Consider the following 144,179-nt stretch of genomic DNA (forward strand, 5'->3'; position numbering starts at 1 on the left):
TAGGAAGAATACAGATGAAGGTGGAATATGGAAAATGCATACTATGTTGAGGCTCATCAATTAACTTGATACACAAAGTAAAAGAGGAGAAAAGAATGAGTTTTGCATGCTAAATATTTTCAGTTCAAGGCTTAGAATTTTTCAGAAAATTAATACAGACATTGGTTAGTGAATGGCACACATGAAATTCTTCTGACATCCAGAAGATGTTAGCCTACGGTTACTAAATCAAACAGAAAAATATGCCCATAAGGAATCACATTCTGGAAGTATACATGCAAGCCAGTGAAAGGTATATATATGCATATGGAAAAGGGAGGCTGTGTAAGGCCACTGTAGTGTCAGGTGCATGGGAGGGAGAGAAAGGGGAGTTGAAAGAAGACATGGTTGGCAAGAAAAAACTAACCACACAAATAGTCAATGTAAGTTTGCAGCTTATTAACCTAGTTGCAATTTCTGGTCATGAAAGCTTGAGAGAACTTAATAGTGGAGTATCTTTCCTTAGCTTGAAATTTGCTCAACAGGAGGGAACTTTTTGTAAGTCAAAAGGATTTTCTACATAATCTCCGTCATATGTTTTGGTGCTCTGTGGCTTCCTCTTCCATGGTCCCTTGCATTTGACTTACTGTTGTACAGTGCTGGTGTGTGGAGGGTCAAGTTCTCGGAGGCCGGGCTTAAATCTTGCAGAGATGCAGAAGAAAGGAGTGACAGACTGTGAACTCGCATATTCTGCAGCGAACTGGCTTTGCTGAGGAGGCTTCAATCCAAGTACTATAATGAGTTTTGGGGGGCTGGATTTTCCTTTATGCTAAATCAACTTTCATCATTCCAGCAGGCTAAAGGAGCCTTGAAGGGAGTTCAAATGTAATTTATGCCCAATTTAAAACCTTAGAGTCTGCAGGAGCTTTTTAAAATGATATCTGTGTAGTGGGAGAATCTGGCCCTTGGTATATAACCACTAATTTAATCTGTGGAGTTGTGCTTTAAATGGTGACAAAAGCAAAACAATCTACACTTTCTATCTGTAAATGTTCATGAACATCCAAACAGTAGGATTTAAGAGTGCCTGGCATTGATAATTCTGCACAAAAATAACCTAGCTTTCATTGTGCTGTATGCGAAAACAAACTAAAGAGCTTCTGGGGCTTGGGACTTCCAAAAATGACCTTATTTACACCATCTTCCTTATTGTTCTTGAGCTTTCTGTAATATGACTGTTAGATACTGTGAGGGGACAATCATCATCTTTAAGCTGGACAGATTTATTTGTGGTTTGCTCACCTTGTGAAAACATATTGTGTATATAAAGCTCTCTTCTGAAAAGTAGACTTTTCAAAGCAGCTTCTGTGCTGGATGATTCATAATTGTAATTGAACAATAACATAAAAAGTGCTTTTTGCCTGTCCCAGTTCTCTTTGCTCAGCCCCTTCAACGATGGGTTCTCCTTTGGCCAATTTGGGCAACTACAAAGAAGAGAGCTAATTTTTTTGGATGTTCTTCCTCTTCACTGGAATCTCTGAGATTTGTGAATATGCCAAGCTTCTGCCTTGAATCTGAGACCTCTCAGTCAGTGGCTTTGAAGGCTGTTAATGTTGCGGGGCTGGTAAACAGCATGGCAGAGTCTTGAACTCTTCCAGACTTCTGCGTTACATTGTGAGTCTGATTCACTCGATCCTGCAACAGTTTTGTGTGCCATGGTAATCTTTGAAACAATACTGTACGTGCTTTTCAGCCAATTTCCAACTTTAATTGTGCTCCTTTGTATTAAACTGCCTATGCAGATTACTGGCAGTTTTCTCTGTGAAAAAAGGCACTCAAGGATTACCCGCCTTTCTAGAATGTTTCTGGTTTTGCTTAATTTTGTTTCGAAAGCTCTGTGTGAGAAAAAGGGCTATGAAAAGCTTTGGGCAGTAAGAAAGCTCTTGGTATTTTTTTCGTGCTGTTTTCCTCCTTTCTCTGATAACTGCAAAGTACATAAAGCATATTTCCTCTCCATACATTTAAGCTGGCTATTTTCTTTTATTGAGCTGCATATTTCTGTTGAAGACATTGAAATGAAATGCTGAGTTTCACAAAGCTATTGAAGAGTACTAGAAAACTTTCTGTGGACCCAGGTAATACTGTACTGTATTTGTCACTGAAGAACTGAATTATTATCATTCCAGTCAAGTCATTTAAACTGGCGTGCTGATTTCTCTTCTGAAAAACTTGATTAATATTTCCATTGTCTGAGCTGGTTAGAACTTGAGTAATTAGTCTCAAGAATTCTCTTTTATGCATTTGTACAACTCCTGCCATAATCAATCTTAGTTTAAAATGCTTCAAGTTATAACAAAATTCAGTATAAATTAGAATGTATTTCACGTACATATTGAAAAGTGCATTTGTAAGCCTTCAGTACCAAAGCAGTACATTTTTTATTAGAGTTTAGAGCTGTGCAGATATTTACATACAGATATTTACATTTATATTTTTGGTAAAATATTTTTCAATAAATAGCTTTTAATTAACTTTTCATTGAAGTTTATGCAACTTGGAATAGAACATTTTATTATCTATTTTTTTAAGTTCCACAACAAATAAAAAATTATTTCAGTGCTAAAAACAAAGCCCTCACCCCAAAGAAACCCAAGAATACCATAAAAAAAAAGTAAATTAGGAACTCTCCAAAGCAATATTATAAATGCAACATTAGTTTGTCAAATATTCCAACTAGTTTGCATTCCTAATTTTCAGACAGAAAGATTTTAACTCAGTATTTTTATTCAAACCTTTCACCGTCATCTGATTAAATGTGTTAGAACAGAAATTTAACATTTTGTTGAATGTTAGCATTGTAATATGTGTAAGAGTAACAGGCTTTTTCACTTTAAGCTGGAATTACAAGGAATACACCATATGTACTATATATGCAAAATGCTAAGGAACAAATCAGCTTCCACAATTAAGTTTTGACAGCAGTCAGGAATCAGCATGCTAACAACACCACTGAAGATCCTATTCTGAAGCAAAGCAAGATACACAGTTTAGTACAGAGTTTAGCAGCATCGTTGTGGCACTTTAGGCAGGTGGAAATTCTGACCTTGGTCTCACCAGGGTCAGAGGTGTTTTTCAGATTACCGGTCTTCACCACAGATGACTTTCTGTGAAGGTGCCTGGTAATCAGTTCCCTTTTTCTCTCCGAGTGCATGCATGTTTGTAGACACATACATTCACCACCTTATCTTTATGTGAGGCTAATAAAAGTTTAGGGTAGTTCCTTTGTGCTAGGGTCTGCCTCAGCTGCTAGGGTCTGCCTCAAACAACCAAAAAAGTCTGTATTTGGGACTTCTAATTCTAGCATAAAGACTGAATCCATTCTAGTTTCCTTAAGAAAAGCAATAGCCAACCTTTCAGGTTTAAAATGAAATTAAGAGAAACATGCAGTAACCTTTCCCTGTCTCCCCAAAATCTCAGACCCTAGGTGCAGCACAAGTAACAGGAAGAAAAATTATTTGGAGGGGGTAAAAAAGATGCAGTCCTTTTTTCAAACGTTTGAACAATCTCACATAGATTGACTTCAGCTTCTTAAAATGCATTGCCACAGACTTGGTGAGCTGCATCTTATTTTTGTGTCTCATTTACTCTTCATGCTTTGTGGTGTTTGTTATTTTGTGATGAGCTGTTATATGCAGGTCTATGGTGCTAAACCCTATAAGCATTGCTTGATGGATTACAGTTTGTAAACAATTTCCCCCCCAAAAGTCCATTTGGCTTGACTAAAGATAAGACATCAGTGTGTCGGGGTATATTTTCTCCTAAGATATGTTGCTATTTAATTAAATCTTTTTCATTTCTTTCACATGTGAAATATGAGCTCCCCAGTATTAAAAAGGGGAGAGAGCAGAGAGAGAGAAAGCATCTTCCTGTAATTACAGGGCATAAACCCTGTCAGAGAAAAGATATAGACCTCTCATTATATCACTTTTCCTTTCCTGCTTAACTATCTTTTTGCAGTTTTTCTTCTGTCTTGCTGATAGCTACCAAACTTCATGGACACATTTTTATGCCTGCATAGTGTTCAAGTAAAATCTGGGTCCCAGAAGACAGGTTTAAATGATTCAGGAGGCATGTCATGTTGAGCAAGTTCAAACGGGTAAAGCGTCTCAAGCAAGTTCAAGGCAAGCATACAGGACTCAAGATCACAGGTGGGATAAGGTAGTCAATGCATGTACAATAAAGGAAAGTATTAGTCTTGCTGGACAGATGAAGGTCAGCTACACAACATCTGATGTCAAACCTACTGCATGCTGGCGGTTGGGAACCAAGTGTGTGCTTTAGATGACTTTGAGCCCAGATGTGGGCTGTAATACTATCAAAGACATCCTTGCATGCCTTTATTGAACTTCATCTTGCTTAGCCTCCAAGACTTTTTTTTGAATAGGAATGGCAGGGACTTTCAAAACTCAGTGTCCTTTATTTTAATCTAATTCGGGTGAGAATGTGCACATTTGGTACTCTTGAAGTAGTTGCTGACAAAACATATGTGTGTGGGTAGGAAGACTGGGAGAACGGAGGATAAGTGAGGTAAGAAGGAGAAGAAAGATGTTCCACTTGTATAAGAAATTGAATATAACATCCTTTGCATTGCAGTGTTTTATAACTTTTTGGGTGAATGGAAAAGTGTACCTCTGAAGTAGATTTTTCTTCAAGGGGAATAAAAACTCACAGACAATTTTTTTCTGCTTTCTGAAGTCTCTTTATAATGGGAAATATAAATTCTTGAAATACAAATTTAAATTGTAAATAGCAATTGTGATTTTGCAGACTTTTGGTCAATTCAGTCTTCTGCAATTTCACATAAGCTTACAGTGACCTGCAGCAGGACTATGTAGGAATGTTTTCTGAAATGTTGTCTAGACTTAAATGACTATGCATTTATTACTTATGCTTCAAGAAAGGTACATCTGGCTACGTGTGTATATGCATTACTTTAAGGTATGAATCCATTTAAGTACCTCTTACCATGCTTATTTCTCTTAGTGGCCTGTACTGTAGCTTCTTATTAATTGTTTTCTCTTCCTTGAAGCTGACTAAAAAAATAGATTTACCAGAGATCCAGGACCTGAGAGTTACAAGCTTCACTGTTGTAAATGAGCAGGTTTCCAGGGTCACATGGGATCTGATAATTACTAGGGGTCTGATCTAGAAAAGTGCTGAATGAGGTAGCTGCTTTCAGGACTAGGAGGCTGTGCTCTGTGATGAAGATCTCTGCCAGTCATCCTCACAGGGCTGGGCTGGATGACTTTACTGGCCATTCCCAAGTCATTCTATAGCTCTGTGGATGTCCTTTCCCAGCATGCATGGTTGCATCTTGCTGCATGCTGCCATCATGAAGCATGCTAGGCCTTTATGTACATACATTTTCATTGCAAACTGGAAACTCCTGTAAAACATAGTAAGCCCCTGATGTTATTTTCCTTCATTTGCGTTGTTGCAGTGCTTTGAAGTCCCTCTTGAAATAAGGATTCCCACTGTGCTTACTGCAGGCTGTTCTTATGTTGTAAACAGGACAGACAAGTAAATGGGGAGAAAACTCTGTACAGAAGGAAAGTTTTGATTTGGAGAGATTCATCCGTCTGTCCAAGACACAAACCAATCTCTAATAGTACTTACAGCTTGAGATCTTCTCTTACTTGTGGTCCTGAATCCTACATTTCTGTCCCCAACCAGCTAAAGCTGGATGTCTTTCCTACTGATATATCAGCAACTTCGCAGTGCTACAAATATAGCATAAATAGGTATTTGTGTATCTATATATGCAGTTGTAGATAGAGACATGTTTGGTGCTTACAGATAACATTTAAAGAACCAGAATTGTCTTGGTCACAGAATGGAAAATTTCTCATAATCTAAGCCTTGGATCATGGCAGACTTGATATTTTCAGAAGCATTTCTAAGTGCTGAGAAACTTTCTAAATTCAGTAGACTTTTTTCTGCCAATCTGCTGCCGAGACCTTGGATTGCTGGCTCTTTCTGACCTGTTCTTTAAGACCTTTTCCTCTTGTCCTGTCATTCTCTGACATTCATAAAAGTGAAACTCTATGTCTAAACTGGTGATTATACATAAAAAAAGAATCATGGCCTCTCAAGAAAATGACATTTTCTTTTCCTTATCACATTCTACATATGAAAGGTTTTTTTTCAGCCCTATTACACACATTAATTTATTTGCTATATTCAATAATATTTTGCACTTAGTTGTTTTCAACTGAAGATCATAAAGCAGTTTGGAAGCATATAGAAATTCATATTACCTGTTATGTAACATCTGAGACAAATGGGCTGGAAATAATTTAAGCCAAGGGCAGGGGGGAATTGACAAGAATTTTGTTCAGAGCAGAAGGGACTTGACAGAAGGGGATTCAGAAATGCAGGAGCTATTTTTGACAGAAGAATTCAGGCAGCTTGTTTAAAGCATCCAGATCTGAGTGATGAACATGTGATCCTGGTGCCTTCGTTCCTGCTCTTGCCCTTGAGTTGCTCGTACACCTTCACCCCTGAAGACAAGAAACTGATGCTTCCTGACCTTTCCCAGCTCCCCTTGTCATGGTTTAGCTTCAGTCTGCAAATGAGCACCACACAACTGCTTGCTCACCCTCCCCCTGCAGTGGGATAGGGGAGAGAATCAGAAGAGCAAAAGTAAGAAAACTCGAGGGTTGAGATAAGAACAGCTTAATAGCTGGGAAAAAGGAAAAAGAAAAAAAATTGTAATGAAAAGGAAAATGACAAAAGAGAGAAAGGGAGGAACAAAACCCAGGGAAAAAAACAAACAACAAGTGATGCAACTGCTCAGCACCTGCTGACCGATGCTCAGCCAGTCCCTGAACAGCAATCGCTACTCCCTGGCCAACTCCCCTCAGTTTATATACTGAGCATGACATCATATGGTATGGAATAGCCCTTCGGCCAGTTTGGATCAACTATCTCAGCTGTGCGCCCTCCCAGCTTCTTGTGCACCTGGCAGAGCACAGGAAGCTGAAAAGTCCTTGACCAATGTAAACACTACTTAGCAGCAACTAAAACATCAGTGTGATATCCACATTATTCTCATACTAAGTCCAAAACACAGCACTATACTAGCTCCTACAAAGAAAATTAACTCTATCCGAGCCAAAACCAGGACAGTATCCACCCCTTTTTCTATACCATCTATGTCATGCCCAGGTTCTACCCTTTCTAATACATTCCAATTAATCACCATCACTTTCCCTGTCTTTTGCTATATACACACAGATATCATTCCCTTGGTCTATGGGCCATCCCTCTAAAATGTCCGGTGAGTTGATTTAGTCCATGACTTTGGGCTCCATCTGTCGTAACAGTCCTTCAGAGCAGGAGAGATGGTGTGTGGTGTTGGACTGTTGCATGCTGAAGCCAGTTCTGGTTCCATCACTGCTGCACTTTTCTTGGTTTCCTCAAAGTTCATTCTTCATTAATCTGGGTGATTCTCACTGTAATACCGTTGATATGGTGTATAGCAACCATTAAAGTGATGACATACAGTATTATATAGCAATTAACATAATATGATTTAGTTCATTGGCTATTCTCACCCAAAATCAAATCCCCTTGAGATACACAGCAGACTTCCCCATCCTGCCGCATCACCCACCATGCACACCCAGGTTCTTGAGCAAAAGCAATCCCACGAATGGTTTTCCTTTGCCTGAGGCAGGAGTAACCCAGACTGTCTTCCCAGCATATTTTTTATGTGTGCTACAGGGAAGTTATCCCCTTCTACAGTGCGTAAAAGTTTTGATTGGGCAAGGCCAGCTCGGTTGGCAGATCCCCTAGTGTTGACTAACCAGGTGGCTTTTGCTAAATGGGTATCCCAGTGTTTAAATATCCCACCACCCATTGCTCACAGTGTGGTCTTTAACAGTCCATTGTATCGTTTGAATTTCCTGGAGGCTGATGGATGATAGGGGATGTGATATACCCACCCAATGCCATGCTCTTTGGCCCAGGTGTCTATGAGGTTATTTCAGAAATGAGTTCTGTTGTCTGACTCAATTCTCTCTGGGGTGCCATGTCACCATAGGACTTGCTTTTCAAGGCCCAGGATAGTGTTCCAGGCAGTGGCATGGGGCACAGGATATGTTTCCAGCCATCCGGTGGTTGCTTCCACCATTGTAAGCACATAGCGCTTGCCTTGGCAGGTTTGGGGGAGTGTGATATAATAAATCTGCCAGGCTTCCCCATATTTATATTCCAGCCATCGCCCTCCATGCCACAGAGGCTTTAACCGCTTGGCTTGTTTAATTACAGTGCATGTTTCACATTCATGGATAACCTGTGCAACAGTGTCCATGGTCATGCCCACGCCCTGATCACGAGCCCATCTATATGTTGCATCTCTTCCTTGATGGCCTGAGGTGTCATGGGCCCATGGAGCTATAAAAAATTCACCCTTATGTTGCCAGTCCAGATCCACCTGAGCCACTGCAATCTTAGCAGCCTGATCCACCTGCTGGTTGTTTTGGTGTTCCTCAGTGGCTCAACTCTTGGGTACGTGAGCATCTATATGATGTACTTTTATAACCAGGTTCTCTACCCAGGCAGCAATATCTTGCCACAATGCTGCAGCCCAGATAGGTTTACCTCTGTGCTGCCAGTTGCTCTGCTTCCATTGCTGTAACCACCCCCACAGGGCATTTGCCACCATCCATGAATCAGTATAGAGATAGAGCACTGGCCACGTTGAGCAATGTCTAAAGCCAACTGGATGGCCTTTACTTCTGCAAATTGGCTCGATTCACCATCTCCTTCAGCAGTTTCTGCCACTTGTCATACAGGACTCCATACAGCAGCTTTCCATCTCCGAGGCTTTCCTACAATACGACAGGATCCATCAGTGAACAGGGCATATTGCTTCTCATTTTCTGGTAGTTTATTGTACAGCAGGGCCTCCTCAGGATGCATCACCTCCTCCTCTGGCAATATTCCGAAATCTTTGCCTTCTGGCCAGTCCATAATTACTTCCAAGATCCCTGGGTGATTGGGGTTTCCTATCCAAGCCCGTTGTGTGATCAGTGCAACCCACTTACTCCACATAGCATCAGTTGCATGATGTGTAGAGGGGACCCTCCCTTTGAACATCCAACCCAGCACCGATAGTTGGGGTGCCAGAAGGAGCTGTGCTTCAGTACCAACCACTTCCGAAGCAGCTCGAACCCCTTCATATGCTGCTAATATCTCTTTATCAGTTGGAGTATAGCAGGCCTCGGATCCTCTGTATCCCTGACTCCAAAACCCTAGGGGTCGACCTCGAGTCTCCCCTGGTGCTTTCTGCCAGAGGCTCCAGGTAGGGCCATTCTCCCTGACTGCGGCGTACAGCACGTTCTTTACCTCTTGCCCTGCCCAGACTGGCCCAAGGGCTACTGTATGAATGATGTCCCATTTAATTTGTTCAAAGGCTTGTTGTTGCTCAGGGCCCCATTTGAAACCATTCTTCTTCCAGGTCACTTGGTAGAGAGGGCTTACGATCAGACTGTAGTTTGGAATATGCATTCTCCAAAAACCCACAATGCCTGAGAAAGCTTGTGTTTCCTTTTTGCTAGTTGGTGGAGACATGGCTGTTATTTTGTTGATCACATCCATTGGGATCTGACGGCGTCCATCTTGCCATTTTATTCCTAAAAACTGGATGTCCTGTGCAGGTCCCTTGACCTTACTTTGTTTTATGGCAAACCGGCCTTCAGGAGGATTTCGACTATTTTCTTCCCTTTCTCAAAAACTTCTTCTGCTGTATTGCCACACATGATAATGTCATCAAAATATTGCAGGTGTTCTGGAGCTTCGCCATGTTCCAGTGCAATCTGGATCAGTCCATGGCAAATGGTGGGGCTGTGTTTCCACCCCTGGGGCAGTCGATTCCAAGTGTACTGGATGCCCCTCCAAGTGAAAGCAAACTGTGGCCTGCACTCTGCTGCCAAAGGGATTGAGAAAAACCCATTAGTGATATCAGTTGTAGCACACCATTTGGCTGCTTTTGACTCCAGTTCGTATTGGAGTCTGGCATATTCTGGCATGCCCAGCACGGCAGCACTTTGTGGCAGCATGACTTCATTCAGGCCACGATAGCCTACTGTCAGTCTCCACTCTCCATTAGACTTTCTCACTGGCCATGTGGGACTGTTAAAGGGTGAATGAGTCTTGCTGATCACTCCTTGGCTCTCCAGTCAACAAATCAGCTTATGGATAGGAATCAGGGAGTCTCAGTTGGTATAATATAGCTGCTGGTGCACAGCTGTGGTAGTGGTTGGCACCTATGTTTTTTGACCCACAACAGAAGGGTCCTCTGAAAGATTGGGCAGGGTGTACAGCTGTTTAATTTCCTCCATCTCCAAGGCAGCTATACCAAAAGCCCACCGGTACCCTTTTGGGTCCTTGAAATACCCTCTCCTGAGGCAGTCTATGCCAAGGATGCACGGAGCCTCTGGGCCAGTCACAATGGGGTGCTTTTGCCACTCATTCCCAGTTAGGCTCACTTCGGCCTCCAATACAGTCAGCTGTTGGGATCCCCCTGCCACTCCAGAAATACAGACGGGTTCTGCCCCTGTATAGCTCGATGGCATTAGGGTGCACTGTGCACTGGTGTCTACTAGAGCCTTATACTCCTGAGGGTCTGATGTGCCAGGCCATCGAATCCACACAGTCCAGTAAACCCGGTTGTCCCTTTCCTCCACGTGGCTGGAGGCAGGGCCCCTCTAGTCCTGGTCACAGTATTCGTTACCCACTTCTTGTACATATGAGTCAGGAGTTTCTTCCTTAAAATCAGGAGTAAGATCAGCCCTTTTACTCTGTCTGGGGAACTGCCCACTAGAAACTGAGAGGCTATTTTCCTGAAGAACCCCCTTTGTTGATTGTTTTTCCTTACAACTCACGTACCTGTGCCTCTAGGATTGAGGTAGGTTTTCCATCCCAGTTCCTCATGTCCTCTCCATGGTCATGCAGGTAAAACCATAGGGTGCCCCATGGTGTGTACCCTCTGTATCCTCTCTCTTGAGCAGAGGAACACTGACTCCTAATAGCTGAGACACTGGTCCGTACAGGTGGAAAGTAGGACCTATCCTCTTTGAGTTGCTGGAACTTCAGGGACAGTTTCTCCACAGCCAAGACAAGGGAAGAAGAGAGACTTTCTTTGTATACCTGGATGTGGCTAACTGCTTCATTCACTGTTGGACCGTCTCCATCTTTCCAGGTCAATATTGCCACTGAGTTGGCATATGACGCTAGTGTACTCTGTACCAACTTCCACCACATGGGTCATGTGCACCTGACTTCATCTTGATCTTTGGATAACTGCTCATTGTCCAGGTCACCATAAATCACCTCCAGCATGGCTAATTCCCTCAGGTACTGGATACCTCTCTCTGTGGTGGTCCATTTCCCAGGGCGATATATAACTTCTTACTTGAAGGGATATCTTTCCTTCATAGCTGACAGGAGTCGCCTCCAGAGGCTGAGGACTTGTGCCCTTTTTCCAATCGCTTTGTCAGTGCCCCCTTCCCTAGAAAGGGATCCCAGCTGTTTGGCTTCCTTACCTTCTAATTGCACGCTACTGACCCTGTTATCCCAGCATCGGAGCAGCTAGGTGACAACATGCTCGTCTGGGTGATGGCTGAAATATCTTCGTATATCTCACAGCTCACTCAGGGATAGAGATCAGGTGGTTTCTGTCTTGTCCACGAGCTCTTCCTCTTCCTCTCCTTGTGATGGCCCTGCTTTTTCATCTTCCCTTTCTAAACGAGCTGACTTTCACTTCCAAGATTCCTTCTTGTGTGTAGGGGCAACAGATACTGGCACGGTTGGTCCCTGGTTCAACTGCATAATCTGTCGCTGGGGCTGGAGTAGCTGCAGTGCCTGTTGCGGGGGGGCCTGGAGTAGCCATGGTGTCTGTCATGGAGTCAGAGACCTTCTCTTCCCCTTGAGAGTTCTGAATAGAGTTGAGCAGGGCTCGTAGGCATGGGCCAGGCCCCAGCACACTGGAGTTATTTGTATCTCCCTAGAATTGTCAGGTGACAACATACTTTTTCCACATATTCTAGTAATTTTTCAGGAGTCTGCACTTGTTCAGGAGTGAAGTTCCAAAACACTGGAGGTGCCCACCATTGTAGGCATTTGCCCATGCTATCCCACACACCCTGCCACTCATAACTATCTGGCCCTGGGGCAGATCTCTGGATGATATTCTTAAATTGCTTACTAACCTTAGACAAAACCGAGACAATATTCCCAAGCAATACCAATAGATGTATTTTAACTACCCAAGGATGTTCAAGACATTGAAGTTTTTGTAACAAAGGAGGAGACATCCCAGAAGAAGGTAGCGAAGGTGCCATTCTGTATTTCCTCCATAAAACACCTCTCAGAGGAAGAAATATAATTGCTAATTGTCTCCACGAGGTGGTACCCAACATACAGTAGTGGCTTCAGTACAAAACTTAGATACCAAATTAAGCTCCAGGTCACTGTTTTAATAACAAATCTGCCAGGCAAAACATCACTAATCACCGCAGAGCACAGCAAACTGCAAAATCCAACACTGATCTTTAATGTGTACAGCAAAAAAAAGAGCATGGTGCAGATCAGATAAACCAATATCGAGAACAGATGAATCAATATTGTGACCTGCAACTATTAACAGATCTAAATTCCTTAATACACTCTGGTTCATCTGTTATTATTTCAAACCCTTTGTGCCCCATGTTGAGCGCCAAAAAGGACTGTCATGGTTTAGCTTCAGTCTGTAAATAAGCACAACACAGCTGCTCACTCACCCTCCCCCCGCAGTGGGATGGGGGAAAGAATCAGAAGAGCAAAAGTAAGAAAACTTGAGGGTTGAGATAAGAACAGTTTAATAGTTGGTAATAATAATAATAATAAGTAATGAAAAGGAAAACAATGAGAGAGAGAGAGGAACAAAAGTGTCATGGTTTAGCCCCAGCCGGCAACTAAGCACCACGCAGCCGCTCGCTCACTCCCCCCCGGTGGGATGGGGGAGAGAATTAGAAGAGTAAAAGTAAGAAAACTCGAGGGTTGAGATAAAAACAGTTTAATAGGGAAAGCAAAAGCCGCGCACGCAAGCAAAGCAAAGCAAGGAATTAATTCACTACTTCCCATGGGCAGGCAGGTGTTCAGCCATCTCCAGGAAAGCAGGGCTCCATCATGCATAGTGGCTACTTGGGAAGACAAACACCATCACTCCAAACACCCCCCCCTTCCTTCTTCTTCCCCAGCTTTATATACTGAGCATGACGTCATGTGGTATGGAATAGCCCTTTGGGCAGCTGGGGTCAGCTGTCCTGGCTGTGTCCCCTCCCAGCTTCTTGTGCACCTGGCAGAGCATGGGAAGCTGAGAAGTCCTTGACTAGTGCAGCAACAACTAAAACATCTCTGTATATCAACACTGTTTTCAGCACAAATCCAAAACATAGCCCCATACCAGCCACTATAAAGAAAATTAACTCTATCTCAGCTGAAACCAGGACAAAAACCCAGGGAAAAAAACAAACAACAAGTGATGCAACTGCTCAGCACCTGCTGACTGATGCTCAGCCAGTCCCCAAACAGCAATCACTACTCCCTGGCCAACTCCCCCCAGTTTCTATACTGAGCATGACATCGTATGGTATGGAATAGCCCTTTGCGCAGTTTGGATCAACTATCTCAGCTGCGCCCCCTCCAGTTTCTTGTGCACCTGGCAGAGCATGGGAAGCTGAAAAGTCCTTGACCAGTGTAAACACTACTTAGCAGCAATTAAAACATCAGTGTGATATCAGCATTATTCTTATACTAAATCCAAAACACAGCACTATACCAGCTACTACAAAGAAAATTAACTCTATCCGAGCCAAAACCAGGACACCTCTGTAATTCCTGGATTGATATGAGGCAGGAAGATCAAGCACCCGTCCTGCAGTTCAGACGATGATAGCAATCAACATGGAGTGGTTCTAGCAGAGCTAGGTAGTTCACTGTCCTTTGTGAATTAAAAATAAGTAATATTTTTTTCTCCCTTTCTGTTTCATCTAACAGCTCAGGCTTTAGCTATGCATCAACAACAGCTCTGAGAGCACATCAGCACTGTTTTAAGTGATTTGTTACCAAGTAAACATAAGAGCTATGCTGGTATTGAGCTACCATGCATCATGTGTGCAAAAGATGGCTTAACACCATACACAGATATAATTTCCTATAGAAGGAGGCTGCAAGAGAAAATGGTTATACTCCTCAGATGGCTGGTTGGTGAATTTTCAGCTTTATTCATGGATCTTAACAGTGTGAAGCAGAGGTCAGGCCAGTCTCCCAATTGCACAGGTGAGAATAATGGTGAAACAGCTTGGTGTGCTGTATATGCCTTGCTGGTGAGAGACTGTGTATACAGCTAGGGCCCTTGAGACCTCATCCAGGCTTTTGTCCTGTTGATTTTAACGCAGGTGATGACCTTGAAAGAAATTAAAGGATAAAATGTATAGAAACAAATATATTTTAAAAATTCTTCCTCTATAAACACCTACACAAATATATAAATAACATTTTCAATATCAGGATGTCTTCTGTGCATTTTTCCCACTCTCATAGGGTTCTGGTTAATAATACCATATAAATGCATGACTGTTGTTCTCTTACTGGTATTGAAAGGATGTTACTGCTTTGTCTCACTGGATTTTTTTTTTTAGTGTCTTAATTGCAGTAAATTAGAATAATTAGAGTGAAATTATATGAACCCTACAATTCCCTATGGCCTTTATGCTGCTTTTTAGAATGATAATGAATGTCAATGTAAATCATCAATATATTCTTACTATCTTTTAGTTTTTATAGCCAACTTTCCATTTCACAATTTTGCTCTAGAAAGAATTCTGTGCATTCAGTATTAAGAACAATATCATGTAATATTTCAGCAGAGCAAAGAATGTTAATTAAGCTTTTGGTGAACCATATTGCAGATAAAACTTAGCTATGGGCAATTTCCTAATAATGGGTATCTATGTTAACGTAAAGTGAAATAGGCTTCTGTAAAACCTCTCACACTTAAATGTATAGCTTATTACTCACAGAATAATAAAATAAAATAAATAAAATAAAATAAAATAAAATAAAACAAAATGGAGTGTGTTCAAAGTATAACGACCATACAAAGGAGCCACACACTGCAAGAGTTGTAACAGGAGCAGATCTTGTTCCTCTTCAGTTTAGGATTTTATTTTATTTTTTAAATTAAAAGCATACATACAACACCACACTATCTGCAATAGTTCTTTTCCAGTTTCATCGCTGAATCACTATTGTAGCTGAATGTCCTCCAGCATTATGCAACATGACTAACAATCTGTCATCTGAGATTAATTTTCTCTCTTATCCTTTCCTGAAGGAGAGTAATTGTGTTTATAGTACTGTTATATTTGTAAGGTTTCCTCCCTCACAGTCTCTATTAGTACACACATTTTTGTGCATGCTCATATTACAAGAGTTGTGTCGTTAATGTGCATTTTGCTACTGAAGTAGAACATGGAAGGTCGTGTGGTAGCTCTGCTGCTATTTATAGAAGACATTGAGAGAAATAGTTTACCTGTTGGCATGGTCTTTTATCCCTGACTTAAAGGGAGCTGTTTCCCAGTGAAATGTCCCCCAACATCATACTATATTCATCCTTATGCCTGAGAGAGAAATAACTAATGTAAAAAATACGGAAAGGGGACAGGAATAGCCCCTTATAAAGGATTAAGGTAAAAGAAAGAAACCCAGGAAGATGTTTCTTTCCCCAGGGCAGCCCAGAAGGCAATCTACTTCAGTGATAGTCCCTGAAAAACGCAGAAATGTGGCCCTGTCAGGGGAACCTCAAAGGAGCTCTCCAGCTTTGGACACTGTGAAGATAAATAATGTCAGGAAGACAGTACACAAATTCTTGTATGCTGGCCATTAAACTATGGTCACCTAAGGAGTTGAGTCCCAGTCGAAACAGCTCAGAAATAGGCAAACCCCATAATTTACTTACAGCCTTGTAAGAATAAATTGCAAAAAAGAGATGATATACCAAAAATTTTCCTTTCCACGGATTCTCATTAACATGACAGCAAGAAGATACCCAAAACTAACCTGTGATAGTGTGTTTAAATCTAGTTATGTGACCTGTCTTAACCTTTGGAACTATTTCCATAGGTTTTGCTGCCACCTAAATCACAGGTGGATTCCAAAACTAGACAATCACATGATGATGAAAACATGCATGATAAAATTAAAAAAAAAGGGGGAAATAGAACCTAAACTCCTTTGGAGAATAAGCCTGTCACTAACTGGCTGGGCTTAGCAACAAAATGTCATTTGAACCACTGCTATTTTATATTGGGTATGGCACCATCCTTTCAGATGTCTGTTATTTGCACTGCTGTGAAAAAACATGTGAATGAATGGATCACCAGTATATTTCCATATAGCTGCTGATATGTTTCATTATTTTCTGTGTAAGCAAAAAAAATCTTAAATTTAAGCTAGAAAGTGAGTGAAGCCAGTGTTTAGTCTTGTATTATAGATTAATTTGAATTTATTTCTTTGGATTAATGATAAACTAGTTAACCCAGTTGACAGGAAATTTTGCTGGAAAGCTCATGAACTTCATGTACAATCTAGCCACAAAATAGAAAGAGGGCAATGGATATGCAAGGCTAAAAATATTTTTTCCTCTGCATGTTCGATGCATGTGAGAGGTCTCTCTTTTTACTATGTGAAATATTGCCGTAAATGCACTCGGCTGAAAGAAGAAACATGTTTCTGTTGGAAGGTGGGGGATGGAAGGTTAACTACGGAGTTGGTGTTTGAGCCGATGCCCAGAAGAGTGTGGGCTCTAACACAGCATTTGTAGAACCATGAGAAACGTTGCAAGCCCTGTACAGTATGGGAATGAGGATTTGTAGATTGGGTTTATGTATTTGAACAGCTGCCTGGCATGCTTAGACTTCAGATGGTAAATGCTATCATGGCAGAAGATCCAAGAAAGGAGAATGGCAAAGGTTGGTCTACTCTAAATTTAATCAGTGACTACCTGAGCCAGGATTTTGAGACATTTGTGTTAACTGCTCTCAGGGCTCTTGTCAGTCAGGAGCTAATAAGGGGATGTAGAGCTGTCTTGTCCTCAAATGAGAAATCTCAGTGTGGTAGTTCAAATCAACTTTGGGGCCATCTAAAGAGCATATGGATACTTTATGTACTATAGCAGATGGTAATTATGATTGGCATCACTCTTGCCATTTAAACAGCATCAAAACGACGACTGCTCTCCTTATTCCCTGCTCATTCGCAGCACATCTGTTCCAATAAAATATGCTGTCGCTTCAGTTACAGTAGGTACTTTTAACATTATAGACTGTCTTCTATTAGTGAAATGGTGGTATGACCCTTAAATAAAAGAGCTTCCAGACATAAAACCACAATCCATACAATGATTACTCACTTTTAAAATAAGCTTAATCTGACTATGTACTTTTGCCCTCAGTCTTCAGTTCTCACCAGATGAAGATGCATTCAAGCATGGGAAGGCTGAAAATGAGCTTGTGTTCCTTACTTCCTTCTTGACTCTTCTTTTAATGTGCGACATGCGAGTCCAAAGAAGGCATCGAATCCTAGGACTCTTACTGTAAAGTAGGTTTGAGTTTAGTTTATGCTGCCATTCAAACATAAGATGAGCTCAGAAAACTCAAAAGGAATAGGAGAGACATGGGTATGGGCAATGCAGTGTTCCACCCCTGCATCCATCTCTAGTTAACCACAGGTCTTGAGGAGATGAGCTGTGCACACTTTTAGTCACTTGTCTGAGTTTAGTAATATACCACTATGATATTAGGACTGAGTATAGACTGTCATTAACTATCACATACGCAGAACTACCAAAGGAGGTTTTCTAGGAGCAGTAGGTTTGGGACGTGAATGATGATGTTACACATTCTTGTCTGTATCTTTCAGGTAATACAATGTGATGTAGCTGGATATGGGTATGGAGTCCATATCTTTTCTGGCAGCTAAGCTTTTATCATTTTTTTCTGCATTTAATCCTTGATGTGAACTCATATCAACTTTCTTCAGACAAACTTCATTCCATGGTATTTTGCTTAAGTCTTACTTTGTTTCTGTGTTTGCTCCTCACAATGATCCCTCTCACTGCAAGGAAAGAATTTCAGGAGAGGATGGACATTTTGCCCTCCTTATTCCTGCACTGTCTTGTGAACTCAGTTGGGCAAAGATATAATTAAAAGCCTGGCCAGCTATGAAAAGATACACTAGACCAGCATCCTCCTGGTTACAGAGGTTTGCGAGTGTGGGGGTTACTTTGCCTGAAAGTAGAGATGTTGGTGAGGCAAGACCTTCCATTTTGAAAGCTGCTCCACAGTCCTCCCCTCCTGGATGTTTAGGCTGGGCACTAGAGTCTGGGCTGGCTTTGGTAGTGGCTGATGGGTCTCACCAGGAAGAGGGAGATCTGATGCAGGAAGGTGTGCCAAGCCTGTCCAACAAAACCCCCATGTGCTCAGACGTGTGCTTCTGCCCAGAATAACTATCCAGTGAGCGCGTGTGACACGGTAGGAGGAGGCTGTTATCCATGCTGTTTCCTGACACTTTGTTTTGTCTCTCTTTACTTCCAAAGCTGCCCTATGCACCCTTTTGTGTACACAATGATCAGTGTTGTGAGTAATTCCATATTGCCAGAAACATCAGTGTTCCTGACCAATTATTCTTATAATCTGTTTCGATCGTTAGCCAATCCTGTTTTGAGACGCCCTACTGTGCAGTGTTTGTAAACCCTGAGTAGGTCTATAAGTATTGATGTCTGCTCAGCTGTAAGAATTACTTGGGCTATGCACTTTCCTGAGCTCCTGATTTTGTCCTCTGATGGATGAAAAGAAGAGGAGAATTTAAAAATGAGTTTTATTTTGCCGCAGAGAACAATATGCCATGAAGGGACATTATCAGTTCTGATTTGTGTGCCGGCTGCCTGGAGTGTGATTGATCACTAGCAAATCGAGGTATCATCCCTCTACTTGCTCAGATGCAATGCCTAGGAAATACCCAGATTAAAGCACCCTCCCCCCCAGCTTCTTCTCCACCCCCCACAGCCTTGTGCATAAGTGTTTACGATTAAGGGATTTAGGTGTAAGCAGATCCAGCGACCAAACTGTGGAATAAGAAATGCAAAGATACTCTACGCAGAAAAAAAGAACAGCAGCAGTTGTAAATGTTTCCCAGCCTTGTTTCCACAATGACGGTGCGTTCTGTTCCCTGCCTGTTTTACCAAATCTGACCAAAATGGTGTCTGTAGAGCACAGTCAGTCATGGGGATGAAGAATAACCAGTTGCTTTTTAATCAAATAATGGAATCTGCTTGCAGCAACAGATAAGCAGCCATTTTCTACAGCAGCATCTTGCAGCTGTTCCTCCAAATATGCTGATTTCTATTCCTCTGTCAAGAATATAAGAGGAACAGGAGCTAAAATAAGGAATGGGATCTGCCCACCCTCTCACTTAAAAGTGAGCTTTGCAGGTTAAAGGAGAAGAGGAATGCAACCGCTAGATAAAACTGGCCATCTGTCTCCTTTTAAATAGACAACCCGCCAATCCTCAAGGTGCCAGATATTCATTTAAATTTAAAATTAATTAAAATTCATGTGATCAAATATGGTATGGACAAACCACATAGTGCATAGGCAGCTGTGTGTTCCTGAAATCTTTACAGTTTATTAAAAAAAAAAAAAGTTTAGATTTGTTTCCTGAAGAAATTAAGCTTATGTGATCACTCAGCATACATGCTCATAAAAGAATGCTTACATATATATGCCTCTGGCTGATAATGTTTTAAATTCATTGGTCAATTCTAAATAAATTAGAAAGAAGGGCTGAGGAAGCAGAATTATTAATTCCCCAAAACATACTCGGAGAATAAAAGGTTGGAATAGAGAAGGGGCTCAGTTAACATGAAGGGGAGATGACAGAGTGGTTTCTTGCTTTTTTGTTTAATATGCACAAAGAACTGTGCGAAAAAGAAAAGGGCTTTGACTATGAACTTGGTTTTGGTATTTGCACATTGTTGGATAGCAAAGTGCTGTTTTTAAAATTAAATTAGAATATCATTCTCAAATGTATTTAAATATTTAAATACGTTTTACAGTCTAGACTCTTGCCACTGGGGAGACTTTAGTCCACTGTTGCTTTTGAATTTACACAATGGGGCAGATGTACTTTATAATATGTCATTAATGCTTGTTTCCAGCTGCCCAGACCTGGGAGTCAGCTGGAGAGTATTATGTCTTCCTCCCTCCTTGTGCACTCAAGTTTCCTTTTTCAAGGGAATCTGGCAGGCAGGGGATGATGGTCCTTGGCCAGGTCGCATTCTGGTACAGAAAAGGGATGTACCCTGGGTTTGGCTCAGGGTCAGGAATGGCACTGCTTGAAGCAATGTGTTCCTGTCCCTTTGTGTAAGTGCGGCCACTGAAATAGAAACTGCCAAAAGCTGGAGCTGGTTTTCAAAAATGGGGCATACGCTCCTACAACCTTTACACAAATTTTTAAGCCTTATCTTAAGTCTGAGGTAAATCTGAGCCAGAGCTCTCTGCTTGACTGCAGGTGTTTGGCTGCTTTTTTGACCTTGGACACTATTAAAGGCAATGGATCACACAGAAGCTATTAATTTTCTACCTCATGAAGCATCTTCTCCAAAGCCCTTCTGAAATTTCATAGCATCAGTTAACTCTTTATAGTCTTTATTATTTGTATATTTTAGGTAGAGAACCTTACTACTTATATTCATTTTTTTTTTAGCTCTGTATTTGTACTAGGTTTCATCCTTCACAAATTACTCTCAATTTTGAACATTATTATTTATATAAATATAATTATTATTATTATTTCCACGGTTACAGTAGAACTGGTCGGGTTTGCTTTTTTTTTAATGAACTAATTAATTTCATGTAAAGATTTTTTTTTCCATTAAACCAGTGTACTTATTTTTGATCAGCTGTGGGCAATTGTAGATACTTAATGAATTCATGTTTAATAAATTCTCTCTCTGCAACTTTTGCACCAGCTTCAGGCCCCAGAAATTTTGTAGAAATTGTGAAACTAGTCAGCGGTCTCTAGGTGGACTGAAACCTGTGTCACCCTGGCTAGGAAGGACCCAAGCAGAGGCGTGAGAAGTCAGAACTTCCTTATATCTGATCTAAATCTACCCTCTTTCAGTTTAGAGCCATTACGCCTTGTCCTATTACTACATGCCCTTGTAAAAAGGCCCTTTCCAGCTTTCTTGTAGGCCCCCTTCAATTTGTGAAAGAGAGTAGATTTAGATTAGATATAAGGAAGGAATTCTTCACTATGAGGGTGGTGAAGCACTGGAACAGGTTGCCCAGAGAAGTTGTGGATGCCCCATCCCTGGAAGTGTTCAAGGCCAGGCTGGATGAGGCTTTCAGCAACCTGGTCTAGTGGAAGGTGTCCCTGCCCATGGCAGGGGGGTTGGAAGTAGATGATCTTTAAGGTCCCTTCCAACCCAAACCATTCTATGATTCTATGATTCTATAAAACCTCATTTTCCTTGGATAGGGTCCAGATGGATACTTGCTGGGAGCTGTCCCTGTGTTTCCCAAAAAATTCGTCCTGTACTCAGCTGGGATTTTTCCTGATTCCTGAGTTTCTGTTCTTCAGTGGTTAGGAATTAATTTTTTGGGAAAAGAGACAAACTTTTGTGAGCAAACTAGCTCATGGTTTATTTTGAAGGAGATCAATAACAGTACACGGAATTGGAAAGCAGTTTTTCTTTAAGAATGCTTTACTCTGTGTGGTTTTGTCTGGAAAGAAGTAAAATGTGAGGTTGAAATCACCATTTCCACTCAGACTCCCAAATTCCTATCTTTTTGAGAAGCACTTTACAGTTGTCTGGCTGTACTCTGTGGAGATACCTAGGAAGTATAGCATTACTTAACAATAAATCATGGTCTGTGAGGAAAGCCTATGCAAGATAAATCCTTCTGTAGTACCGCACATCAAGATGCACTCCTGTTTTGCTAAGTCAGACATAGTCAGGTAGAGTTATTAGTTTCTTATTTCTTTAGCTTTTAATGTTCTCCATAAAAAGTGTGGATTGCTTGTTATCCAGTTCTCTACTCATTTAAGAGGGTCTGTTTCCTGTGTTGATAACACAAAGATCATTTTGTCTGGTTAAAGCACTTTAATAACCTTTCCCTGATCTGATTTTGAGTTCTTATAACTTTTACCACCTTAGGTAAAACTGAGGGTATGCTGTAGTTCTATAAAACTAGGCTGATTTTTTTCAGAAATTTCCTTGTCTGTTGATGTTTTAAGTAATATCTTAATGCTTTAAGCATAACTTTGTGCCACAATCTATACTTCTCTGAGCAGTCATATTAATACTCTAATAGCATGTATAAATATTTATATTATTGTATAACAATTTCTTTTATACCAGCTGTAATTAAAATTTTTTATATTTAAAAAAATAGAGCTAGAAGAAGCATAGAGTAACACAGAAGAATACAAAACTCACAAAGTTCTAAATCTAGACCTGTAATCATTTTTGGCATATTACTTGTTTGGTCATTAATTGTGCCCAGACTGTTCTTTCTTCAGAAGTATAAGTCCATGTGCTGATTTATAGCTTCTATAGGAGGTTAATCTTTGCCTCCTAATTGCATCTTAACCATATATTTCAAAAGTAACTGCTTTCTCCCCAGATTCCAAAGACGTTTCAGAAATTTCACTGTAAAGTCAGCCGTTGAGACTGTGGAGAAAATGTCACTATAAATCTTTCAGTTGTATTTTACATATTTTCTGCATCCTCAAAATGAATTATGTTATCCTGAGACCTTAAGTGCAATGAATCTGACCAGCATTTTATCTAATAACTAAAATGGTACATTATCAGCTAACTAGAAACTGCTGAAAGTATTCTACTGGAAGCACAAGTCACTCCATTTTTTTTTAACCCTCATCATTCTGGTGGTGATAAGATTACAATTTTTGTACCAAATTTATTAAAAGTAGATGAATAATAAAATATAAAATATAAAATTTTTCAATACTTGGCCTAATTTCTTTTGAGATGAGCTTAAAGAATAAAAAACCCTCAAACTTTATTTTGGTAGGCAAATATGAGGTTTAGTCTCCTTACCCTACCCCAGTGGAAACGTGTGTTGTTTCCTGTTTGTCTTTCAAGGTAGACTTTGCTCTCCAAAGTTGGATTAATGGCTCTGAATACATCCTAATGAATGAGCTTTCCTGCAAGCATTTATCACTACACTATCTGAATCCTTCACCAATATTAATTAATTTATCCATTATTTATGGATTGTGTTGAGACCTGTGAAGGCTGAAAGCAAATGCTAAAATCTCCTCTCTCCACTGGCTCCCATAATGACAAACCTAGCCCCTTAAGGGACTGAGAGATCAGATGGTAAAGCTGTGAGTCTTTTTATTTCTAGAGAAAGCATGAGAGACACAAAGCTGAGTTATACTGTCCATACTCTTCTGGTAAGTGACAAAAGAGACTAGTGGGCAGAGCAGAAGAAGGGACAGGAAATTGGGGCACACATGAAATCTGGAAAAATAGATCAGTGGGATAAGGATATATTCAGTGGAAAAGGAGCAAGCTTAATTTTTGGTATGATGTTTGGTGATTTTATACTTCAGTGCTTTCTCCTGAAGAGAGTTGATTGGGAAGGCAGAACTCACAAACAGATCTGCACTTTCCCATCCCAAAGAGACTTTTTCCCAGCTTTACACTGGAAGAATATAAAAACCTTCCAAGATTTGTTTTTTAAATTTTCCTTGCTGAATCTCTGCTGATGCTTAACAGAGGAGAGTCAAAGAGACTAGACTGCTCTCCTTCAGCAAAGGACATACATGTGCTGTTCTCTTCTCTTGTATTGTGTTGATGTGTCTCATGTATCAAGCAAATGGCTGACTTGCTCTCACAAATTCCATCCTTACAGACATTTAACCAAAATTTCATGTTTCTAGGAAAAATTTGCTTGAACTAACTGCATATTGTATATGCATTTTCTAAGAAAAGTTTGCCGAATATTTCCAGAACTGCTGTGCTGAAAAGGATCTGAAAGTTTAAGTCCTGAATATCATCCAGTCCAGTCCATGACTTTACTTTTTCCCCAGAAGAAAAGGAAGGAGGAAGCCTAAACTGAACAGACTATATGAATCCACCAAACTGGATCCACTAGGCTGGTTTTTTTTGTGTCCTAGCATGCCAACATTTCTAGTGCACCATCAGGTCTTTCAGGAACTGAGCTCTCAATTTTATGCTGTACCTGTGAATTCAATCATGTTTTGATCACTGACTGTGATAGGAACACAAATGCTTGTCTTCAAACCTATATACTATCAACTGCTTTTGTAACTTTTATTATTTTAAAATTCCTTTTTGCAATACGTGCCCTAAAGCTCATAGATGATACTGGGAACTCTTCCTGACTGATAAGCAATTCTGAAACTGGGGTTTCAGAAATATTAAAACAATGCAGTTGAAGTGTTTTCTCTGACACTGGAGAACACCGTCAGTGCAATCATTATTTTTGGTGCAACCTTAAAATGCAATCTTCATAGGTAATTTGTAATTGTTAATGATGTCATGTTTGTTTTGCTTGGGCTAGTAATAACTAAATATATTTCTCTTTAATCAGCTTAGACTCCCACTGAAAATTACACTCTTGTTGAAGAAAACTAATAACTATGCAAGGAACTGTGTTCTTATTATTGTACAGACTTCATACAGAAGCAGAGGAATATAGATATATATTTTATTTTTTTCCAAGAAGTATGTGCTGGACTAGCCATTACTAACTCCCAGGGCCCTTTCTCAAACTTTTAGAGATTAGATTTCTTTCTGGCAGGCGAACAAAAGAAGGTATTAACAATTCATGGCACCTACCTTTATTTTTCTCAATAGCTCCTCTATTCATACTTAACATGCAGAAGGTATATATTGTCTGAAGAGGAAAGCCAACATTAGAGAGAAATATAATGTCATTCTATACAATTGTTCTTCTTCAAAACAGTGCTATTACAGGTGCTATTACACCTGGTGATTGTGGTATTTTGTCTTTGTGTTATCTGAGATCACTTTCTTCTCATGTCAGTTGCAATCTGTTATGAAGGGTATAGAAAATATTTTAATAAGAATAACATATTATAGGCAGCTTGGGGATGGAAGAACAGTGCAGGCTTTTTGTTTATTGTAATGTCAGTTCTCTTGAATTCCTGACTGGCCAATTATTCCAGCTCTACTGGAAAGTGGAGCGGGTGTTAGGGTACACCTTGAGATGTTACATCCCCATCTGTCTGAAGTCCACCATGGTGCCCTGAGGCTACACTGTCCCTTCACTTCCGCTCCTTGCTTCCACAGTGGGGACCAGTAAATGAATCAAACTCAGACCATAAATAAGAACATAAGACAATTGAAAAATATGCTGTAGATTCATAGCTGCTATGGACTCACGTAGCTTCTCCAAAGGGAAAATAGCTATTCCTGTGAAGAGAATACCTGATATAATACATCTCCTTTTCTTCTCAGTCTTGTATGTTTTCTTATGGCCCTGGCAAAAAAAATCCTAAGCTTTAAAATTCTAAATTTATTGCTTTTCAGAGAATATTTTTTTTGTGGCAAGTCTGAGAAAAGCTCAGCAAATTCTCTTTCACTTCAGTGTTTGCAAGAGAGCTTTTCTTACTCTTACATTAAAGACATGAGTTAGACTCCTCCTGTTCCTTATCTGGAAGCTCTTGCAGTATCTACTAAACTCTGTAATAAATCCTTGAAGTATATATTTTTCATCCTTTGATTTTGTACCTGTTTTGCCTTTCATATCTTAACTGCATTAGGCCAGAAGCTACATATTTGTTTTTTCTAATCTCTGTCTCTGAGTAAGCTTAAGTCTTGGGATATCTACAAGTGGATTATGCCTGCCCAGTGCATAAAAGAAGGTAAATCTGTATGCAAACTCTTTCTTGTACCTCCTCCATGGAATTGTTCCTCCAGGGAACAAACTTTCTATTTGCTCAGCTATTCTGTGATGCTGTGATTCTGAACTGGCTGGGGAAAAAAAGACAGTGCAGGTTAGGCTGGGTTACAAGGTCTGTGCAGTCCCTGGATGATGAAAGAAATCCTTGTTGAACATATACCTGTTTATGATGGGCAGATCACTGAAACTGCTGGGATAATGTAAAGGTCTTCATAAATCAACTCACTGAAGTTACTTATGCTTTTTTTCACTTTGAACCTAATCTTCACCACAATCCTTACTTTGGGAGCATACAGTTTTTTAGGAAGTCCTTTTGGAAATGACAGAGTGCAATGCATGCTTGCATGCAGTAGCATTCCTGAAACAGGTTCCTGCTGAACAGTGGCATGCCAAGTCTGCTTCTTGGCTGCTCTATCTCATGTTGGACTTAATTAATGTATGCAATTGAATAAAGACCTAAGATGAACTCTCCTGCAACTCATTCCTTACCTACCAAATACTCCTATGTTCAGCACCTGTATATACTGGAAAAAAACCTAGTCCATCATCTCCAGTTGTGTGAAGCTAGTAATGATTACCATTAGCTAGGTTAGTCCTCCTGAGTTCTTATTGTGTGAAATGACATGGTTGTACTTCCACCTACTGAGATAAAATATCAAAATCCTTTTGGTAATTCTTGCAAAACAGACTAGGCCTGCTGCTGTTAAACAAAAATGAATTTTATTGCTTATTACAGAAGGAATTGCTAGTCATCATTTCTCTTGTCATCTTTTCTTTCTGGAATCCAGACCCTGTAGACAGCAAACATTGCTAGTGCTGGCTAGCCAGAAAAGTTTTACAGTCGTGCTGCTTCCACTCCTTAGTGAGATCTTTATACTGCCTTTGTCAGCAGTGCACTATCCAACTCCTCATCTGAGATTAGCTTACAGTGATTATTTTGGTGGTGGAACTGATTGCTCATCCAGTTACAAAACAATTGTCCCAGACTGTTTCCAAAGAGGAAACAAACTTTAAAGAATAAAAAGAAAGTCCTTTCTTCAGACCAGCAGGAAATAAAGGTAACAGGGGTAACAGGAAAGATGAGGACTGGAAAGAGAGAGGCAGGAGAGGGCGAACTGAACGAAGGATTGAATCTTTGCTTTCATGGTGCTTCCTGCAGTGCTGTGACTCCTTAGTTCTGTTTATGTTGGTGCTGTTGTCCTGCCCGTTCATTTTTGTTTTGGAAGGGTTTATTTTCTCCAATGGTTTATCTTGTGCAAGCAACTCACCTGTGGGCCAAACTGAGAAACAAGGAGGGGATGAGAAAGTACAGGCAGCAGAAGGGAAAGTGAAGGGTGTGACTGCTGGCACCAGCCTGGGTCACTATAAACTGTGGTGGCACTTCATGCAGTGCGACAAGGGCAGGAAAACATGGCCCTGCACAAGTTTTGTGTTACTGAGTTGTTTGCTAAGGTCTGATTTTCCATGAGCATAATTGATCTAACTCCCAGTTTCCAAACTTCAGAAAAATATTCCCTTTTGCACTCCAGATATGGCACATAGGAATAAAGAAACAACAAAGGCCAAGAAGGTCACATACACCTGCTCTCAGTACTGGTTACACAACCATGCACTACAGCTGAGCTGCAAGTGGTCACCATTTGAGATAGGTTCAGGCGAGATTAACACAGCCTCAGTAGCCCTGGCGGACAATGAGTGCAGAAACACTGGGGCCGATAGTAATCCTTTTTTGCAGTCTTAGTTATACATTATGCTCCTCTAGGAAGAAAGTCCTGATCAGGAAAAGATCATTGCCAGGGGAAGGAGACCATGCCTCCCTGAGGAAACAAACTGAGCCTGTCCAGACAACAGGAATTTCTGGGGGTCACAGGCTGTGGTGGACAAGAAAAGGGTTAGAGACAGACCATGCAGGTCTTGACCAGGAAAGGTAGGGTCTCCCCAGGCACCAGAGTGAAGTGGGCATTGTGACCGAGCTCAAACCTGCAATAAATCTACTGAAGAAGCAAGGATCTGCTCACAAGGACAATGCTGGCAGAAGAGTTGTGTGTGAATCCTTTCTATTTCTACCATCTGACCTAATCATTCTGGCTTTCATTACAAGGTGAATCTTCCTAAGTCATATTTTAACAAAACCTGGCTTACTGAACTTTTGTGCTTTGGGGACAATAGGCTGTAGGAGGAAGTTTAGCTAGATCAGTCTCAAAGCCCTGGCTGACCTGGCATCCTAACACGATCCCAATTGATAAACAAGAACCAGAAACTCAGAGTTTGTAATAACTTTTTACTGTATGTTATAATGCACCTTCAGGTCTAGTTTTGCCAGTGATTCAGACAAAAGACTTGCTAACACACATATGGGCTCCCATGCAGCCTGTGTATCCTTTCCATAGCAACCAGCAGCACAGAGCACCAGAGGGTTTCCACCTCACATCTGGGACACAGGTGGGGCATATTTCTGGATTTGGGCTCTGGGAAATGCTTTTGCGTCCCCTTGTTCAGATACAGCCAGTGCCATCAGAAACGTATACAGCTTGAACACAGATGCGTACTGGAATGCACATACTGCGCACTTTGCAGTATGAGCACAAAGGCACGGCAAGAGAAAACATTTATATGTTACTTGAGATTTTGAGGAGGAGGGGAGGCAACTTATTTCTGCAAGACAAAATCTGCAGAATATCTTATTTCTACAGTCAAGTTAACAGACATACAACCCAGAATTTTGCCAGAGATTACATGGGTGAGGTAACTGCCTAGGAGAAAAGAAGAAGAAATCTGGTGTGTTAGCATGTGTAATACGTAATGCACATTTCCAAGCTGAATGTTTTCCTCTAGCACTAAACAAAGAGGTTGCACAAGAAAGGGCATCATTTTAATTATATTGTTTTGCTCTGTCCACCAAGAAGTTATCTTGAATTTAAAGAAAAACTGTGCCAGATGGTGTTTTTTTTAAAAAAAGAAATAGTCTTTTTCTTCTATATGGTTATCGAAAAACTTTAATAGCCTTTTAAAGTGTAATTCAGGGATCATATAGACATAAGGCTGTTTCCAACTGCAAAACTCAATCTGAGCAAACCAGACCATGAAATAATACAGTGTTATTTACTGATGCCTTAGGAAAATGAGCACTTTAAAATCTTATTTTAAAAATGAAGCTGCATGCTTAAGAAAGATAAATTCAGAAGAAAAAAAAAACCCAGCCAAACAAAGCAAAGCTTGACCATCTTAATTTTAGAGTAAAGAAAGCCTATTAAAAATAATAATTCATTGGTGAGCTACTGATCCAGGACAAAATTGAGATAGCTGGTGGAAGAAAGACTGATTTGGTAACTTCTTTTGAGGGAAAGGAGAAAAATTCTATCACACGAACAGGGCGCAAAGTGAGAAATATCTTCAGTCTTTGAATATCATCTTTAATGGCCTGGAGAGCCTCTGAGCTTTGCTTGGAGAAGGTGGCAATGAAGGTCCGAGTTAGGCACATGGTTGTGCCTGTGCCGATTTGCAGTCACATTTGAACTGAAAAAAAAGAAGTTTTTTCTTGGTTACAGTGACAGAAATATGCTAAGATTGTTACTTTTAACGGCTGAGTGGTTATTGCTACTGCAGCTGACCAAGCCCAAACTGTTTTGTGTATGTGTGTGTAGCAGAGGTCCCACAGAGCACACAGCCCCACAGCAGCCAAGGTCCTACCAAGGACCTGTGGTAGCCCACAGCAGAAGTGTGAAAACTCTGCTGCCCTGGTATGTGAACTGTTGGTGCATATAGCAAGAACCTGCTTGTGCTTAACAGGAGCTAGGCAGGGGAATCAAGGCTAAAATAAAGTAATTGTTCAATAACTGAACAAGGTAAACAAAATTTGATCAGTCTGGGATGGACAATGGTGGGGGAACTTTGGGCACAAAGCCACTCATACTGAAGTAATCCCATCAATAAGGCCAATGTTCACTAGGAAACAGTACTAGAAGTAACAAATTTGGGTAGTGTAGCAAAACTGGGAGAAATAAGGAAAATGCAAATAGGAATATGCTGTTGGGAGGAGGTTGGAGGGAGAGCAAGGGTGCAAGGATGGCAAAAATGTGAGTCTGAATTCAGAAAGAATAGGCAATAAGTTTTAAAATTAGGTAGGAAAAAAACAATTAAAAGAGTGGATCCTTAACTGTCAGGAGTGTGGATACCAACAGGCAGCAGTGATGTTGACTTGCATGCCACAGCTCATCAGGATTCCAGAGGGACTTCCTGCTCTATGGACAGGAGGAAAATAGTGAGAGGAAAATAGTAGAGGAAAATAGATTTGCACCTCCATACTTACAGAACTGTAATTCAGTAGTGCTCAGGTATGTGATGCATTAGACTTAAGAGCTGTAATTCACAGCTTTATAGTCAAGCATAATAGTCCGCATTATTATATAACGGTTATGATTGCCAAAATAATTTATTCTTTTGCTGCTCTACCAATTTCCTCATGGTTTGCTCATTAATCAATAAACATCTTAATCAGTTGGCATCAGTTACACTGCAGCTTCTCATTTCACTGTGGGAGTGCGGTGCCTTGGCTGCAAAGGGGTGTTGGAAAGGATGTTGTCTTTCAGCAGCCCCTGGGGCTAAATGTGTATCACTCTGGGGGATCAGATGCATCTCACAGAGCAATCATATTCTGATGAGGTCCACCTTTGCTATGGTACCTCCCACTTGGCTTCCACAGTCAGGGACAAGCATAACCTAATGCTTGGCAAGGTAAAGACCAAGCCTTTGTCTCACTATTTAAAAGACTTGCACTGCTCTTAAAATGAAGATGTCTTTTTGCCATGAGCAAACTTCAGCTAATGATACATTTGGGAATGAACGTTAGCTGTCATGCAAGACAACACACAAATGAAACCTCAGTCACTTCTTGTTCCTCAGGCAGCATTTTGCAGTATTTCATTCACGATCAGATGCTATATTATTCTAGGGACTCTTATATCAACTGCTGTAAATATGATTGCCCTATGGACTTTCATAATAGTGGCTAGAGAGGGAAACTCAGTTGGTGGGATGTGAAGTGGCCCTGCTGACTTCACCTGGCTTTTGCTCATTTATGTTAGCCAGGAGATGACCTGCACTGTCTTTACACACTTCCTTACACTCCTTACAATCTCCGTTATGCTGCTTCTGAGTTAAAATTATTCGACAAATACAAAACTTGTTACCTGTGTTAAATGCTTCAGTCAGGTTTTCTTCTGCTTTTAAGGACTTTTTTTTTTAACAAATGAGAATCACTTTTAAGTGTTTTTAGAGACTTACAATTTGTGATTTATAAAGAGAATAAAGGATGGGACAATGACAGGGAAGAGATGTTTGGGAGAATTACTTGAACGAGAAGCAGAGCTGCTTTTTTGCTATAGGCTGGCTGCCCAGAATTTCCTTTCTACTACATGTTCTTGGGATTATAGTGTTAGGACCTCTAACTTGCTGCATTGAGAATCTTCTTTTAATATTATTTCCACTGAAACTAAATGTATATACAATGCTGACTCAAACGTATGCTTTTGTCTTTCTTTTGGGTGCTATTAATGTTTTGCATGCAGTTAGAAAAAAGGCACCTGTGGCCAAAAAAAATGTGCACTGTTAGTAGCAGCAGTCTCAGGTAAGCACATGTGAACTCTTACTTATGTTGCCCTTTAGTCTCTGCTGTTTGGATTTTGCACATCTTTTTAAAATCCATAAAGGCCAAGAAAAGAGAGGAACTGTGAAGTGTGTGCTGTTGGCTAATAACCTGGAGCCATTTTGGATCAGAGGGCAAAGTGAAAACCACAGCTACCAGGGTGTTTATGCAGAGACTAAAATAAGAGGCAGAACAGGTGAACGTGGATCTGGTCTGAATGATGAAGCTTTTGATGTGGTGTGTCAACATGAGGTTTTGTCTCATCTCTTTTTCACCCAGAGGTTTTTTCACGTGCAATCTTTAAATTTTGGTCTCAACACACTGTTCAGTGTGGGTTTACATGTTGCCATCTGCCTGGTACCACTTTGTACCTGAACCCCCCAAAATGGAGAAACAATCGTTGCTAGGCAGCTTTATTTTAAATTTGTTTTATATGCAGAAGCAGAGTCAGTCCAGCTTTACAGTTATGTAGCTGAATTTGATCTTACAGGCCAGCTCACCACAGAACAGAAGAAGAGGAGTTTTTAGATACCTTGGTTTCTCATAGGGTGTATAAAATCCTTCACGTAATTCAGCCACATCTCATTGAAAAGTTTTACAGCCAAACTTTGTGTGAATCCTCTGATGAAGTTCATGGCACATTGATGGAAGTATCTCACTGAGAGAGGACTAAATGAAGGTAGTGATAGAGAAAGAAGAATTTAAAACTTGTGTTCACACACATCTTTTATGGGGGATGGAATGGAAAGAACTGAATTGAGAGTCACAGACATTAAAGAGCTAATAATAAAATAAGTGGGTGGAATAAAAAGTGAAGTGTGAATGTGTGCATATACATAGGTACTGATTCAAAGTGTTGCGGTAGTTAATTAGAGACTTAGTGACTTCATTTACTAACTGTAGATCAGCTAATAACCAGTGGGTGGTGGAGAATGTTCACAACTAGATCATATGCAACTAGATCATAAAGACATCAAGAATCTCATCGGAAGTGTTACACACTTCACAAAGCTCTGTAAACTTTTAGAAGTCTTTTCCCTATTTCTGCATCAAAAAGACCAGTTTTTGTAAAGTAGAAGAAAAAAAATTGCTCACATTTTAAAATATTTATGAGAAAAGTGCTGACTTGTCATTATCCTTCAACAACATGTCTGTTTTTCACTCAGCTGTAAAGATAATAAAAGTCTGGACTCTCTGTAACAAGAACTGCTCTTACTTAATAACGTTATTTGCATAGTGTGCATTTGGTCCCTTCTATAATTTTTTGAATTCTTAATGCAATTTTTGGTACAAAAGGAGATAGTTATTATATGAGACCTCACAGAGTTATTAGCTTCTACTAGAATGAGGATGACATATAAATTGTGTACAGATTTTCTTTGTATTTCTGTGTAATTACTAGATCATAAACGAAACCTTATTTTCTTCAACACAGCAGAAGCAAATAACATCCTTGCCCTTTAAACCAAATGGTTGTCCAGAAGGCAGTAAACTCTGCCTTCAAGAACTGGATTTGTAGCTCTTGCTTCATACTTTTTCTTAGCTAAAATACACATGCCATAAAATTCAGAGCTTGGCCTGTCTACTTACAATCAATGAAATACTTCTACCTCTGCATGACCTAGCTCTGATCTGCTATCAGCCTTAGGCAGCTTATCTGTTTGTAGCTCTCTTAAATATGTAAAAAAGCGCAACTGGTTTCTTTCAGTTAACCTGAATGTCTGAAAAAAAACAGAACCTTCCATGAGTTCACTTTATCTTTGGATGGATTCATTTTAGGAAAGCCTTGCTGCATAACAGTATTTGGAGCAAAAAGCTTGAACTACCCGAAATGGGAGCTGAGAGGCAGATGTTGGATGGTTGATTGGGATAGCAGCAGAGCTGCATCAATCATCAGACCAAACCTGAGGCTAATTTGAAGACTGAACTAGTTGTCCGTGCTGACTTAGCATAGGTAAGATTAATATACTGCTTCATATCCCCAGGACAGATAGTATCACCTTTCCTCTCATTTTTCATCTATCTTCTTAATCCTTTAGAGCTTTGTTTCCTTCCCCCCCCCCCCCCCCATTATTGGTAGAGCTGTTATAAGCCACTCTTTTTCTACCTTTAATTCAAGGTAGAATTCCACCTCTCTCTGGGGGCTTCACAGTATCTTATACAGCTCTTGAGACTTCCTGCTGAGCAAGCAATCACTATAGCACATCAGGAGGAGATTCAGCCCTCTGCTGCTCTTAAGAAAACAGCTGAAATGTACTGATCACTCCTTCCTCTCTTCTCTCATTGTGTGCTCAGATCTAGAGAGTCCTTTATATTCATGTTTTGAAATCCCTCCATAGGAGCCACTGGACCAATGCTGAAATCACTGAAGCTTTGCTGCTTTGGGCTAGTTAGCATTTTGTCCACAGTTACATGCAGGTAAAGAGGAATGTTTCAATGACATTTTAGCTGAATAATATTAGTTAGTTGGGAAGACTTGTGTGATCCAGACTGGATTTGGGGGGAGCTCAAGGGTCTTGGGTGGGGAGATGTGAAGTGCAGAAAAGCAGGGAGGAAGAAGAAGCTCCCCTGGGTTGTAAAGATCAGAAGTATTAAGTCCCAGGTCTGCCAAGTTCAGAGATGAGCTTTAAGCCTGAATCTTTCTTAACACAGCAGAGTGCCTGGATTTTGTCTCTCTTTCTTCTCACTGAATGAATATGGATTTACTGCTACAGAATGGATCAATCCCCAAATCTACTGTTCTATGACTAAGGCAGTTAGGATGAGCAGGGACCTCAAATTCCCACATTAGCTGTGATGACTGTAACTACCCCATGGAGCACTGGCTGCTGAGGCCCTTGTCCTCATCCTTTGAGACGGCAAAGCATCTTTATAAAGATTAAATTACCAAAGTCATTTGTCCAGTAAGAAAGGGTTAACAGTACCTTTTACACTAATAAAACACTGCTATGTGACTTACAGTCAACTCCCCCCAAATCCTGCTGATTTCAATGGGGGAAAGATTGGTAGAGTGGGGTTTGTTTTAGAGTACTAACTAGATAGCTGAAATCAGTTAAGCAACTTACATAGCTTACACCTGCTGTCTTTAGTCAATACCCTGCAGGGCTGTTTGTCCCATCCTATGATAGTTGTTTGAATTTATCTTTCTTTGTAAAAGCCTGGTTTCTTTACTGATTTAAAAGGACTCTGGCTGACTAGATCAAACTACTTCATAATTCCTGGAAATTTCCAGCGTGATGCACTTCGGTCCAGCTCCTAAAGAAAGCAGCAAGTCTTAAAGTGGCCTTTACAAGATAAAGCTTTAGTGGCCACCTTAACAACCCATCACACCCTGGACCAGCTCTAATTCAGTAAAGACAGAGAGGCTGGTTCTCCTCAGGGTTATCATCTGGATGTGATGACAGACCTATGCCACCAGAAAGGTATTGGCATGAAAAGAGGAGTTGTTCATATCTTTGTCTCCTGACCACAATAAAAACAATATATTTTGTTTCCTTATTTGATTTTCCCTTCTTTACTTATTACTCCAGTCAGTTGCCATCATACAGCAGCAGAGATGTTGAACTTTTATTGGGCAATACTGGATTCAAAGACAAGAGCAGGAAAATGAAGGGGAAAAGACCTCTACCCTCAAAATGAGCGTTGGCTGTTGCTTCTGCTAACAGAGCTGACTGGCTGCTCAGTGAAAAACTGTTATGATTTGCAAGGTCTCGTTGACAAGGATATTTGTTACTCAGCCCAAAGCTGTTGCGAGGCATTGATTCTTGGCCCGGTAAACCCTTCCTCCAGCAGATGGCATTCGTAGCTCATTTCTCCCCGATGCGTACCAAAATCACACTGAGGATGCCTGTGCCCAGTCAAAGCTTTCTTGGTTCTGATCAGTGTGCACGACTGCCTGTTTCAGCTATACACTAAAAATGGTAATCCAAGCATCAGTTTCTTATAAAATAATAAAGGAAAAAAGGCTATAAAAGGCAGCTGTTCTGAAAAATTTGAGCTTTTTGTCTTAAAAGAAAAGCCTTGGGCTGCTATCACTTTTATTTTCTCTCTATTATGATGCCTGCCAAGTGGATTTTTAGGAAAATAAAAACAGATCATGAAACTGATGTGTATGTGTGCATGTGTGCCACTATAAAATAAAGATACTTTGCCCCTTTGTTTGTCTTTCTCTAAGCTAGGGATCCCCTGCTGAATCTTACTTTATATAACACATGAAGTCTCAGGAAAATTCAATGCCTTTGAATAGATGGGATATTAATCACAAGAAATAATAATAATAATAAAAGTCACAGATTATGGTACATTTACTCTTTTTAACCTGATAGATAATGACAAAGTCCCTTCTGAGCTTCCATCAAGGCCTACTGTGTTGTATTTCTTTCAGCAGGCTCCATGCTGACAGTATGGCACATACTAATTAAGGTCTTGCACTAGGCAAAGTGAATATTACTACTTCTGTGGAACTTTGTTTCTCTATTCCAAGGACTGTTGAAATTGAAAACAAAGGACCAATCAGTGGGTACAACTTGTGGCATGTATAGAACAGTGTATTAAATCCTCATCCTAAAATATTTTGTGCCATTTGTTCCTATTACCTTCTATTAAATATTAATTCAGCCTCCCAGTTTTGTGAGGAAAACAAACACTTATCATAGATGTAATTCATGCACATACAGAGGCAAAAGCTCAGAACCCTGTCAGATTCAAATTAAGGACACCAGAAAAGATAATTTAACCAGAATAGCTACTGCACCAAGTGAATACAGAGTGAGGGAAAAATTAATCCATCTACAATTTGCTGCACCTTATTTAAAGATATGAGTATGTGCAAAGTAGGCTGTTAATTACAAATGTTCTTATCTATGGTCTCTCAAAGTGTTTTAGTGCTTTTGAATACTGGGCAAAAGAAGTTCCCAGGTATGCTTGCATGAAGGAGTAATGCAGCTAGGGAAAGATGTGCAGTGGTATTGCAGAGCGGGGTACTTTGGTGAAAGTAATAGCCGATTAAGGAAACTAGTAACGCAATATAGGGACTTGCCATTGTCCAACATTGTTTCAAATCTATCCCTCTTTGGTACTGCCTGAGAACTATTGGCAGCTGCTGGCCATTTATGTGGTCTCTGTGAATTGAATTTGCCTTAATTAAGCTTTTGATGCAGATGTCAGGGTGGCAGAGAACAGCAAAACAACTGGCAGTGGCCAGTGATTTCCTGGCAGAAGCCTCAGAGAAAGGAGAAGACTTGGGGAGTTAGAAGCTAGGCTGCTAGTCTTATGCTTGAAGGAGCTGGATGTTCCTTCGTGTGTTGTGCCTTCTTCACCTAACTGGGGAAAAGTAATTTTATATTTCTTTGCTTCAGTTCCTGACTTACAGCTTGCCCATATTAATGCTTCTTTGCTTGAAAAGGATTCACTGACTGTTTTTCTGGTCCAAGCCACTGTAATACCCATTGTGAGTACCTCATCATGTCTAGATGAGAGAGTTCCTAGGTCAGGAGGAAATTACGCATGTGATTATTATACTTAAAAAAGGAAGAGAAGACCTTGGTTTCCAAGACCTTTCTACAGTATCAGTTTGGCAAACTCAAAACAGGTGCCTATGTTCTTGAAAAGATGGGATCAGGCTATTTTACATCAGTTCTTATTTACCACTTTCCCTTAATAATGAATATGATTACAGGGTAATATAAAATGTTTGGAGACTGGAGGGAAATTTTCAGTGATTTAGTTCTGGCCTAGAATTCATCAACAGCTTTCAGACAAATAATTCACCTGTCTTTTTGTATCATTCTCTGTCTTACAAAAATGTAAAAATGCACTAAGTGTTGTTGTAGCTGGATATTAGTGGAATTACACACAAGGTAGTTTTCTATATGTTGTGATCTGTGCTCATCTTGAAGGCCCACCCTAATCCTAATAGCCCCTGGTAGAAGTTGTCAGAGTCATTTAACTGCTGAATCTTCAGAGTTTTGCTATTAACTTTAATTCACGCAATATCCAACCTTTGGCTAGTGGCTTTATGTGATTTTTCTCTTTTTCCACTGGTGATAAAGAAGGTAACTACACACTGACAAAATCCTACCCTAGTTGGCAGGCTGAGAATGACTGTCATGACAAACCGGATGTAAACTGGACTAGCAAAATCAAATGACTTTAAGAAACCTGGGAGTAACGTCTCATTTGTACCCTTCCCGTCACAGTTTCTGAGCTGCCTAAGAAAAGTTTTTACAGCTGCTTTAGCATGTTCACTATCCAGGATGGAAGGAAAGACATCCTAAGCCTGGTGAAAGACTTTCAGAGAGAAGTCAGAGACATGTTTCTGCTCACATGCCTTTGTTATGTTGTACAAATTACAATGTTAGATTTTCTGCACTTATTTTCTGTTTGTTGTGTATATGAAATATATTTGATTCATCTGATAACTGAAGTGTTTAACTTCAGGAATTTTCTGTCCTTGTGATATTTAATATTCCAAAAAAGAGATTTGAGGAATGCTGTCAAATGCCCTTTGGAGGTCATTACCCTTGAGGATGTGAAGAGACAGCTGTCTTCTGCAGTTCTGCTGTACTCTTTGGGGTGAATAACTGGCCTACCTGTGATGTCTATACACTTTAGCCTTCTCCTCTCTCAGCTTTGCATCTACCTTTTCCAACAGTTTTGCTTTACAAAATACTTTTTCCCTACAAGACAGAGACACCTTTGCAGTTGCTGCAGTAATTACAAAGCCCTTGTTAGAATATTCTGATAATGATTTGAAGATGGTACCAGTTGGGAGGGATTTATTTTCCCTTACTTCTCTGAACAGCTCTTTCAGGGTGAGTAAAGTGGTACAGAAACTGCTTTTTGCTATGTTTTGCTATGTATCGCTTTCTATTGCTTTTCTGTTTTCAGCAGTTTATTTTCAGTTTGTACTTCTGATTTCTTTCCTGGATTTATGTTATCATTAAGTTAATTAGAGTGGCTGTCCCTTATTTCCTCAGAGTCTGATGCTGAGCAGCATTTGTTGATGGCTTCTCCAAAATGCTCTGCCTTATCTGTTTTTTTGACAGGGTAAGGTTTGAGGCTTTTCAGTTGTACCCATTTGTAAGCATTTTTCCTTCACTGCTTTTGACTGATCCATTTCTTCTTTTGTAATTTCCACCTGGAGTTTCACTCTTCCCACAATACTGTGCTTTCCTATCATAGCAGTGTTCACTTCAATTTCTATTTCCAGTGTAACTCCATTTATCTCTTCTTCCATTGACTCCTCGAATTTGTTGCTTGCTTATACTTGTCTTCTGTTTTGTCTGATATTTGCCTGGTCTCAGCATGGGGATTCGTCCTGTCACCACATTTTCTTCCCAGTAAGGTCTCCTGGCTTATCTAATTCTTGCTCTGCCTCCATTAGTGTCCAGCTGTGACTGCAGTGGTTTGAGTCACATGGGCTGTAAACACTCCTCTCCATTTTTCTTCCGTTCCACTCTGTGTTTTACATTTTGCTGCTCTGATGGTAACTTGAATCTGTTCTATTCAAAGGAGAGATCTGTGTAGCCTTCTGTGTACTGTGAATTTTGTGTTACTTCTTTTTCTTGTTCTTAATTATTTATTTTCATTTACATTCTCACTTCATTTTAGCTGCTCTGTGCTTCCTGGCATTTTGCACAGATGACCGGATTGGGGAAATAGTACAACTGTGGTTCATATGACTACACATTTTGGTATCTGTTAAATTCTGTAATACTTATTTTTTTAATGAGAGGAAAGAGTACTTTAAGCTCTACAGTTTGGGTACAAAGCACAAATTAACAGAGAACAAACATCTTTAATTTCTGCAATTAATGATTCCTAGCCATTGTCACTTGTTATGCCTTTAGTTGCCATATTGGGTGTTAGCACAAGACTCTCAAGAGTCTCAAGATATCAAGAAATATCTCTCAAATATCTCAAGAAATTGTATTTTGGAGGCCTGCCACTTCCATGCCAGAGGTGATTTTAAAACTTTCTTTGTTCACACTTTGGACATAAAACAGCATAGTATGTGTAATATTTAGGAGCCTCATTTGAAATCTTGTGTTTATCTTATAGATTCTTAGGTTGGCATCTGATGAGTGACTTTTTCCACAGATGGTTATAATAAAAGCTCCTCCAATGTATGCTGCTTGACTCTGTGGAACAGGGTTAACACAGTATTTCCTCTCTTGCGTTTGACCCCAGCCCACCAGCTTGGATTTCAGGTCACTAGTTGTCCATCTCTCTCACGACAACTCTAGTTTCTGATTTTGGAAACCTTTTCACAACCAGCAATTATCAGCGTACACATTTCTCTCGCAGCCAGCACGAATGTTTTCTGGGTCCTGGTTTTTGGAACTAGCCTCTGCAAGGAGTGGTTGAGGACCACTTCTTTTTGCAAGAGAAATCAGTGACACAGGGTGTGAGGATAGGGGGGACAGTAAGCCTCGTGCCCACCTGCTTGGCATCTCCAACCTCAGCACCGCAGCTACGGGGATGTGCCCTGCACAGGCCAGGCTGCCCGCTCTTCTGATGGTCCTGCGCCTTCGGCTTGCGTATACCGGGGCCAGACTGAGCACTGAATTTCACATTTCACTGACTACTTGCTTGATATTTTAACAAGCGGCCACATTTCTCCACTAATAATAATGGTATGCATGTATTTGCCATTTACAACTTCAAAGGAATAGAAAACTGGACTCAGACTTAAAGCAAACATGTGTTTTTAAGAATTTTTTTTCTAGAGAAAGGCCAACCTGTGAAAATTCTTGAAGTAAAGTTGATGTTTCATCGTGGAGTTCTGAGCACGTGAAACAAGATTTAAAATGAAAATGGTTTTGTGATGGTAACTCAAAAAAGCTTGTTGCAAACACAATAATCTTGTAAATAGGTTGGCTAGGCATCTAGAGACATTTAGAATGGCATATTACCTTTTTTGTTCTTTTTTGGTTTCGACCTTTTTGTAATATCTTCTCTACCCTGATTCATACCATAGAGAAAAAAAAAAGAGAATATTGAATATCCTTGTTTTTCCTGTCATGTAGTCCTTACCCTTTTTCTAAACAAACACTAGTCAAACCAATTGTAGTCAGTGATGTACAAATAGGTTTCCCTCTGTATCAATATAATTTTGCTGTGAACTATGCCATTATATTTTTTTACATTTTTATTCACTCTCTTCTTTTTTGGAAATGCTTAGAATCTGATTAAATAATAGGAATAATAATAAGAATAGTAATTACATTCTCTAGGATAGATGAATTATCTAAGAATTGTGCATTAGCCATGGCACTTATTGTATTTGAGGTTTAGAAAGGAAAATGGAGACTTACAATTATTAGTTTAATTATTTATGTGGTTATAAATAACTAAATCAATAAAATATCTACTCATTGGAGCAGTGCAGGATAAAAGAATTTCAGAAGCAAAATGGATCTGTCATAGCCATTTGGATGCTAATAACCAGCTTCAGCTTACACAGCTGTGTTGAATGGCTGGCTGTTTTACCGTATCTGAGCTTTGGGAACTCATCAAATAATTGAACAATACATTGAACTTCTGTAATTTTTAATTGCTAGCTAACTGCTATTTGCACAGCCATTTCAATTACTGGTGTATATGGGGACAAGGAATCGTAAGGCTTGTATTTAAGCTACAGCTTCCCCTGCAAATCCATCTAACTGAAACCTTCTGTTCTGGGAAAATGTAAATCTCCTATGGGTATTTTCGTGGCAAATGTGCTACTGTGAATGACTTTCTGTAAATGCCTTCTTAAAAATTAATTGACAAATCTAGATAGAAAGAGTTGAGAATAATACTGGAGACTGACCTACAAGCTCAACTTTTTTGCAAAGAATTGTGATACAGACTGAAGCCTAAGCCTTGAGAAGATGGTGCTTATCCTCTAGTCTTCTCTATGGACTATTAGTAGAATCATTCACAGACGCTAATAGACACCATTTTTAATTTGCATTACACCTTCCTCTAAGTGGGTAGGCAACAAATCCATACTAGTGTGATTTCCTCCCTTGGTGTAGACACCAGTGAACAAAAAAATGCTGAGAAGAAAGCAAGAGCTGGGAAAAGCGTGGCTGCTTAGAAATTAATGAACCTGTGGGTAAGGGAGACCACCTGAATGAGTATTAAAGGAGGCAGCTGTTCCTCCTATTGTTCAAATGCCAAAAGTGGATTTAAGTGCTCAGATTCCCCTCATGAAAAAGCAAGTCAATATCAAGCTTGTTCTCCTTTTTCTAGTGTCTAACATCACTCATTTGCTGCTGGTCTCTCCTTTCCATTATTCTATTTCCTTTCTCTTCATTTTCCCTTATTTGCATTTACATTTCTAGTTCCATCCTCTCAGAAATGCACTTTCCCCAGAGCCCACTGACATCTTACTTCTTCTGTAGGAAGTACATTCTTTTGAAGAAAAAAAAAAAAAAACCAAGTGTGTTAATTTTAAAAAATAAATTTTAGGAAGTTTTCTGCTGAATTTCCTCTCCACTCCTAACCTTCTTAAATTTTCCATTGTTCTTTTTCTTCCCTCTTTTTTTAACTGATTTTTTTACCTTAGGTTTCTTGTACTTACCTTGAGTAGATAACTGGGAATGCACAATGAAATTTATGCTGCTAAGGACAAATGCAGCTGAACCATTCATAAAGGGGGTCACAAGAACAGTCAACTGACTAAGTTTTCCTGTCTAATGCTACCAGGCCTAATGCTTCAGAGGCTGTGACGCTGTTTTCCTTCCGTGGTGTGTGCTCTGTTCCACGTTCTCCTCAGTATTTGCCAGTAATCAAGATATCTGAAGAATACTGCCTTCTGCATAGTGAGGTGTAAATTTTGTAAGTATTAGACCTTTAAATGTAGCCTGTTAAATAATGTCCCATAATGTAGGTATGAATAATAATTAGAAAACAAACCAGCCAGGAGTTATGAGATTCTATATTAAATCATAATATAGTCCTTCCCTGGGCTGTTCTTGTTGCCAGCAGATTTAGCTGCAAATTTACACAGTAATACCACTCCATTTTGTACTTTGTAAATCTTGCTAATGGGTAATGGGGATAGTAAACTCCTGAGAAGCCACAAGAGCTAAATTTAGGGCCCAACAAATCTAAACAGATATACATCAGTGAAAGCACTTGCTGAGTGGGTATTCTATTCCCATTGATAAGAAAAATGCACCAGTCTGACAGAAGATTTTTCATTCAAAATTCAGTATTTGGGCCAGAAGCAAGAAAAAAAAGAAACTATTTTAAGCAAATATTTTAATCACAAAACCCCTTGCAATGACAACAGTGAGTCAGGGTTTGGTTAACTGAGTTGGTCTGGATTAACGAAGTCTAAATAGGTGAGATTCCTCTGTTCTGTGTACATTAAACAAAAAAACGGAGATCCAAATCCTGGAACCTGGCCTCTGTATCTGGAGAGCATTAATAGCTGAAACATTCTGAAAAAAAATCTCAGTAAGCAGGTGCAAATTAGGTAAGAGCCTCAAGCAAGATACAGCTGTGTTTTCCCCTGCTGCTAGATTATTTTGTGTTAATCTCTCTGTTTCTCTCTCTTTCTCTCACTCTTGCATGCTATAAAAACAAGCAAGTTTTAGGTACCACAGCAAGTCACAACAGCTAATGGTATTTATCCCCCTTTTTTTATGTTTCTATTAAAACTATCTCAAAACTTACATACAAGGAAAACAATGCGACCTTCAGAGAAACTGGCAAAGATTAAGTTACTAAGTTTTCATTGCTTGCCTAAATGGTTTACACAGAAGTTAAGAGCACCTGATTGTTGCTCAGCAACTTTGAAAATACAGCATTTAATTAGATACTTCTGCATGTGCTTAGAGAACTAAATTTAGGCAGCCATTTATTAATGACATTTGTTCATACTCTTTCCAGTTGAGCTTTCTGCATTTATGGATGATAAACTACTAATGTGTGATGGTCTTTATTGTGGGTGTTTTTCAATCTCTTGTTCAGATAGGAAAAGATACTTCAAAACAATGGTTTTAGCTGCTTACTGAAGCCTGATGGAACCCCTCAAGATAAATACTGAATTGGTTTTTTTGTGAAGGCATATTTCTTTTCCTTTTTAATTGTGATAACATTTAAATATCTCTGCTTAGGGTTTCAGAGAACCTTGGAAATGCAATGGTAGATGAAATGAAATAAACTATAAGAAGGGGAAAAATGTGGTTTCCAACAGTTTTGTGATTCTTATATCCTGCCATAAATCCATGTATCCTTATATCCATAACAGAGTTGTTCTAGTTTGATAGTCTGTCTCTGCTAATGACTGGAACTAAATATTTTATAGGAAGTTTATAAAATTATAATGTGTAGGCACTCTAGGAGTCACCACCCACTTTAAAAATCCCTTGCTAGTCTCTTCATTTAATGTTAGACCTCTGTAATGATACGTGTTTCTTCTGAACTTTCTTTGGAGTAATGCAAGCAAAGGTCAGATACTTTCTGAAGGTAATTCCCCATCTTATCTTCAAAATTATTTTTTTTAATTTGAAGGTATATCAGTCTACCTTCATATGCACAGGTGGGGGAAGTCTACCTAGGGGAAGAAATGTAGGTTTTTTTCACCAGAATGCTCAAGGTTGCCACACAAATTCATAGTGGCTGCAGGGTTGGCAGGTAAAGTTGGAACAGAGTTGTGTAACAAGGGGAAGAGACACTTTCATGCAGTGGCTGTGCTTCAAAATTGCTGTGGTAGTTTATTACAGTTATGTAAAGCTATTGTAGCAGGAAAAGGAAACTTTTACCAATCAAGGCCTTAATTAAGGTACAAAGCTAAAATACAAATAAACAGCAATACTTTTTTCATGGTGACCCTGGATGTTGCTGCTTATCCCCAACAGAATTTTCTAAAGCTTATATTATATGTTAAGCTTCACAGAATTTTCTTTCATCTTTATCTCTTTTTGCATTGACATCCGAGTTTCTCTCTGTTATCTGCTACTTCTTTTTCTATCCCCCCCCCCCCCGCCCCCTCTTACCAAAGGGACACAGCTTGTGGTTTAAAGACTACAAAACCCTCTCTTGGAGACATGAATTTAAAACATTTTTCCAAGCGCTTCTACTTGTCTGAATCAGACTGTATTTAAGAAATTTTTTTTAACCATAACTTCTCACACACTGAAAATCTATGCTTGGTTTCAAGCTATTTGGCCTTGCCACCAGTGAAGTGCACAGTGCTTGTACCTGCTCTTAGAGCATTAAGAAGTTTTGAAGTTGCTTCAGATTTGTGCTTGTTACAGTTAGTCATTGGTATCTGGCAAACTTGATGTTCATTATCCAGCACACATTGACTAATAATTGTGTGGGTTTTGACTGGGATACTCTGGTGAGCAACTTTATTTTTCAGATATGGCATTTGTGGAAGAGGATTGTGGCACTGCAAAATCTGGTACCGCTGTTACTTTTTTTCTCTTCATGTTTCCAGCATTTACAGTGTGATGTAGGAACAAAGCGTTAAGATCTTTTGGTGGGTAATTGTGAAAACCACTTTGCTAAGAGAAATTACTTCTCCTTCTTACAAAGACTTGTGAAATCAGAGTTGTTTTCACCTGGAGTGGATACAACTTTGCCGCTCACTCAGAAGGGTGCAGAATCAGGCTGTAGGATGCAGCAACAGCACAAGACATTTTAAAAGTTAAGCCATGATACAGCCAATGCCTTTTCTAGTGATACAGAGCCAGGCAGTTTTACAAATACTTGTGCTGTTATTCCCTCTGCATGACAGTCTGTGAAGTGGCCCAGGGGGTATTCTTTAATATCCAAAAAGCACAGTCCCTTTTCCACCAGGTGATATTCATGTTCTGAAATCATGGGTTGATCTTTTAGCAAATCCAGCTTTAGGATGCCAAACCTACAGGAAACGCACAATACAAAAGGCTGATACGGCACAAGCTGATATAGCACAAACTGATACAGATTTATTTCCCCTCTTTCTCTTTGCTTCAACTTCCTTACCCCCTCTGAAGCAAAGAACAAAGCCCCAGCACCCAAAGAAAAGCAACGAGAGCAACAAAAATCTAGTTTGCTGTATTCTTGCAGCCTTTTGCCAGATCAGCTCTCATCCATCCTCCTGCATCCAGCAGAAACTCCATACTGCATCCTCTAGCTAATTTGTCAGAAAAGCAGTTTTGTATTCTTGCCTGACCTAGATTAAATTTGTATTGCTGAAAAACCCACAGTTGTGCTGATCCAATATTAATGACTGTGAAACCGCAGCCTTGAGTAGCTTCTGCCATGCGTGCGCTCTCTCTTCTTTACATTTCAATTCCAACAGTGAAATTTCCTTACAGCTGTGCAAACAATTCCATGGTGGGATTGCTGATAGGAAGCTGACTTTAGGATGACTGCATGGTGTTATTCTCAACTCAGTAAATTTGGAATACCCATGCTCATGTCAATAGAAACATGTAGAATAAACTGGTCATACTCCTCGAAACCTGAACAGCTCTTGGTTCTGTACTTAGACATGGTAGATGAAAATCCCACTCGTTGTATCTTACTGTTGGGAAGTGGTTTATTAAAATTCCCATATTTGGGCCAGACCTATTTTGTCAAGATAAGGTTGATCCCAAAAGTAGGAAATTCTAGGATGGTATTATGAATTTTGATTTTTGAAGTCAACTTAAGAAAGTAAACAGTTGTGTTTCACACACAGTTGTCTACCAAACAAGACGACAAATGAAATATACCTGTCGACAGCCGGGTTTCAGGATAAGGGGTGCCTTATCTCCCTGAGTGTAGTCCGGCAATCTTTCATCATCAAGGTCAAATTAAGCATTTCCTGTCTACTCTAAATTTTCAACCACTGGTCTTCATCTTGCTCCTTTCATTTTATTACCATCAGCTTATCTAAACTTATCATAACTGGGTGCAAAAAGATTGACATGATGATACTGCGGTGGTGGTTTTGCTGAGCCTGGAAAGAACAGGCAGGAGGTGAGGAATGTTTTACCCAGGCTCAAAGAGCACTGCCAACCTCTGCTGCTGTCAGCCTCCACCTCACTCCAATCAGTTCATGTTTCCTGACAGCCTTGTCAATGTTGAACAGCAGCGATCACTAAAGACCTTGTAACAGACTCAACAGGACAGTGAAAGCAAGTAAACCAAAATGTCTGTATTAAAACAAGCGGTGAGTGCAAACAGCAAGTGCGCAAGTGGTGGCAGAAAACATGAAACCACAGGTAACCATGGCCAGCATTCACCTAACCTGTCTTTTTTTAAAGATGGACCCATGCAAGATGGCTGGAATGGACCTAATAGCTCACCTGCTAGAGCCTGTGGGTCCCTCTGTGAGCCTACTCACTAACACATAAGTATGGCCAACAAAATTTAGTGGATAATAATTTCCTTCCATGTCAGTGAGCTGAAATGCCTCAGTGAAAGGTCTGATGAACACCAAAACTGGTGGAAAGGAGCAGGCAGACTGCTCAACTAAGAGCAGGTAGCAAGAGGAAGTGAAATCTTCCTGGTAGCAGTGAGCATCAGTGAAACTCTGCCCAATAGGACATGAAGTGCACGAGCTGCATGGATTAAGTAAATCTGGAAGAAGCTTAAGACCACCTCAGGTGAATGTAATTCACTCATTTAACTTAGAAAATAATGACAACAAGAGATGGTAAAAAAATCCCCAAACAAATAAAAACTTTCAACCAGAAGTCACCACTAGCACCACCAGTGAATCAGAAACACTTTGTGGAAAACAATGGGCAGAAATGCAGCTTGGCGCTCTACTGAAGCTTTGAGAGAGCAGTCTCTACAGAAAATAATATTTAATTAATCCTTCTCCCCATATCCTGCCTCTCCTTCCTGATCCATCCTTAGGTGTCCCAGGCTATAAATTTGTGGGGCTGTGCTGCAAACTGCACCATGGAGATTATGTCTCCAAAAACACATCCCTTTTTGGAAAGTAATTTCTTGTGGAATCATCTCCTGAGACAGCTCTCAAATTATCTAAGTCATAGTTCCCAGTACTTAATAATTTCTGAAAAGAAAAGTGTTTTTCTCACCACCAGTAATTAAACAGAAAATTCCCTTCATGACCTTCACTATGAAGATCTAAGTACGTCAGTGTTACTCTGATGATGATTTTTATTGCTGTTGTTTCTAAAAATTCCTTTGGATTTAGAAGGTCAGCTAGGGCAATGTTTTAGTGCAATAACAGAAGACCATGAATGACTAGACTGCATCTTGTGAAGGGTTTTTAGGCTTTGGACACATCTCTGGTCTTACTACAGAATGCCTTGAAAGCAACAGGTCATCAACTATTCAGATATTGGATGGTGTCCAGGCATGGATCAAGAAAGGCATTTATATTCCAACTGAAATATAGTTAAGTGAATCATGGAACACATTGAGACATGGGAAAAAGGATCAGTAGTGCTGGTCAGAACCCCTGGAGATTGTCTAAAAGCAGGTCCAGGTACAGCAGGGTGCTCAGGGCTGTGTCCATTTGAGTTCTGAATACAAGGGTTGAGATCCCCAGCCTCTCTGGACAAGTTGCTTCAGTGTTTGGTAACCCTCACACTAAAAATATTTTTCTTTGTATCTAGTGGAGTTTCCTGTGTCTCAGCTTGTGTCTGTTGCATTTTGTTCTGCCTTCATGCACCTCCAGCTTCTTTGTAATCTGCCATCAGGTAATCGGAAACATCAATAAGATCTCCCCTTCACCTTCTCTTCCCCAGGCTGAACCAGCCCATCTCCCTCAGATTCTCATTGTATGTCGCAGGCTCCAGCCCCCAACCATCCTGGTGGCCCTATTCTGTCCACATTCCCAGAATGAAAAGCAGCAGGAGAGGTTCCTGTGTATCACCCAAATTAGTCTACATTCCTTTCCCTATTACTCTCATATTAGGCAAAGAATTACCTGGAAACCTTGCATGATCCTTGTTTGGTGGGGTTTTTTGTTTGTTTGTTTGGTTGGTTTTTTTTCTGGTTTAAGACATAGGAAGTCAAGTACAACCAGTTACAGAAGCACAAAAGAAGGCTGTGTTCCTCCTAATTGCCATGCTATACCAAGGAAAAAGAAAACCTTGTCCTACCAGGTTGTCTTCAATCATGAAAGAGAAAACAGTTACACAGAGTTTTGGTATTACTTAAAAGGAATTGGCTCTGTTCATGTACTTGCACTATTGCAGACAGAATACAGGCATTTCTTCTTCCAGGGCTCTCAGCTCCGCACCAGGGACTGGGCCACTGGTGAAGGGGCAGGCTTCCCTTGGGCATTGAACCTGTCCAGGCCTGTTTGCCCAACGCTTTTTCTGCCACATGCCATCCAAGACTTATTTCAAAAACCTCATTAATATACTAGGAAAATCTTATTAGTTTTTTTACCCCCCAAATATTTTCTTTGTTCTGTTCATTCTTTATTTACAGATCTGTGTTCCCGAAGACTTACCTTTGTTCTTTTGCATGAGAAAATCTCTGTCACTGAGTTTTGGGGTTAAGAAAGATCTGTACATTCAAAATATCCTTAAATTTCCATGCTTTAACATGCCTAAATTTCCCAGGTTTCTGTTTAGGGCTTAAGATGATTAATTGTTTCTGAATATATGTACAAGCTAAGTTGATCTCAAATGCTGTTCCTATCATTAAAGAAAAATATATTAAAAGGTCTATCAGTGTCTTGTGGAAAAAGGTTCTTTTGAATCCAGCTGGACTTCTCGAATCTCACAAGAGTGACCCCTGGCTGAATTCTGACGTCAGCGCCCAAACCAAAACTTGTGGTATTCCTTAGATTTTAAAAGAAATTTTTAGACTTGAAAATCTCCCTTGTAATCCTGAATGTAGATAGCATGTAATGCATCTATTACCTTTGCATTTTGAATGTTTTTCCAGTATCTATTACCTTTGCATTTTGTTGTTCCTTTGAGTATTGCGCTTAATTGAAAGAGGTTGTTGCATAGACACAAATAAATGTGAATATGCTTAGTGCATGTACATTTTTGTCTTGAACAGATGGAGCAACACTCTACCCACATTATGTCATTGACACAGAAAGATTTAGCTGATGCACAAAGTCTTTTATGCTTATGGTATGTAAGGAAGCTATTATTACACAGTAACTATAATAAGGTGACACAACTGGGGAGTATCGTTTCTCCATATGGGAGCAGTAGCTGCCACATTATGTAGATGTTAAAATGAGCTTAATTAGACCTCTATAGAGGAATGTTTGATTTTTACCTCAATTCAATGTAATTTTCAGCAGCATAGGAAAAAAACACAACAAAAAACCCAACAAAAACCCCCACCCTCAAATCCCCTAAATTATCCAGCTTTAAAGTTGTGTGAGAGTATCAGAACAAGTGATTCAGAAAACAGCCATGAAGTATATGTCTACAAACTGAAGCAAATGTGGTAAGGGAATACAAGTGTAGACATATTCCTGGTTTTGAAGGAACTGGGGAGTTAAAGGACCGTGCTAAGTGTGCCTTAATCCTCCTGTTCTTATGATATATCCAGACATTAGATGTGGAATGCAAGCAGGGGAGAAAATCCAGCCGCCCTTCCTCAAATGGACAGTTTCTGTAAAGTCAAACTACTCAGGAAGATAGGAGCTGTAGAGAAGAGTCCCAGAGCCAAGTTAATGATTTCAGCAAAAAATTATATGCTGCAAAGGTTGGATTCCTACTCAAGATCCCTATTTTTTTTCCGCTACTGTAGGAAAGGATTGGCACCATTTGCTCCAAGGGAAACAAAAGCTAAATTCAGAGAAAGAATCTGAAACTGAAGGTTCGTAATTCAGAAAAGTAAGATGATGTTTGGCTCTGCTTATGTGACTTTGGACTCCCTCGAAGTAACATGTACTGTCCATAAAAAAAACCCCTAAGCCCACAATTTTCTGTCTTCATTTTTGTCTCACTCCTGAAATCAAAGCAATAAAATAATAAACAAGTAAACTGACTCCTATGAAGAGACTGTTAAAAAGTTATGTTAAAATAGTACAACAGACCCAATAAAATATGCATGCTACTATAACTCAGAAGGCAATATAAGTATTTGAAAACTAGAACAAGACCATTCTTATTCTTTGGGTTCTTATGTTGCTAGGTATATATATTTAAAAATAATTTAGCCCAAAGTTATTTTTGGGGATTATGGAATAGAACAAAACAAAACAAAACAAACCCCCAGCAAATGTTTTTTTCTGGAGATTGCACCAGGTTTTTACTGTCCTGCATAGCTATTCAGGTAAAGAATATCCTGCCTTTTCCAGGTGTCTTAGCATTTCCATGTCTTAGCAAATAACTTTGTAGAATAAGTTAGTTTATCAGGTTATCCTAAGGGTGATTTAAAAAATAGCAAATAAAATAAACCTCTATTACTTTAAATGACAGTGACCCTATTTATTTTTGTATTACAACGTAAAGTTTTATGTGTGTTCTTTCTCCAGCTGCAAGAAAAAATGGAGAAGTCAGATCTCAGTATATCATATCCCCAGTGTATCTTTCTATCTAATCTAGCAATACGTGCACAGAATGGGAGTCTGCATGTTTTCTGAGTTAGGTGAACACTGTCCAACAGCACTATTGTGATTGCTCGTGCTTTTCTAACTGCAGAGTCATACCAGAGATACAGAAGCAATTTGGCTGAAGGTTAATCTGTACGGGACCAGACTGCATGCAGGTATGAGCAGCTGCATATCTGGACGGAGACAATATAAAAACTGTATTTGGACTTCTGAAACTGATTTTATGTTTTCCTACCCACGTCCTTTTCATCTAGCTGTTGAAGGGACAAGATACCTGTGAAATGAGTTCGGTTTTGGGGGAACCTTTGAGCTGTCTTTTACAGACAGTATAAATGTTCTAGAAATTCTTGCTCCAGGCATTTCCATGTGAGGGGCCCCCGGTACACCCCTTGTTTACTTATATTTACAAAAGACAGAGAGGGAAATTATAGGCAGGGATGCTGGAAAGGCAGCTGTAACTGTGAGCACACGCTTCTTGTGGCAAGAGATGTGACAAAATTTTGCATAAAATACAACTCCACTGATGGCAGTAGTAAAGCTCCCTTTTTATTCAATTTTATTTCTCTTTCAGTGAAACTGGGACTTCTGATCTGACCTGCTGTGGCATCTAAAGCCAGAGCTCTGCTCAGAAATAAGCCTATGGCATGCCTTTTCCTGTGCCCCTCTCTCGAGGAACACGTAGACATGTACACCCACTCTGCATGTGGGCTGTCCAGGACCATGCCTCTGCTCCCAGACTTGTCTGTAAGGAAGGGGTCCTGGGTCGGCTCCTGGTGCTGAACCAACACTGAGCACCAGCCACTTCTGACCAGGCAGTGTCATCCCTTTTCTGTAAAGCTGTGGTTTTCTTCCCTGTATGACATACAGGTAACCAGGGTAATATTATACGCTGTTTTCAGGTGTCTCTCAGGGTTAGAGACAATGCGTTAGTTATTTTTCTGATGTTTGTCTGCAAATGGAAATTTTATCAGTATGCTGAAGTCAGTGGGGCTCTGTTGATATGTGCCAACTGATAAACATTACTATTGTTAGACTGTGATTTGGTCACACAGACTTTAGTACTCTGGGTAGAGGACGAAAAACATTGTTGTGCAGACTACACAAAGTGTTAATACTGTCATATGCTGCTTTTGGATATTCGTTAAAGTGTGGCTTTGTCCTGGTGATATTTGTAATGGAGCAAACGTTGCCTACATTTCTGCAGCTGGCATAAAGAACATGAAGCCTAAACAGTGTGCAGGTCAATAGAAATGTGGTCATGCACTCACCCCCATCTTCTTCGTTTTTGATATCCTGGGCATTTAGTTGGAGCTTAGGCCAGTAATAATGATAGGCTGTGATGAAAGTGGGCTCAAAAGTTTACAGGGTTGACTTTTCTAGACTGTCTAGGCCTGACTTGGAATAACATTTTTTTACAAATGTTTAGTATTCTTATGATGCAGAAATTGTGCTTTGTTTATCTTCCTTTATCTAGAGGCGAGTCTATTCCGAAAACTAAACTTGCTTGCCTCTATCTGGCATTACCATTTGTCAGCTGGGTAGATATTTTTAACCTTTCTTCCTGGGTTGCAAGCATAATGTTTAAAACCTTGTTTCACTGCTGCCCAGCATTGCCTATCCTGAATTTTCACCGCCTAATTTGGGAGAGCAGTCTCACAATGCTTTTCTAGTCAAGCTCTGCCAGAATTTAGGATTGTTATTGAAGTGTGGTCTGGAGGTGACTGTCTCTCTGCTGACCATACAGGGAGTCTGGGGCTATTTCTCTCCTAATTTATTGAAGATTTTTTTTTCAGGAAATGCAAGTTAATTACACTACTGTATCACTTATCCTAAAGGAACTAAGCTGACTGCAAAGAAAACATGTGAAGCTATAAAGAAAACTTGGTATTTCAAGCTGTATGAGGATTTCAAAGTAAATACATCTCCAATTGAATAACCAATTCAAACACATCACTTCTGAAAGCAAAGCAGAATTCACAGTGTGTTGCTGCTGTGCTAGGAAACCAAAGCTAATGTGCGTAGTTCCAGGGTGCAGGCAAGGAGTGCTGGGGGTCAGGAGCAGGACTCCACTGCCTGAATGTCTCCTTTGTCAGACTGAAAAAGCAGAAGCAAGAGAGAGTAGAAAATACAGCAAAGAATTAGGTGGAAAACATGTTGTAAAACACCCCGTTGTTCCTTATTGGTATTTAAGTGCATTGTGGGGACTGGGCTATAGCTGAGCTGTCTTTGCAGAAGAGTAAGTAGTGTTCTGGACTCTGCCTGTAATGGTTGATTAAAATAGTCAAACAAAGGCAACCCTTGAACAACATGTTTTAGGCTGATCAAAGTACAAAATAGAGAATTGGAATAAAATAAAAATTTGTGGCCAAATGACTGCAGAAAATTATAAGTGTTGATTTATCAAAAGCGGGCAAATAATTCTTAATGAGAAAATATATCAGAGGAAATGTTCTTTCTGTTTTGCAGTGACAGATTCACTGGCAGGTTTATCAGTCTTGTTCCTTCTAAGAAACTGCTCACAGGACATCTTCAAGAAACATTCTTTCAGCAACAGCTGTGCTTGCAAGCCATTTTTCTACCACAAGCACTGAAATTTGAGGGGCTGAAATTATGACTGCATTGATATTTGTGACCAAATTTCCACTGATTTCAATGGGGCCAAGTACTGGCACCCAGGCAGTCCCCCAGGGACACCCTGCAGAAGATGACCAACAAGTTTTTTGGACCATCCTTCTGGCCCTGGGGTGCTCGGCAGAGGGTCACACTAAGGTTCTGCTGGCTGAGCCAACCTTTGGGCTTGGTGAGCTGGGGCTCAGGCGTGCACCACTATGGGTGCCTGCCATGGGCAACTGGAAATAACCCCAGTTACACAACACTCTGTTGCAGCCCTGCCATTATAGCCCTGTTGTGAGTGTGCCTCCTCTCTCTGTGTGTGCAAGAGAGATCAGGATGAAAACATTCACATTAGATTATTCAGAATGGCTAGCAGACTGTAAAAAAATGTAAACATGTTGGCAATGTGTAGCCTACAGGTTACTTGTCTTAAATTGCATTATTTCAGCACCCATCACCAAGTGCATTTAAACATTTCTATACCTTTAATGTTCATCCTAGTAACAGAAAGAAGTGAAACCTTTTATTCAAAAACATTCAGCTTACACCTCAGTGATTCAATAACATCAGAAGAGGAAAAATTTCACAGTCAATCATTACTGAGGCTTGAGTCAAAGTTGTGAGTGAGTTTTACATTGTCATCTTTAATCTTTTCCTCAAGATGAGCTGTGGATTTTACCTCCTGGAAAAGGCTGATTTTGCCTTGACATTTCACTGTAAATTTATCAGGAAATAAAAAAGGGCAGTTCCAGCTCCTTTGTGAGAGAAAAAAAAATCTTCTTTAACAAATAAAGTTTTACCGAGTTCAGATTGAGAAAGATAGAAAGCACTTTACATTCATATTTCTGAATTTCCTTTTCATTCAGACTTGAAGGATTTTCTCTGTATCTCTCATCAGATAAGGAGATTATCAGAATCCCATATAGAGAGTCTGATCCATCTGCACCACCAGCAGAGGTTCTGTCACATCTCTTTATACGCAGGTGATCACCTTTAAACTAAATAACATGACAAATACTTGTTAACCATAATATCAGATGGATTTTGGAGCCCTTCTTTGCTGGTATCCTGTGCCCAGTGTGCTGAGACTAGAGTATTTGACTAAGGATTTCTACTTCAATTTAAATTGCCTTGTCCTTTACTGTGCATAGATCATGTGTTATGTCTGCTCCAGGTTGACTATTTTTTTTGTGTGTGTGCGAGTGTAACTTCTTCATGGTAGCATACACACCCCATTGTAGCTTAACCACCTTTTTATCTGTCTGTTTCTTCCTCCTCCTTCCTGATTTTAGGCGGACCTTCCCTCGGAGGATTCCTCCACGCAGTGTTTAGGAGTGTTGTGTGTAGAGAATAGTGTCCCCAGAGTTAAATACACATTTCACTGAAGTCAATGTACAGTACTTAAAGCTCTTAAAAACCCAGGCATTTTCAGACACCAAAACCAGAAGCACAGTTACCCTCTACAGAGTTTCTAAAATGTAAGAGTTTTATTCTAACACTTCATATCTGGTCACTTGCAGTGCAATCTGACTCTTCTGACTTTAAGTGGAAAAATTCCCGAAGTGCTCAGTTTCCACTCTTGGAGACAAGTTTACTAACATCACTTATTTGCAAATCACTTGGGCATGGGCTTAAGAAGTGAAAATGAATCTGGGAGCTCCAGGGCCTAAAGCTGACCACAGTCTTTCCAGAAGCAGAGGTTTATCTTTGCTTTTGCAGAATGATCCATAATAGAAATCTCTTATGCGCTCTCAGCATGTCATCAGCTGAATGAGAAGTCATTTGTGGTGGTGAACAGCTATCCTGATACATCTAGAGACGATGTGAAAGTGTGCCCATTGGTACTGGCAGGTGAATGGAGGAAAGAAAAAAGACTTTTGCCCCTAAACTGCTTAAGTGAAGCTGGAAGGCTGTAAGAAATTGTCAGAGAAAAGCTTTCCAATATTTTTTGGTGGATTGATCAAACACAACGAGTATTTCTGGAAGTATGGTATGAAGCAATGGTTTCCTTGGAATTCAACCATAGCAGCTTGTATTGGTCACTCTCAGCTTTGCCACCCAGTCCCTTTGCTCATGGTACACTAGAGTATAATGCCTACCCCACCCATGGACTATTCCTAAGTTAATCTGTTAATATTGTGTTCAGAATAAAAAATAAAAATGCTCCCAGTATCTAAAAGAAATGCCACCAAAAGACTACAGAGTGAATAAATAATGTTCAGTGAAATACTGAAGACAAAGGAAGAAAAATCTGGCACATTGCCATGCAAGATGAGTTTAGGATTTCCACCATACAATTTATTTAATTATCAGTGCCAGCTTCACAAAATGCTGCCATCAGAAAGTGAATAGATTGCGGGCGTGTTGAACTGGAGTAGGTTTAAAGTGTTGTGACTGCCTTAATGGCTACATATCCTGTAAAATGCATTAGTTTTCAAGAGGGTGATTATGGTTTGCTTTTTATGTGCCATTATGTCTAATTTGTTTTATGCTCCAACAGAGAAAATTATTTTCCTCCTTCCAATTTATATGACAAACACAGAAGAATAATCAAGTGAAAAATATATTGATTTAATATGATCATACTCGGCTTCCCTGTATAAGTACATACCACTCCTGAGCTACATTAGTGACAATAACAATGGTATACTTTAAACACATGCAATTCCCCATTATCTAAGGAGTAGATTTTAAAAACAAGTTAATCTTGTAATTAAAGAAGTGAAAATGGATGTTTTTAAGAAACAGAACCTAAGGTCATTCTGACTTTGGGTAACTCTTGGGAATGGATCTGTTTTGAAGTTTAGACTTAGGACTTTGTTAAAAACACACAAAAAGCCATCTGAACATTTATGTAATAACTGTCAGCATAATAAAGTTTCTTTTAATTCTGGAAGAGGATTTTCAAATGGCTTGATACAACTCTCACGTAATTTCCAGACTTTTTAACAAAAATATTTTTACAGATTAAATATTTCTCATTTTCATAAAGTGATGAGATAAAAGATTAAATAATGAAAGAGTTTTTTATTGTTTTCTACTTCAAACCTTTGGCACATGTTTAAAACAGTGTCAATGAACCCCATACATATTTTTAGTGAATGTGTTTTGGAACCCAAACTTTTCTCTGTATCTTTTTTGGAGCTGCTGAATATAACCTCCTTTTTTCTTCTTTTTACTATGTTACAGAGAACTATAGCAGTAATATGGTGATCAGTTTGAGGTAATGATAGCAGAATTAGAGATGACCTCTGTGAATGTAATTTCTTTTGAAGATGCTACACTTGAGAAGCTGCTTTCTTCTGCCTTTAGTAACCTCCAGAATCAATTATTTAGTATTGAGATTGCTACTGCCTAAGCTCACCCAGTGCAGAAAACCCTCTCAGCTTTAGTAGAAAATATTTTCACAGTTCGCCATTTCATTTCAGATGTCTGCTCCTGGTCTGTGAAAAGAAGAAATTAGCAGTCAGGGAATGAAACAAAGCAATATCCACAATAATTTTTGTGCTTTGAGTCCTGTGGAAAAAGTAGAGGCCAAAAGAGAAAGAAAAGCAGAATTGTGCTGTGAAATGGTGATTTTAAAGCAAAGAGAAAAGAATCTACATTTCTGCTCACAGCAACACATGATCACGTACCAAGATGGCATTTAGCGGACGTTCAGGGAAGGTACTGGTGTTTTGATAAAACTAAATAAGTAGGCCTGCTGTTCAGTTCAGCCTTAGCCAACAGCACCTGGAACTGACATAAGGGAAAGAAAAATAGGAAGAAACTGTCAGAAGAGGCAGGCAGGAGAAACAGCATCTGCATAAGCAAGCAAACAATACACAGGAACAAAATGGCTTTACACTCCAGCTGATGGAAAATGTCCTCAGATTATTCCTCACTTAACTTATCAAGCACCAGTGCCCCATAGGGAAGGATGCCAATTCTGCCAATTCCTTGAAGATGGGGGCTCAAAATTGACTCAGATGGACGTACATTTCTTTTTTCTGAATGTGAGTTGTGATGTTAGTTTCAGACTTTTAATCCCAATGTCTTCCACACAGCTTGAACCTGGTACAGGATAAAAGCCGTTGATACCTTTTAAACTCATGTTATCCTCTACATTTCTGATCATAAGCAAAATACCTAAGTTGTGTTCTAAACTAATAAGTCATCATTCAACTTAGTCTACTGAAATCCATGGCATTGCACTTATTTTTAGTGAGGTAAATTAATCTTCCTAGGTCTTTAATCTCTTCGTATTTCATGCAATTGTTATTTCCTTCATTTATCAAAAGTCAGTCAGTCAGTCCTTGGTCCTGCCAGTCCTTTAGGCAGTATAGGAGTGACACATATGCTGGATACATGTGCTCACCATGAACAACCTTTTTTTTTGTGCAGATGGCCTGCCCCAAACCCACTCAAGCTGACAGCATAAGCAGAAATAGCATATGTCATTCAGCATAACCAGCTGGCATCTTTACCTCCTCCATCCTTTTCTAGAAACTAGGTTTAAGGGATTCATAGAAATTAGCCTAAGAAGCAAGCCAGGAGTCGCCTCTGTGAGTGTCTGCCCACCACTGCCATGGAGCTGCAGCGCAGCTACAAATGTTTCTCTAGTGTGTAGGGGTTCTAATCCTACTCTCCCTGTATCATTACAGGAAAAATAAAAACAGTTGTCTTCCTTAAGCTTTTCTCACCTCTGGGGAGAATGGTGCGGGTCTATCAATTTTTGCAGTACTTCCCAGGACCTTATTCATTTTGCAACACCCTTTTTGATGTGTTGGGGGCTGGGTCAGCACATCATATTCTGGTATCTGTCTTACTATTCCAGTATTCAGAAATAAAGTTGGCACCCTACTGTTTTCATTTCCACTTTCTCATCTAACTTCTCAGCTAAGCTTCACACTGATCTTTACCAGGGAAGTGAGGGTAAAGGAGTCTTAAGCTTTCTGGCAAGATATGTAGAACAAACCAGGTCAACTGTGCAAAGAAGCATTTCATTCTCACCTAAAAAACCCTTTTTTTGTTTCTGCTGGCTAATTATTCTGCTTGACACTGACAACACTGAAAGGCTCCAGTCTTTCACCAATGAAGAGAAGGGGAATTATACCACCCGTATTAGTAGGCAAAGAACCAAGGGCTACCACATACCTGACTATTCCGCATGGGAGAGTGTGAAGACAGAAAGGCAAGACGGGAAAAAAATCAAAGGAGCTGGATGACCGGGATCCCTTCTGCCACTAGAAATACCTGTTTGATATGTCTGTTCCTCTGTAGAAGTAATGATACCTTTCCTTAATTTAAAGTATTTTGACATCCTTGCAGAGACATACCAATAGAATTAAAGAGTATTTGAATGTATCCATTTCTAGTGACTCTTTTTCTAGCCAAAGACTGCAGTAAGCTGTAAATTAGACACTACAATGAATTGCTTCTCATTAGATTATTTTTAAAATTTTTCTAATGAGACTCAGAAATGGTAACATTCCTATTAATCCATTCTAATTAACAGATTTAAAAATTTTAATATTGTGATATTCCTTGAATGCCAGAACAAAATTATAAAATGCATTTTATTTTAGCACAAAATTAAAACATCTTATAATAATTCTAGATAACCTGAATCTTTTTGGCACTAAAGACAGAGAAATAAATAAAATTGTTGGGGGGGCCAGATATGCCCTCTAAATTAAAAGAATGTATTATTTGTACTCTTGTGCGAACATGGAAACCAGAAGAGGCACAAATGCATGCTTTTAAGTCCATTGAACTGTGTTGGGAACTTACAGAGCTCTTATATGAATATATACAGAATATATTTCTATACTACTAATGAAATTCCACAGTCTCCCAACTGCATATTCATTGCATTCTATGCAATGAATATTCTGGCATTCTATGAGGCTAGCCTTTGGTCTTGCAACATATCCAGAAGATCAATGGAAAAGGATCCAGTTAGATGGGACAAAAATAAGACTGGCTCTTAAATATACATAGAAGAAGGCTGGTAACAGGTGGGTATCAGAGTTTTCTGCTTCCACACTCTTACTCTTTGCCTGATAATTACCCAGGAAAAATCAAACCAACCTGATGTTGAGAAAAGGACATTATAAAAAATGAATAACTAAAAAAATAGCTTCCCAAAAATTAGAACTTGGATCTAATACCAAGGAAAACCAGAAACTGCTAGGCCTGCAAACAAATTTATGCAAGAAGAGAAGAAAATTTCCAGTGACAAAGAAAGAATTAATTTAAAGTCCTAGTCCTGATGACTTAAGTAGTAAAGCACTTTGAAAATGAATAGTTTCCCATGGATAGTTCAGTTGTAGCTGCTGAGCTAAAGGATAGAGTGTGATGCTTGAGTGATTATGCAGAGCAGAGGATCAGAAATACTATCTAAATGTCTCAGTGATGGTACTCGGGAAAGAAAGGGCATACAGGGCAAAGACGGCATACAGTATGTTGCAGTTCAGTACTCTTCAGTTTCTTTTAGCTATTCCACACATAAAGGGTTTAATGCATCGTAGAATATTTACTTATTTGAATTTATTTGAAACTACTTGGGGTATTGATTTAGGAGGGTGATACAGCAATGCACTTAAATCATAGTACAAGTACAAATTACACTTAGAAATGTGTAGTAATTGTGATATACAGTTGAGCCACATGAAACATGAATTTCACTACCAGTCTGTATAATATGCTCACAGGAAGACGTTTACACTCTTTTGACTAACTCAGGGACAAACAGCTACATGTTGGGTTGATACACTCAGCTGATAATAACCATTTGATTCATTCAGCTAATACAGATGTTTATCCAGAACAAAGGCCATCCAGGACAAAGCCCATCCTCCAGTCCCCTTTGATTCTTTGTAATAGCTGTGGTCAGTCACTCCCTGTAGTCTTCCCCAAGTTTTACGGGAACCTTGCCCTTGCCTATCTCCTCTGGAGCCTTCTTCCGTGGCATTTGTTGATGAGTGAGACAGAGCACTGAGGTCTTGACTAAAGATACATGTTTACCCAGAAACTCTAGTTTCCCCATTTATTTGTTTAGTGCTTCACTCTTACGTGATATCACTGCTTATTCAATGCCTCAAGGTCGTGGGGGCAATCTGTTGTTCTGCCACTGAAATTGCGACCGTAAGGATGATCTGGAGAAATAACTATGGTGCTCTGTATGGAAGAGCTGGCTCCTGTCAATGAACCTGACTTTCACCTTACTGCTGTCATCCCCAGCACCAAGCAACCTTTACCTTTTAGCCTTACGTTTTCAGCTTTTCTTGGCCAGGCACATTACACAGCAGCCGTCAATAAAAACAGAAGAGGCACAATGTAATGTTATCCTATTAAGAAAGGAAGAAAAACACCAACACTATAACACCACAATGTTGTATCAACTTTCTCTCCATTTCCTCAACTTCCATTACTGACAACCTGGTCTGACTTTTGGAAAGCCTCTCTCATCACTCTACTCACTAATTTCCCGTTCCAATCCTTCTTGTCATTCTTTCTTTAGATCTCCTTGGAGACCAGCTTGCTTTTATTTTCCTGCCTCAGTCTGCCTCCCTACAACCTTACACTTTTCCCTTCTTTCCTAAAATCAGGGGAAAATCTATATGTTCACTTCTTCTTGATCTACTTAAATACATTTCATGATACATGTATTTCTTAGCTTTGACTGTAGTCGGTTTTGAAGGAGACAGGACAAAACTCAATCACATATGGGAACAGCTCCCATTAAAACCAAAATGGTGGTTATCTTCAACTTCTTACTTTGAGCTTTTTAAGCAACAGTTACTCTTGTTGGCTACTGAAAAAAGAAAATCTGAGTGATTTTAGAAAGCAAATTTGCCTGTTTCTCTAAATAAAATTCAGAAATCAAATTGATACAGTTTTATCCCTGTCAGTTGACTGTGAAGTGATAGTATATTTTGGTTGTGATTTGCCTTTTATAAGAGATTGTAATTGCAACTTTTCTTATCAGTAAAACATATGACTGCACTCAGCAATGATGGAAGAGTAAATTACTGTCCATTTTTATGACTGGGTGTTTCAACAGCAAGAACACTTAAACTGCACATCACAGCTGCATCAGTGAAGGTTACCCAGGGGAGTAAGTAAGTGAATCATCGTAACTGCTTGTTGCCTGAATGTTGTGGGACATTGCTTGCTGTAGACCTCCACTACGACTGCACTGCATGAGCGTGAGCTCCAGGCACAGTAGAGATCTTGAAGTATGTTGCTTTGCTACAGACTTTATTTCTTCCTTCTCTGGGTGATGTCTTACAACAACTGGATGTGCCCTGTATCAAAGATTTTAGAGCTTAACACCCAAAGCAGAGTTTAGGAAGCCACCTCTCTGCTAATTTAGAGATCAATACTTTTTTGACTGATGGTAGATGTGCACACCAGTAGAGACCTTAATCTTAGCCTGGTGTTTATGGCCTTTTCAGGAAAAGACTAATTAAATATTAGACTGTAAGTTGTTTTTCTGTAAGCATCTGTAGTGTCTGTTTAGCTTGATGCACAGCTACAAGAGCAAAAAAAGTATGATTTTATTCAAATATAAGAAAGTGTCTGACAGCCTAAATTGATAACCCACTTAGATAACTGATTCAGCTCCTTAAAAATAGATTAAATGAAGGCATGAAAACTGGTTAATTAATGAAATTAATGTATATAGCAGATGCTAATAATTCAAATGTTTCTGAAAACATAATGTTGTTCACAAACACATATGCATCCTTGCTGGCCATAATATGTTGAAAATCCGGGCAATTATGACTCATCTTTAAAACTGAAACAGTGCATTTCAGGCTGCAAAGTAAAGTCAACAAAAACAAAAAGGAAGAGGAATGTGAGAATTTTCTCTAAGCCTCCTAAAACATTAGTTAGACAGGAATGTTTCTAGTGCGAGAAGGTGGGGCTTGATGGTCTCTCCTTCACAGTGATAGCTTAAAGAACAATAAAAGTTTGAAGCAATGAGATTCTCTTAGCATGTTGAAAATTTCTGTACTGTTCTGAATCCTGAAAGACAGGATACCACCTAGGCAAAGCTACCATTTTAGCATGATTTCATTTCTGGCTGTCTCACAGGCAGCCAATGTCTCTGAAGAAAATACTGATTGCATGTGAAGCCAATAGGAAGGCTACCACTGCCTTCTACACCACCAGGATTTCAACCCTCTTTCTTAATTTTCTGTTTCTAAAATGGATAGTGATGCCATCACTATCACACCTGCAGGAGGATCTGATCTTGACAAGAACCACTTAGGACCACTTTTGCAAAAATATCTAAAGCCCGCATCTTAAGACCCAGAATTCCCCTGAAAGAGCTGTGTGCCTTTCCCAAGCACTTCTCATGTGGTCTGTGAAACTCAGAGGACAGTTAAATCACATTGAGGTTATGTAGGCACTATTTTCTTGACATGTAAATTCACAGTGTTCCTATAATGAATGTGTACCTTAAAAGAGGGAGTGTAGTGTTTGTCTAACAGGATAAGGCTGAATAAAACAAGATGACTAATCATTAAATCACAACAAATCACACTGTAATTGAGGCAGCTCAAGTGCTGAAACAAGATATCTGCATATACAGTATGTACTCAGTAATTTCCCAAAGAAAAAGAGAAAAAAATCCTTTTTCAAGCTCCTTTAAAATGGAACTAATGAGCAGAGTGAAGAAATGGACTCTGTATGTAGCTAAAAATGATATATGAATGGTTGTCTATTTTTATTTGCTCAGGTTTAAAAAAATGTATTTTTTTCAAGTTGTATTATGTGAGCTCTTCAAATGATGTTTCACATTTCTGTTGTAGCTTGAAGGAGAGCAGCTTGTATATTCATGGAAATAGTGAAAGAAGGAAAAAAGTGCACCATCAGCAAGAATAAAAAATGAGGCTATTAGAAATGGTTCTAAAATAATACAAGTTTTTACCAAAAATGTTCACATGAAATGAATAACACCACATCCATAAAACATTTCAAAGGACTAGTAGATATTTCACTGTTTGACTAGAATTCCCAAATTACCTTCTAATCGCTATTAATTCTGGTTTAAAATAAACAGTCATCAGGGACGTTCAACTTTATTTTGATGATCTACATCTGTCTGGGTTCCTTTTATTTCCTGTCCTAATTTTTAGGCATATTTCTCTGCCAGAAAATATTTTTCCATCCTACTTCTTTCAACCAGGAGGAAATAAGGAATCATTATCAACAAACCATATGTGCAATTAAAGGCAGATTATGAAGTTCAGCAGTTTGTTACTTCTCAGATGTTTTGTGACTAACTTTGTGTTTCTGATGCAAGCATGTCCTGTATAGAAGCATAAACAAGACAATCCAATATAAATGCTCCACAGTCCTAATTAGGATTGAACAACCATTGGGAAATATTCCTATGGCATTTTCAGTCTGCGGAAAAAAAAAAATTCTAACAGAAAGTGATATATAAAAGGGAGAATATTTAAGTTATTCTGCAGTTGAAGTAAAAGAGGAAGAGGATATTAGCTTTGCAGTTCCAACACAGCAGCCTAATTACTTTCTCAGCTGAGATTTACATATAATTTAGTGGTGGGGGGTTAACGATATTTAACTTATATTGCTGATTTAAGCATTTAAACATACTTGGTTTTTGTGATCTCACAATATCTGGGTTATTCCAGCTTTAACAAGCCTGAAGAATCAGACATCTCTCTCCTATTAAGCAGTCTTGTAGTCAAATTATCTAATACCTGCTCATCTGGCTCACTACAGTTTAATAGCATTCAGTTAAAGCAGTAATGCTTTCTGGTTTTTTTCTTCTTTCTTATTCTTTCCCATCAAATTGGATAAGGAATGTTTCAAGTCAAATTTTGCTACAGAATTCTCTGCTGTAAAATGTGAGTAAATCCAGTGAATGATGCCACTTAGCTCTTGCGAAACTTTCTCTTCAGTTTTCAAATGCTTTAAACTATTATCATCACTCTAGTCTTAAAAAGGTGCATGAAAGACCTTGCAAAAGTCTAAGTCACATTGATGAAGAGTCCTCAGATTTTCTGTATCTGAATCCAATGCTCTTGTGAATACTACACAGTTACTTCTTACTAAAGAATTAGCCTCAAAGTGTCTCTGCTGTTATAATGAAGCTGTTGCACACAGCAAGCCCAGAAGACACCTGTTTGACTCTAAAGTACACTTGAGGAACAAGCCAGAATAAAAAAAGTGAATCAGGATAACAGATTAAGAAAAGAAGCAAAGTTAGCATGTTAAAAAGCTAAATCTTTAGTGGAAAAGGTACCTTACTCCTTGTCTCTTTGCAGACTTTTTTGTGTCTGAAACTCCTCCTGAACTTGCTCTCCCAAATGGTGAGGCAGTGCAACAGATGCTGTCCTTGGGGGACTTCTCCAGGGGATATGAAGCTGAGGAAAGTATGGAGCTGTTAGTTACACATTCGGTGGATGCAGAAGGCTGCTGCGAAGGTGATACCAGTGATGTGCACCAGCTGATGTTTAACAACTACTAGTGCAGGAGGGTCATAGAAGACTCAAGTGTTAGCACTCTGCTTCAGTTTTCAGAACTCACAGGACAGCGTCCTTCAGAAGTCAGGCAATGAGGCCAGAGAGAAAGACCCATGGGCTAGATAAGGCACTAGACCTTAGGGACTGTAGGTGTCTTGACTCATGCCTACATGAAGTGTTCATTAACACCAGGCACAGGCTGCACTGGACAGCTTGCAAAATGGGACTAAGACAGCAGTGAAGAGTTTCCAGAAGGTCAGTAGTGCAGCATTGCTAGGAGGTGGGGGACTTACTGGGGATAAAGGGAAAGGAATCCCCTTGGGGTAGGGAGCAGCTCATGGCGGAGATCCCAGGCACCTGATGATACCTCTGGGAGAGTTGTTCACCAGTGCTCTGGGATTGGTGTGACATAGAGAGCAAACATCAGGTCTAAAGAAGAGCATCCCTGGATGCACTGCTGAAAGGTAGAAATGCAGTGAGCCTGACAGTGGGTCTAGCACATGCCTAAACAGGTGGGGAGAAGATGTGCCATAAACTAAAAAGTTTGCAATAGTAATTTTTCCTCTTAACCTCCAGTAAGGTTATTCCCCAATCCACTTGCTTTTTTCACTGAACTGATTTGTGGTGCAGCCAAGACAGACATTCTTCCCCCTCCAGTTCAAGGAAGAAACGAATAGGTGTGATCTCACTTTCCAGCCTGGGTCTCAGTCCCAGCTGGGAGAGATAAGTCAGTAGAAGAGGGAAATAATTTGATGCTGGTTAATGTATCATAATTCTCTCCTCTGCTCCTATGCAATGAAGTGTGCTGCCCTTTCCTCAGGTTTAAATTACATCTGGGTCTTGAGTGTACTAATTGCTTAATGTAAACAGGTGATGTGCTCTGCTGACACTCATTGGGACTGACCTGCTTCACTCTCTCTCAGCCTTCCTGCTCAAAAGATGCTTTTCCTAAATTCATTAAATTCACTAAAACTCATATAAGCCACATAAGCACTAGTTACGCAAAGGCCTTCCCTCTGTACAGCACTCTAGGAGACTGCATATTGTGGCTGAGCATATTCGCACATATATGCATAATCATATTATTAATGTGCATAAAACTGTTCTGCTTCTGAGTGGCAGAATTTAGTGTAGATTATGCTTAATATAAGTTTCCCACTGTGTGATGGTGAATGAAGAAAAGTAATGAAGTGCATAATTCCATGCAAATATAGGTATCCTTGGATACTGCTGACACAAATGGCTGTTGGGATAATAAAAAAAGGAAGATACTGAGTTCAACATTGTGACTTAAATACCAGCAGTGTATCTAATGAATTGTTCTGTCATTTCTTTATTGCCAGGGCTGGAACTATAGTCATATGGCCAAGTCCAATTAACTCCTCATGATTAATTTACTGCTTGTAGAAGGTGAGAAACTGTCAGCCTAAAAAATGGGTATGTTCTACGCCACATGGCACACATCCCAGAGGCACAGCCCTGGCAGGATTACCTCTTGAACAGAGGGGAAAGGGGCTCTCACTGAAACGCCTGATAGGAGCTGGGAAACAAAGTTAACATCTCCTCTCCGTGCAACTCCACACATGCAGGCATGCTTTCAAAATAGCAATAACTTATTACACAGTTTCTTAAAGTCTTCCTTTACAGTTTGACCCATAGGCTGCAGCTCTCTTTCAAGCTCTGTTGGTTCTGGCTGGCCTATTCCCACTTCAGACTGGTCTAAAATCTGGACCACTTTTAAATATATTTGTTGATTTCTCTGCAGCAGCAACATAACCTCTGTTCTAGTGCCAAGAGGCATTTTAGTAAACTAGATAAACAGAAGAGAGCAGAAGTACTGACTGTGAGTTAGACTAAAAGAAGATGCTTCTTTGGTTAGTCAAGTAGAGGAAGAAGCTGTATCATTTAACAATTATTAGGCCACTTACACCATAAATTTACCTTCTTTCACATATCCAGGGTACAATAAACCAGCAGGTTCATGGGTTAATGGAGCTGGGCTAGTGTCAGAGACAAAGTAAATTACTAGAGAGAGATCCTAAGCATTCTTTTTTTTTTTTCTTTTTGGTAGGATATCTTACAGGATCTGAACTACACGCAAAGTAATTTTCCACATTGTGTTCTTTCTTTCTCACTCTTGCTCTATTTCTCTCATGTTGGAGAGCAGGTAACAGCTTTTCTGATGTGTTCCTTGCCTTTAGAGGGGCACAAATTATGTTGTTCTACTTAAAAATAAAACCCAAGTTTAGTTAAGATAGTCTTCCGACTCACTGATGTCAGGTATCTCAGCACATCTTATGATCTTTCTGCAATGGCTTATCATCCTTGAAGTGGAGATAACAGGTGTCAAAGGCTTTGTGTAAACTACATCTTAGTTTCTTTTGCAACCTGCTTAAGTCCCAGGTCTTCATGCCGAAACCATGACAAGGCAAAGACACCCAACAATTAATCTCCTTGTGCTCACAAAAAAACCCACAACTTTTGAGCTGAGCCCAAGTCTCATCATAGTGTTGAATTCAGCCTTCCTCTCTCAAAACAGATGTTGAATATTTTGCTCAATCACTTTCTTAATGCAAGTCAGACAACCTTCTCCCTGTGAGCCATACTGCTTGGGAGTACTTGAAGATGATAGAAAACAACCTTCCCTGAGCAGAGCTGAAGGCTTGATCCTTGATCAGTGTCGGTGGCATTATGTTGATTCATACCAGCTGAGGTATCATACCAGGATACGTTTAAGCTTCTTCCATTCCTCCTCCCTGTTGCTGTATATAGAGTATGTAATATAACCTACTGTTAGGGAACTGGCAGGATGCCTAGCAGCTGCAATTATAACCAGCAAGTCTCAGTGTTCCTGCTGACTTTTTCAACTCTTGCCTGCATAAGTAGGGATCTTGTACTTTCTAACCATCTTGAATGTTTGTTGTGATGATGTTAAGTTGTCCTTTAGGGCTATTAGCAGTGAATTTAGACAAGATGAAGGATTCATCTGGAAAATGGAAGTGTCTTGGGATATGAAATCATTTGTAGTGATATAAATGTGAGAGAGAATATTTTTATCTACCTTGTGCTAGAGCTTCAAGCTACCTAATGCCACCTGGAATTAAGCACTGAGAAGGCTTTTCTAGGCTCTTTGTGTGTTATAACCCGATCCATGGCCTATATATTCACCAGTAAAGAGCTTGTATAAAGTAGAAGCTTGTGATCCCTGCACTGTAACCTGGGAGGTGATTCATATAGCCCATCTCTGACACAAATGGCTAGGAGTGTCTCCTTTGCCTCTTTAGAAAAAAACTTGTCTGTAGAAGTATAAGCGCTCTGGAAAAACTTGACAAGGCTTTCTGATTCTGCATTTTGTTGAGTAATGCAAGGCTAATACTTTGGTGCCGATTAGATTCACCTGTGTCTTCTCCCTGCTCCCCATGCCAGTTTACAACGCTGTCAGATGATGAAATGATCAGACTGCAGGCTTCAGTGATGGACAGATGTTTTGAGCTTCTCTTCATTGATGTGATGATAGGATTTGTATCTGTACTGATAGGCATTGATTGATATCTATCTTTAGGACTATGTATGCTGTTCAGGCTGCAAGCAAACTAGTAGGTGCTGGCCTGAGGTCTACATAACTGAACAGAGCATGAGAAATTGCTGGCTGTGATGATAACAGTAAAAAGCTGACAAAAGTTACCAAGAGCACTACGGAGTGGCTAGATTTTGCAGATTGTTAAGGGGAGGTGTGTGACTTCAGAGAGGTAAATGAGGGGACCTTCTGGGGAGTGGGGGCTTGTGGGGCAGCAGTGCTTAATCATGTCAATGTAAGTGCCAATCAATACCATGTAAGGCCAAGGTGAACTAGATAATGGTATTAGAAATACCAGATTTGGGTATGGAGATAGCAGAACCATGACCAAAAGGGAAATAGTAGTTAAGGACAGGCTGTTTATTTGGAAAGGAACTGGGAGGTGGAAGACAGGTACAACAAGACAAAAAGGAAGATCAAGAAACAGGGAGAGGAATAACAGTGTATGGAAATGCTGTAGTTGATGCTGTCTGGCAACCCCTTCCATGCAGTCCTGTGCTTCATCGCTGCAGACTAAATGAGAACAGCAAACCAAAGCCATTGTGTTGACCCCAGCACAGAGGTTCCACCTCGCTGGCCTCCAGAGTTGTGAGGATGGGGTGGCTTCTTCCCTGGAGAACCATTGGAGGGACCAACCAAGCATCTTTGTGTGCCTGGGCAGGGGCCACCTCCAGCACTGACTGCACTGGCAGCTACCCACCGCTTCTGAATAAATGCAGCATCCCTTGCAAGTGAGGGAATAATGAAGTGGCATGACCAGTAAAAAGAAAGAGTTTGTGTGGAGGAGTAGGGAAGAGAGGTTAGTGATTGGAAGGAAAGGTAAAGATATTGAAGGGGATAAAGAATTAAAAAGTTAAAAAAAATTACAATGGCTCTGCAAATACATGTATACACATAGTTTAAATATCAGTTGGCCACTGATCAAATCCCAGAGAAGGGAGTATGGTTTCTCCTGCCTTCTAAAAGTTGCACCTCTTGAAGTGTCTTCATTTCAGTGGCTGCAGGACTTGATTCCCTTGCTGACATTGTCTCCTAGCAGCTTGCATTTAGTACTGGTTTCTACCGTGCATTCATAGTTATCAACTGTTGCACACATAAATAAAGCATGATGGATGAATTAGCTGAACAGTTGTAAACAGTACACTGCCCTGCAGGAGGTTTTAAATGTTGGCTGACCTTTGGTTCAGTCAGACATATTTGATACAACTTTTTTTTGAGTGAAAATATTGGTATTTTCACATACTTTTTTTTTTTTTTTTTTTTTAACGAAGTGAGGGCTTGGCAGTATGTGTAAGAAGAAATCTTTCTTTATTTTTTCTGAATAAAACATTTGTTCATGTTTCCTCCTATATCTCTTTACTTTCCAGCTAGATATATTGAACCATTGATTAAACTTTCTACTCTATACCTTTTACTTACTGTCCTTAAGATATTTATATTTGGAATATTCATATACAGCCTGTTTATTTTTCTTTCCTATTTCTAAGATTTCAAGAACCTGACCACACCTGACTTTATAGGATCAGAAGATGACAGATGATTTTCAGACTCGTCTAGCTGATAAAACAAAGGCCCTTTGAACTAGAAATAGCGACTGTGCTCTGAATACAGCCAAATGGATGAAATGAGTGAATTCCCTAACACTTTTTCTTGAAGCCGTCCCTTCCATTAATTGTAGCATTGTGTTTACATTTCCATCTGTCCTCACATGAGAGCCTAATTCATTGTTAACTGCATACAGAGAGCGGCCCAAGAGAAGAATAACTGGGTGTAATAACAGCTTTCAGCTTTTGAAGGGATAAGAGTGAGTTTGGGAGACAATCTTTAGCAAGCAGCAGCAAGAATCAACGATAGTAATTATTATAATCTGGTTCATGACATCCAGGAAAACAAAGCCATTTGCAAACAAAGAAAAAAAAATTATTCTATCAGTTTTACCAGTAAGATACCTCTTCACTGGGGAAAAAAACCATTTCTACAGTAAGCAGAGATTTTATGGAGCCTCATTTGCTCTGACATCATCTCTCATGGGTTCTAGCTAGGTAATATAGCTGAACACATGATACAGACATAAACCTTCTGTTGAAGATATTCACCTGAATCTTTTCCTTAATTTGTCAGAAACTTGCAGCACCCCAGTTTCTCTGAGGGCTCCCCATCTCTGTCAAATATGACTGAAATTCACTAGTGAGTTTCAAAATTTTGGAGGAAGGTGGGAGAAGGAGTGGAAAGCAGAACGAACTATTCAATCAAATAAGCTTCATTTACATTGGAAAGTAGGTTTTATGATGCTTTTCGTAATTGCTATGATAATTGGTAGTAAGATGCTTGAATGTGACTCCACATATAGTGCAATACAGCATTTCAGGGCATTGCTGTAAATATTCTAGTACTGCCTATAATGCCAGTTAACTTGCCTTTGGTGCCCTAGTTCATCTATCTAAATGGCAGGGACTGACTGCTCTGCTTTCATTTCTATGACTCTCTAAGAGGTTATGGGGAAAGTCAGTGAAGCTGGATTTTTGTCACTTCTTGGCTTGGAAACTAACTTAACTGTGCAGAAGAGAAATTATATGAGCATGTCTTCATCTCATTTCATCATGGCATGAGCAGCCTTCTCTCGTTTCACAGCCTACTTCTCAGGCTGTGTGTACTGTGAATTACACTATTCTGAGAATCGGTGTGGGTAAAATAAGTCTCTACGTGTTCATACCTGGCATCTGAGATTACAGCATAAAGAAAAAGAGGATAAAATTACAAGGATTTCTGATCTTGGAAATTTTGTTCAGGCCTCAACAACTTCTTAATAAGAAACCATTTATTTCACTGTAAAGCTATATTCCATTCAGAAAAAGTTTTATTTTAGGAACAGCCTGTGCTTTACATAACATTAAGCAGTAAGCAGTTGCATTCAGTGACTTTTTCTCTTAGACAAAAATGCTAACAAAAAGTCGTGCAAGATCCTGCTTCAGAAGGTCAGTATATATTCATTACATGTGCTCCCTTCCTCCTCAGAGCCGGTGAGCTCCTGGCGGCACGAGCTCTGAGGCTGCATGATAAAGATTCCTCCTCTCTTCATCTGTGAGTCTGTTGTTCAGCACAACTCTCAGCAGACCTTCAATGAAATCAATCTTTTATTTTATGCCTACAGTTCCCGTCAGAAACATCTCAGGCTTTTTTCAGTAAGAATACAGAAGTGGAAACAAAAGCTCCTCTTCATAATTTTGCTGGCTTCATCCATTCTTCCCAAACTCTTCCTTTTTCCTCTGAGCATACTGCTGAGCTCTCAAATAGGTTCATAAGCAGGGTCAGCTTTCTCCACAGGGGATTGAATAGCCTACCCTGTGCACAAGGGGCTTCGCTATCCATCACCATTTAACCCTTGTAGTCAAAACAACTTGGTAAAATGACTGGCAGGCCCTAATACCAGCTATGAACACACACAGATGGAGGCAGAAAGCAGAGCAAGATATTCCTAAACAAACAGTGTTTTACACGATAGTGTTTAGGGAGATCCGGCAAACAGCATTTAACTCTGGGCTGCTTCACTCATGCTGTCAGGCTGGGATAACTTTTGCAAATTGCTGCTGGAGACATGGCATGGGAAGATTTGAAGTTCACAAGTGTGTTCATTTGCTCATGAGATAGGTCAAGTGGCCCAGCTTATCTACAGTAGCTTTATTTTACTGGTTTAAATTTTTTTTACACCAAAGCAGATCATCTCATGCAACACTGAAATCACCAGAAGTCGTCTTTATATTTTTTCCACATAAAGAGTTTTATTTGAAGAAAACCACCGCTAGCCTGATGGCTCCATCTGCATTAGTGCTGATACTGTTCTGGTCAGACCTAAACCAGCAATGATGCTGAAAGAAAAATCTTAAATTCAAGGATTTGCAGTAAAGCTTTTTTTGTTCAAAGAGCTAGCTACAGGTGATCTATTCCAGTAAGACAATTTTTTAATGAAGAAATTACTATCATGAGCCATTATAGGTGAAAAGAGAAGGCATGCACTATTCCCTGCTGTAATGAATCTGTAGTCTGAGACCCTGACCCAAAGCTCATTAAAACCAAAAGCAAAACCCATATCCTTCTTCAAGGGAGCAGGGCTGGCTCACAAGCAGAGGAGGAAACAATTTTCCTTGAACAATCTATTTAATGAAGAAAACATAGCTTGAGGATGGCCAAATCTGTACAGAATTGGATGAATCCTTTTTATCAAGGTAAAAATTAGAAATAATATTTCAGAAAAGCCAAAAATGAATAAACTCCCCCTTGCCCCTCCTCCCCCTTTTTTTCCCCATGGAAATAGCCCTCCTTATTTTAAGAGCAGGATAGGCATTTTCTTATTTTAAATATGTCGATTTGTGATCTCATTTTGACTTCAGCTATCTGGACAGTTATGTTTGTATCAAGGATTTAATTTCTTCGAGGGAGCTGAGCTTTCCATATTAGCTTGATGCAAAGTCAATTTTAGCATTTTTTTTTCCCTTAGTTCAAAATAAAAATCAGTTATTTTCTTGGCTCTAGGCAAAAGACCAAGAAAAAACACCAAAAGGCTCAGAGGAGGTAACCATTATGTTTTTTAATGAAAATGTTTGGAGTTACTTTCAGGTCATGGACAACAGATTTCTAGGCTACCAAAAAAAAAAACCCAAAACCCCTAAAAGAAGAACGAAAGAAATTATACTCTCAAAGATCTGAAGTTAGGTCTGGAAGGAACAAATCCCAAAGTATGGATGCATAGCACATGTTTTAGCAAATCCTGAAATTCAGATTTGACTGGCTGCTATTACTGTAGCACAATAACACAACCCTGAATGTTTCATAAAAGTTTAAAGAATTAGCAGAATTTTTAAGATTTGTTGAACCAAAAAGAAACATTAAAAAATCTCAAGTTTTTATGTGCTTAGTCAGATATTGAAAATAAGGGGGGAGGTTAATGAATAGCATGGATTGTTAAAGATAAGAAGCATGGAAAGTCTGCTCTGCCATCTCTTAGTTCGCGCGTTTTTTGCATCCCTTTTACTCACTGGACACATGTGTACACAGTCCAAATCAGTCTCACTGTGAGACTTATTTTAAAGAACACTATGTGAAATTGAACTTGAACAGAAAAATAATGTCGTTCATTAAAGAACTCATCTGCGTACCAGTCCTGCTATTAAACAAACCATTCAGTTTAATTTTTTTAATTTACAATGCCATTTTGGGATAATCAGAAAACTGAGTATTGCATACCACACTGCCATGTGTACACTTTAAGATAATTAGATGTTCAATATTCGAGACTCCCACAAGGAGAATAGCTGTGAGCCTTAGTCTGTTTTGAAACTCAAAAAAACATGATTGCATTTTCACTACTTTTTCTAACCACTTGACTTTCCCACTCTCCTCTCCTGGCCTTTCTCCACCCCAGTTCAATTTTGGAGATGTGTTGCAATTTATGTTTGTTGTTGTTTGAATGCAGCGTTTATGAAAAAGGTGCAAGGACACTAGGAATATCTGCCAGACCTATTTGTGCTGTTTCAGAGAGCAGGGAAATGAGTGGTGGCAGCTCCTTGTATTCTGCTTGATGATATAATTTCAGTGTAAATCTTTGTATAAAGATTTTAGATGTACAGAAAGGCTGTTTAAATCAAAACACTGTCTTTTACAACAAGAAAATAAGTGGCATGAGAATTAAAATAAGAAAATGAAACAAGGTTCATCTGCCACAAACATCTGATTTAGGAGGTTGTACATCACAGTAAACTATACTTACAAAATACTGCAGTTCTGCTGAAGTCAGTGTAGTGACTGATCTGCATCAGATGGAGATCTGAACTGTATATTTAACATTTTATTTTCTAATACTATAGGAAACAGTTTTGATTTTTCTTTCATTGGGTGTTTTTAGATTTCACCCTGCTCTCCAAACTGCCCTGGGACATGAATTCAGCAAGTGACACTTTGATTTCCTTATATCCACCACTCCTCCACTGATTTTAAAATTACTACCCAGAGCTGCATGGGAAAGTAACTGAAGAAAACTGTGGGCTTTCTTGAATGCACACACCTTCCCGCTCCTTGCTTCCCTTGCCACAGCCACCTCTGCAGGTCTCTGCCATGGTGGGACCACTGTGTGGGTTCCTGTTTCTTCAGTCAGACCCTTTTTGCCTGAAGCGTAAATTGAGCCATGACACAAAGCGTGATGCAAAGCACAAAATAGGTTGGACTAAAAATATAAGAAGAAAATTGTACTCTGCCCAGCTTTTTACATGGGAAACACCCCCTCCAGAAGACGAAATCCACCTCTTCGGTGTCGCTACCCGCTAGAGTGTATCAGCCAAACTGGGAAGTAGGTTGTGCCTGGTCTGAATATGTCTGGCAGTGTCTGGTCTCCAAATGAAGATGGGGCATGTTTACCTGTCCTCCCCCTCTGCTCCCAGTTCAGAGGGCATGCAGGAGACTGGTGGTGGGTTTGAAGTGCTGGTTAGTAGCTTTCATGACACCCCCATCCAACTGGACTGCCAGGAGGTTTGAGCTTTGAGGGCATCGCAGAAGATTTTGTAAACTTAGTGCGATCCTGATTTGCAAGTAAGGAATCTGGAGGGCCACATTTGCCAAAGAGCATATCTCCTCTCTCACCACAAGCATGATGTTTTGCTTTATGCTGCTTGTTTTTCTGTCCTGGTCTTTAATTTATTTATATCATAGCTGAATTTCCTATTGTGCTATTCAGAAAGTTTTATTTTATCAGGAAGATAATAGTTTTACAACAGGAAAGCCTTAAGGAACCATTTAACTACTTAATCATGAGTTGCTTGAAAACGATTGCAAATCTTCCTTGCCCCAAACATTCTACTCTGAATCAGCCCAGCACTAAGCTGTGTTTTACTGTCATGCTGTCCTATCTTCCTGAAAGCTGTGGTCAGGTATCCTGATGTGGTCATGTTTTGCAGGTCCCAAATCTCCTGTCTGAACTGTGCATCCTCTGAGGGCTGCAAACTCTCCCCTGGTCAAGCCACATGATGCAAAATGGGAAGCAGGAGAGTTTGGCTCATAGTTAATAACATAATCAAGCAAAAATACAGGTCTCATCAGACACTGTGACACAAAAGCCATAGGGCTCTTAGTATTGAGCTGATCTGACACAAAAGATTTAGTATCAGTTAAAAAATCAAAGCGTTCTGCCCTTTTGGAGCCTGTTTCTGCTCACTTGTTTCCTTAAAAGGGTTTGAAATGAACATTCAATTTTTTCACCACAGTTCAGGATCATAACGAATGATGAAATACTGGTAAAAATATAAGACAGCTGAATAACTGTAATGCTTTCTTTTTAATAACCTCTGCCTTTTTCAGTTGTTTATATAAATCTATGAGCAGTCTGAGAACACCTGGTTCATTAAGTTATTTGGTTAAGGACAAAAATGCAGTAAAAGTGTAAAAGAAATAACAAATTACATGCAAAGTGACAAACACACAGACACACAAGTGTTAACATCCTCTGTAGGTGGGAGGGGCTGTGTGTGTCTCCCTGGGAGACAACACTCAGCGTAGCTGCTGGCCGGACCAGGACCAGGAGCAGCCACAGCCGCATCCCTCGGGCAGGGATGGAGGGACCTCTGGCTCAGAGGGCACCTGGAAGGAGGAGGGCACAGGTCCTGGAGGTCGTGGGGTTTGGCAGCTCCTGTAGCATCTGCAGCAGTTTAGATGTAAACTCCTGTAGAAATGTCTCTGGAGAGATCCCATCTGGTTCTGTAATACAGGCAGTATTAATAACAGCCCAAAGTGAAACACTCCTTAAGAGCTTAGGATTAGAAGAGCAGAGGATGGCTATTAAAGCAAAAGAGTGTCACCTTGATGACAAATATAAAACAACATTTACTGCTTGGAAGGAAAACAAAAAAGTACATTCAGCATTGTGTTTTGGTCCCCCCAAGAATTCCACTGCTACTTTAACTAGACAATGTAGACTTTCAGTAAAATCCTTTGAGTCATAAAATGCCTCATTTAAAGAGAAAAAAATCAATAACTCCAACTTCCTATGTGCTTTTACTTTACTGAATGTCTTTATTTAAATGCATATTTTGACTACAGCACTGCCAAAGAGTACCAATATAACACTCCCTATAGAGGGAATCGCAGAAGAAAATTGTAACCTTTTGAGTGTGTAGGAGGTGGGGGGAGAGGGGATGCAGCTCTTCTGCCATTTTTAAAGGAAATTATATTCCCTCGCTGCCTAAATAAATGAACTTTACAGAAATAAAAATGTGCTCTGGATCAGGTTCTGACTTTGAAAGAAGGCATGAAAACAGATTAAAATGGAACACGCACTGAAAAATTAGGCCCTGGTATTAAGTATTAGAGGTGTCAGCATTCTCTGCATGTTTGCATCTTTCATGTAAAGATAAGTAAGAGACAATTGGGAAAGGGCATCCAAAAAAGGCTATAAAAAGAATGACAATAATTACACAAAGTACAGCTTAGTTATTTCTTCAGTTTAGAAAGCTAATTCAGAGGGGGTATGTCATCACCCCACATGCCTCCTCAATAACATTAGTTTCTTGTAATTTACTAGGGACTTGAGGAGTCCAGGAGATGCAAAAGCATTAATAGCCCCTGAATCCCCAAAATTTACAAGCCCAGATGTAAGACAATAGATGACAGTTTGTGAAAGGCAGGAATACAAAAAAATGGTGTGGCAACATATGATGAAATGGTGAGCAGTGCTTTCTGCTTATTAACAAGTCCACCATTATCAAGGTTCTGATAAATAAATTGAAGGTGTCTTCAGGAAAGCAACAAGGTGGTTTTGCATTTACTTATGGGAAATTATAGCTTGGTACACAAGCACTGTCCTTACAGAAGGACTTTAGAATTTATATATGATGAAATGATCTACAAAAGCACTGTATGGGACCAAACATCCTTTTTTATGTATGGCTTTTCTACCAAAGATCCTGTTCTCCAGTAGGGATTATTTACACCCTTATTCCTTCATCCCCATTCCTTACCCGACTGTCTGCTAGAAGGCCTGTGGAGGATTTTGCCTAAAAGAGAGATAAGGAAATTAGTGGAAGACAGCTGACTGCAAAAAATGACCTCTGTGACTAAAACTTCAGACAAACATAAGTACTGATGGGAAGGCAATTATTTACAGCTGAAGTGTGACTGAGGGACTCAGAAGACTTCAAAGTTGGTGCTTCCCTGGGCTCTGTGCTACAAAAGCCCTCAGTACTCAGAAGGAGATTCAGAAACATGCAAGGACAAATCCCAGGCAGAGGAAATACCCAAAGAGCTTTATCAGTTTCCACAAATTATAAGCGTGCTAACTGTCATATACTAATGTGATTAAGTGTGCCAATGGTGGAACTCTTCATATCTTCAGAGGATGTAACTGAGCTGAAACAGCAAGGATGAAATCCAACACTGTGACTCAGAAAGTGAGGCTCAATCAGTTTACAGAGGACCCCAATCTGAAATGCAAAGGTCTGAAATTACTTCTCTGGTCATGAGTCGGTTACAAGTGGGCTAGCTGCTGTGAGGAGAGAGCTGAGCAAGACGCCGAGTGCGTGGACCTTTCATCTTTGGAATATGTAGCCCTGGTTTTACCACCTGCCTCTTCACTGGGGCACACTGTTATTTACCGTACATGTTGCATTGTATTGGTCCAATACGCAGAGACTTTTCAAGCACCTTGACTTAGGGCCTTGCCTGTGAATTCATAAAGCGGACTGCAAGCCACAGTGGAGGCTTGGGTACTCCTGTGGGGTGACTCCTGCCTTGGTTGTGCCTGCCAAGTGGTTCCTTTTGACACTACAGTCACGCTCCTGAGAGCTTCTGCAAATTCCTCCCCAGCCTTCCCTTACCCCTGCGTGCTGCTGTGCCCGCAGAGGACATGAAGGTGCTGGCCGTGGTAGGAGTGAGATGCAGCCTAGCCCCTGCTGTGCACATTTTTGAGGGTGCTCTTTTGGTGGCTGAACTCCTTGAAGGTGAATATCAGCCTGCTCGTAACGCTTAGCCATTTCAGAAGATTGTCTAATGGTTAGGGTTTTTTATAGTTCTTTCTTTGCTACCTTTTCTTTTTTTTTTCCTTTCTTTTTTTCTTTTTCTGGATGATGTTTTGTCATGAGGTTTTTTTCTCTACTTCTGCTTTTTCATCCTGTCTCCCTTTCATTTGTCAGGCCCTTGCCTGCTTTCCTGTCACATATTTCATTTCATTTTCTTAAAAATGGCATCCCAAAGTATTCATCCAGGCTGCAAGTGCCAGTTTTTCAGTTCACTGGTAGCTTTGATCCCTCAGTCAGCTTCACGGACTGTGAACGAAAGGGACTAAAGTGTCTCAGCACAGTTCACATGATTCAATTTCACCTGAATAAAAGCAGCCTCCATCCAGCCGAGATGCAGGAGATCTCCACTTGATATATTTATTTATTGGCACATCAGAAAGGTCTGTCTTGAAGGAAAGCTACAGAAATGAGGATAATTGGGAGAGAGTAGAGAGAATAAAATAAATGCTGCTGCTTCGTTCTCAGCCTGTTAGTGTGATTCAGCAGTTCTCTGCACAAGGTATCTGCACAAGGAAGAAAATGCTAAGACTGACAGAGACAAGGTGACTCCTTATTGGCAGGTTTTGCTCAGTCTGTGTGTATGTGACGCATCCACCTGTGCCAGAAACTCAGCCATGGCAGAGGAGCTCTGTCACCCTTCCAGGTAAAGCTTCCCTGACTTTTGGAAACTAAGTTTATGTAAATCCAGCTCTTATGACTAGGACTTTTAGTCAACCTTGTAATTAGGTATGCTCATTAGGAATGACCTAGAAACAGCAGAACTGAACTTTAAAGCCAAAACTAAGCAAATGACAGTGATCTAACCAAAACAGGGGAATGAACAACAGTGACAAGAAAACAAGATTTTTCTAATGCTACTATTTTTAATAACTTAACTATTAAATAATTAAAGGAAAAAACTGAATTAAAATTGTATTCATTAATCACATATTTAATTAGTTGGACATTTCAATAAATCAGGAAGCCACTTATGTTGATGACAAGAACTTGGTGAACACTTGTTTTCAGAAATTGAGAATTTACTTACTTTCCTAAAAAAAACCACCTTACCCTGAACTTTGGGTTAGCTTTGCACAAACTAAGGAACAACTACATATGGAAATCCAACCCTGACTGTGCTAACTATGCAGGGTTTTCCTTTTTTTTTTTTTTTTTTAAATTTATCTTTCTTTTAACATTCATGCTTTTCATGTTGACTGCCCAGGTACTCTGCAAGGAACGTATATCCATGTGAATGTTATCATTAACCTATTAACATGCAATTAAAATATAGGTACCTAGATGTTCCTTTTCATGCAGGATTTTTTAGTGCTGATGAACGTTGACATTAGGTATGGATTATTTTGCCTTTTAAGCCAGAGTGGATCATTGGATCATCTAGCATAGGCTTTACATAACCAAATACTAGTTGTCATCTACTTACTCTTTCCTTCAACTTATATCTTGATTAATCTTCTGAACTAAAAGAAAAGGTTAAAAGTACAGTAAAGACAAATACTTGCCTGGTTCACATGGCTGCAATGATACAGATTCTTTTAATTAAAATTGTTCATCGTTATTACTCAACCAATAATTGTTATTGTGCACTTTTCAACGGATTGCAGACCTTTCCATAGTACTTGGCATTTTGTCCCCTTGAAGATAATTACAATTACTGTAATCGTATCACCATTTGGTCTTCTAAACTGTTAAAAAGATCGAGTTGCTTAACTTTATCAGAATTTTCTTTCTTTCAGTCTTCAGCCTAATGTTTGGATTTTTAAGCAGATGTTTTAAAAAAATCCCTTAAGACTGCAGGTGCTATTCCAGAATGGATCTCACCAATGCTATAAAGACATGTAGGGTCACCTTCTTAACTTGATACTCTCTGTTTGGGTGGAGGGAGTAGGCAGTCAGGAAAACATTAAGGAAGAATTTGTTTGTGAAAGGTGAAGGTATTTTGTCTTCACAAATAGCTGTGCAGTAACTCAGCCATCCCATCTCCCGTGTAAGAAGCAGCAAGGAATTCTCTCAGGCTAAAATCCTCTCCAGATTTGCTTTGGAGAATGCATAGTTCCTCATGGCTTTCTGGAAGGGTTATTAAAGTTCCCACTAATTAAAAAATAAAAGTTAATTGAATCTGAAGTGGGCTAAGTCTCCTAGTGACCTATCCCAAATGAGAAATAATGAGATTTTCTGAAATTAGCAGATGAAGCTGAGTCCCTTCTGTGGAACTGCAGACTGAATAAGTACATTCACCTCATCTACAAAGCACTGCATCATCAGGAGTATTTGCTGCATTTTCCCTAAGTAGGAAGCAGGAATTAAGGGTAGAAGTTAAAAGAAAAGAAAGGCAATATTATTTTCTGCTTTGTAAAGTATCCCTCTAATGTATTGAGAGGGTCTTTTTTCTTTAATGGTTCAGTACACACAACAGAAAATTCATTAGACAAAAAAAATATTTCTGAAGAGCCAGCAGACAAGGCATGGTTTCTGTGATATCAGTGAGAATTTTGCCATTGCTTTCAATGGCACTAGAATCTCCCTTCAGGAGAGACCACTTGTACTTCTTTCTTCAGTCTTAAAAACATTATTTGATGAAAGACAGTTTAGAAATTATTTGGACAATGGAACTTCTATTGCTTTAGAACACAATCATCGACAGCACAGAAAGTTCCACTGTTAGAGACATTTAACTTAAATTTCTTTTATTAATTTCATTTTTCTATTCTCAATAAGTGCCACATTACCATCTTAAATGAACCAGCAGATGTTACACAGAATTTCCTTGAAGAAAAGCAGTCAATAACTTTCATCCCTAGGGATGTTGTTGCTTTTAGGGAGACTTTGAATTGCATGTACCTAAATAATGTGTCTTTGTTTAAAATGTAACCAGCTACCATTAATTTTACAAAGCACTGTCTTAGTACTTCTTTACTGAATTCCTTTTCACTATTGGATTTTCTTTAGGACACAACTAAATGAATGATACAGAAGATTTCTACATAATATAAAATTATTTCCAAAAGTCTATTAATAATCCCATTGCAAAAATTCTTCATTATAAGGATCATGATAAATGTCCTCTAAAATTCTCATATAAGGTTCAACCACTTAAATTTTAAATGTATAAATATGTATTAAAATCTTGTCTGTCCAAAATAGATGATTAATCCAGCTACTGACATTCAGATGGTTTTAAAAAAGACAGGTGAATGGGATTTGAATTCAGTGGAGATCTTGATCTCACATCTCTGAATCTGCTACAAAAGGCCTTTGCAAGAGTTTCAAATAGTAACATTATATACTGCAAATGCAGAGTTTCAATTTCACAGGTTATCCCTTTAACATATAGCTGTGCCTTCAAGACTGTGTGTCCCAGCACATGTGTGTACACATGCACTGGTGATTAACCTACTAGTATTACAAGGAGGATTTCCAAAACAGCCTGGCAGCATAACTTAAGGTATGCAGAGTCTACAGGAGCACAGGCTTTCATATAAGTCATAACCCCTCAAACGAGCTACTCAGATCTGAGCTAGGAAATTTGGAACATAAAAGCATAAAATTCTACTATGCAAGCAAAGTAGCTGTATTTTTATCTTGGACATAGTCTGAAACGAGGGATGGTGGTGCCACTAGGCAAAGATGAGACTTTACCTGAATCCCAGGTGGAAGTGCTTGTGGACTTCTGTGCAAATGGAGAAATTTGTGCTTTAGTCAAGAAAAGTGCTTGGAGAATGCAGTTTGTGCCCTTTTAATTACCTGAGAAGGAGAAGCCCAGGAAAAGATAAGGTTTTGGTGAAGCTAGAGCTAAATGCTTGATACTTACATAATGAGAAAGATTTTTTAGTGTTTTACCTTCCATTCCATAATTATGCTATTTTGTATCTCTTCAGTTAAAAGGTTGAAGAATTATTCTGCCAATTACTCAGGATTATTGGAGTTCTCTGTCTGTCTCTTTCTCTCACTAATTTAGGTTAAGTTTTCTAAGTAAGAGAAAATGCCTCAGGCTTGCTCCTGAGATGGAAGGGATAAGATATTTAAAGTTTATCTTGACCCTCCAGGTATTACAGTAATCCACTCTAATGCATCCTTGAGGGCTGTGATTGCTTCATTCCTTTGGTAACTTAAGATAAGTGGTATTATATCACCTAATGAAAGTATTTTTATCTAACTTTCTCTCTTTTACCTAAAGTCAGAGAACTCGAGACAAAGTCAAAGATGGTAAGAAAAAGACAGAAATACTAGATATTTTCTGTGGCACAGGTTTACATTCTTTCTGGAGACCGATTAATCTTCCTGTGATGCTGCTGTACAACCTTATAATAGTTGACTAATGTACCCAAATAGTCTTCAGCACATGGTGCTTGAACAATAGAAAAAAATCAAAAGGAGAATAGGAGAGCAAATGTGTAGTACGGGTAAAGAACTGACCCAGTTCTTTTAATTCCCTGTGGAGATATTTGTATCTCGAAAGAGGAGCCAAGTGATAGCTATGAAAAAAGAAGAAAAAAAAAAAAAGAAGGGGGGGGGGGGGAAGAAACTCCAAAGCATTCAAATGATGAAGAAATTGAGGGTGGCAGGATCAGGAATCAAGAGGTAGTCAGGGAGGGATCATTGCTTCTTCATCCTTGAGCCCCTGACTGTGTTCTGTAGGCTGAAGAAAGAATTGCCTTTAAAGAAGATATCTGAAACAAAAAAAGAGAAAAGTTTCAGTACTGATTATATAGGCAAATTTATAAGTATCTGCAAGACACAGCATTTAAGGTGAACCAGACTGGTCATAACAAGGGCTGGGATATCGGCAGAGCAAAAGAACAGCATCAGCTGTGACTTGGAAAGAAGAAGCGTATAGAGCACTGATGACTTAGAGGAGTCCCATTTGACACCTATAGCAAGAAGAAAGGGTCCCTTTTTGTCATTGTGGTGAATCACGAGGAAGATGCATTGTGAAAAATGTGAGTAGAAGAGAACTGTTCAGTCAAGGCCATGGATTGTAAGGCTGAGTTAGTAAAGGACTGAAACATATGAGACCCTAGCATGAATTATGGTGGTGAGGGCAGATATTAATTATGATAGAAGTACTAGGATTCAGGATGGAGTTGCCTTTCAAATGGACAGTGTCACCAATGATTGCACAAAGATTTCTCTTTGCTCATGTTCTATGAAATTTCTACTAGAAATGGTAGGAAAGACCAAGGCTTGGATGTCGCCCAGCATTTTTAAAGCAAGGAAAAACTCCAGTCTCCTGGATCAATGCTGATGCAGAAGCATTAGAGGCCTTATCTCCAGAGACACTTGGGATGCAGATGTGGGTCACTACAAGCAGCATTATAGAAAATCATCCTTTACTTATGTGATGTGAAGGTTGGGAAGCTGGTGTTTATTCCTGACCACAGAAAAGTCATTTCACTTATCTGCTCCAATATATTTTCTACCTCTTCCCTACTTGAGCATTTAGACTAAATTATTCATATTATGAACTGTCAGATCTTTTCGTGCATGTGCATGTGTGCACACTATCTCATGTCAAATAGGACCTAGGTTTCAGTTCATTTTTGTTATGTGAACCAAGTATGAAATAACATTTGCACGCAATTCTCTTTCTGATAGGGTGTGCTGGTGGCAGTTTTGCATGCTTTGCAGACACTGATATCTCAGTGACACATAGGAGACTTTTCACAACAGTGTGACAGTACAGAACTAGCAGGGCTATCACATACGTTCATGTTCAGAAACTGTGAATTCAAGGAAGGATTTATAGCTGTCATTGACAGTGCAAACTAGAATTCATCGTGTCTGGAGTTGTAAGTTAGTGCTGGAGTAATGGTAATAAATCAGGTATTTAATGTCATCGTATACTTTTCAGACAAAAGGAAGAGAAAACACAACACATAGTAATTCCCAAAGGAAGGACAATAATGCTGCAGAGAGCTGAAGCCATGAAGACCCGAATGCAGCTAGGTGGCTTGTGCCCAGCCAGTTGGTTTTCTCCGTATCAATGCCAGCGCACATGCGAATGCAGCATACAAGCTGGCAATTTTCTGGCAGCCTCTCCACTCCACAGTGCTGCAGAAAAGCACTGTGTCTACATGACAACTAAATAACAGCTTGTGGTTCATGGTGTTGTCAGTGTCAGGAAAAAAACCATGCACAGTGTTTCAGCAAAGCACTGAAATGGTCCTGCCGGTAAGGTCAGTAAAACAAACATTTAAAAAGTGGTTCTAGTAATCCTCTCCCTTTGTATTGGGTTAGAGGTCAGCAAGTACTTTCCATGAAGGATGGGAAGAGCTTAAATATTCATAATGTTAGAGCCTTATGGAACTGACAGCCCACTCAGAATGCTGTTATTTGAAATCAGTTGGTTTTGAAGAAAAGGCAGGCTGGGGTTCCCCATATGCCAATTCATGCATGAATGCAGCTTATTGCAGAGCCTGAGACATTCAGGTTAGCAGTGAGAAATATGCTTGTTTAGTGTGGCAGGCTGTTTCGTTATCATACTTCTGGTAACATTCCTAAAGGGAGGGTATCTCTCTCAAGATGAAGATTAGAAATTGGCCCTTGTGAAGCAAAGGTTTTAGCAACTGAAACAGGGTAACTTCTTAGTCTTGGAAGGCAAAGATGCACAGGGGGGGTGGGAAGGAAGCAACCTGCTTGTAATGAATCATGTCTTTTTTACTAACATGCAGCAGCTGATGAATCATACCTCAGCATGGCAGATGTGGATTATCCAAACTGAAAAGATTTTTTGGCCTTTGTCATGGGGTGAAGACTATTCAAAAGCAACACTTAGATCTAAGTGAGACCTTGGCTGTATCTGCCCATCTCTTGGGATGCATCCATACACAGAAGTGTGCAGAATTGTGACTCCACAGAGAAATCACCCCACGCTGCCCCAGGATGTTAGGTGGTCAGAGCAAGCACCAGGACACCCGAGGCCATGGCACCAGTGGCAGCTGGAGGGGAAGGTGAGGCACTGGGCTGGTCTGGGGTGAGCATGAGGTCAGCGAATGTCACATAATAGAGGTGAAAAGCTCTAGACTGAAATTTCTATCTACCCACTACAACCCTCCCACTTAATAAATGGTAAATTTTAAGTAAGTCAGTGGGTGGTGTGGGTCTGTCCTTTCAGTGATCTCACCTCTAATTTCCCCTGTGACATCCTGGCTGAAAAGCCATACTGTGACATCAGTGCTGAAAAGATGTATTTTTCTCCTGAAGACTGCAAAATACTGGGGAAAGCTTACAGAGTGGCTGGAAACTGATCTCATTTGAGGAGAGGCAAGCTCTGACAGAAAAGCAAAATCTGTCATTGAAACAGGGTATTACAATAAATAAGAGTTCATTTTGCCAGTCTAAAATTACCCTACCTCAGACCTCGAGTTTCTCAGTAAACTTCAGAAAACTCAGAGTAGTGGGTGACAAAAGGGACAATTGGTCAGTTAATGGGAGCCATGGATGGAAAGCAAGTATCTACTGTGCCACTTAGTTTTCATGGTTGCATATAAGATTACACACAAATTACCTTGATCTTCTTTAAGCAAATAAATTATTAATCATTAAGCTGCACTCTTTTATATTTACATTTACTTGCAGAACCTTTAATCTTCCTGAATCCTTCACATTTCCTCTTTAAAATACTTATGGTTGTAACAAATGCTTGTAGTTTCTCTTTAAAACACATCATTTATCAAAGGAATTAAGGCAGATATTTTGCTAAAAGAAAAGTAGAGGGATTGAATTCATAATTAAGTGGAGATAATCTCTGAGAGGAAAAGAGAACACTATATAGTGTTGAAAGGAGAAGATTAACCCATTGTTTTAGGAATACTGAGTTGAAGACAAAATCAAATGATGAGATCTTAGTGACTAAAATGTGAGTTACATTAGAGTTTTGCAAAATCCTCAGTGAAATTTAACAGAAAGCATATAAGAAATTAATGCTCAGTTACTAAAACACATTTTATGAAGGTTTAATGTGCAGATATAAAATGGCTGGCACCTGTTTTCCTACTGTGTAAAGCTGCAGTGTCTATTTCAAGTCTATTTCTAAATGTAGAAAAAACCCCATGATGAATGTAATGAAAATTAATACAAGAATTCTTGATTTTTATTGAAAGGCCAAGAAATTTGAAGTTAAAATTTCCAACTCTAGGTTATGAAGAAAGGAGCTTATACAGCAGTAAACTTCACTCTCAAAACATTTCTGTGTGGAAATTGTCTACCTGTAGAGACATTACATATCTTCAGAAAATGTAGAAAGAAAAGCTAATTGACCTTTGTAATCACATATCAAAGCTTGCTTTACAAATCCCTGATTTAGTAAAATGGATATAGCAGTCATGCCTCACTCTTCTCTGAACACTGATCCTTCAAGCCATTGAGGGACTCCCGCTTACTCAGGGTTGAAAAGCATGATTCAACCATAAAACCTTAGCTTCTTGATGAACAGTGGGTTCATTTCCTTCACATACTGATCTTGGCTCAGATAATAAACTTATTTTCCTCTTATGGAAAAACGAACTGATATTGTGGCCCCAAATTGTTATAACTAGTTTCAAAAGACATGCTGAAGTACATGGGGCAAACAAGTTTCTCAGGTATTTTCTGTGAGTCCTCAAAAAAATTAATGTCCCCTGCTCTCATTTCATTCCGTAGCAGCTTTACTGATAAATTTGGAGTTTGTCACATTGCATATTTATACGCTTGCCATTCAGCAGCTTAGTTAAGAAATGAAGGGAACTAATGGGATACAGATATTTCTCACCGATTAGGGTCTTGCTAAGTATGACTGCCATAAAGAAGAAAGAGAATAGATGTTCTGGTAATTGGCCAATACAGAAAAGCTGATTACAAAAAAGTGCATTATCAGTGTGAAAGCATGTGAGAAATTAATTGAAAACCATCTGTTTTCTCCACATTGTATAGTCTGAATTTCAGACTATAAGCTAGTCTTAAATGATAAAAATTGTAATTCACCATTATTACTTTTTCTAATTTCAAAATTTTACATATTAGAAACCTACTGTTAAACATGAAACATGAAACACCAATGGAAATGTACTAGGATAAACACTCGGTACACTACATTTCACCACAGTGTGATTTCTTCTGATTGAGTGCTAAACGCTAGACAACAGGAGTTTTATATTGGACACACTGACATATCCTTCACTGTAGTGTCATGAACTGTTGCTAATATAACTAAACTCAACAGCAAATAGTGTGTAGCGCTCTGAATTAACTAAATCCATATTTATTTATTTATTTATTTGAAACAAAGCCAAATATTGTGGCATTTACAACAAATCTCATATTCACACCATGCAACTCCTCCCCCCCTAATAAATAAACTTTAAAAAATACATTAATCCTCCAAACAAACACCCCCCTCCCCCCCCATTTTGTTGAGGTTTTGTTGGTATATTCAGCATAACGCATGTTTAATCTTAAATAACTAGAGCAAATAATGGCAAAAAAATGGAAGATGTTTGATTGCCAAAAATATGTTGTGCTGGCAGAGAGCAGGAATTGCTGTTTTGGCTTTAAAATTCTGATTTTTTTTTTTTTACAACTCTCTGTATGTATTTTAATTTTGGAATTTAAAGCTGCTGATGTCAAATAGGTCAGGCAAGTTATATTTTACTACCTTTCAAACAGGAACTAGTTCCTATTTGCTAATGATATTCTTCTTAATGGTAAGGACATAGAAGGGAGGTTTTTCAAAAGCACCTCACTCCCCACAAAGTCCCTTGGTTGTTGGAAAGCTGGCATGCCTTTTGCAGCAGCACGATGTTTTCTCAGAGGAGCTCTGACCTCCACAGGCGGAGAGATTTGGAGCATTTGTGCACACAGAGATGAGTATCTTTATCAACAGTAGGAACTCACAGCTCGCAAGGGATGGGCTGAGAAATGTCATAGCTTTGGTATGAATTCAGCCCTTGAAGGTCCACGTTCTGAATGTAAAGATGCTGACATACTGGCTAGGCTAGCACAGGGCAAGTCTAGACAAAACAAAATGGCATATTTCCCCATAGTAATGCTGGGGTGTGTGTGGTGTGTGTTCTTCTGCTATGTGCTAGGTTGCTTGCAAATGAGCTCCTATGAAGGACAAGTTCCAGGTTATGGTCAAAACCTCCCATTAAGAGAAGCATCTCTGCATCATGCTCTGTTTAGGCAAGCAATTTTGAATAAAAATGTACTAATGTCAATAAAATCTAACCTAGAGAATAAAACCCCTATATTTGGCAAAAGATCTTACTTTCTGGGGCATAATTTTCATTCTGTTGTATTTGTCTTGCAATGTGGAGGCGTTTTCCGCATGGGTTTAGTGCTTTGCAGTGGGTGGCTGTCAGGGCAATGGAATAGGAAAACAAATGTCTGAGCTGATAGCATTACAGAGGTGAGCTTCAGGCTAGCTGCATTTTAGTGTACCACTAGTCTTTTAACAGAAGCCTGTGAGTGACAGCCATTTTTCAATCATTATCCCAGTTAGATTCTTGGGAAACTTCTATTTTTAATAGCATATTGTAACCAGGTCTCTTACAGTGGCTTATTATGTTTTAAACATATTAATCTACTGTGAGGCAGTGTGCAAAATTAAGTCTCATCAATAGCACTATCCTCATATCTCCGGTGTCAAAATAACAGTAGGTCCTGTGGAAATGTTTGGTAAGTTCTGCAGGAAGCCTGGCTGAAACTGATACAGAGCTATCGTTCTGCTGTTTAGCTGCCATTTATTTAATTATATGCTTAGTCAGACTTCTTGGAAGCAGAAGGGTCTTCCTTCAGGGATAATTTCAAGGAGCACAGTACAGCAAATATACCTGTCAGTTATTTGCTTATTAGACATATTCATAACGTGCCTATTGAACTCCCCTTCAGAGCGCCTTAAGTACACTGAGGTGTAGCACTGACATCCTTAGGAAAAACCTCTGACGAAGGCGAGAGTGGTGGCAAACAGTACATCCCACCTATAACCCATTGCTGTGTGCTGCTGAGGATACAGAGGACCTTTCAGTTCCAGCATAAGTAACTTCTGATTACAACTGGAAAAACTTCTGTTTTCCTAGTAAAAAGCACAATATTTCCAGCTGCACCTGGCCATGACAGTGTAAGTCAAAATCCACTCTTGACATCCTTCCCTAGCATGTTGTAAACAGAAAATAATAGTAGGGAGTGATTCCTACCCTTAACTATCACTTAAGTGGTAGAACATGAATGGGACATCACATTTCCTACAGATAAAATGATATCTCATATTTCAGACTGTTGCAAGAACGTTTGGGTCAACATCCAGAAATGAAGTAAGCCACAAATTAAATAATCAGCTTTTGTTTGGAGAGTAACAATTTCCCAGGGACAGTTTATAGCGAAAACCATTTGCATTTCACATGTCAAGGGACTTTAGAAATTTCACAGATTAAAATAAAATAATTGAAATGAAAAAGATAGTTATAACCCTGATTATATATTCAGGATATAGAAAAAAGCCTTGACGATAGTTTTATAGGGCCGTATTTCTCTAACTTTTGGGAGTGTTTTTTCTTTTTTTCTTTGTAAATAGCTATAAGTATGACATCATAGACTTGAAGAGAAATGTCTTGTAGTTCAGTCACAGGACTTGATCCATAAGGCCTGTTCTGCAGTTTTTGGGGCTGGTGTGCTCAGAGCAAGCTTACTAGCAAACTCTGTTTCAGTTTCTCAACTGTGAAACGGACATGAAATATTTCCTTCTTATATTCTTTATCCACTTGGTTTTGTGAGCTCTGAAAAATAGCAAATGTCTTTTGCTTTGTGGATAAGCAACATGCTGTACAATGCAGCCTTGAATTTGAATGAGTTTCTTGCAGCTCAGGAAGTTCTTGTGAAGTGAGGAAATTCATTGGCAACTGCAGCTGACTCTCTTCAAAATGGAAATAAAAAGCATAACTATAATACAAGGTATTAATATGGTTTTACTGCCTTATACAGCAATGCAGTTCAATACACCAGAGGATTTTTATTACTGCAGTTCAACTTGATTTCCATAGGCAGATGATTCTCTCCACATGCAGCTTCATCAGGATAAAATAATTTATTTACAGCTTTGCTTCTTGAGTAAATTCTTTTCTTCATATCGTGGATTCCACTGACAGATAAGGTCAGGTTCAGCACATATGGAGACAACAATTTAAAAAATAAATAGATCTGTTACTTACTACAAATTCATGGATCACAAGAGAAAAATAAGCTGAACTTACTTTATTCTTTTGTTCTTTCATTATTCTTTCTTTATTCCATGTGTATTGTAATCCAAGGAGAAGGGGAAATTCTTTCCTTTTTAACTTAGGCTCCCTAGTAAGACTAAGTGCTTTTGGGCACTGTTGTGTGAGTTGCAGGACTAATGTTTGCCAACAGCTAACTGGCCTATGAGCCTCAGGAGATAGAATATACATTCCTAATTTTGCCTTCATTCTCTTTGCCAGGGTTCAACATTTTTCAAAACGATTCTGCCCAATTCAAATTACCGATTGGATTGTTTGAACAATAAGACACTGGAAGGTATGAGATGAAAGTGATTAAAGAAACAGGATATATTTTACAAGAATATATCTTATTTAAAGAAAACACATCACAATATGAATCTTTAATGTGACTAACATTAAGTCTAGTGTATTAACACAGAATAAACCTGCAGTTCAAGTTGAATGTATGGCAGAAGAATGGGGCTAATTCAAAAGACAGACATTTAAGTGTCCTATAGTCTAAAAGCAGAGTATTGAAAAGAACATTATGGAATGTGATTGCATATTACCTTAGTATTGTGGGGAAATAAAAAAAGAAGAATTGGTCTTATTAATAATAAGCCTATAATTGGTGATACAGATTTCAGAATACAAAATCAGTGAGAACATATGGTTGCATCCCTACAAATGGGACACCGGGAATAATCACCAAGCAGAAAAATCTATTAGCATTGGGATGTTTTAGATTTTGTATCTGGCATGCTCAGATATGTCCCATTCTGTAAAAAACACTGTGTTAAAAAACAAGAAAAAGATCTGTCATTTTTAAGTATACAGCAACACCATTTATCAAAATGAACAGACATGTAGAAGCTTTATGTTGTGAAACTTTTTTTAAAGACAGACCTGGGTAGGGGATTCTTTTACTTTTTAAGGCACCACCAGTCTCAATAAAAAGGGGAGGTTACCATTATGAACGGTCTGTCTGTACTGGACTCATCTGCTGATGCACCTAGTATCCAGGGATGAATTATTTCACTCACTCTCAGTGCTGTTCTCTGAAAGCATTACAATTAATGCAGAAATTTCACTCAGTGAAACTTCCCAGCCAGGAGACTAGTTGTTGTCAGCACTGTGTTTGTTGTTTCTTCATATAAATGTTCAAATCGGACAACCTGGGGACTTATTTTTTTCAGCATCCCAAATGAGCATATTGTGTATAACAATTTTTCATATGTTCTTGAATCAGCAGACTGCCTGTTAATTGCCTGAAGTATTCCCAAATTGGCCATTAGGAGAAAGAACTTCTGCAATACTTTCATTTTCCCCCTCGCCTGTTCACCATGTCACCAGCCCTCAGCTGAGAGATAAAGTGCCAGAATATTCTCATTTTGTGGCACCTTTCAGCTCTCCAACTGGCAGGCCAGACATCAACACATTAGGTGCCTTGAAAATAACTCTCTAAAATATTTGTTCCCCAATGAGTCCATAAATAAATGTAGTGCCTTGTTAGACACTAATTGTATCTGCCATGTAGCTGCACCACTGAAATTTTCCAAAAAACATTACCCATATGTCAAGGTATTTCCTTAGCTCCCTGATTAATAATAAAATCTCTTATTACATCCCTGCTAATTGAGGATACTGTGCATCAATATAAATGTGCTACCTACTGGACGTAGCTTTCAGGGGCAAGATTCAAGTAACCCACTTACTGTCTGAAAAGAATTTCATTCCTTCTTCCTTCACTAGCATTAACTGGGCCATGGAGACCTTATCCCAGCTATAGCTTTTAAGTCACTTTAGGGACAGTAACTGTTAGTGGCCCTTTACCGCTTTCTTCAGCTATACAGGAATTATTCCAGAAGAATGCATTTTGGCTGAGGTAACCTGGCTTGAGTGCGTGCCTCCAATACACAGAGTTACTATAGCTATGACCTGTTTAAAAAAGCCCCCACCCATCTTGCTACAGGCAATGCTGTGTAGCTTCAGTATGGAATGCGTGTGAGCATCAGGAGAGAACAGCACCACTGAGAATGCTAATTTCAGCCACCTGGTGGCATTTTATCCTCTGCTTCCTCTCATCCTGTAAACAAAGTAAAGTACTTAAAATCAGAAAAAGTTTTGCAGCTGCCACAGTCTCTCCCAATACACCTACATTGCTACCACCCCTGATACTGCCCCAGCTACAATGAGAGGGGTGAATCTATGGGCTTTGAATCTATTTGGGCTTTTTTTGCCCAAATGGTTCAATTTAACCCCTTTTTCTGTCAGGCTGAAGGATGCCATTATAATCTTAGTTGAAGAAAAATGGCATTTAATGCATTCAGGCAATTTTATGCTCAGCAGCCTGATGTTTCAATATAGAGGGTGGGGACTCAGAACCTCTGAATCTCAAGCCAGCTATATGGAGCCTGTTTGTAATTACATACCTAATAGTCACACAAGTCACAGAGTTTGGCCTTCATGTGCATACTCTCTAGCTATAGGGGATTTGTGTGAGGTAGAGATATTCACACTCTCTAGCAACAAAGTGCTATTTATCTCTGATTTTGTCAGGAGAGCCAGCATTAAAGTGCAAATATCTGTATAGTACATCCCCCAGGAGCTACCTCTAAACGATAATAGACAGAAATTTGGTGGAGTTGTGCATTCAGAGAAACACACTTGCACCTTCCTGAGTGGGTGATGTTCAATCCTTGCAAATTTCCTTGCTAACAATGGACGTCCTCATGACTGAAAAAGAGGCAAATGCAGGTATTTGCTTTCCTGTAGTTGCATTTTGAGTGATGGTACTTGCTCTTCCATATATTTGAAGTAACATCCAAATTAAATAACCATACCTGAATGTTGCAAGAAATCTGTGGCCACAAAGGAACATCATGGTTGTCACTCAGATGCATATTACAGGCTCTGTTACTTTGCAGCAGCAGTTGGATGCAACTGGACTTTCCCCATGTACTGGTACACCTTCCCAGTGAGCATTGCTGGTTGAACACATAAAACTTTCAGCTAAAGATTGCTTAATATTTGCATTAAAAGATCCAGTTGTCAGTTTCTGATTTGGTCAGAACATTCCCATATTGGGTCACTGTAGCCTTACCTTTCTCTTAGAGATTCTACTCTAACAGCTCAGACACTTCTGTGTGTAAGAGTAGGGTAAAGTAGCTTGTTTTGTTCATTTAAAAAGAAGTGTTAAACCTATTTAAGTACTTTTTTTGTGTGTGTTTTTCCTTGCTTTCAAATAAAACTTTGAAGTCTATCTGAAGTTTGAATATCTTCACAGATGAAGACTCCATAAACTTTCTAGGGAACCTGTTCCAGTATTTTATCACTCTCACAGTAAAAACACTGACTTTCTTATGTTCGGATGGAATTTTCATAGAATCATAGAATGGTTCTGTGAAAAACCATAATAGAATGGTTTGGGTTGGAAGGGACCTTAAAGATCACCTACTTCCAACCCCCCTGCCATGGGCAGGGACACCTTCCACTAGACCAGGTTGCTGAAAGCCTCATCCAGCCTGGCCTTGAACACTTCCAGGGATGGGGCATCCACAACTTCTCTGGGCAACCTGTTCCAGTGCCTCACCACCTTCACAGTAAAGAAATTCTTCCTAATATCTAATCTAAATCTACCCTCTTTCAGTTTGTCTATCACTTGTCTATCACTACATGCCCTTGTAAAAAGTCTCTCTCCAGCTTTCTTGTAGGCCCACTTCAGGTACTGGAAGGCTGCTATAAGGTCTCCCTGGAGCCTTCTCTTCTCCAGGCTGAACAACCCCAGCTCTTTCAGCCTGTCCTCATATGGGAGGTGCTCCAGCCCCCTGATCATCTTTGTGGCCCTCCTCTGGACTCACTCCAACAGGTCCATGTCCTTCTTATGTTGGGGGCCGCAGAGTTGAACACAGTTACCTGGGTGGGGTCTCATGAGAGCTGAGTGGAGGGTGAGAATCACCTCCCTCGACCTGCCGGCCATGCTTCTTTTTATGCAGCCCAGGATACGGTTGGCTTTCTGGGCTGCAAGTGAATTTTCTGTGCTTCAGTTTGTGCCCATTGCCTCCTGTCCGGTGACTGGGCACCACTAAGAAGAGTCTGGTTCCATCAGCTTTACTCCTCCCATTGAGTATTTATATATATGGATATATATATAAATTATAAATATATATATAATATTATATATGTAAATATATATCCTCCCTGAGCCTTCTCTTCTCCAGGCTGAACAGTCCCAGCTCTCTCAGCCTCTCCTCGTATGAGAGATGCTCCAGTCCCTTCATCATCTTTGTAGTCCTGGACTAGACTTGCTTCAGTATGTCCACATCGTTCTTGTACTGGGGAGCCCAGGACTGGAACCAGCAATCCAGGTGTGTCTGACCAAGGCTGAGCAGAGGGGGAGGATCATGTCCCTCAGCCTGTTGGCAACACTCATCATAATGCAGGCCAGGAGTGGCTTTCCCTGACTTGAGGGTGCATTGTTGGCTCATGGTCAGCTTGCTGTCCCAACAGGGCCCCCAACTCCTGCTTTGCAGACTTGCTTTCCAGATGGTCAGCCCCCAGAACATATTTGTGTCTGGGGTTATTCCTTCCCAGGTACAGGGCTTTGCATTTCCCTTTGTTGAACTTCATGAGGTTCCTCTCAGGCCACTGTCCAGCCTGTCCAGTTCCTTCTGAATGGTGGCACAACCTGGTGTATCAGCCCCTCCTCCGTCTGCAAACCTGTTGAAGATGAACTCTGTCCCATCTTCCAGGTCATTTATGAAGAGGTTAAAGAGTATATGAACCCAGTACCCCTGGGATACACCAGCAGCATCTGGCCTCCAACTAGACTTTGTGACACTAATAACAACCCTTTCAGCCCACCTCAAAGTCCTCTTATCTAGTCTATACTTCATCTGTCTGTCTACAGGGTGTTACAGGAGGCAATGTCAAAAGCCTTACTAAAGCCAAGACAGACAACATCAGCTGCTCTCCCCTCATCCACTATCATTTAATTGCAGAAATCTATCAGGTTGGTTAAGAACAATATTCCCTTCCTAAATCCATTCTGACTACTCTTGATCACCTTCTTGTCCTTCATGTGTTTGGAAATGGCTTCCAGGATTAGTTGTTCCATCACCCTCTCTGCGACTGAAGTTAGGCTAACAAGCCTATTTGCCCTTCCTGAAGATAGGAGTGATATTTGCTCTTTTCCAGTCCTCAAGAACCTCTTCCACTCACCACCTCTTTTCAAAGATAATTGAGAGTGGCCATGCAATTACATCAGCCATCTTCCTCAGCACTCGTGGGTGCAGTCCACCAAGCCCCATGGACGTGTGTATGTCTGCTTTATTTAAGTGCTCCCTAACCTGATCCTCCTCCACTGAGAGTAAGTCTTCCTTGTTCCAGACTTTCCCTCTGGTATCAGGGCTCTGGGATTTCTGGAGACTGGTCTTAGCAGTTAAGACCAAAGGAAAGAAGGCATTAAGTACCTCAGCCTACTCTGTGTCTTTTGTCACCAGGTTCTCTGCCCCATTCAGCAGCTGGTCCACGTTTTCCCTAGCCTTCTTTTTGCTGCTGATGTACCTGTACAAGTTTTTCATGTTGTCCTTCACGTCTCTTGCGAGATTCCACTCCATGTGGGCTTTGGCTTTCCTAACCCCATGCCTGCAAGCTCAGACAGTATCTCTATATTCCTGCTAGGTTACGTACTTCTGCTTCCACCTCTTATACACTTCAGTTTTACATCTGAGTTTAGTCAGGAGGTCCTTGCTCATCCATGCAAGTCTCCTACCACCTTTGCTTGGCTTCTTATGTGTTGGGATGGGCCTTTCTTGAGCTTGCAGGGGGTGATCCTTGAATATCAACAAGCTCTTGTAGACTCCTCTTCTCTTCATGGCCATATCCCATGGGATTCTTCCAAGCAGATCTCTGAACAGGCCTATGTCTGCTCCCCTGAAGCCCGGGGCTATGGTCCCACCTTTTGCTCTGTTCCACCCTCTCAGGCTTCTGAAGTTCACTATCTCATGGTCACCCCAAAGTTCTGTCCCCAGCCAGTCCTTCCTTGCTGTCAGTAGGAGGTCCAGTAGGGTTTCTCTGCACATCAGCTCCTCAGGAAGTTGTCAACAATCCACTCCAGAAACCTCCTGGATTGTTTGTGCCTTCCTCTGCTGTCCCTCCTGAAGATATGAGGGTGGTTATAGTGCTGCGTGAGGACCAGCGTCTGCGACCGTAAGGTTTTCTCCAGTTGTCTGAAGAAGACCTCTTCTACCTCATCTTCCTGGTCAGGAGGACTATAGCAGATATAGCCACAACAATGCCACCCGTGTTTGTCTGCTTCCTAATCCTGACCATCATCTGTGCAAATGGTTGTATTACAAATCTCTGAAAAGTTCTGTTTGTGTTTTCTGAGTAGGTAAATGTTACAAGCTGCACTGAAAGTCTGTTTACAAATATGTTTCTGTTACTTTGGTTTGACTTTCTGGCTTTGCAATTTTAGTGTCTAATTATTGGGCTTGGGAGGAAAGAGCAGGCAGATGTGTCATTTCTGCCAAACCAGAGGAGCAACCTGAGCAAAGAGATGCTTATGAATCCAGACATCTGTTCAAACAGAAATTGAGTGGCTTCTCTTTTGCAAAAATTTTCATAAATATTTAGTTATATGACATGCCTTTTTTTTGCCTAAATTGTTCTAGTAAATATAGAGTCAAACAGCATTGATCAGTAGTTCAGATTAGTGCTCATAAGAGGTGTGACCTTTCATTTATTACTGAAATTTATTCTGCTACTCTGGGATAGCTTCTGCAAAGTCTTCTCAAATATTGACTAACTTGTTTCATGTTGCTATTTCTGGCATCTCAGTCTTACCCTTGCTTTCAGGGTTTAATTTATATTTGTATGACTATCCTGTACAAAACCAATCCTAGCAGATATGCATCGATTATTGCATTCTGGTATTTTTGCCAAGTTGGAAAACGATCATTCATTCCCACTGGGATTTTTTGGTTAAATGCATAACCTCACTGAATTCAGTGAGAACTCCTCTCACTTCAGTGGCATTCAAATTTCACCACCTGTTTCTAGTCCATGGCAGCACTTTAAGAATTCCACTATACAATGGAGTTCTTCAAAGACTGTTGGAAGTCCGAATAAACTATATCAAGTGTTATTCCTTTAGAAAACTTTGTGGTGTGGGTTTTTTTTCTTTTTCCTTCAAGTGTAATGCTTGAATGTTTATTGACAAAGAAAGAATTTCTTCTTCCTGTTTCTGAGGTGGTTCAAAAAGAAAAAATGCGGATGTTGAAATGTGAGTTCTGTGCCCTTTCAGAAGGATGTCTATTCCCGCATTCCCTGGAGCTTGCTTGTGTCACTCTGTTTCTCCTGTGCCTCCATTGGTTTCATATCTGCCCCATCATACAAACCATGTTTAGATGCATACAGATGTTACTTTCAAGCTGGCTCATGGCTGTCTTTCAAGAGAGTTGTGAGGGAACCTGTTCCCCTGCAAACTTTCTGATGGCACCTCTGTTGCACAGATTGCAGACTTCACCACAGACACCCATTTCTTTGTGCATGGGAAACAGGATGCTGCACCAAACACCATTTATGTTGTATGAGAATGGCTTCTTCATTAATGATAATAAACATGCGTGGGCCTTGCTCAGCTTCCAGGCACCCACTGTGTTGGGTGCTGAATATGCAGCCAGCAGCCCAAGTTGCTTGTAAATCAAAAAGAGGGGACTGAGAAAAGGTAAGAGAAGAAATAGAAGTGAAGTGAAATCACCTGAGCTTATACAGCAGCTCAGTGGCAGACTGGGACTCCAGAATCTGTTTTTAACACCTGCTTGTACTTCCTACGGTCTTTGCTGTGCTGTGCCTCTGTTCTTCTAGGCAGCTCTGTGGGAATGTGGTGTTGCAGATACCCAAATTTATTTGGATGTTTTCTCTAGGATCCAGATTGTTGCAGAGTACAGATATGCTGCTGGAGAGCATTTTTCTTGTCTAAGACCCTCATGATAGTTTTTGTCTACTGTTTCTTGCTTTGACTTTTTCCTGTTTCTCCTCTTCACTTGCTGTTGACTGTATTTGGGTATTTTACTGCTAGGTGTTCCAATTATGCAAGAATGAGATACATTTGCCCTCTATTTGCCAGTTCAGCTTTGTATAAGAACAAAGCTTTCTACTGTATATTTACTCCTAATGGAACTTCACCAGCTCTGTTTTTATCTCTGAGTTGTGTCATCTTGAATTTATCATGTATTTATAGTGAAGTTTTATATGTCTGTGATGCAACTTGGTTATTTCTGTTGTTTATACCTTGTTTCAGCATGCCTGTCTAAAAGCATTATTATGACACTTTTTGCTATTACATGGAAATACTATAAAGTCTCCACTTTAGATTCCTTCCAGTAGGTAGGCTGACCTCAGCTGAGCTGAGGTGCTCTTAAGGCCTCTTCTACTTGTGTATGCCAAAGGACTGTACATAGTCTCAACAACAGGTACTGAATTCTTTGTCAGAAATTTGTGGTATGGAAGAGGTTGTCTTTCTTACAAGTGAAGAATCCCCATTCCTAAAACATAACCTCCTTTCAAGTATCTCCAGTTATCACTCCAAAGTGCCTAATGCATTAGAAATGTAGCCCATCATGCTCTGAAATCCACAGTCCAAAGTGTAGAGCTTAATCTTGTTGCACAGACTTTCATGGACTGTGTTATTTTTATATTTAAAACTTATTTTATTGGGATTTTGGCATAGCGTAATGTTCATATGAGAAATGAAACTTCCTAAACAAGATGATAAATCACTGTGTGGATGGCAACAGGAGTTTCTGCTGTAAGGTCCCCTGCAGAGTTTTCTTCAGCTGGATCAGGAGATGCTTCCCAAAACCCTGCTTCGCTCAGTTCTTATACTCCACCTGATTGTGGTTCTGTATGAGCACCCCAGGACAAGCATGTTCCTTCATTATTGATATCTCTCATTATAGTTAATCTGAACCACAGGCAAAATGCCTTTTAACTGCCTCTATACAAAAGACTATCCTATGTGATGATTTCTGTATCAGCAGCAACAGTTTCAAATTACTATAGAGAAATATTTTATCTCTGTACAAACTGACCAGTTTTGCAGCAGGGTAGTCTCTGGAAGTCACCGTCCAGGCTGGGTGTTAAACAGCATGGAGGAGTCTCTGGAATAATCTAAAATTACCTCTAGGAGGCCTCCTGCACCAACTAGTCAGGTAGCTAATTGTGAAGGTGGCCAGGAGTCCAGTCAGTCACCCAGCTCCAAATGGGTCCATTGTCTCCAGCCAGACCATTGTCTCACCTCTGCCGATGACGTGCTGGGGAGCTTCTGGGCCACCCCCAAATTAATGACTCAGGTGTACTGGGTGTGCACACAGGCGCAGCCCTGATACCCAGCTGCACCACAGTTATCGCTAAATGGCAGCCTTGATATTCATACTTATATCTCATTTACAATTTAAATTCCACAGGTCTTGCCACAATATTTTTGTCAGCATTTTAATCTTTTCTCTTTCTGTGGCTGTGCCACATCCTGACTTCATACAGGGAACCTTTTAGAAGTTGTATTTAGTTGCTATTTTGAAATAGCCTGCTGGTTGTTTATGCTTTCCCCCTTCCATGTAAACAAGCTTGTTCTCCAGAATTGCTAGGAGTAACATGGTATTCCATCTTTGTCTGGCTCTGATTTAATCTTAGCTCATTTTTCTCATTTCACTCACAGATTCTCATTTGGCATATGTGATCCCTCATCCATTTTAGTCAGTATCCAGGACTTTTCCATCAATATCCATTGAAAGTTTTACCCCTTCCAGGATTATACAAGCCCTTAGCAGTAGCGTTGTCTCATAGTTTATTACTATGGGTGTATTGCTTTTGAATGTGGACAGAAATGTCATACACATTTCATTACAAGCTGCATTTCTGTAACATACAGAGAATCCCTTTCTGATTGACTTCCTGTCATTTGTGCCCTCTTTCAGGTACCTTTGTTGCAGCACTACTTGGGTTTCAAGGGGTTTTGCATTAAAAAAGTTTTTCTAGCAATACTTTTTTCTTGGGAACCCATAGTCTGGAGAGGGCTTTCTTTTCAGTCTGTCATTTCTAGCTGAAGAGGTAAACTAACCAGGCTGGATTTTTTTTTCATCAAAATGAGGGAGTTAGGCAATACTGCTGAACTTAAGTAGAAAAACAGCTGATCTATTAAACATCACTGTCTCCTTCCAAATCTGTAAGGCAATGGAGCCCAATCTCACTGTGCTTCGTGCAGGACATTTTGGCACCATGCTATGATTAGGCACCTATTTAATCTTTATTTTGTCCCTCTGTATAACTTTTTTGTTTATATACACCTTACTACTCCTTTTTTTCTACAAACCCCTTTACAAATACAGCAAAAGAAGACTATACTGGGCAAGTATTTTTCTGTTTTAAGTCTTTGCAATGCTGTGGAACTCTGGAGCAGGTGCAGTCAGCTGGGTCTGCCTGGTGCTCTGCCCTTACACAGAAAGACACTGTTTTATACTTTTAAAGAGGGGTTTCTCTCTAAATGGCAGGACACAAACACCCCACCCATCTGCCCACTGAGCCTCCTTTGTATCATTGCTTCTGGAGAAACAATTAGTTCCTGTTGATAGGAATTCATCCTTATTACAAGCAAAAATGCTAGATTAAATCATGTACACTTCAGTAAAAAGCTATGCTTTTGAGTTCTTGACTGCAAAACTGAGGAAAAAAAAAGGCAACAAAAGAGGAAAGTAGAGAAATGAGGTATAGTCTTGCAGGATAGCTGACTTTTAAGTCTTTCCTTGTGTATCCCCACGGGTCTTTCAGGCCCAGTTTAGCCAAGGGGTCTGACAACTCAGCTGGTGCTGTCCGCCTGGGTACTTTCCCTCAGAGCTTGTGATGGGGATCTTGGCCTTGCTATTTTCAGGGCACCTCACTGTTTTCAGGTGTTTCAAGGAAAGTGAAACTTCAGAGTAATGTGACATGAATACATCCACTCAATTCATATCTAATTGTACTGAAGTTTTCATTTATTTGGACTCAGAGGATGCAAAGGAGGCATCTGAGAATGATTCTCCTTTGATGTCGATGAAGATTGTTCATTCACGTTTATCTTTTTGCTCAGGGAGTCAATTAATTTTCAGCTATCAACTTACATCAGAAACTTTTCTGAATTCCTACCAGATTACCCATTAAGTTATCCCTGTACAGAAAAATGTCTAGACAACAAATATGCACCATAATAAAACAAAAGTTGGAGGTATGGACACAGTATTCAAAGGAAGAAAATTCAGTTCCCTCCACTCTTATCCATAACAGGGACAGCAAAATATAATGAACAAATCAAATAATAATAGTAACAAGGGCAAGAACAATAGTCCTAGACACTTAAATAGAATACAGTCTTCTCTGTTTCCACTATATACTGCTAGTAATAGTGAAGACATATCTTAAAGTTATCTTCTTATGGTCTTGCATAGGTCACAAGTGATGTAGGTAGTGGGTTATTTGCTCTGCTTGCATGCTGAAGGGCTTAGGGCAATCTTATTCTTTTTCTTAAAAATTCCTCACCCAAGATATGGGCTAATCAGAGTATATTTTCCCCCTCTTACATATTCCTGAAACTGCTATACCTTTTTGCTCTCTCAGTCATAATAAGTACCCTCTCTCATTGCTGAGGTAATTAGATTTCTGATCCACAGCTTTCCACACAAAGGGTAAAATTTACTCTTGCTCACATCACTGACCCAAGCCTTAAGCGTCTGCAAGTGCTATGCTGAACACTGAAGTGAAGGACAGGTTCTGTGTTAGTCTTCTCAAAGCAGTGAATTTCACCCTTCAGTGCTTCACAGATCCCAGAGAAGTCACTTATGCTGGCTGGTAATGGCAAAGGTTCACTAGACTACCCCAGCAACCGTAATAAATATAGCTTGAGTTAATTTTCCTGTGTGTCAAACTGCTACACTGCACAACAAAAAACATTTCTAGCATATTAATCAAGCAAAATGAGAGTAATGCAGAGTCATCCTATTATAACCTTCATGACTATAACATCTGAGAGGTGTCATGCCATTCTCTCTGCATGCTTAAAAATCCTTTTATGCTGCTATAGCTCCCCAAAGAAAATAAGCTGTATTTGCCAGAAATAAATAAAAAATCAGTATGCAAGTCTTTTTGATGTTACTACTGTGTTGAACTACAAGAGAGTAAGGGAAGGTGCATAATTTTATGTTACTCTTTTAACCAAAGTAGTTAAGATAGCAAAATATTTTAAGTAGCAAACATGCCTGAGATGACAAGAGAAGAAACACTGTAAAAAAATTCTGATATGTAGAAAAACAATCTTACGACATTGTTCTTAACAACCAAATGGCTGTCAAAGGACTGTTTGTGGAAAAATAGTTTATAGAAGCAGAAAGCTCTGCAGACTCATGAAAATTACTAATATTATAAATAAGGTCTACATGGTGTGAAGACTAAAAAATCTAAAACTAAAGGCATACTAATCCTAAATTACCCTATTTTCCAGGACGTCAAATCTCTTACATGGACAAAGTCTAATTCAGTAACAGGCAAATGACTGATTTATAATAGCCTTCCTGGAGGTCTAAGGGACATATGCAATTTTTTCTGTCTCTCTTTATGGCAAGCCTGTGATAATTTAAGTTCCTCATTTGCATGAATGAATTGTTCTGTAGCTTTGCTTCTAATGGCAGTTGGTCCAGGCAAATGGTAAAAAAACCCCAACCTGTGGCTTTCACTTAGAGCACAGCAGCATGCAAGGGTACACAGACAGAAATGTTCATGATTCTGTCTTATAATTATGTGTGTTTAGTGTGTTATTATGTATACTTTTTCTTTTTGAATAGTGTTTTTGATTTCATAAGCCTGAAGGTACGCTCTTGTAGGAAGAGTCTCATTTGAAGTAGCGCTGAGCACCCACAGATCCACCCACAAGCCACTTCTGAGGAGCAATTATGGAAAAGCTTTGAATTCTTTCTATAAAACCATATTAAATACAGTCAGCCATAATTTTCTTCCTGAAACAGAATTCCTCCTGTTAAAGTCCATCTTCATTCCCTGCCCTGTACAGCATAAAATTCAAGCCTTTAACCATAGCTTTTAAGGTTTCACAAATGTGCTTCCCTATCTTCTCTGCTCTTTTTGGAGCTACTAAATAACAGTAATAATAAAAATGGCCTCTGGCATTCCCTTGAAATTTCTTCTCATTCAGTGTCAAAACCCAATTTCCCACTGCCCATCTCATTTAGATTCATAAACTTAAATTTGCAAAATGTTCATTCCCTCTCTAGGTATATGAAATCTAAATGAGTTCATAAAAAAAAAAATTCTAGCTGAAAGATATGTTAAGCTATATGCCAACAGCTATGGTGGGACAGTTGAAGTTTTAATATATTAGGTTTATTTTCACTAAAACATTCCATGCATTCTTCTCTTTTTCCACTGTTTCTGTATGTGCTTTCTGTTCCTGCACTCATTTGCCTTCAGTTGAGACTTTTCCCTTTCTTTCCTTTTGCTCTGTGGAAAAGTCCATGAAATTTAAAATATTATTTTTCTTCCATGATTTAATAGAATTAATAGGAGATTCGTAACCCAACTACATAATTATAGAGGAAGAATTTGAAATATTTTTAAAAAAGAAGTCCATTTCACATTCAGGTGTGTTGTGTTTTTTTTTTTTTTAATATATAATTTCCTTTAATCTCTGTTGAACTCAGTGGAAACTTTCCATTTAGGTGGTCCATTATTCACACTTACACAAAACCAGAAAGTTCTACATAGTACAGTTTACATTTCAGTCATATTTAAAAATACACACTGGATTTTGTTATGACAGCTTTTCCCTTTGTCACTAAAATTTGGCCTATAAGATCTGATTCATGCTTGTCCTTTCTGCCCATTAAGCCAAGTCTTTCTTTTTTGCTCTTTTTGATAATTTAGATCTATTGACTATATGGTGTATTGTCCTTGACAGCTGATTAGGGATCAAGAATGATCTCTGAAAGGCAGGCTGGCTTCTATTCAATGCTTTACATATTTATCAGACACTATGCTTATTTTTTCACTAGCATCTTCTTTCCTGCCCTCTTGCCTTCACTGGCCATAACCATTTTTACAGCCTTTCTGGAACTAATTTTCCTGTTTCTCCTGTTTTACAGCAGTGTCTGCCTGTGAGAAGGCTCTGTGTGAATGTGGGGAAGGGCTGTGTTGGATCAGGAAGCAGCACCAGAACAGACTGGTGACAAAATCTGACTCTCGAGCATCTTAACCTAGTGTTAGAGGAGAACAAGGCACATGTAGAACAAAGTTATCATATCTCACTAAACAAATGTCCTTCCAGCCTTCCTTCTTCATAAGCTTATGTATATATATAAAAATGTATTGACTGTATAATTTTAATGCCCATACCTGCATTTTATTTCTGCTACCTAATCAGAGTACTGACATGGTGTCAGTGGCTGCTCTGAGCAGTGTTTGAGTAAAAAAAATTATATGTTTTTATTAAATCCATGATGGTGGTTAAATTCCATATTTCATATTTCTTCCTCTTTGAAATCACTCAACAGATAACAATCCAGGAATACTGATCCTGAAGGGATGTATTTTTGCACGTGAATGAAAGTATGTGTAAGAAATCCAAGAAGGTATTGATGAGCAAATTCAGGAACTCACTCTTGAAATTGCTGGGATATAAACACTTCCCAGAAGGTCTGCTTGATTGATTTATTAAGAATTCCTGAAAACTTTCTCACATTTACTTCCCACCCTTCCACATCTTGATTTTTGCTCTGCCTATATCTTTTACAGATGTATCTGTGGGAGTCTGCACCAAATTTAAAAATGCAGTCCAGATTCTTCATTAAATATCATTTATTACTATCTTCCTGTTTAAGGAAAAAACATATACTCATTAGAAGGATTCAGCAAGTCCAGCTAAAATGAGAAATGTTTTGTGGAGCCATGTTAAGTGGCTTATAACATGCCTAGTTATCTGTCAGCTTTCCAGAAACAGATTGGCTATTACAGATGACAAAACCATTGAACATAAAATAATTATTGTACTCTTTGCATGGAAGAGTCAGTGAGCAGACTCGGTATAACTATGTGGCCTCATTCTCCAGCCAGAGGTTGGCTGTGCCTAATAGTGCTTTGGGAAGGATTAAGGCAGATTCTGCCTCCAGACCATGCACCCTTTTGATCTGCTAGGCTGTTAGACCTCCTTTCATCTAGCAACAGGAATATGAAGGTTCTATACATAATGAAATAAAATATAAAATATTAAATTGAGGTGTCCTATACTTTTCTGGTTTGCTACTTTTTAATTTTTGTAGTTGTCTTTCCCAAGTTGCTTCCAGTGGATTATATGTTTTCTTGGGCAGGAGGCCATGCTTAAGGCTGCTTTAGTTGCTAAAGTTAGGCTAAATACAAGCAAATAAGCAGACAAGCAAATATGGAGAGTTAGACTGTGGAACACATTTCTAGTAAAGAAAGTTTTATATAGTTGCTTGCTTGTTTGCTTGTTCGCTTGTTTAATTATTTTGCACATATAGCTGTAGACCACTGTGAAATTACGAGAGAAGTAGAAGATATGGGGTGGGAAAAACTGTGCTATCACAGAGCAGATATCTAGGTCTGGCTTGTGTTACCCGACTGTTTCTGTAGGGCTGTGCACAGCTGGGACTTCTCTGGATTTGTCACGGGGGCTGAAGACTGCTTCCAGACCTCAAATGCAGGCTCTCCTCCAGATGCGTCTCTTCCAAGTATCTTTCACAAAGGGAAAGGAAAGGTGAATAAGCTGCTGGCTGACCTTGTGCATTCCCTAAGTCTAGTCTCATAAGTCCTGAGGAAATTAAAAGACCTCAGGATGCAATTTTAATTATAATTTTTATTTCTTCTTTTTTTTTTTTTTTTTTTACTTTTTAACTGTCATAGGAAGAGACCAACATGCATATACAATTGTTTGCCACTACAAAGGGGAGATAAAGGCTGTTAATTTGTTCATTCCTTTATTGTTGCACAAAACCCACTTCAAATACAAAGTGCAAGCAGGAAAGCAATCGAGCTTCTTGAAACCAATGAAATATTCACATTTTCAAAAGCAGAGTGGTGGTATTTCTTTTTGGTTTTTGTTTGTAGCATTTGCTTTTGCTCTAGAGAGTGTGTGTGACTTTAAGTCTGCACTACTGTTCTGACTATATGATTTCTGGCAGCGTAATGTGTGAAAATAAGGTACAGGTTTGCAAGAGGCTAAAATGAAATCTGTTAATAATTGCTTTGGGTTGAATTGTAAAAGAAGGCATTATGCTGCCAACAGTAAGTGGACAATTTGTGCAGATGGTAGTTCAGGGATGCCACAATCCCTATGTGCAACAGGTTCGTAGCAGCAGATGTTGGAGACTGAGACACCTCATCAGCACAACTTACTCCTTTTCCCTGCACATTACTTTGGAAATCCAGGCTGTACTTTGTACTCATCTGGGTTTGATGGCTTTCAACAACTCCATTACTCTGACATTAGTGACAGTGCACTTTGTTCTGCCGATGTATGGCTTTTAGAGGCAAACTTGTTTTGTGTAAGTACACAGATGAAGCTTTCACGTCATTTGTATTCTCTAATTGGAAAAAAGGCCTTGTGATGAAGTGTGAGAGGCAGCAAGCTTCCTCATGTCACCACAGAGTAGGTAATGTCATTCAAATGACAGCAAAGACTACTTATAACATATGAAGTCTACTATGCTTCTGGAAGGACCCCAAAGTACAAATATTCACATGAAAATGCTATTCAGTGTATGTTGTCTTAACAAACAAGGACACTTCTGCAAGGTCATTTTACTGGTGATAATAAGTGCTTGTTTGTTTTTCAGATGGATAGTTCAACATAATGTGTTTCTTAAATTTTGAATTCTTTTGGCTTTACTAATACAATGACTATCCCGCTTCCCCCTCCCGAAAAAATGGCAAAAAACCCCCAAGCCCCAGAACTATGTTAATCCAAATATTTCCTTGGGGTAGAGGACAGGACAGGAGAGAGTAATGCATATCAGAGCATTACTATATAATGCTAATGTTGCTAAATCTTTCAGGGTATATTTTGCTTTGGTTAGATGGGCCTGGTTTCCACATACCTGAACTTTCTGCATCATCCAGCAAGCCTGTTTCAGTTGAGCTTGTCTGGGACATTAAAGCAAGCAAATAAACATAAAATCTGCTTTGTGCTCTCCACTTGTGAGCACAGTGCAATGGCCTTTCTTTCTTAAGGAATCAAATCTATTTTTCTGATGGTCATGCCCATGTAATAATTCATCCTTTACAAGGTACTGCATACTTTCCATCAGCAGAGAGAAACTGTCAGTGCTTTCCTTACAGACAATTGCATTTAAAAGTTTTATTTTATTTCTCATTAAAATGAAGTGATGATTTGATAAATTTTTTTTAACAGCAAGAAGAGACTCACTTTAAATTAGGAATGGATAACATAGGCTCCTGGAGTGAATGTATAAATATATGTGTGTGTGTGTGTTTAAGCATGTATGTGTATGTATACATGCATACACATATATACACAGATATATGCATAAAAATAAGCAGGCAAGAGATATCTAATTTAAAGAAAGAAGTTAGTAAACAAACATGTCAAGGGGATTTCAAAGACTACAAAGGTGCCATCAGTTAGCCAACTTACTGTTATTTTTCCATGTGTGATTTAGTGAGCATTAGAAAATTAATCCTGTAACAAGGTTTAGATGCTAAACCACTGAAATGAAAAGAGAGGAGGAAATAATCCTGACTGGCCATTTTTACGGAGATAAGATGACAAGCTGCCTCCCCACTCTCATGTCTGACCTTCTGCTGGTCCCTGGACAAGCTGCATCACATTGCCAGTTTGCCGTTTCATATGATGATTTATGAAGTGGCTGAGATTTCTTAGATGGAAATCCTGTGTGTTATTAAGTTTGCTGATCCAGTTTAGACTACCTCCTTTGCATTAGAATCACCATTGCAGTACATCAGACTGGATGAATATCCTGGAGGCAGGGAGATTAATGGTGAAACTTTGTGCCCTCCTCACTCTTGACCTCAGTGGGCTCAAGATTTTAACTTCCATTTCCTACAGGAACCATTTCCTATGTTTCATACGGTTTATATGGGCTTGTAATGTGGCATCTTCATTTCCCCTCTTCACTCAGAGAAATTAAATTTTTTCAGGTACTTTCTCTTCTAGCAGATTGCTGTGGTTTAGCTTCAGTCTGCAAATAAGCACCACCCAGCCGCTTGCTCACCCGCCCCCCCCAGTGGGATGGGGGAGAGAATCGGAAGAGCAAAAGTAAAACTTGTGGCTTGAGATAAGAACAGTTTAATAATTGGGAAAAAGAAAAAAATATATAATAATAATGCTTGTAATGAAAAGGAAAACAATGAGAGAGAGAGAAAAGAACAAAACCCAGGGCGGGGAAAAAACAAGTGATACAACTGCTCAGCACCCACTGACCGATGTCCAGCCAGTCCCCGAGCAGTGATCGCTCCCCCTCCCCGGCCAACTCCCCCCAGCTTTATATACTGAGCATGACGTCATAGGGTATGGAATAGCCCTTTGGCCAGTTCGGGTCAGCTGTCCTGGCTGTGCCCCCTCCCAGCTTCTTGTGCACCTGGCAGAGAACGGGAAGCTGAAAAGTTTTTGACCAGTGTAAGCACTGCTTAGCAACCACTAAAACATCAGTGTGTTATCAATGTTATTCTCATACTAAATCGAAAACATAGCACTGTATTAGCTACTAGGAAGAAAACTAACTCTATCCCAGACAAAACCAGGACAGAGATTCTCTCATTTGCTCTGCTTGCTGAGTAGATTTTCTTTAACTAAAGCCACATCTTTGCAAATAATCGTATTTGAGGACATCTGGAACCTTCTGTCCTCATGTTGAAAACTTTATTACCGTCAGCATTCTTCTAAAGAATAAGAAATGTACTGATAAAATTATCAGCATCCTTATGATGAATAGCTTGAGAAGCTATTCCAGTCACATATTACTGAAGGACTATGCTCAGATGAGGCTTTTAGCTTTACTGGGAGAACACAAGGGCATACCAAAGAGCTTTGTCCCTCTTAAAGAGGTTACAGCTCCCTCATGGACTGGGCAAATGAAGCAACAGAATATTGCTAATCATTCATTTAAAAGTCTGTCTTCTGCACGCCACTGGGGAACACCATCATTGCAAGGAGCTATGTAAGCAAGGTGAACATATATTTGTTAACTTTGGAAGTCAGTGCAGCTGTATGTACACCAGGTAATAAAATAAGAGTAGAGGGACAATCTGCACTCCCTCTTTGCATCTCTTATAATGTATATACCCAGAATTTTATGAAGACAACAGAGCCTTTTGTACATTTGTTGCAGGAGCTCATTGTCAAATTCAAGTGGAGGATAGACATTGCTTTCCAGGAGCAGTATGATTGTTCAGATGTCTAACAGAACTGCATGTTCTTGAATCAGACTCAGACTGATGAAATAAAAAAACTCCAGCACTAACACATTTCATGAAAAAGAAAACATTTTGGCAGTACAATTGAATCCCATGCTAAAATTTCAGCAGTGCAACATGTTGCTGGCTAGATTTTTCTGCATGGCGACCTTATCTCCACAGGTTCTCACTTGGTGTTTCTCTGTTGTGAAGGCTCTCTGTGTGCTTGAACTTCCCCCAGCATTACTGGCAGCAGCTATTCTTTATGCCTGTGTTTTATCAGTATTTAGGCAAAAGGCAGTTATAACCTTAGTTCTGGGAACTTTAAACTGCCAGTTGCACAGCTAAAAGGGACAAGGCATGAGTTGATGTCGGAGATACTTGACAACTGTCTGGAATGACACCAGCTGAGACTGGGATTGCTCATGTCAGTGGTGAATAAGCTCCTTGTCAAAAAATTGATACATGTGAGGGATGGTGAGGTGCTGGTTTCATACATGTTTAGTATTCCTAAGCTCAGCTTGGAAATCCATCACGCTGAATTCACTTATCCTGAAGACTCTGTCCTCCCTTCTGTGATGCTTTTCCTGCCCTCTGCCCCAGAAAAAAATCTGCTTCATTAGCACCAGGGGAATTTGCCATATTATTCAGTATGCACCCAAAATGCAGTCTGGTTGAGGAGAAGATACCACACTTTTTGCCGCTTGATCTGTGTTTTTATGGTATCTTTTTAACCCTGGGCATTTCAGAGGCATAGCAGAGGTATTGGCAATGTCACTTGCAACAGTGCTATACCCTGTTCTGAGATGAAAGGCATTAGTGGGTGAGTGTGTAGATTTAAAACACAAAGACTGTCATAGACTTTATTAAAACAATGGATTGTGCCAAGCCCAGATCCTGAGGCTCAAGAGAAAATGTGATCAAACCTCTCTAGGCATAAACAAGATATTGAAGGTAATAGTTGGAGTTGCCTAAAGCCTAGTAGGTCAGAGCTAACACAGTACATTAAGCAAGGATTTTCCTCAATACAGGACAGAGAAGCCGTTAGCTGGAATTTATGTTTGTTGGATAAAAAAAGAAAAAGTCAGAATTGAGAATTGCAAGTGAGAGCTTGAAAGGATTTTTTTTTTTTAACTAGAATAATTCTTCCAGAGAAACCATTTTATGGACAGATTCTGAAATGGATAGACTCTGAAATGTTCTCCATGTTCACTGTGTACATTTCAACCCCAAGGATATCTAATAGGTCACTATGGCATAGGCCTGGGATGATTTTTTAATTTTTTTTCCCAATTTGTCCTTCAGGAATTGGGCAGGAGTTTTGGTATGTAGGTGGGCTGCTTGTCAGAGTGGATGATTAATTTGCTTTATTTTTCATGGCTTGCTTTGATACTTTGAGGGCATTGTTCCATCTTTCAGGAGGGCAGGCATCTCTGAGTAATTTGCTTATCATATAGGTACTGCTGAGATTTAAGCATATTACCTAGGTGTGTATGTGCATGTTTCATTTGAGGAACCTAACACTGACAACAGTGATATGGCAGTGATATCATTAGTAGTAACTAAGAAAGCTGGTCTTATACCTATGATAAAAGTACATGCCCATAACAGACAGATTAAACACATTTTTAAACAAAGACACCAGAAAATGTGGTAAGCCATAGGACTCTATTGGTCATTTTACTATTGATTTCTTAGGGAAGAAGCTCAGACACTTTGCTAATGGTGGCAGCTTGAAACCTTAGAAAGACACACATTTGGAGGGCTACTCTGAAGGTATTGACTTTAGTATCTAAGCCTGTCATTTGGGCCTTTAATGAAGTACAGTTATTGAAAACAGGCAGGGGTCATTGAAAAGCCTGTTTCTAAATAGTTCACGGGCTTTGTTTGATTTTAAAATCCATTTCCATCCACAGTAGATGCAGATGGGCTGACTGTCAAAATTCCTTCGTAGCTGGAAAAAGCTGCTGTTACCAGGAGCATTTTGTCAAGGATATTTACAATCATCATCTTTCTGAGAATTCGTTTAATTAAAGCATGTTTAACAGTTCATGAAAATTAGTTTTGCAAGGAGACAAAACTGTTTAAGTCAGTCTTCTGTTTCAATTACCAGCACTTCCCAAGCCTCTGAGTGAGGTCTGCTTTCCATCTCTGAACAATGCAATGGTGTTCCTGCTATGGACAGTGAAAAGTGTGCGTCAGTGTCACCAGGCCCACAAGGGAAATGCAGCTCTCCTCTACCACACTCTGACTTGCTGTGGAGTGAAAATAGTGTCTTATTAGAAAATGTATTGATTCCATGTGTTTCCATCCCGCCTGAGAAACCGTAGGAGGCAGTGCACTGTTCAGAGGGAGAACAATCTTTTTTTTTTTTTTTGTAAGGGTTGTGCCTGCTGTCTCTCTTATCAGTGGCAAGTGGCAGGAGAAAGAGCCTTTATTTACTTTGATTATTTGTGGGTATAGCTGCAAATACTGGTCTGCTTTCTTCTTATAACTGCTTTTTTCAGGGCCAGCCTCAGAAATCAGAATCATACCTCTGTTACTTTGTGCCAGTTTGAAGAGAGAAATTGCTGTGAAATATGCTAGAGAAATGCTGGTACCTGTCACAGATATTTTTAAAATAAATTTTTACTTTTATTAATTTACTTTTTGATCCATTTTGATCTGGAAATTAACAATCACAAAATATTTTTTTTTAGGTATCCAATAAATTATCTGTAAAAAAGCTTTCATAACCTGTCAGATGTGTCTGTCTGGATAGATCTTACAGATGACTCTCTTGAAAAAGAAAATAGTTGTAAACTTCTGTCTGTTTAGGAATCATTTAAGGATAGCTGCAACTTTTCCCTTGCCAGGCTACAGGGATTATGGGCTGTTAAAACCCACAGAATCGAATGAAAATCTTTAGGTTGTCCAGCCTGCTTGTAAATAGACAGATAACGCGTATTTGCTTTGTTGGAAGTCTCTAAGGGGCCATGTTTGTGGTATTAGGCGCTGAACACATGCCTACAAAGAGGCATCCTGGTCCTGAGGAGTTTATTGACTTCAGCTTTACAACTGAAAGACAAAAGGAAGGAGAAGGTAAATGTCGTTATTTGTACTTTACATGGTAGGGGACCAAGGCAGAGAGAGTAAACATCTTCCTGGCATATAGACTCAGTTAACCCTCTTCTCCAGGGTTCACATCTCCTGTGTGGCTTCTTTCAAATGGCAAGTGCCAGGTGGAACAGAAACTATGGGCTCCTTCCAGGCAATTGCTAACCAGAGCTGAAGGCAGATGAGCAGCTCCCTGGCTCCAGGGAGATTCACTGAACAAATTCACCAGTTATGCCTTCCTAACCTTAAACTTTGAGATGTTTGTCAAAGTGCTTTTAAAAGATGGAGCTCGGTGAATAAGCCAGGAAAAAAGATCTGGCAGTACTTTCATTATTTTCAAAGATGAGTCTGAAAGCCTAGAGACTTCAAAGCAAACTTTGCTTTCTTGTAGAGTCCTCAATGTCCAAGAAACTTTGGCTTCTATTCTGGGAAACACTCCCATTACAAATAGGGGTGCTGAGAAAGTAAATATGTTAGCAATGCTGATATATAACTCTGATTAAGATGATAAGAATAGCTAAAGAAATTACTCCGGTTAATAAACCTCCCATGCTGAAGCTTATACATCCTGCTGTTTGTGTTTTATGCTCACTTTTCTTTTTTCTAAAGTTGCTTTGTAAAACATAACACCACCACCTATTTCTGTTATTGTTAACTTTCCATTGCTGTAAAGCTCTTTTTGTTTGTTGCTGTGACATTACTACCCAAGCCTGAGCTTTCCCACACAATTGCATCATTGTTCTACAGCACAGTAATGTAGAATTTGGAGCAGGAAAAAACACTTCTGAAACAGAAGCAGAAACGATGATGTAGAACAAGCTTGCTGCTACCCTGCAGCCTATTTAATTAACAGAATCGATCACTTCTTGGAAAGGATAGAGTGATTTGATAGAATTCAGGGAGAAAACACCTCCTTTTCAGGGCAAGGATAGTTTCTTTCTGACACTCCCACTGCTTTTTTAAATTACTCTCTGCCGATCCCCACAGAGGAGAGAAAAAATGATTTTTTTAAAAAATATATATTTAGAACCTCAGAGTATCCAGAATGATAAGTGACTTTATGGCAGATTCCTCTCACAGGACAAGGCCTTCTTTGTCAAACTACCAGTTAATGTTAAAATGAATTAATCTGTTCAATATGATAAATACATGCTGTTTCAAAATACTTTTAAAATGTAAAGCTTTCACCGCTATACATGCACACATACATGCAGACATTATAAATATTCTTTAAACAGATTTTCCAAGTTAGAAATATGGTATCTATTTTTGTATGTAACCCACCTAGTTTGCGACTCAGAAGATTTTTGAATTAAAAAATGTAGTTATCACCAAAAACATGTGTATTCTTGTTCAAATAATAAAGGATGTGGCCAGTTCTTCAAAAGTCCTTAACACCTGCTGAAATAACTTAACTCTGGACCTTAAAGACATCTGCAAACCTATTGCTCTTCATGGATTGCTCTTTCTCTTACAGTAGGGTAGTGAAATTCATGTGGGCGCATCAGCTTTGCATAAGTGCATAGATGTTAGCCCAACCACTACAGGAGTTAAATTGTTTACATGGAACATGGTATCTATTGCAAAGGAGACAGGCAAGCAAAAAAATCCACCAAAACCCATTCAAATGAAGCCCCTGTGAACCCAAATTTACTGTATGCATTTCGTCCTGAGATAAGCTCTTTATACTACTCATGACTGCATAAATTGAGTATTAAAAATCCAGTTTTATATCTTCTGTCATCATCACAAATGTGGAACTGGAATGTCAAGAACACCTGACATTTACATATTTACATGCAATAGAGTTTGTCTTGTTTCTAGTTTCAAAAATAAGGGTACTAAAACTGTATATAAAGTATCATGGTTAATTTTCTAGAAGCTTAAACAGCTCTGGAGAACTAAAAATGAGGAACAGTTACAGTGTTTTAGTTCTACTCCTTTGCATAAATTATGTATTTCTTAACACCTACATATTTTCAGAAGGCAGTGTTAGCCTCATTGCAGATATATATATATATATTTGTATTTTCTTTCCTCCAGAATGGACACGTATGTTTGTCTGTGCTGATGTAACATACAGACCTACCAACCACTTCATCACTGAGCTGAATAAACTCAGCCTCATTGTTTTTGTTGTCTGATACATGCAGTACTAGAGCAGTTGCTTTTCTTCATAAGCCAAAATATTGCCAGCAGCAGGTCTGCGCTATTGTGGGGTTTGCCAGAAGGCAGAAAATAAAAACGTTTTTTATGTCTAACAATTTCACTTGCAGAAGAATCAGACCTCCCACTTAAGAAACAGCAAAATTAAATGGACAGTCTTTTCCAAGCAAACTCAGGTAAAAACTATGTTTCATCAGAGATGTTTGAAATTTTTGAGATTTCTCCCCTGAAAATATACAAACTGTAAAAAATGCTGTGTCCTGTTTTGGCTGGGATAGAGTTAATTTTCTTTCTAGTAGCTGGTATAGTGCTGTGTTTTGGATTTAATATGAGAATAATGTTGATTAAGAATAATGTTGCTAAGCAGTGCTTACACTGGTCAAGGGCTTTTCAGCTTTCCATGCTCTGCCAGGTGCACAAAAAATGGGAGGGAGCACAGGCAGGACAGTTGATCCAAACCAGCCAAAGGGTTATTCCATACCATATGGCATCATGCTCAGTATATAAACTGGGAGGAGTTGGCCAGGGGGCAGGAATTGCTGCCTGGGGACTGGCTGGGCATCAGTTGCTGAGTGGTGAGCAGTTGTATCACTTGTTTTTTTTCTTGGGTTTTGTTCCTCTCTCTCTCTCGTTGTTTTCCTTCTCATTAATATTATTATTATTATTATTATTATTATTATTATTATTATTATTATAATATTTAATTTTATTTCAATTATTAAACTGTTCTTATCTCAACTCACAAGTTTTCTTACTTCTGCTCTTCCAATTCTCTCCCTCATCCCACTGAGGGGGAGGGAGTGAGCGGCTGGGTGGTGCTTGGTTGCCTACTGAGCCTAAACCACACCACGCTGGTGTCAGGAAGAAAAGCAGGCTGTCTGGCTGTAACCAAGTGGGGTCACATGTAGTTAGTATGGCTGGGTGGAGTCATGACCAAGCTGATACCCACCACATACACCCTGGTGCTGCCAGCTTTTGTGCTCTCACCCACCTCCCTTGGGGGCTGCAGCCTTCTGCAGGTTGCCCATGGGCAACCTGAACATAGAGGAGTGACAGCCAAGTCCCCAAGTATTCAAGCCTCCCATTAAGTGCACTCCTGAAGGTTGCTTGGAATAACTTTTCTCCAAACATCAACCACATTTCCTCGCATGTCTTAGTGCCTGCTGACCTGAGCGGTCTGCTAGCTCAGTTTATGGTGATATTTCCATGTCTGGTGTGGCAGACTAGAGATGTGATGATCTGCTGTTGTACTAAGTGAGCAACAGAGAAAAGGGCACGCAGCATTCCTTTCTGCTAGATCTAATTTGCAGTTTTTCAGTTAATTCTGGGGAGGTTCAGGCTTCATGCGAATGACCTAGACCACTTTTTCCCATCCAAGCCACGACCCCGCGTTGTACAGCTTGCAGGAAGGTTTCAGAGAGCGGCTGTCTGCAGGCAGTGATCAGTGAGCAGCCTGTCACATCAGCTACAGGAGGTCTCTGACATGAAGGCATGCAGCTTAAAAGCAGTCAGAGGTCTACAGCTTTGACCCTGCTATGCTGTCTTGTGTATAGGGAAAAGAAAACAAAACGCTAAGATTTTCAAAGCTAATTAAATAGTTAGGGATAAATTTGACTGGTCCCTCATAACAGCATGGCATATTAGGACACAAATAACCCTTATATGTGACATTGGTTTAAAATGGACTTTGGCTTTGCAGGAGTTGTAAAATCTTTATAATCATCTAATAAACCCGTTCCCCAGACCTTAGGCTTTTAGCTCCAAAAAACCAAACACTTGTAAAAAAATTCTGTAAAAGCCTTCCTGCAACATTCCTTTTACTGGTCCAGAGCCTACAGCCTCCTTTACTGAATTTCTAATAAATAATATATTTTTAATTGTTTACCTCTCAGAACTGCAGGTTGGTTTTATCCTATGGCAAGAAAGCAAAGCTGAAATTCATAAAACAGTAGAATTAATGGTGTGCTAATGCACTACATTTTTCACTCTGAGAAACCCAGTACTAGCTCTGTATGCTTGCATGACCACTTACGCCATGGAGAGGAATGAGAAAAATGAGAAAATCTGAGCAGATTTGGGTGTTAATGGGCACAGCTGAGGGACGAGCACATAAATCTTCAGTTGTGAAAATAGGACTCAGTTGTCCTTTGTCACATAGTTTGTAATATTGATAAAATCAGTCCTTTTAGTTTACAGGTATTCACAGGCAGGGCAGTTTTTCCTCAAACATGGCCTGATTTATTTTTTTTCCATGTCTTATTTTTCTTATCTCTCTCTTTTCATCTTGTCTTACAATGCGTAGTTTGTTACTTCTGTTTAAAAGACAATGCCAGCATCTGGTGAACTTTCAAAGCTCAGAGGCTGCTCGTTTCCAGTGTCGTATCTTGTGCAAGCCCTTCCCAAAGTGAGTATGAAGAGGCATCCCACATTGCCAGGAGGCTTGCAGGTGCTTCCTTCGTTCTTCTGCTTTACCCTAATGCTTTACACCAAAGAGGCGGCAGAGGTACAAATAGCTTCATGAGGTATATGACAATGAGTAATGTAGCTCTAGTTTACTAGGCTGCAGGAGATGTCCAGCTAATTAAATTTCCTCCAAGACTTCCTTGCTATTTTGTCCCAAAATTGCAAACTGTGTGATATACTTTGCACTCTAAGTGTTGTACAAGATAGTCATTAACTACGGTGACTGACTTAAGAAAAGCTGATGCATTTCCTACCCAGCATGACTAGCGTCCTTTGCACTTACTTGGTTTCTGTCTTTGATCTGTGCTTAAAGGAGAGAAAAGCTGTCATGTTTAGCTGGAAAGCAAATTCCTCACAACCTGCTGATATGGCCAGTCTAAGGCGTTGTGGATCTGAGAATATCATTAATATTTTTGGATAACTATTTAGAGAAAGTTTAGGGGGACCATGTTCTACTGCACTCTAATCATAGTCCGAAACTGGGACAATTTTCCTGGAAGATTGATTCAGAAGAAAACCAAATCAAAAGTTAAAGCAATGTCAATGAGACTTGTTTGTTCATTTTTCAAGTGTCACAATTCCTTTTTTAATTTCTTTTTTTCAATGTTATCTTTAATTTTATTTGGATATTTCATCTTATTAAAATAAATTTTTAAAAAATAAGATGAAATCTGACTGTGCCATGCAAAATCTTCTAAGTAGCAACCATTGATTAGGAAACAATAGTCTGGTGAGTTTGAAAATTTATCTTTTTGTCACTTCTTGCAAGAACCCTTCATGAAAATGACATTTGCCCTCCCTTTTCCTGAGCAGTAGTATTTTTTTTGTCAGTTTTTGTGAGTAATTTTTTTAGAGGAAGAATGCAGTACTGTAGCATCAGCGTGAATGAGCTCTGCCATCTAAAAGAGCTTCTGTTCACAGATTCTATTTGATCTTCAGATACTGAGCTGCAAAAATAAAGAATAAGAGAATTTGAGTACGTATTTCTGAACTGGCCTGCTTAAGAAAAGACAGGCAATTTAAAAAAAAAAAAAAAGAGACCCAGCAAAAGAGACTACAGCTACCCATTTTGTTTTCCATAGAGAAAGCAATACCTTCCTCATACAGGAACAATCCAGCATATAAAGAGGGTTCTGAGCACTGAATGCTTTGAACTGCAATATGATAGCAGAAAGATGTTTATAAATCTAGCCCAGAACTGAACTTTCTCAATGGACTGTTAAGGTCAACTCTATGAAAACATGGGCAGAAGAGCAAGGCAAAGAGTTTGCAAGAATCTATATCCACCAAAGGATTTATAATTGAGCTAACACAAATTATCCATCTGTAGCAAATTAATCTGAAAACATCCCCAATGTTTGACCTTTAGAAAAAGGGTATTAAGGGAATTTGAAGTTGGGGTCCCATTGAGCTCTTATCTAATTCAGTTAAGTCTGACTTTTTACCCTTAGTGTTTGACTAAACAATATCCTGTTAGCTCTGTTCTTTGGATGGGCACAGAATGCTCTGATTTTATTGTAATTCTCCAATGCTTGCTTTTTGCTTTCTGTTAGAACTACATACCACTTGCTGAAGCTACAGATGGAGTTGTGTATGTGCTAAAATTCACAGCCCCCATATTTTGCAAAGGAAAAGGGACTGGGAAGGGGGCTATGCACCAAATAACTTAAATCGTGTATTCATTTAACAGTCTCCCAGTCTAAAGAGATTTTTCATGTAGAAAAACTATATGAGTCCTTCATTTTTAAGAGCAAAGAGAGAGCTGATTTACATTTAACTCAAACATGAATTTCCTTTACTTTCCAAGAGAACATTTTAAATCAATCAATTGACTATAAAGTGAAATGAATAGAAGAAGAAAGCTAGGAATCCAGGCTTTTTAGTAAAAAAGAAGCTGTATTAAGAAAAAGATCAAGTTATTTAAGCCAAGCCAACTTACATCTGGACAGCAGGACAGATAAAACCAATCCTATCTATTATAAAAATAAAGATGTGTGGCCAGAAACTGAATGCATTGAAACATGGTAACATAAGAAGAGACTGTACAATATCCCCTTCTTTACTTTATACACAGTAAAAGAGTGAAACTGCAGTCCTGCAAAAGCACAATGAAGTAGGAAACATCATGAGATTTTTTTTGGGTGAAGTATGTCTCAATATCTCCTGTGGTTATTCAAATTGTTGGTCCATTGTGGTTTATCTTTTGAAAGTGTCAGGTTTAAAAACAAAAGAACACCATTTTTAATTGGATGTTTTGTATCAAGAACAGAGGTTTTCTGAAAGCATAGGAGGATGACATTTGAACTTTATTTCAGTATTTCCATGTTTCTTACTGGAATTGATTGCTAAGGTGCTCACACTTTTCTAGGTAAATAGGACTAGTCATCTGAACTCAGTTCAACCTACATGTAATAAAATTAGCAGCAATGAAAATTTACTACATGGTCATAAAGAGAAAATGGCTATAATGTATTAAGGTATAAATGTTATACAACTTAGCTTAATCTAGTGTGGCACATCAGTAGGAGCACTGGAAAGCATAACTGGTCCAGTTGTTTCTCACTGAAGTTTATGGCAAGAGCAACATTTCCAAAATCACCCATATCTTGCTTTCTAAAATTGATGAAGTTTTTAGAAGGCCAAATTTTACTCTAGACTGCAAAACTCAGACTCACATGGGAAGCCATGATGCAGTAGGCAGAGGGCCCAACATCTTGAAGGGTAGAGTGGCTTGCTATGGCTGGCAGAGAAGAACCCACTGAAAGCCAAAATACTGGACCCTAACTAGAACCTTTACTTCCTTTAACTTAAGAAAAAAGTCCCTACCCTTTCTGCACAAATTAATGTGATGGTCTGTGGTTTGGGATATGCAAGATTTCAGCGTAGATGTTCATTTCTTATCTAAAAATATTTGAGCTGATCCTCTGATTTTGGAACACTCGCCAGAGACATATTCTTGACACATTCTTCCCTACTATAAAAAAAGTTCTGCAGATAAACTGGTTTTCTGTGTTTGCTGTCTCGTAAATGTTGCCTACCTTCAAGAAAACTACAGGGCTGAAGAATAGGCAAATTAACAAGAAAGAGAATATGGATTTGCAAACACTTCCCTTCGGTGAGGATTTGTCTGTGATAAAATCAGAAACCATTCTCATTAAAGTATTTCTCTAACATGATGCAGCCTCCCAGGAAAGACAAGCCATTAGTAATGAGGAAAGATATGAAAATCTAGCCTTCTTTATCTTCTAAGACATGCTATTTTTTTAATCAGTAAAACTTGTGCCTTTCTCCCCTAGAATTACTGCAAAGGAGAATATTTCTAAACAAAAACCTGTCCTCACTTTTGGAAGAAAAAACAAACAAAACCTCAAATAAAACAATGTCAGATATTTTTCCCCAGGAAGGGGAAAAAATGTCAAAGAAACCAAATGTTTGTTGGTTTGGGTTTTTTTTTCCCCACAAAAATACCAAAATATGATTTTCTGTTCATTTTTCTCTCTGAAAGGATTTCATACTGCTTTACTGATCAGTAAGTTGTACACTCAAAGGTGCCCTCAGGAGCAGTGACATATTTTTGTCTATTTGAGAGGTCTTGGTTTATATGTTAATCCTCTACTTCATCAGCAGAAATGAACTTAAGAATGGAAAATGATACTAGAATATCATATTTTTGCACCTTTGTCTTTATAAGAAAAAAATGATTTAATTTTAGGCCGTCTTAAGAATCTAAAGGAATTTAGTTGTGTGAATATGTATTTGACATACTATGGTCAAGTGTGTATGAAATAGAGCTTACAAAATGCTTTGAGGAACTCTTTGCATGCATCTTCTCCAGGTTATCCATGCTTGCAAAAGACAGCCAAACCTGCCTTGACAGAGCTTTCAGCTTCTGGCAACAAAGGGTACAGGGAGAGCATCTTTAGTAGTTGACAGTTAACTTTCCCTGTTAAACGATAACGTTGGCTCTGTGTAAGTATGTTTAATATGTGTTTAATTTGGGGAGGTTGATGGAGGAAGACACACTGATTATATTTATTAATGCAGACTTCATAAGTGAACCATAATTTAGTCCAACATTCATTGTTTCAGATGGAAAGGCTTTCTTGAATCTATGTGTGTGATACTCAGAATTTTCTTCTCTTTCCAGACACCACTGAGCTACAAGTTCTTCACAAAATTATTTTAATGAGTCAGGTTGCCCAGAGAGGTTGTGGAGTTTCCATCTTTGGAAATACTCAAAAGACAACTGGATATGGTCCTAGGCAACAATCTGTAAGTGGCCCTGTTTGTGCATGGAGGTTGGACAAGATGACCTCCAAAGGTCTCTTCCAACCTCAACTATTCTGTGATCCTGTGAGTCCACTTCTACAAATTTTTCGAGTTTGACAAATTAGAAGCAACTAGACTGGCAATTCTAAAAGGAGTTCAAGTAAGTTAAGCACCAAAATGCTCCTGCAAATTCCAGCCACAGGAACTTCAGAGAATCACACAAAAAGTCAATGGCCAAATTAGAATTACCAATAGAGGGCACAATACCTCCTATCCTGACAGACCAGTTTTTCTTTGCCCATATGCAATTTTATTTCCCCTCAGTGGGGGAAAAAAAGAAAAAAAAAAAAAGAAAAAGTTTGTCCTAGATTCTCCTTCTTGGGCTTTTAAAGTAAGATTGTTAAATAGTCATGCAGGGCATAAAAAACAAAATCTGGTTTTCAAATGTGTTGTCCAGGCAGAAAACAGCAGGAGCTGCTGATTGACACTTCTGGAAGTCTGGACTTTTATGGTAAGTGTTGAAATATGGATTAGGAGCTGACTTTTAGCAGCTGGGTTACAAAATCTTCACCTTTAATTTGTAGGAGTAAATGTCCCTTTATGCTCTACGAAAAACTGACCAAGATATGCAAGCTTTCACTCTGTCTATGAGCTATAACAATATCTTTTTCTAAATCTATAGATGAAAATTTCCATTAACTATGCTTTGCCTTAGTTTCCTCTAGGGAAAAAGCAGAACAAATCCAAACTAGAAAAAATAGTCCAAAAAGCTAACAACAACAAAACCCCTTTGTCTATACCATAAGCCTTTGAGCCATGTGGCAAATTACATCTCCTTTTAGTTGAGGCATAGTGAAACAAATGATGCTATAGCCACTTTTATGAGGACTCATGTCTTGTTTTGGAAGCTAATAATAAACAATTCATAAAAAGGAAATTCTTTTTTAGCACACTGCAACTTTCTCCAACTTTTGTATGTTTTTATTACTGAATGACAAAAATGTCTTCAGCGTATATTTCACATCAATGGAGTTTACATATTTTCTGTCACTATGTGTTAGTCTAATGCAATCTAGCACAGAAAACATCTTCCTAATGCCCTTACAAAGAATAAACTGTATTTTTTTGTCAAGAAAAGAAGTGTATTTTTTGGATGTAGAAAAGAAATGTATCTTTTTATATATAAAATAATGCTTAGAGGTTTCTTTTTATACCTAGGGACCATAGGGACTAGTTATGCTATAGAGATGCTGCAGAGATCATGTAGCAAATGTATACCAAATGAAGTTTCTGGGGGAACAAAGATAGACTAGTAGGAAGGATATCATGTTCCCTCTGAACCCTGGAGCTTGACTTTTGTCAAGGTGGAGGAAGCTCACAGAGATTGTGTGGCCTGCCATCCAGAGGTCTTACAGGCACAAAGAAGGCTGTAACACCATATTACTACCCTTACTTAAACATAATATGTCTGTGTGTCCTGGAAAAAAAACACTCGTTGTCACAGTATATATTACAAAGTACGTTCTCTCTGTAGAAAAATTGTTGTGTATTGATTTGTGCATTGTTCTTGTGCATTTTTTTCCCTGTAGGTCTCTGTAATTTTTTTCTTTTCCTACATGTTTTTGCATTTTTTTACAGGATAGGGTTCTCAGACACCACCTGGGTTCTGAGGCTGCCCAGTGCATGGTAAACCAGTCTGAAACTTCCACTCTCTCCAGGTAAATCCATGTGCTTTTCAAAACCTTATCACCTAGACAAGGTGCTCAGGACCATGTCCAGTCAGGTTTTGAAGGCTGTAGACTCCCCAGCCTCTTGGGGCTATCTGCTCCAGAGTTTGATCACAAAGTAAAAAACCTCTGTTTTTCTTATGTCTAAAAAGAATTTCCCGTATTTCAGTTTGTGCCCCTTGCCTTCTGTCCTGTCACTGAGCACCACTGAGAAGAGAGTCTGGTTACATCTTCTTTACATTTTCCCATCAGGTATTTATACAAGTGGAAAAGATGCCCCGGAGCCTTCTGTTGTCCAGTTTGAACAGCCCCATCTCTCTCAGCGTGGCCTCATATGAGAGATGTTCCAGTCCCTTCATCATCTTTGTGGCACTTCATGGGGCCAGTATGTCTATGTATCTCTTGTACTGAGGAGCTCAGAACTGGACCCAGTACTCCAGGTATGGCCTCACCAGGGCTGAAGAGAGGAGAAAGGTCACCTCCCTAGACCTGCTGGCAACACCCCTCCTGATGCAACCCAGGATACCGATAGCCATCTTTGCAGCAAGGACACAGTGCTGGCTGATATTCAACTTGATGTCCACCAGGACCCCCAGGTGCTTTTCTACAAAGCTGTTTTCCAGCTGGGTGGCCCTCAGCCTTATACTGGTGCCTGGGGTTGTTCCTCCCCAAGTGCAGGATTTGGCATTTGTTTGTCTTGCTGATGATTTAGCAAGGGAACACAGACCTGTCCTTGTAACCACAGCTTAAGAATTACAGCTAAAATGAAAAGAAAATAGAAATTTTTTTTCTTGTTTTCAGTGAGACACACAGTGGTGATTAGTATTTGATAGAGATGGTAGCTGCAAACTTTCATATGTGTTGACACATGAACCTTTTTTGTGGTAGAAGCTTGTTTGAGCAGCATATACTGTTGAGAAAAACTGCTATCCCCCTCAGGCATGATAATAAAACCTGATTTTATTTGTAATTGTCAATAAATCAGCTACCATTTTGGAGTCATCGTAACCCCACCTCTAGAAATGGCTGTAACATTTCCAAGACCACCTGCAAAATCAAATTTATGTAATGAAACTTATTTCTCCTGAAGCAGTAAGCCAAAAAAGGGATAGAGGTGACGCAAGTCTTACCTGCCCCCTCACTACTGTTTTGTCTAGCTCATAGTCCTTTTCTGACATATTATGCAAAATCCACCTACACAGACAGAATTTTTGAGGTTCAGTGTGCTGCTTTGAGAAACTATTTGCTTCAAGATCCATTGGATTGGCTTATCTCTGTTCCCAGTATGGAGAGCCATGACATGGCATTATCTAGCTAAGACAATTTAGCAGAAAATAATAAATTTAGTTTAGAAACCTAAAGAAGCCCATATAATGCAATGGAAGGGCTGTATTGCAGAAGACAATAGGACACTGACAGCATTCAATTAGGTATCTTATTCATTCTTGATGTCACCATTGTCTTTACTTGGACATCAGATTCCCTTGTAGGTTCAGGTATCTGAGAAAGAAGGGCTTGCTCTGGTGAATCTCAGCAAGACCAAAGTGATGTTGGAAACAGTTTGAAGTTAAACTCAGAAGATACCTCTCCCTCTCTCATTAGTGGCCTGTTGCACAGGGATCCAAAGGTCCATGGAATTTTCTAGGCACTTTTCTGGTGATTTCACATAACAAACTTTTCCATTTTCATAGAGCTTTATAGAATTTCAGTCACAATATTCTCATTAATTTTAATAGGAGAGAAACAGACATGAGAAAAATGGGAGTAACAGTGATTAGACTGACAAATCTCTTTCGGTGTTTTTCTTTTGCCATATGAACTGCATCCTTTAGAACTACTCTGGTTTAAGCGATTGTATGTTTTGGGATCTTACTTGCTGGGGATGCTAGGTAATTCACAAGGGATTTCTGGTAGTATTTATGTATATGAGAAATAAATACCAATGACATGGAGAAAATGTCATATCATTCCCCTTTTCTTTTGTCTCTTCTCCAGTTAGAAGGCAAGTGGATATGTAGCAATAACGTGTATTATGCTCACTGTGAAAAGGAAAGGAAAATCTCAAAGTTGTAATATGATTCCTTCTCCCTCATATATTCAGTTAAACAAAAAGAAAAGAAAAAAATGGCTTAAATTAAAGTTTCATTTAATTTTCAGTTTTAAACATTTACAGGTACATTTAAAAATTAAATAATTTCTAATTCAAAACTTGGATAAGTCAAGATATTTCAGTGCTCTATTTTCCAAACAAAACATTTTATGAAGATTTCCTTCAACGGCACATTTTGCAAAATTGTAATGAACTTGAAGTATGGGATCTTTGAACTTAATCCTTTTTTTAAATGGCAAAAAAATTTCTTGTAAAGCCTCTTGAGATTTTGGTCCAGTAACAGTGTCGCATTGTACTTGTACAAGACCTACTTCACTCCTCTGCTAATTCCACTGAGCAATGCTGACATTGGGAAGAGTTTAGATGAAAAGACAATACTGACGTATTACAATGTAAAGCATAAAACACCAACACAAGACTTTTCCTTATTTAGTTATTTGGAGAAATATTTTTCAATAAACTCTGATAAACTGACGTGGGGAGACGTACAGGAGACTTAAAAAACAAAACAATATTATGAACATGGCAATGGTTTCTAAATTACTCTAGGTCTCTGGAAAAGCTGAAGTGAAGCCAGTACTTGGAGTCACTGTAATTCTCATGCATAAAGAATACGTCTGATGTTATTCAGAGTGAACACCAATTTAATTACATTCTGTAAGCCGGACAGATAGCATGGAAAGTAATGAAATCAATGAAATTTCTATATGGAATAGTATCCTGTATGCAGGTTGGAAAGAAAGTAGACCCAAAGAAAATAAGGGCTATGTGAAGCTAGCAAAGAAAGAAACTTGCCCCTTCAAAACAAATATTTTTCTTTCAAATAAAAATGATATTACAATGGAACAATAACAGAAAAGGATTTCTTTTAGCCATTAATAGCTGAAGCAATTTTTATCTGTAATAATTCTTCTCTATTCTCAAAAAAAGCAATGCAATGGTGATAGATTTGGAATCAATGTATATCAGAAAGACAGCATATTTCTGTTTTTAAAAAGGGTTGTTTTTTAAAGGGTAAGGGGTTGTGCTATAATTAGTACAGATGTCAGAATACTGCTTTAAACAAAACAACAATATACTATTCATCATCGTTACACAGTGACTGGAAAATATTCTGCCTTTCCCTTTCTAATTCCTAGGCACGTATATACACACCAGTGTATGTATGTTTCAGGTCTCTTCAGCAGATCAACAAAAAAATACATCACCATTAGAAGAAATTATTCTTTTCAGCAGCATGAAACTTAGTAAATAAATTATATTGACCCAAGAATGGGAATGCAAGAAACAGAAATTAGGCATCTACATGACATAAGAAAAGCTGGGCATTGCATTATCCTTGGAAAACTAGATTGCTTCATTGTAAAAGTGAGTGGAATTTTACTTGCAAAATGGATTTCGAAAACTAGTAATTTTTTCGAGTACACTGAGCTATGGGTGTCCAAGCTGAGATCATTTACACAAACTGCTACCCTAGGAAATGCTGTGTGATGTACACACACTCTCTTCTGAATTGGCTTAAAGGAGGAAACCAAGTATGAAGGTAAGATGCAAAAGCTCCCTACTCCAGATGGGGATATCAAAACCCCATTAAACCACTTGCCTCTCCAGCTGTAGGCATCTGTACACAATATGGCATGTATAGCATCCTTTGCACTTGCAAACTCTGCTGCAGCTTCAAATACCATTGCGAGTGAGACTGCATCACTATATGTGAATAGTAAACTGGATGGTGGTGGATTTGACTTCAAGATCTGTTGTCAATATTACAACATTACAATATTGTGTGTATTTATTACCATGATTTGACCTTTCCATTTGAATCAACATTGTGAATGATGATTGTCTAGAGCTTAATGATGGTGACGACAGGGTTGAGAGTTTATGGGTAAGAATGAGGGGGAAGGCCAACAAGGCAGATATTGTGGTGGGAGTCTGTTACAGACCACCCAACCAGGATGAAAAGGCAGATGAAATGTTCTGTAAGCAGCTGGGAGACGTCTCACAATCGCTAGCGCTTGTTCTCGTGGGGGACTTCAACTTACCAGATGTCTGCTGGAGATACAATACAGAAGAGAGGGAACAGTCCAGGAAGTTCCTGAAGTGTGTGGAAGACAACTTCCTGACACAGCTGGTGAGTGAGCCAGCTAGGGAAGGCGCCCCGCTGGACCTGTTTTTTGTGAACAGAGAAGGACTTGTGGGTGATGTGGTCTTTGGAGGACATCTTGGGCATAGCGATCGCAAAATGATAAGAGTTTTTGATTCTTGGAGGAGTACAGAAGGTGGTCAGCAGAACTGCTACCCTGGACTTTCAGAGTGCAGACTTTGGCCTGTTTAGGAGACTGGTTGACAGAGTCCCTTGGGAGGCAGTCCTGAAGGGCAAAGGAGTCCAGGAAGGCTGGACACTCTTCAGGAAGGAAATCTTAAAGGTGCAAGAGCAGGCCATCTCCATGTGCTGAAAGACGAGCCAGCAGGGAAGAAGACTGGCTGGGCTGAACAGACAGCTTTGGCTGGAACTCAGGAAAAAAGGAGATTTCATGACCTTTGGAAGAAGGGGCAGGCAATTCAGGAGAACTACAAGGCTGTCGTGAGTTATGCAGGGAGAAAATTAGAAGGGCCAAAGCCCAGCTAGAACTTAATCTAGCTACTGCTGTAAAAGACAATAAAAAATGTTTCTATAAATACATTAGCAGCAAAAGGAGAGCTAAGGAGAATCTCCATCCTTTATTGGATGCGGGGGGAAACATAGTGACAGAGGATGAGGAAAAGGCTGAGGTACTTAATGCCTTCTTTACCTCAGTCTTTACTAGTAAGACCAGTTGTTCTCTGGGTACCCAGCCCCCTGAGCTGGAAGACAGGGATGGGGAGCAGAATGAAGTCCGCATAATCCAAGGGGAAATGGTTAGCGACTTGCTACACCACTTAGACACACACAGGTCTATGGGGCTGGGTGGGATCTACCCAAGGGCACTGAGGGAGCTGGCGGAAGTGCTCACCAAACCACTTTCAATGCTTTGTCATCAGTCCTGGCTAACCAGGGAGGTCCCCGTTGACTGGAGGTTAGCAAATGTGACACCCATCTACAAGAAGGGCTGGAAGGAGGATCATGGGAACTACAGGCCTGTCAGTCTGACCTCGGTGCTAGGGAAGCTGATGGAGCAGATCATCCTGAGTGCCATCACATGGCACATACAGGACAACCAGGTGATCAGGGCCAGTCAGCATGGGTTTATGAAAGGCAGGTCCTGCTTGACTAACCTGATCTATGACAAGGTGACCTGCTTAGTGGATGAGGGAAAGGCTGTGGATGTTGTTTACCTGGACTTTAGTAAAGCCTTTGACACTGTTTCCCACAGCATTCTCCTGGAGAAACTGGCTGCTCATGGCTTGGAGAGGCATAGACTTCACTGGGTTAAAAACTGGCTGGATGGCTGGGCCCAAAGAGTGGTGGTGAATGGAGTTTACTCCACTTGGTGGCTGGTCACAAGTGGTGTTCCCCAGGGCTCAGTTTTGGGGCCAGTTCTGTTTAATATCTTTATCAATGACCTGGACGAAGGGGATTGAGTGCACCCTCAGTAAGTTTGCAAATGACACCAAGTTAGGCAGGAGTGTTGATCTACTCAAGGGTAGGAAGGCTCTACAGAGGGATCTGGACAGGCTGGATTGATGAGCCGAGGTAAATTGTATGAGGTTCAACAAGGCCAAGTGCAAGGTCCTGCATTTGGGCCACAACAACCTCATGCAACGCTACAGGCTTGGGGAAGAGTGGCTGGAAAGCTGCTTGGCGGAAAAAGACCTGGGGGTGTTGGTCGAAAGCTGTCTGAATATGAGCCAGCAGTGTTCCCAGGTGGCCAAGAAGGCCAATAGCATCCTGGCTTGTATCAGAAATAGTGTGGCCAGCAGGACTAGGTGTCGTGGTTTAGCCCCAGCCGGCAGCTAAGCACCACGCAGGTGCTCGCTCACTTCCCCCCCGGTGGGATGGGGGAGAGAATTGGAAGAGCAAAAGTAAGAAAACTTGTGGGTTGAGATAAGAATGGTTTAATAATTGGAACAAAATAATAATAATAATAATAATAATAATAATAATAATAATAATGAATTATAATGAGAAGGAAAGCAACGAGAGAGAGAGAGAGACGAACAAAACCCAAGGGAGGGGGAAAAAAAAATAATAAAATTATACAACCGCTCACCACCCACTGACCGATGCCCAGCCAGTCCCCAAGCAGTGATCGCTACCCCACGGCCAACTCCCCCAGTTTATATACTGCGCATGACATCATATGGTATGGAATAGCCCTTTGGTCAGTTTGGATCAACTATCCTGGCTGTGCTCCCTCCCATTTCTTGGGCACCTGGCAGAGCATGGGGAGCTGAAGGAAAAAAAAAGTCCTTCACCAATGTAAATACTGCTTAGCGACAGCCAAAACGTCAGCATGTTATCAATATTATTCTCATACTAAAATCCAAAGCACAGCACTATACCAGCTACTAGGAAGAAAATTAACTCTATCCCAGCCGAAACCAGGACAGTATCCACCCCTTATTCTATAGTATTTACGTCATGCCCAGGTTCTACCCTTTCTATTACAATTAATCACCACCACCTTTCCTGTCTCGAGATATATATATATATATATATATATATATATATATGTACACACAGTTATCATTCCCTTGGTTTATGGGCCATCCTTCTAAAATGTTTATTAAGTTCATTTAGTCCATGACTTTGGGCTCCATCTGTCATAATAGTCCTTCATGGCAGAAGAGATGGTGTGTGGTGTTGGACTGTTGCATGCTGAAGCCAGTTTTGGTTCCATCACCACTGCACTTTGCTTGCTTTCATTGAAGTTCATTCTTCACTAATCTGGGTGATCCTTACTGAAATACCATTGATACGGTGTATAGTAACCATAAAAGTGATGACACACAGTATTATATAGCAGTTAACATCATACCATTTAGTTCATTGGTTATTCTCACCCAAAATCAAATCCCCTTGAGGTACACATCGGACTTCCCCATCCTTTCACATTACCCACCAAGTGCACCCGGGTCCTTGAGCAAAAGCAATCCCACAAATGGGCTTGCCTTTGCCTGAGGCCGGAGTAACCCAGACTGTCTTCCCCAGCATGTTTTTTATGTGTACTACAGGGACCTTATCCCCTTGTACAGTGCGTAAAAGTTTTGATTGGGCAGGGCCAGCTCGATTGACAGATCCTCTAATGTTGACTAACCAGGTGGCCTTTGCTAAATGTGTATCCCAGTGTTTGAATGTCCCACCACCCATTGCTCTCAGTGTGGTCTTTAACAGTCCATTGTATCGTTCGATTTTCCCAGAGGCTGGTGCATGATAGGGAATGTGATATACCCACTCAATGCCATGCTCTTTGGCCCAGCTGTCTATGAGGTTATTTCAGAAATGAGTTCTGTTGTCTGACTCAATTCTCTCTGGGGTGCCACGTCACCATAGGACTTGCTTTTCAAGGCCCAGGATAGTGTTCCGGGCAGTGGCATGGGGCACAGGATATGTTTCCAGCCATCCGGTGGTTGCTTCCACCATTGTAAGCACATGGTGCTTGCCTTGGCGGGTTTGGGGGAGTGTGATATAATCGATCTGCCAGGCCTCCCCATATTTATATTCCAGCCATCGCCCTCCATACCACAGAGGCTTTAACCGCTTGGCTTTTTTAATTGCAGCACATGTTTCACATTCATGGATAACCTGTGCAATAGTGTCCATGGTTAAGACCACCCCTCGATCACAAGCCCATCTATATGTTGCATCTCTTCCTTGATGGCCTGAGGTGTCATGGGCCCATGGAGCTATAAAAAATTCACCCTTATGTTGCCAGTCCAGATCCACCTGAGCCACTGCAATCTTAGCAGCCTGATCCACCTGCTGGTTGTTTTGATGTTCCTCAGTGGCCCGACTCTTGGGTACGTGAGCATCTACGTGACGTACTTTTACAACCAGGTTCTCTACTCGGGCAGCAATATCTTGCCACAATGCTGCAGCCCAGATGGGTTTACCTCTGTGCTGCCAGTTGCTCTGCTTCCATTTCTGTAACCACCCCCACAGGGCATTTGCCACCATCCATGAATCAGTATAGAGATAGAGCACTGGCCACATTTTTCGTTGAGCAATGTCTAAAGCCAACTGGATGGCCTTTACTTCTGCAGATTGGCTCGATTCACCATCTCCTTCAGCAGTTTCTACCACTTGTCGTATAGGACTCCATACAGCAGCCTTCCACCTCTGATGCTTTCCTACAATACGACAGGACCCATCAGTGAACAGTGCATATTGCTTCTCATTTTCTGGTAGTTTATTGTACAGCGGGGCCTCCTCAGGATGCATCACCTCCTCCTCTGGCGATATTCCGAAATCTTTGCCTTCTGGCCAGTCCATAATTACTTTCAAGATTCCTGGGTAATTGGGGTTTCCTATCTGAGCCCGTTGTGTGATCAGTGCAACCCACTTACTCCATGTAGCATCAGTTGCATGATGTGTAGAGGGGACCCTCCCTTTGAACATCCAGCCCAGCACTGGCAGTCGAGGTGCCAAGAGGAGCTGTGCTTCAGTACCAATCACTTCCAAAGCAGCTTGAACCCCTTCATATGCTGCCAATATCTCTTTTTCAGTTGGAGTACAGCAGGCCTCGGATCCTCTGTATCCCCGACTCCAAAACCCTAGGGGTCGACCTCGAGTCTCCCCTGGTGCTTTCTGCCAGAGACTCCAGGTAGGGCCATTCTCTCCAGCTGTGGTGTAGAGCACATTTTTTACGTCTTGCCCTGCCCAGACTGGCCCAAGGGCTACTGCATGAACTATCTCCCGTTTAATTTGTTCAAAGGCTTGTCGTTGCTCAGGGCCCCATTTGAAATCGTTCTTCTTCCGGGTCACTTGATAGAGAGGGCTTACGATCAGACTGTAATTTGGAATATGCATTCTCCAAAAACCCACAATGCCTGAGAAAGCTTGTGTTTCCTTTTTGCTAGTTGGTGGAGACATGGCTGTTATTTTGTTGATCACATCCATTGGGATCTGACGACGTCCATCTTGCCATTTTATTCTTAAAAAATTGATGTCCTGTGCAGGTCCCTTGACCTTACTTTGTTTTATGGAAAAACCGGCTTTCAGGAGGATTTTGACTATTTTCTTCCCTTTCTCAAAAACATCCTCTGCTGTATTGCCCCACACGATAATGTCATCAATGTATTGCAGATGTTCTGGAGCTTCGCCATGTTCCAGTGCAGTCTGGATCAGTCCATGGCAAATGGTGGGGCTGTGTTTTCACCCCTGGGGCAGTCGATTCCAAGTGTACTGGATGCCCCTCCAAGTGAAAGCAAACTGTGGCCTGCACTCTGCTGCCAAAGGGATTGAGAAAAACGCATTAGCAATATCAATTGTGGCATACCATTTGGCTGCCTTTGACTCCAGTTTGTATTGAAGTTCCAGCATGTCTGGCATGGCTGCACTCAGGGGCGGCGTGACTTCATTCACGCCATGATAGTCTACTGTCAGTCTCCACTCTCCATTAGACTTTCTTACTGGCCATATAGGACTGTTAAAAGGTGAGCGACTCTTGCTGATCATTCCTTGGCTCTCCAGTCAACAAATCAGCTTATGGATGGGAATCAGGGAGTCTCGGTTGGTACGATATTGCCTCCGGTGCACCGTTGTGGTAGCAATTGGCACCTGCTGTTCACCGACCCTCAGCAACCCCACAACAGAAGGGTCCTCCGAGAGACCGGGCAAGGTAGATAGCTGTTTAATTTCCTCCGTCTCCAAGGCAGCTATACCAAAAGCCCACCTGTACCCTTTTGGGTCCTTGAAATACCCTCTCCTGAGGCAGTCTATGCCAAGGATGCACGGAGCCTCTGGGCCAGTCACAATGGGGTGCTTTTGCCACTCATTCCCAGTTAGGCTCACTTCGGCCTCCAATACAGTCAGCTGTTGGGATCCCCCTGCCACTCCAGAAATACAGACGGGTTCTGCCCCTGTGTAGCTCGATGGCATTAGGGTGCACTGTGCACTGGTGTCTACTACAGCCTTATACTCCTGAGGGTCTGATGTGCCAGGCCATCGAATCCACACAGTCCAGTAAACCGGGTTGTCCCTTTCCTCCTCCTGGCTGGAGGCAGGGCCCCCCTAATCCTGGTCATAATATTCATTACCCATTTCTTGTATATACGAGTCAGGAGTTTCTTCATTAAAATCAGAAGTAAGATCAGCCCTTTTACTCTGTCTGGGGAACTGTCCACTGGAAACTGGAGCAGCAATTTTCCTGGAAGAACCTCCTTTGGTGATTGTTTTTCCTTGCAACTCACATACCCGTGCCTCTAGGGTTGAGGTAGGTTTTCCATCCCACTTCCTCATGTCCTCTCCGTGGTCACGCAAGTAAAACCATAGGGTGCCCCGTGGTGTGTACCCTCTATATCCTCTCTCTTGAGCAGAAGAACGCTGACTCCTAATAGCTGAGACACTGGTCCGTACAGGTGGGGAGTAGGACATATCTTCTTTGAACCGTTGGAACTCCCGGGACAGTTTCTCCACAGCTGAGACAAGGGAGGAAGAGATACTTTCTTCATATTCCCGGAGGTTACTAGCAGCTTCACTCACTGTTGGACCATCTCCGTCTTTCCAGGTCAGTATTGCCAATGAGTTGGCACACGACGGTGGTGCGTTTCGTACCAACTTCTGCACTGGACCTCGTCTGGATCTGTGGGTGACTGCACATCGTCCAGGTCACCATAAATCACTTCCAGCACAGCTAATTCCCTCAGATACTGGATACCTTTCTCCATGGTGGTCCATTTCCCGGGGTGATATACAACATCTTCCTTGAAGGAATATCTTTCTTTTATAGCTGACAGGAGTCACCTCCAGAGGCTGCAGGCTGGTTCCCCTTTTCCAATCGCTTTGTCAATGCCCCCTTCCCTAGAAAGGGATCCCAGCTGCTTGGCTTCCTTACCCTCCAATTCCAGACTACTGGCCCCACTATCCCAGCATCGGAGCAGCCAGGTGACAATGTGCTCCCCTGGATGACGGCTGAAATCTTTTCGCATATCTCGCAGCTCACTCAGGGATAGGGATCGGGTGGTTTCTGTCTCATTTACGAGTTCTTCCTCTTCCTCTTCCTCTCCCTGTGATGGCCCTGCTCTTTCACCTTCCGTTTCTAAATGAGCTGACTTTCGCTTCCAGGATTTCTTTTTATGTATAGGGGCGACTGATACTGACACGGGTTCATTCCCTGTTTGAACCGCAATGCTTGTAACAGAGTTGTCCGGAGCAGCTGCAGCTGCAGTGCCTGTTGCAGGCGGGGCTGGAGCAGCCGCAGTGCCTGTCGTAAGGGTAATCGGAAAAGCCGCAGTGCTTGTTGTAGGGGTAATTGGAACAGCCGCAGTGCCTGTCATAGGGATAATTGGAACAGCCGCAGTGCCTGTCGTAGGGCTAATCGGAACAGCCGCAGTGCCTGTCACAGGGATAATCGGAACAGCCGCAGTGCCTGTCGCAGGGGTAATCGGAACAGCCGCAGTGCCTGTTGCAGGGGGGGCTAGAGCAGCCGCAGTGCCTGTCATTTTGTCACCAGATCCTTGAGGGTTCTGAATAGTGTTGAACAGGGCTCGGTAGGCATGGGCCAGGCCCCAGCACATTGCAGTGATTTGTGTCTCCCTAGAATTGCCAGGGTGACAGCATACTTTTTTCCAAATATTCTACTAATTTTTCAGGATTCTGCACTTGTTCAGGGGTGAAGTTCCAAAACATTGGACATGCCCAATAACTTAAGCATTTGCCCATGCTATCCCACACACCCTGCCACTCATAACTATCTGGCCTTGGGGCAGATCTCTGGATGATATTCTTAAATTGCTTACTAACCTCAGACAAAACTGAAACAATATTCCCAAGCAATACCAACAGATGTATCTTAACTACCCAAGGATGTTCAAGATACTGAAAAGTTACTGTAATGAAGGAGAGAACATTGTAGAATAAAGTAGTGAAGGTACAATTCTGCATTTCCTCCCTAAAAAACCTCTCAGAGGAAGAGGTATAATTGCGAATTGTCTCGATAAGGTAGTACCCGACATACAATAACGGTTTCAGTACAGCACTTAGATACCAAAATAAACCCAAGGTCACTGTTTTAATAACAAATCTCGCAGGCAAAACATCACCAATTAAAGCAGAGCACAGCAAACTGCAAAAACCAACACCGATCTTTAACATGTACAGCAAAAAAATGAGCACGGTGCAGATCAGGTAAACCAATGCTAGGAACAGATGGATCAATATCACGTCCCACAACTACTAACAGATCTAAATTCCTTAATATGCTCTGGTTAATCTGTTATTATCTCAAACCCTTCGAGCCCCACGTTGGGCGCCAAAAAGGACTGTTGTGTTTTAGCCTCAGCCGGCAGCTAAGCACCATGCAGCCACTCGCTCACTCCCCCCCGGTGGGATGGGGGAGAGAATCGGAAGAGCAAAAGTAAGAAAACTCATGGGTTGAGATAAGAATGGTTTAATAATTGGAACAAAATAATAATAATAATAATAGTGAATTATAATGAGAAGGAAAGCAACAAGAGAGAGAGAGAGGGGAACAAAACCCAAGGGAGGGGGGAAAAGAAAAAAAAAACAAAAATGATACAACCGCTCACCACCCGCCGACTGACGGCCAGCCAGTCCCCGAGCAGCGATCGCTACCCCCCCGGCCAACTCCCCCAGTTTATATACTGCGCATGACATCATATGGTATGGAATAGCCCTTTCGTCAGTTTGGATCAACTATCCTGGCTGTGCCCCCTCCCATTTCTTGGGCACCTGGCAGAGCATGGGGAGCTGAAGGAAAAAAAAAGTCCTTGACCAATGTAAATACTGCTTAGCGACAGCCAAAACATCAGCCTGTTATCAATATTATTCTCATACTAAAATCCAAAGCACAGCACTATACCAGCTACTAGGAAGAAAATTAACTCTATCCCAGCCGAAACCAGGACACTAGGGAAGTGATTGTCCCCCTGTACTTGGCACTGGTAAGGCCACACCTTGAATACTGTGTTCAGTTTTGGGTCCCTCACTACAAGAAAGATGTTGAGGTGCTGGAGCATGGCCAAAGAAGGGCAACAAAGCTGGTGAAGGGTCTAGAGCAGAAGTCTTATGAGGAGCGGCTGAGGGAACTGGGGCTGTTTAGCCTGGAGAAGCGGAGGCTGAGGGGAGACCTTCTTGCTCTCTACAAGTACCTGAAAGGAGGTTGTAGAGAGGTGGGGGTCGGTCTCTTCTCCCAAGTAACAAGTGATAGGACAAGAGGGAATGGCCTCAAGTTGTGCCAGGGGAGGTTTAGATTGGATATTAGGAAAAATGTATTCACCGAAAGGGTTGTCAAGCATTGGACCAGGCTGCCCATGGAAGTGGTGGAGTCACCATCCCCGGAGGTATTTAAAAGATGTGTAGATGTGGTGCTTATGGACGTGGTTTAGTGGTGGACTTGGCAGCGCTAGGTTAATGGTTGGACTTGATGATCTTAAAGGTCTTTTCCAACCTAAATGATTCTATGATTCTATATTTTTTTGGGGACAAATCATAGCTCCTGCTTCCTCACCTTATTAAAAAAAAAAAGAAAAAAGACCCCAAGGTTTGGCCTTTTATGTCCTCCTACAAGACACAGGAATAGTATAGCTTCTTGTCTTGGCTGTCCACCTGAAGCAGTAAACCAGAATACTTCTGCACGATGCTTGCTACTCCAGATCTAACATTTGGTGACATGACCTCACATTCTCAAATGACCTTTATCAAAAGAAAATGCATGTTCATAAAGATTTGTGTTGCTTTTTTTTCTGAGATTTGTCAAATGGATATGAAGTTGGTGTGCAAATAGTTGAGCTTTATCACAGCAAAGCAACTTCTTGCACTGGAATAGAAAGCAGTTTGCATATCCGGGTAGCTCGTAATATTTATTCATATCCATTTTGTATTGTCATGAATCTTTCTGCAGCTATTAGAGGAGTCTGAGGGGAGAACCCATGTACCCATTTTGTTGACAGCTAGACCAGCCTTTTAGAGGTCATATCATTATTTTCTACTACTTTTGCTCATCAGCATGACATGGTCTGGCCTGTCAGTGGTCCCTTCTGCTCAGATCCAGTACCACACAGAAGACCTGCAAATCTTACATTTTACTAACACATAGCAATTAAAAGCAGAAAGATCACAAATAATTTAAGATACTACCCAGGCAAATATCACTATGTATGACAAAACATTATTTAAGCAATAAATGAAGTTGCCATTTTCTCGAAGCCCACTGATTTGTTAATTTGACCTTAACTGTGAGAATGTAAGTTATGTTAAACATAATTTGTTTAATTATTCTGGGATAATCTGTTTTTATTAGGTAAAAAACATTTGTGGTTGACATTTAATGCTGACTTTATTATGCTAATGAACAAAACTTGCGCACTTCACATCTGCTTAAATTTATACTTATCTAGCCTTTCTTCCTTTTTCTTCTTTTTTTTTTTGTTAAATTGGCTGCCAAAAGAGCTTTCTGAAAAAGTAACTGTTATAGTGTTTAAATTAATTAAGCAATATAGATGTAAACTATGGTAAAAAAATTACTGTGCTGAGAGCTGCTGGTAACTCATGACATTTTAAAGTTTTAGGTAAAGAAAAAAAAAAATCAATCAAGGGAATAAGGCACCCAGTTTCTGGTGATTCATCATTTGGCTGCCTAACTCGAAGAGCTTTTTGATAGGAAGGACTCATTACAGAGGAATTGTTTCAGATTAACTATTTATTTTGAACCTTAGTGCCACTTTCAGATACATTTACAGTGTCTGATGGAACCCAGGCTTGGCAGTAGGCTAAAAGCTGCCCTGATTTTTTTCTTTTGTGTTGTACCGAACCACATACTAGCTTGGTAATTGGCTGGTATTAAAGATGGCAAAGAACTGTTGGTGATAAGGAGCAGTTAGCATTTCTGTGTCACCTTTGAATGAAGCATCTCCAGTATACTGGAGATTCCTTTGGGATACTAGCAGTAATGATTTCCTTTCCTTCCTGCTAGACCAGATGCATGTAAATTGCTAGCTACAATATTTCTGTAGCTTGAGTTTACTGCATCCAAATTGCTCTAAAGGCAATTTGACCTGAGGCATTGTGCCTCTAACTTTCCTCTTTGTCATTTGACTCTAATAGGAAGATTTTTTTGACCTGTGTTGGTCATAGCAGAGACTGATGGGATATACAGGGGTTATCTTGAGTCTCTTTGCTCTGAGCCAACTGGAGCACGAGCAAAAGGCATAATTTACATTAGCTTATCTTATCTTACTTCAATTTTTCTACCTATCCAAATAAGTGCTTGGCTCCCTTAAAAAGAATTAAATGCCTTATCTAAGATTAGAGAGTCTCCCTATTTTCAGGATCCCATAGTAGACTGACTCTGCATCATGATAGTCTAGCACTGTAGCTTCTGGATATGGTAAGAAGTAAAGATGTAAACTCACACAAAACCATTATCTGAAGAGAAAGAGAACATTTTCTAACCTAAAGGTTTCCTGGATTCAAGTTTAGATCTAAATGTAACATGAATTTTTCTGTTACTTTTAATCCAGATCTGACTGACCTACTCTGCTGTTAAATATTGTTATGCAGTTATGGAACATTAAAGGCCATCCAAGAAGGGTGGACCTTGTCATGTCCTAGGATGAACCTCTCATCTCTTTTCTTGCCTGCCAACCACCGTCTCCCTTCCATCAGAGGGTAACATGCAGGGAGGAAAGACTGATGCCCACCTGAGTCTTATCTCAGCATGAAGCCAAGATACAACAACTCTTTGAATCATGGCACAAAAGTTAGTCAGTTTTTCTATGCCTTGCAATTCAGATTTTGTCACCTGAAATCAGCTAGTGTTATAAAAAGCTGAAGCAAATTAATTGGTTTATTATTGCACATCAAACTGGACATCACATACTTTCCACTCCTCTGGAATGCTTTTTTCACTGCATCATTTGAAAAAGCCTTTTTCTTGGTTAAATTCTTAACAAGTCTTCTTTGTTCTGCTGTTCCTTTCTAGAGAGGCATCACAGATGAGGGGTGCAATATGTAATTTAGGGATGAGGGAACAAGTGAGTCTAAGTCCCAGATAGTACTTCAGACAGTTGCACTGCTGTTTATGTTTGATGATTATCATTACCAAGGAACTTGAGAAAATATTGACTCTTAGACTCAGGATGATAATTAGCATAATAATGGTAGGAATTTTTCTCTCAGTATTTCAAACTGCTAAAAAAAGATTTCATAAGTCAATGTTAACAAATTACTGTAACCTCATGCAAGATAGAATTACAATCTTATGTTGCAACATAATTTTTTGGCACCTTAACAGAGTAAGAAAAAAGGCTGAAGTAAAAGCTACTTAAGGGACCTTACATAAAAGAAGTTTATTTTTATTTTAAATAACACAAGTTCTGTTGTCCAGGTAACTACTTATGCATGCACGAGGTTTAAGATTTGGGTTTAAATGTCATGGCTTATTCTATCTTTATTTCTTTCTCCTATTTTTAATTACATATTTTACTATAACAATGAGCTTATTTCTCATCTTCAGTGATGGCTTTTGGAGAATGCAAAAAATAGCAATATATGGTCAACTTTGACTTTAAGAATGTCAATGTGATGTACATTTTGGGGACTGTAAGGAAATAAGAATCTGTTCTTCCCAAACCTGTGCTCTGCTGGATCTGATGCCCATTTTCTTTTTGAACTTTCTCATGTTTCAGTGTTTTAGATGTTTAAGAGAAAAAAAATCAATGTGAAATAATCACAATCTGTAAAGTCCAGGTAATGACATAACAGCTATGGGGTAAATTTAGAAAGTGACTTTACTGATCTCTTATAGACTTAGATAACATTATTGAGTTTCCAAAAAAGCACTTCAGGTCTTGATTTTTTAGAATCTAAGAAACACAGGTGATGACCAGAGAGACAGTCAGTAAGAAGATGAGTAATAGCCTCTGAAGAAGATAAACATCTATGTGTACTAAACAGCAATACCTGTTAGTTGGGAAGGACTTAAGCTGTGACTGACTATCTGAACCTTTTGTCCATCACTGAGTGCTTGTATAAGTAGCAATTAGGTTAGTAGTCACAGTGTGACAATAATTCAATGGACATAATTTCTTATGTCCTTGTTTTCTAAAAAAACATTTATACTTATTATGCTTGGTTGATGACTCTCTCATGTAGAAAGGATTTTCACTAATACCCAGCCACATTATTTCATTGGTTTAAATTTCATTCAAAATCAAGATCTAAAAGGGTGATGCAACTGTGCTTAGAGAAAGTCAGAAAGTCTCAAGAACCTTGAATTCTAAACTACTGCAGTAAACTGAAAAGCTAGTGAACACACAAATTAAGGAACTGTTTGATACATTGTAAGAGAGCAACATAAAAAGAACAAACTTGCACATGCAGTCTTCATTTCTACAGCACCTAAATGCTTGTCCTATGTCTATTATGGAGCCTTATCATTTCTATTAATACTAGTTAGTTGTACTTGGTGAAGATGAAAAGATGTTGCAGAAATCCCAGAGGCTTTCTGTTTTTTGGTTTTTGGGGTTTTTTTTGCCTTGTTTTGGTTTTTTTTTGATGTGCTTTGCTGTTGAAGGGCCATTTTAAATCCATAAAAATAAGTGGAAAACAGATGCAGTGAAGTTAGAAAAGCATTAAACAACAGACCATCAAAACCTGTAAAATATTTTGAGGATCCTAACTATAATGTACTGATAGCAAAAGCTATTTCTCCACCACATACACATTTTCCTCAAGAAATTGCCTAGTATCTTGAAGGAAAGTGACTTCATCATAATCTTTGCCTGCAGAGTCAATTGCAGGTCTAGTCCCAATGTACTTGTGTGTGCTTGTGGATAGGGCTTTCTCTCATCTAGTTCCTCACATTACATTCCTCACTTAAAGCAGTGGGAGGATTTGGCTTGAGCAAGCTTTGGGTCAGAACGGTATAACCTGATCTCTAAAATTTCAAACGAGGGTCTGGAAAACCTGATTCTTATAATAATGTAAGGCCATACTGTTCTATTCTCTTCATCCCAAGAACATGGCTGCCAACAAATTATTCATTCTGCTCAACTTTGAGGCTTTCCTTTCTGTTTTGATGTCTAAAATCCTTTCTCACGAATAACACTCCTTGCCATGTACCACTATCATGGCTGGGCTATTTGAAGACCACATCCTATTACTACTGCCAACTGGAGGACCACAGCTTCTAGTTCCAGAGGTGGAAGTCTGCATTATAATAACGCATTTCCAAAATCAGCATTTGCCAGTGATCAGTCTGCAACTAGCTAGCTTTAATAACACATTTCTTTCCTGAAATTCCCTCCTTCAAAGTTGCCCAAAACATAGCAGCAGTGAAGTTGGTGATTTCAGTCAGATGGCTTTCCCTTGCATGCAAAGCACTGATAAAGCCACAATAATTTGAAAAGAATTTTCACTGCACAACTCTCCCTTCCATAGTAATCTCTACTTTAAACCTACCTCTACTGAAATTTTCTCTTCCTCTTTCTGTATCCATATCTCCTACTTTTTCCACCCCATTTTGATCTCCTTACACTCACCTACATCTACATGTGCAGACACTGTAGTAGCCGTGTAACTGTTAGCAGTAATTTCTCACTGTCTTACCATATGAGGGAGACGGTTTGACACTATGATTGCTACTGAGAGCAATAACTTAACTGGTGGCAGTTTTACTGCAAAAGCTCTGTTTCACTTTGTTTCATTCTGCCTTTTATATCCAAAAGCACTGCCTCACAGGCAATGGTCCAAATATTGTATGATGTGTATTGTGTCATCCTGCAAACAACACGTTGAACAAAAACTAGTAGACAAATGAATTTAGTGCACTACTGCAAGGTCTGGGAATAAAAACAGCTGAGTTATTTGGCAGCTGTACTGCTTAAAAAGCTCCATAACTAACAATTGTCTTAACCCACCGACAGAAAGTAAAACACTTGTGTTTTTGCTGGCTGATCAGTAACTATCTGAGCATGTTCCCATGCTGCAATTTGTAATGACACAGCTGCAATGGACAAGCCACTATAAAGCTTTTTAGTCAGGATATTGACAAAGAACCGGTGCTGAAGCTTCGTTACAGCTTTGCACATTTCCTACCCAAGCATTACCAGTATATCTTATTGACAGTGGCAACCCTGGTGCTGTAACTTCTCAAGTCAGAAAATATATTCTGAACTTACTTCAGTGAGTGAGGTTTGGTTTTGGTTCATTTGTTTTGTTCTGCTATTTCAGTTAGGAAGCTTTCCTTTGGTCACTTAGCTAACTTGCAGAATACTTCCATGAACATTCCACATCATCTTACAACAAGAACCAGCATGAAGTAAACCTAAATTCAGAGCCCTAAACTATTCAGCTACTCTAACTGTTTCAGCTTCACAATTTTGGTAACAGACAATGAATAACCACAACTCTGCCTAAAATGAATGGCAGTTTAATCTTTCTCAAAAGCAAGGTTTAACTGTGTGTAATATTTGAATTGTAATTTCTCAACTTTATTCTCTTTAAACTTTATTGTCTTTGCATTACAAATGGTCATACCTGCTAGATCTAGATATAGAAATGCTTATTCTCTGTAACAATGTCCAGGCTCAAAGCTAAACTTTCTGTCAGGAGCAGTGGAT

This window comes from Ciconia boyciana, chromosome 4, assembly GCF_034638445.1.
Source record: "Ciconia boyciana chromosome 4, ASM3463844v1, whole genome shotgun sequence".
Lineage (NCBI taxonomy): Eukaryota > Metazoa > Chordata > Aves > Ciconiiformes > Ciconiidae > Ciconia > Ciconia boyciana.